This window comes from Salvelinus namaycush, chromosome 20 (genome assembly GCF_016432855.1).
Source record: "Salvelinus namaycush isolate Seneca chromosome 20, SaNama_1.0, whole genome shotgun sequence".
Classification (NCBI taxonomy): Eukaryota; Metazoa; Chordata; class Actinopteri; order Salmoniformes; family Salmonidae; genus Salvelinus; species Salvelinus namaycush.
In genome coordinates, this window is record NC_052326.1 from 43,378,973 (window position 1) to 43,523,151 (window position 144,179).

The 144,179-nt window shown below is 43.0% G+C and overlaps 3 protein-coding genes, 1 long non-coding RNA gene and 1 pseudogene across 4 annotated transcripts; 3 read left to right on the forward strand and 2 right to left on the reverse strand.

The window, feature by feature from the left end:
* Positions 1-11,211: 11,211 nt before the first annotated feature.
* Positions 11,212-12,864, reverse strand: LOC120064689 (cytokine-like protein 1). The gene is made up of 4 exons (XM_039015310.1): positions 12,631-12,864; positions 12,497-12,541; positions 11,990-12,136; positions 11,212-11,673 (listed from the first exon to the last, which is right to left on the reverse strand). Exons 1-4 carry the CDS (start codon positions 12,769-12,771, stop codon positions 11,569-11,571), a joined length of 438 nt encoding a protein of 145 aa, XP_038871238.1. The 5' UTR covers positions 12,772-12,864; the 3' UTR covers positions 11,212-11,568.
* A 16,423-nt stretch (positions 12,865-29,287) lies between these two features.
* On the reverse strand, positions 29,288-35,101 carry LOC120064640. Its single transcript, XR_005478620.1, has 7 exons — positions 34,855-35,101; positions 33,789-33,845; positions 33,368-33,554; positions 30,625-30,715; positions 30,242-30,307; positions 29,954-30,088; positions 29,288-29,613 (listed from the first exon to the last, which is right to left on the reverse strand). It is a non-coding gene; the product is annotated as an uncharacterized LOC120064640 (long non-coding RNA).
* A 526-nt stretch (positions 35,102-35,627) lies between these two features.
* LOC120064838 lies at positions 35,628-52,904 on the forward strand (annotated as a pseudogene).
* Positions 52,905-66,469: 13,565 nt separating this feature from the next.
* Positions 66,470-71,046, forward strand: LOC120065623 (major intrinsically disordered Notch2-binding receptor 1-like). Its single transcript, XM_039016679.1, has 4 exons — positions 66,470-68,590; positions 68,905-68,913; positions 70,153-70,359; positions 70,852-71,046. Exons 1-4 carry the CDS (start codon positions 66,470-66,472, stop codon positions 71,044-71,046), a joined length of 2,532 nt encoding a protein of 843 aa, XP_038872607.1.
* Positions 71,047-77,251: 6,205 nt separating this feature from the next.
* LOC120064839 (rac GTPase-activating protein 1-like) lies at positions 77,252-85,794 on the forward strand. Its single transcript, XM_039015433.1, has 16 exons — positions 77,252-77,336; positions 77,807-78,009; positions 78,264-78,415; positions 78,653-78,722; positions 78,915-78,968; positions 79,148-79,225; positions 80,375-80,495; positions 80,631-80,776; positions 81,147-81,347; positions 81,562-81,660; positions 81,865-82,063; positions 82,156-82,261; positions 82,547-82,682; positions 82,953-83,076; positions 83,386-83,491; positions 85,509-85,794. Exons 1-16 carry the CDS (start codon positions 77,252-77,254, stop codon positions 85,582-85,584), a joined length of 1,956 nt encoding a protein of 651 aa, XP_038871361.1. The 3' UTR covers positions 85,585-85,794.
* The last annotated feature ends 58,385 nt before the right edge of the window (positions 85,795-144,179 follow it).

Sequence of the window (144,179 nt, forward strand, 5' to 3'; positions counted from 1 at the left end):
AGCACATGAACGGAGCACACGTCCTGGTAATCCGTCTGGCCCCGCAGCCTTGTGTATGTTGACCTGTTTAAAGGTCTTACTCACCTCGGCTACGGAGAGCGTGATCACACAGTCGTCCAGAAAAGCTGATGCTCTCATGCATGCCTCAGTGTTGCTTGCCTCGAAGCGAGCATAGAAGTGATTTAGCTCGTCTGGTAGGCTCGTGTCACTGGGCAGCGCGCAGCTGTGCTTCCCTTTGTAGTCTGTAATAATTTGCAAGCCCTGCCACATATGACGAGCGACGGAGCCGGTGTAGTAGGATTCAATCTTAGCCCTGTATCGACGCTTTGCCTGTTTGATGGTTCGTCGCAGGGCATAGCAGGATTTCTTGTAAGCTTCCGGGTTAGAGTCCCGCACCTTGAAAGCGGCAGCTCTACCCTTTAGCTCAGTGCGAATGTTGCCTGTAATCCATGGCTTCTGGTTGGGGTATGTACGTACAGTCACTGTGAGGACGACGTCCTCGATGCACTTATTGATAAAGCCAGTGACTGATGTGGTGTACTCCTCAATGCCATCGGAAGAATCCCGGAACATGTTTCAGTCTGTGATAGCAAAACAGTCCTGTAGTTTAGCATCTGCTTCATCTGACCACTTTTTTATAGACTGAGTCACTGCTGCTTCTTGCTTTAATTTTTGCTTGTAAGCAGGAATCAGGAGGATAGAGTTGGGGTTGGATTTACCAAATGGAGGGCGAGTGAGAACTTGGTACGCGTCTCTGTGTGTGGAGTACAGGTGATCTAGAATTTTTTTCCCTCTGGTTGCACATTTAACATGTTGATAGAGATTTGGTAGAACTGATTTAAGTTTCCCTGCATTAAAGTCTCCGGCCACTAGGGGCGCCGCCTCTGGGTGAGTGGTTTCCTGTTTGCTTATTTCCTTATACAGCTGACTGAGTGCGGTCTTAGTGCCAGCATCTGTCTGTGGTGGTAAATAAACAGCCACGAAAAGTATAGCTGAAAACTCTCTAGGCAAGTAGTGTGGCCTGCAATTTATCACAATATACTCTACTTCAGGCGAGCAAAATCTAGAGACTTCCTTAGATTTCGTGCACCAGCTGTTGTTTACAAATATGCACAGACCCCCCCCCCCCCCCCCCCCCCCCCCCCCCCCCCCCCCCGTCTTACCGGAGTGTGCTGGTCTATCTTGCCGGTGCAGCGTATATCCCGCTAGCTGAATATCCATGTCATCATTCAGCCACGATTCCGTGAAACATAGGATATTACAGTTTTTGATGTCTCGTTGGTAGGATATTCGTGATCGTACCTCGTCTAATTTATTGTCCAATGATTGCACATTGGCGAGTAGTATTGATGGTAACGGCAGCTTTCCCACTCGCCTTCTCCGGGTCCTGACGAGGCATCCGGCTCTTTGTCCTCTGTACCTGCGTCGCTTCCTCTTGCAAATAACGGGGATGTCGGCCCAGTCGGGTGTTTGGAGAATGTCTTGTGCGTCCTCCTTGTTGTAGAAAACATCTTAGTCTAATCCGAGGTGAGTGATCGCTGTCCTGATATCCAGAAGCTCAGTCTAATCCGAGGTGAGTGATCGCTGTCCTGATATCCAGAAGCTCAGTCTAATCCGAGGTGAGTGATCGCTGTCCTGATATCCAGAAGCTCAGTCTAATCCGAGGTGAGTGATCGCTGTCCTGATATCCAGAAGCTCAGTCTAATCCGAGGTGAGTGATCGCTGTCCTGATATCCAGAAGCTCAGTCTAATCCGAGGTGAGTGATCGCTGTCCTGATATCCAGAAGCTCAGTCTAATCCGAGGTGAGTGATCGCTGTCCTGATATCCAGAAGCTCAGTCTAATCCGAGGTGAGTGATCGCTGTCCTGATATCCAGAAGCTCAGTCTAATCCGAGGTGAGTGATCGCTGTCCTGATATCCAGAAGCTCAGTCTAATCCGAGGTGGGTGATCGCTGTCCTGATATCCAGAAGCTCTTTTTTGCCGTAAGATACGGTTGCAGAAACATTATGTACAAAATAAGTTAGAAATAACGCATAAAAACCCACATAATAGTACAATTGGTTGGGCGCCCGTAAAACTGCTGCCATTTCTTCCGGTACCATTTTTACTGTGTTGCAAAAGTAAGGGTGGGTCATAGGATCTACCACGTGGAGACAAGCTAAATAATTGTAAAAGGTGTTAAAAAGTGCATTTTTTGGATTGTATTGCAATGGCTATTAATTATACTGCTCAAGTGTCAAAGAAGTCCCAAAAATTGGAAATCATTGTGGCTGCGGCAGTAAAGTTTTTGGGCCGGAAAGAATTCACAACGGGAGACCTGCAAGGGGTGCCAGGCTTATGAGCCTGTGTAGGGAGCACATTGGACTTTTCGTTAGTGTTTTTTGTTTTTGGTAGTTAGTATGAATTTGTTCATCCAAAACACATTTTGTTTTTGGGGTTATTTTACTGCCCTGTACAGTAGGTGGCGGCAATACACTTTATTAGTGTAGTCTGCCAATAAACCTCAAAGGAGAAGTGGTTAGAACCCCTTGCCTTTTGGCAGATCCATTTGTGGTTTCAGGGTGGGTGAGAAAGGAGTTGGGTGTAGTTGAATCTGTGAAGGTAACCTGTAGTGGACTTGTGATATTTATTTGTGTTACTTCTGACCAGAGGGAGAAGGTGTGTCACGCAACTTGGGTCAAGATCTGTTTCTTGCTTTGCTCTTAGGAACAGGGCACCATTGAAAGAAGTGATTTTTGGAGTAACGTTAGGTGTGGAGGTGGAGCAATTGAAGTAGAAAATTCCTGGTGTTTGTGATGCCCGCCGTTTAGTGTGACGGAGACCCAGTGGGGAGCGGGGTGAAACAGAGGAGTCATTGTCAGTCCTTTTGAGTTTTGAGTCAGACAAAGTCATGTTAGGATGTATCAGTTATCCTGTTAGTGGTTTTGTGCAGAATCCAGTACACTGTTTCAAGGTGCAACATTTATGGTTATGTTACAGCAATGTGTAGGAGAGAGATTCCAAGATGTGGGAAGTGTGCAGGTGGGCATGGGACAGAGAATTGTGTAGTTTCAGTGGATAAAGTTGTGTGTCAATTGTAAGGGTGCTCATGTTGCTGGGGATCTGAAGTGTCCAATCCGAGAGAGGCAGATTGAAGTGGCCAGAGTCAGAGTAGTTTAGAGGGTGTCGTATGCTGAGGCAGTGAAGAAAGTGGCGGAGGAGGGGTCAAGGGTGAGGGAACCTGAGAGGAACCCAGTGAGTAGCAGATTTGTGCCAATACAGAGGGATAGGGTAACGAGTGAGTTATGCTTCAGTAAGGTTGGCTTCTTAGCGTTCATAGCAATGGTTATCAACTGCACCACAGAAATGGAAAGTAAATAGATGTTGTGGTGGCAGCTGCAGAGAAGTATTTGGGTATATGAGATTTGACTTAAGAAGAGTTCCAGGGTGTGTTGAGGGGTGGTGTCCCATCCTCCCAGGCCGTTGGCATGGTGCAGGAGCAGATAGAGTCAAAGTAGTGGAATGGGGTAGTGGGTTTTTAATGAGTGTAGGTGGCAACTCCAGAAGTACCTGGATGTATGAGATTTTACTGCAGAAGAGTTAATTGGGTAGTGATTTATATTTTTTATGAAATAGTGGTATATAGGAGTAGGGCTAGTTGGTGGTGCAACTGTTTCTTTTAGAAACAGGAATATTGAAGATAATTTAATGTAGGTAGGCCGTGCCTGGCTTCACACTTTAGTACAGTAGGATGTGTATGCACCTTTAAGTTGGATGCAATCCACCAAACCGATCCCGAAGAAGAAGAACAGTTTAGTGGTTAGAACAGTGTATTTCTGACTGATTCCACATCATAGATGTTCCATCCCCCATTTGGAATACTGAAAAGAATGGGCAACCACACCTCCTCTAATGGCCTTTTGTTAAATAATTGTTTTAACTTGTGTTAAAAGCTGCATAAAAATGATGCAAAGTGCGCAAACTACGTAATGCCAGTGACAAGAGGGGCAAAGCCTTTATCAGACATTGAATGTAATTAGGAGTCCTGCTCAACTCGAAGAGGGTGGAATACAATGAAACACAAATCTATTTGTGGCCAAATTTGTCAGAGGTATAATTACGATTGCTTTCCAGTCAGTTAGAACATTTAAAGGGAAATATTTTCTTATGTGAACTAATGAGGCAGTATTTGTTTTAAGACACTAACGTTGTAAATGTGATGGAAAATTGCCTGAAACCCTCATAAATAAAAGCATTAAAGCGCACATAAATACTGCTTCAGCAAGCCCTTAATATAAACAACAAGTGTCTGATCTTTCTTTTACAGGCCAATTTAATTCAGCAAACAAGAGAATGGTTTCTGCCACCCTTTGGCAAAATTACTGCGCTTTACAACGTGGCACATGCATTGTTTTAGTGCAATGTCACAGAACATAATGACCCCCCGATGCGTGAGTGTTTGTTTACTTTTTGGCATAATGACACAATAAAAGTTGGATAAGGCAAATATGTTACCCTGTAATGATTATCAATCAGCATTGCAATTACGCCATATTAATAGGAGGGGATTGGACCTCCAAACAAGCCACATTCTGACGGTTAAAGAGGAATTATCTTTTTAACAAGGTTGCATGTTTCCCTAATTAAACTTAATTTCATTCTATTACAATGAATATTGCAAACCTAACATTTTCAGCTTGTTAAAAAAAAAAAGCATTACATTACTGTAACACGCTACTTCAACTGCATTGTCTCTGGTTTCTTATGGCTGGGGGCAGTATTGAGTAGCTTGGATGAATAAGGTGCCCAGAGGTGCCCAGAGTAAACTGCCTGCTCTTCAGTCCCAGTTGCGAATATATGCATATTATTAGTATATTTGGATAGAAAACACTCTGAAGTTTCTAAAACTGTTTGAATGATGTCTGTGAGTATAACAGAACTCATATGGCAGGCAAAAACCCGAGAAAAAATACATCCAGGAAGTGGGAAATCTGAGGTTGGTCTATTTTCAACTCAGCCCCTATTGAAGATACAGTGGGATATTGGTCATGTTGCACTTCCTAAGGCTTCCACTAGATGTCAACCGCCGTTAGAAACTTGTTTGAGGCTTCTACTGTAAAGGGGGGCTGAATGAGAGGGGATTGAGTCAGAGGTATGGCAGAGTGCCAGGAGCTGGTCATGCGCATTCACATGAGAGGTAGCTCCTGTTCCATTTGCTTTTTCTGAAGACAACGGAATTCTCCGGTTGGAACATTATTGAAGATTTATGTTAAAGGGGCACTCTGCTATTGCTACATCCATTTTTATTTCACTTTTAAATTCATGATTTATATTCTTGAAGAATATATCTTATAAATGACTAATGAGCTTAATTCAATTGTCTTACCCCATGAGAACCAAAAATATGTTTTTTTACTCCTTTGTTTGTAAACAAAGTAATTGTAAACCAACACTGTATAGCCTCAAAACATGGTTAAAACTACCATTTTGATCTCATTGATGCTTAGTCCTTGCAACATAGCTCTTTCTATGAATTTGAGAGTGGTATAACATTCATCCAGTCCCATCCCTTAGCTTATGAACAAATCAGGTGTGGGGTTTACCGCTTTGTTATTGTTTGAACTTCAGATTGCCCCTTTAAAGGAAGAACCCTTAACACTTCTTATGGGATATGACAACAGCCAGTGAAAGTGCAAAATTAAAATTCCTCAAACATACAGGTATCTTATACCATTTTGTTGTTAATCCCACCACAGTGTCCGATTTCAAAAAGGCTTTACAGCGAAAGCACCACAAACGATTATGTTAGGTCGGCGCCAAATCACAGAAAAACATAGCCATTTTTCCAGCCAAAGCCAGGAGTCACAAAAAGCAGAAATAGAGAAAATGAATCACTAACCTTTGATGATCTTCATCAGATGACACTCATAGGACTTCATGTTACACAACACATGTATGTTTTGTTCGGTAAAGTTCATATTTATATAAAAAAATCTCAGTATACATTGGCGCGTTATGTTCAGTAGTACCAAAAACATCTGGGGAATTTTGCAGAGAGTCACATCAATTTCCAGAAATATTCATAATAAACTTTGATCAAAGATACAAGTGTTATACATGGAATTTTAGATCCACTTCTCCTTAATGCAACCGCTGTGTCATTTCAAAAAAGCTTTACGGAAAAAGCAAACCATGCAATAATCTAAGGTCGGCGCTCAGAGCCCAATCAAGACAAAAAGATATCCGCCATATTGTGCAGTCAACAGAAGTCAGAAATACCATTATAAATATTCACTTACCTTTGATGATCTTCATCAGAATGCACTCCCAGGAATCCCAGTTCCACAATAAATGTTTGATTTGTTCAATAATGTCCATCATTTATGTCCAAATAGCTACTTTTGTTAGCGCGTTTGGTAAACAAATCAAAACTCACGATGCGCGTTCACCAGTTGTAACGGCAGTCTAAGTCGTCCTCCTCCTCAGACGAGGAGAGGCGAGAAGGATCGGAGGACCAATGTGCAGCGTGGTAAGTTTCCATAATTTAATGACATGAAAACTAGACAAGAATACAAAACAACAAACGTACTAACCGTCACAGTCCCGTGTGGCACAAACACTGACACAGGAGACAACCACCCACAAATCCCCAACACAAAACAAGCCACCTATATATGATTCTCAATCAGGGACAACGATTGACAGCTGCCTCTGATTGAGAACCATATTAGGCTGAACACAGAAACAGACAAACTAGACACACAACATAGAATGCCCACCCAGCTCACGTCCTGACCAACACTAAAACAAGCACAACACATAAGAACTCTGGTCAGGACGTTACAGTACCCCCTCCTGAGGTGCGGACTCCGAACGCACCCCTAAAACTCAAGAGGAGGGTCTGGGTGGGCATCTGTCCGCGGTGGCGGCTCCGGCGCAGGACGAGGACACCACTCCACCATTGTCTTTGTCCCCCTCCTTAGCGTCCTTTGAGTGGCGACCCTCGCCCCCGACCCTGGTCTAGGAACCTTCACAAAGGTCCCCCCTAGATAGAGGAGACAGCTCAGGACAGAGAGGTAGCTCAGGACAGAGAGGTAGCTCAGGACTGAAGGGCAGCTCCGGACTGAGTGGCAGCTCCGGACTGAGTGGCAGCTCATGACTGAGTGGCAGCTCATGACTGAGTGGCAGCTCATGACTGAGTGGCAGCTCATGACTGAAGGGCAGCTCATGACTGAAGGGCAGCTCATGACTGAAGGGCAGCTCATGACTGGAAGGCAGCTCATGACTGGAAGGCAGCTCATGACTGGAAGGCAGCTCATGACTGGAGGGCAGCTCATGACTGGAGGGCAGCTCATGACTGGCGGGCAGCTCATGACTGGCGGGCAGCTCCTGACTGGCGGGCAGCTCCTGACTGGCGGGCAGCTCCTGACTGGCTGGCAGCTCTGGCAGCTCCTGACTGGCTGGCGGCTCTGGCAGCTCCTGACTGGCTGGCGGCTCTGGCAGCTCCTGACTGGCTGGCGGCTCTGGCAGCTCCTGACTGGCTGGCGGCTCTGGCAGCTCCTGACTGGTTGGCGGCTCTGGCAGCTCCTGACTGGTTGGCGGCTCTGGCAGCTCCTGACTGGCTGGCGGCTCTGGCAGCTCCTGACTGGCTGGCGGCTCTGGCAGCTCCTGACTGGCTGGCGGCTCTGGCAGCTCCTGACTGACTGACGGCTCTAGCGGCTCCTGACAGACGGGCGGCTCTAATGGCTCGTGACAGACGGGCGGCTCTGACAGCTCGGGACAGACGGGCGGCTCAGACGGCGCTGGGCAGGCAAGCAGCTCAGACTGCGCTGGGCAGACGACCGACTCTGACCTGCTGAGGCGCACAGTAGGCCTGGTGCGTGGTGCCGGAACTGGTGGTACCGGACTGGAGACACGCACCTCAAGGCTAGTGCGGGGAGCAGGAACAGTGCGTACAGGGCTCTGGAGACGCACAGGAGGCTTAGTGCGTGGTGCCGGAACTGGAGGTACTGGGCTGGAGACACGCACCACAGGGAGAGTGTGTGGAGGAGGAACAGGGCTCTGGAGACGCTCTGGAAGTCTGGTGCGTGGTGTAGGCACTGGTGGTACTGGGCTGGGGCGGGAAGGTGGCGCCGGATATACCGGACCGTGCAAGCGTACTGGCTCCCTTGAGCACCGAGCCTGCCCAACCTTACCTGGTTGAATGCTCCCCGTAGCCCGTCCAGTGCAGGGAGGTGGAATAACCCGCACTGGGCTGTGTTGGCGAACCGGGGACACCATGCGTAAGGCTGGTGCCATGTACACCGGCCCGAGGAGACGTACTGGAGGCCAGATATGTTGAGCCGGCTTCATGGCACTTGGCTCAATGCTCAATCTAGCCCGGCCAGTGCGGGGAGGTGGAATAACCCGCACCGGCCTATGCACACGTACAGGAGACACCGTGCGCTCTTCCGCATAACACGGTGTCTGCCCGTACTCCCGCTCTCCACGGTAAGCATGGGAAGTGGGCGCAGGTTTCCTACCTGCCTTTCGCCACACTACCCTTTAGCCCCCCCCCCCCCAAGAAATTTTTGGGATTTCTTCTCGGGTTTCCGTGCTAGCCGCGTACCTTCATAACGCCGGTTCCTCTCTCCGGTTGCCTCTGCTCTCCTAGCTGCCTCCAGCTGTTCCCATGGGAGGCGATCCTTTCCAACCTTAGCCCAGGGTCCTTTACCGTTCATAATTTCCTCCCATGTCCAGGAGTCCTGTGTAGTGGGCCGATGCTGCTGCCCGTAGCCACGCTGCTTGGTCCGAGTTAGGTGGGTGGTTCTGTAACGGCAGTCTAAGTCGTCCTCCTCCTCAGACGAGGAGAGGCGAGAAGGACACACAACATAGAATGCCCACCCAGCTCACGTCCTGACCAACACTAAAACAAGCACAACACATAAGAACTCTGGTCAGGACGTTACACCAGTTGCAGACAAAATATCAAAAAGTTCCGTTACAGTCCGTTGAAACATGTCAAACGATGTATAGAATCAATCTTTAGGATGTTTTTAATGGTTTCTGATTTCTACAGCTGCACTAGATGGAGGATCCATGACACATACTGTATCTTAAGGGAGGCCTCCTGCCAAATCCCAAGAAAAGAAATCTGGTGGATTCAAAACCTAGTGATGAGTAAGATTGATATCTTGTAAAGTATCAAGTAAGTCAAAAAGTATCATACATTTCCCAGTTTGCCTTAGGAACACATGTAATATAAAATTGGTCCAGAAGATACAGCGGAAATTGGAAACAGCTGACAAGCAATATCAGCTCACTCTCATAAGTCATAGTGGTTATAATAAGTACCATCTAACAGTGTGTTCCTACACTAAACCTATTCATGTGTGTTACCCATTTATCTAAAAATGTACAGGTATTTGATTTTTAGTAAGGATACTGTGAGAAAGTCATATAGATGTTTAAAATGTTACTTAATTGACCTTTCTCACCTGTCAGACAGTCATATGTAAGGCACAATCCATTCTGAGGGACTCCCAGCATCCCTTGTTTGATGAATATACAGTATATTGCTTCCCTCAGAGCACAGATACAGGCTCCCCAAGTTCAAAACAAATAGGTCTAAACTCTCCTTCATGCCAGCTGCTATCAGCTTTCTCAATAAACTGTATTAATACGGTTAGCTGTGTACATATTGCTGCATGTTGTTTTGGTGTATATTTATTGTCATGTACTCTGTGCTAAATGAATAGCCCCCTGGGGATAATAAAGAGTACTCTACAACAGATCTCAAAGGGGTGTGGAAACACAATCACCTAGATTAACAGGCTAGCAAGACAGAGGATGAGCAAGAGATTATGGTTTGTATGTTACAAAGAAAGTGGAAAAATACTGCACCAATATTTCAGTAAAGCAGTATAATAGCTTATAAGATAGAGTTCATCATTTGGTTGTTTCTGTTCAACAAATGTGTGTTTAAGCAGATAGTATCACAACACCACCAACGTTTATTAGTCAGGTTTCACTTGACAAACTTTGTCAAGTGAAACCGAGGTGAAGTCTTCGTCTCATGGTCTTGGCACACAATGTCTAGTCTGGGACATAATTTCGATACACAGGTTAATTGTCTGGGACCTTGTTTCGATACACAGGGTAAGGGTCTTGGAACACAATGTCTCGGTCTGGGCCTTGGTCATGGACAAGAGCATGATTTTTGTAGTCTCTCAACCCATGTGGTCAAGATACACCACTGAGTACCAGCTCTTAGAGTATTTTAACTAACTAGGAGTGACAACTCAGAAGTGCAGGAAACTACATTTTTCCATATGGAAGCCCGAGGGTGTTTCCCCCCCATTTTAACGGTCTTGGTCTGATCTATAGTATGGGTCTCTAGAGTCTTGACTTCATCTCTGCGAGAAACATTACGTTTGTCTGAATCCTAACAGTCTGAGAAACATTGTCCGATTGGAAAAAAAAACTATATTTACAGGCAAGCACAACAGGTAAAGTTGAGACATGGTAGCGAATGGTTGCAATCAATTGCAATTGTGCTTGCTACTCACACAACACATTTGAAAGCTTACGAGCATTAAAAAAAAGTTGTTTTATTACATACATATAACTAATACACATATGTATAAGCCTACTGCACCAATTACAAGAAAATGCAATCATGATTAAGTATAGCCTACATCTGAACAAGATACATTACTAGAGTTTAGGTTAAAGACTAGGCCTAGTCATACAATCAGCATGAGGTAATCAATCTTTTCTCGGTGATGTACGAGCTGGGACCTCGGTATGTATGAAAAGTTATGGAAACATACAAGATATTTGGATAAATACGGCATGCCTTTCGAACGGTGTGGTAGGTAAGCAGCAGTGTAACGGCTGTCGTAGTCATTCTCCTCCTCAGACGAGGAGGAGCATGGATCGGACCAAGATGCGGATTGGTAAGTATTCATTATTTAATGGAAAAACAACAAACACTACAAAATACAAAAACCAACAAACGTGACTAACCCGAAACAGTCCTGTGTGGCCCAAACACTGACACAGGAACAAACACCCACAAAACACAAGTGAAACCCTGGCTGCCTTAGTATGATTCTCAATCAGGGACAACGATTGACAGCTGTCTCTGATTGAGAATCATACCAGGCCGAACACAAAATCCCAACATAGAAAATCAAACCTAGACCAACCCACCCAACTCACGCCCTGACCAACTAAAACAAATACATGACAAAGGAAAACAGGTCAGGAACGTGACAAGCAGTAAGTGAGGCACACAAACATTTTGGTTTATTCTGGTAAAAGGTTTATCAGAATAGCTGGTATTCAGCTAATTTACTGTGGAAAGTTCTCCATTTGAAGTGTAACACATGCCATCTAACATGAGACCTCTTTTGGACAAAAAACTCAAATCTTTAGGCTTACAGGTTAGAAATTAAACTATGTTGGCATGTTTTTTAGCTACAGTTATGTGTGATGCTATGTATGTGTGTGTGTGAGTGAAACAGAGTTTACATGCCCTCACAATTATATTCCTGTGTGTGTGTTGTATGTGTGTGTGGTGTATGTGTGTTTGTCTCTGGATGGGCTCATCTCTTCTCTTCCACCAGCAGCTGGAGCCTGTCCTCTCTGTAGTGAGGGGTACTCTGGCCAGTCTCAATGGCCTCACAGTCATCTGTAAAATACACTAGGTCCTGTGGGGAGGTCACACAGTCACACTAAGGCATACACGACATCTCCAATGGCAGAATGTGGGTGCACGGCTGACTGAAATGTCCACAGATAATAAACTACAGAAGCAATTATGAGAAACGCTCCAACTCACATGGTCATTGTTGTTATATATAACGGTTGGCAAGACAGCACAAACAGACCTGGAACCAGGCTAGTTATTCCCTGCACCACATCTAGAGTAGGCTATGATAGACCTTTTTTTTTTCTTAAAAAATTAATTATTCTGGCTATGAGAGACAGCATGGTTCATTCCTCTGCAGAGCTGAGCAGACATACCCGATAACAGATTCTGTTGATGATTCTGTACAGGTTGGTGACTTTCTGCTTCAACAACATGATCCTGGGTCGCTCTCTGCAGTACTGCGTAGGAAGGTTCTCCATAACATAGAGGAAGTCACGGAGCTTGGTATTGATGCACGAATTCTATAGGGAAATAATAATGGCATTGTAAATCTTATTGCTCAATGGATATTATACTATTTTGAATGAAAAGGTGTCACATAAACAGGTTCAGTTACTGGGGTAGAACAATGTTTTTATATGAATTTAAATCAATTGGCAAGATATGTTTTTGAGCTTTGATATTGGCATCCAACAACATTATGGAATGTATGCATCTTCTAGTCTACTGCAAACGTAGGTATTGCATCACCAACTCATTACAGTTGCTGCAACATAACCCAATGAGACATCAAATCTGATGCAGGTTCAGTCTGTCAACATTTTGTTAAGTACTGACGTTTGAGAATCAACCTCACATCAATAGGAAGTATAACAACTCACTTGCACATCCAGAAACATCTTGGGCAGAATCTCAACGCATGTTTTCTGCAAAAGAAAAAGTAAAAATTAGAAAACATTTGGATACATTAGAAAACGGTTTTATCAAATCAATAATGTAATTTGGAATAGCTCACCGTGCGATGATAATTGTTTAGTTTTTCCAAAAGGCCTATTATTTCCTTGCTCAAGCCGAGCACTCGGGAATAGCATGTCGGTGGTACACAGTCAGCCAACCAAATAAAACTGAAGAAACACAACAAAAGTGCGAGTCTCATCTTTCAACCGTTGTTGCGTCGGTCAAAACAGGCTTATTATGTTTAGGCAACTAGGCAAGAGCTTTACAACACGAGTGTGCTTCGCCCAGCACCTTTGCAGATTATAGTTGGACCGAAAAAAGAAAAGTGATGATGACGTCGAAGAAAAATATTTCACTCTCCAATGCATTTTGTTAACAAGTGTATGGAATACGATACGCCGTTTGGGTCTTTGCGTGTCAAAAAAGATACACGTCAAATAACACTATTTGATGCGCAACAAAGTGCATCATCCCATTTTGTAACAATCCACACGTTACAATCAAAATGTATTAATGCATATTTTGTTAACCATCGCCCGCAAATTGATTTTGTTCACTCACACCAGAAGCGATTAGGACATGCAGGTTGAAATATCAAAACAAACTGAACCAATTATATTAATTTGGGGTCAGGTGAAAAAGCATTAAACATTTATGGCATTTTAGCTAGCTAGCTTGCTGTTGCTAGCTAATTTGTCCTGTGATTATAACCATTGGGTTGTTATTTCACATGAAATGTGCAAGGTCCTCTACTCCGACAATTAATCCACAGATGAGAAAGGAATTCGGTTTACCGTTTTATCGATCTCTCTCCTTCCTCGGGTTTCTTCTTATTTTGGATTTAATATAGCTGTTGGCAACCAACTTTATAGCATTACTACAACCTACCTAAAACCATACCGGACTCGCGAAAATTGATTTTGTCCCCCAACACCAAACTCGATCACGACATGCAGGTTGAAATGTCAAACCGAGGTAAAGAGAGTTTCAGGTTGGATATTCTACGGATATTCGCCTGTAGTTTTCCTTGTATCACGGAACCAATACCGTCTGCGCGCGTGCGCCATCGTGCATACATTTATTTTGTCCCCCCACAACAAACGCGATCACGACACGCAGGTTAAAATATCAAAACAAACTCTGAACCAATTATATTAATTTGGGGACAGGTCGAAAAGCAGTAAACATTTATGGCAATTTAGCTAGCTAGCTTGCACTTGCTAGCTAATTTGTCCTATGTAGCTAGCTTGCTGTTGCTAGCTAATTTGTCCTGGGACATAAACATTGAGTTGTTATTTTACCTGAAATGCAGAAGGTCCTCTACTCCTACAATTAATCCACACATAAAATGGTCAACCAAATCGTTTCAAGTAATCTCTCCTTCTTCCACGCTTCTTTTTCTTCTTTGGAATTTATATGGCGATTGGCAACTAACTTTCATAATAAGGTGCATTACCACAAGTGACCTCAGTTCATCTTTCAATCACCCACATGGGTACATGCTTCTAAAAACCAATGAGGAGATAGGAGAGGCAGGACATGCTCCTGACAATGCAGACGCTTGTTGGCGCTCGCGAGCAGTGTGGGTACAATGATTGAATAACATGTAGTATGTGTACATTTATTTTGCAACACTCGCGCACGCGACGCGCCCTGGTTTGGGCATGGTGTTATGCTTCGGACACACATTACATATCCAGATGATGCGGCAAACAATTTTGCACAATGATGCTGTCGATATGTTCGAAGCGTTACATGCTGACCACACCACTTGTGCAGTGAGCGTTGCAAAATACATTTACACATACTTGTTATTCAATCATTGCACCCACATTGCTTGCGAGCGTCTGCGTGGCCAGGCGCTAAAATAGAAATTGGTTCTATGTGAAGCTCAACGAGCTGCAAGTCCGGCCTCTCTCATCTCCTCATTGGTTTTTAGGAGCATATACCCACCTGGGTGATTGAAAGATGAACTTAGGTCCACACTCTGCTCGGTTATAGTAATGCTGTAAAGTTGGTTGCCAACAGCCATATAAAGTCCAAAGAAGTCAAATAAGCCTGAAGGAAGGAGGAGAGATGACGAGAAACAAATTCGGTTTACCTTTTTATCTGTGGATTAATTGTCGGAGTAGAAGACCTTGTGCATTTCAGGTAAAATAACAACCCAATGTTTATATTACAAGGACAAATTAGCTAGCAACAGCAAGCTAGCTAGCTTAATTGCCATAAATGGTTCATGCTTTTTGACCTGTCCCCAAATTAATATAATTGGTTCAGAGTTTGTTTTGATATTTCAACCTGCGTTTTCTGATCGCTTCTGGTGTAGGTGAACAAAATCAACTAGCGCGCGATGCGCATGTGGACGCATGTGTGCATGTAGTTTGGTCAGCATGTAAGGCACTGCATCTCAGTGCTGGAGGCGTCACTACAGACCCTGGTTCGATTCCAGGCTGTATCACTGAGTCCCATAGGGCGGCGTACAATTGGCCCTGCGTTGTTAGGGTTTGGCCGGGGTAGGCGTAATTTTAAACAAGAATTTGTTCTTAACGGACTTGCCTAGTTAAATAAAGGTTAAATATATATATTTTTTTAAATGTATTGACAGTTATAACACATTGGTTAAAATATATATTTTGGAACTGGCCAAAAACGGAGCTATAAGATGACTGCACTGTTGCAGATGTTTAACATACAACTGACAAGAACACTAAAATAATGTTTTTGATAAAAAAATGTATTAATTTATCATAATTGCATTCATAAAATGTGTTAAAATATTGATAATAGTGAATACATATGTATTTAACAAGACGTGCAACTCATTTGTTCTAATAAAAACTCCCTGCCTAAAGACAAAGCCTGCAACTATCTGACTATTTTACATTACTTGCTGACTATTTCAACAAAATTATTATAAATCATTCTGTTCATTTTTCTCATACCATCAGTGACTAACATACTGGTGGGACATTTAAGACCACATAGCAGAATCTAACAGGGACCCCCTACCCTGGTCCCAGATCTGTTTATGCTGTTTTGGCCATTGTCATGGCACCAAACAGATCTGGGACCAGGGTTGGGGTACAGTATAGGACTAGTAGGAATCTTCTGTACCCAGAATTGATCCTATGACCAATTTTCCGGACCAACAAACTCAGGGTTGGTCCGTGGGGGCCACCGACCCATTCTTCAGATTAAGGAAGTTCCTCTTCGTCCTCTTCCTGTTGGTGGCTCCCGTGGTGTTCTGGGGTTCCAGCGGGGTGCGGAACACAAACACCCTCTCCCCCGTAGTGGGGATGTCCAGTACTACTGCATCGTTCCCCAGGCCAGAGGTGGAGGGTTCTGCTGCAGTAGTAGAGTCAAACACAGTTTCACTGTCCACCTCTACTCCTCCTCCCACTGAAATCAGAACAAAGTCTTGGAGCTGTTCCGAGGTTGTGGTTTGGCTCATTCCAGTCGCGACTGGTTTGGGAGTGAGTTGTTGTGGAGTGGGTCGAAGAACTCCCTCCCTCCCCTTTTCCTGGACCAACACTTGAATGACGTCCCTGGGAGCCTCATGTCTGGGTTTGAGGAACAGCCTCTCCAGCAGGCTCTTTCTCTTGTCCTGAAACCTGGAAAATTAAGATCATGACATTTCCTTAGGATTTCTGAAGCACCTACAGAGCATTCGGAAAGTATTCAGACCCCTTCACTTTTTCCACAATTTGTTACGTTACAGCCTTATTCTCAAATGGATTAATTAACCATTTTTACTCATCAATCTACACACAATACCCCATAATTACAAAACTAAAACAGGTTTTTAGAATGTTTGCAAATTTATAAAAAATAAAAAACAGAAATACCTTATTTACATAAGTATTCAGACCCTTTGCTATGAGACTCGAAATTGAACTCAGGTGCATCCTGTTTCCATTGACCATCCTTGAGATATTTCTACAACTACAACTTGATTGGAGTCCACCTGTGGTAAATTCAACTGATTGGACATGATTCAGGTAAAATAAAGGTACTTTTATTTTTTTGAAAGGTCCCACAGTTGGCAGTGCATATCAGAGCAAAGACCAAGCCATGAGATCAAAGGAATTGACCGTAGAGCTCTGAGACAGGATTATGTCGAGGCACAGATCTGGGGAAGGTTACCAAAACATTTCTGCAGCATTGAAGGTCCCCAAGAACACAGTGGCCTCCATCATTCTTAAATGGAAGAAGTTTGGAACCACCAAGACCCTTCCTAGAGCTGGCTGCCCAGCTAAACTGCGCAATCAGGGGAGAAGGGCCTTGGTCAGCGAGGTGACCAAGAACCCGATGGTCACTGACAGAGCTCCAGAGTTCCTCTGTGGAGATGGGAGAACCTTCCAGAAAGACAACCATCTCTGCATCACTCCACCAATCACGCCTTTATGGTAGAGTGGCCAGATGGAAGCCACTCCTCAGTAAAAGGCACATGACAGCTCGCCAGGAGTTTGCCAAAAGGCACCTAAAGGACTTTCCGACCAGGAGTGGCTTCAGGACAGGTCTCTGAATGTCCTTGAGTGGCTCAGCCAGAGCCTGGACTTTAACCCGATTGAACATCTCTGGAGAGACCTGAACATAGCTGTGCAGCGACACTCCCCATCCAAGCTGAAAGAACTTGAGAGGATCTGCAGAGAAAAATGGGAGAAACTCCCCAAATACAGGTGTGCCAAGCTTGTAGTGTCTTAACCCAGAAGACTCAAGACTGTAATCACTGCCAAAGGTATTTCAACAAAGTACTGAGTAAAGGGTCTGAATACTTATGTAAATGTAATATTTTGCAAGAATTTCAAAAACACTGTTTTGATTTGTCATTATGAGGTATTGTGTGTAGATTAATGAGGAAAACCCCCAATTTATTCAATTTTAGAATGATGAAGTAACGTAACAAAATGTGGAAAAAGTGAAGGGGTCTGAATACTTTCTGAATGCACTGTAATTAGCACACATACCCATAGGTTCCAATTGTCTCTACCAAGTTATTTCCTAGTAATTAGCACACATACCCATAGGTTCAATTCAATTAGGGTTCACAGAATTGGGTTCACAAAGGCTTTTCTTATTTTTTAGTGGGACCAAAATGGATGTACCACTCTATGTCGCTATGCTTTATCGTTATCGAGGTATTAACCTTTTTAAATTCACAAAGACCCACCTGTCCTCGTTAACATTGCATTGATAAGAGGGAGATAGAGAGAGAGACACAGCTGCATGTGAGCTCCTACTTTTTTCAGTATGTTTTTACAAAAAGATAGATTTGGAGTTAAATAAACTTGGATTTTTTGGCAGGGACATATACATGATGCTACCCTCCATAGCATAACCTTCACTCCAGATCAAAACTCCCAACCTACAAATTGATTTTGGACAAAATTACCTGGAAGGTTTCCTGCTACCAATGATTCCTTTTTCCAAGCTATACAGCGGGTGCTCTGGCAAACAAACAGCAGAGACCTGAGGACACCATCCAACCTGGAACTGAGCGAGTAATGTTTGGTCTGATGCTATTTTTAAAGCCAAGAAAAAATCAAATAAATACATTACAATGATATATTTTACTTTATGGGGACTGAATGCTAAGTTAAAGCTGCAAAGCTTGCTAGGACAGAACAGATACAACTTCAAAGTAAGAGGTAAGAAGTAAGAGGTGTCAAAGCCTTTGAGCCCAACAATTACAGGAGTCAAGGCCTTTGAAGCCACCTTTCGCTGTTCAGAGACCATCCACTGTTTTTTTATACAAGAAATCTGCCTCCAGAAAAAAGCTTCTCCCAAGTGTGTGTGACACCTACTCCCGTTGCCTGCTGCACTGCTGCTTGGATTCCACCTGGCGAGCTGTTCACCGTCTGCCCTGGCCTGTCTCCCACTGTCTGGTACAGGTACCCTCGCCACACTCCACCCTCTCTCCAGAGCTTTCACTTACCTCCAGCACACACACACTGTTGGGGCGAGTGACTCTGAACTTACAATGGCTAGCCCAAAGTCGTTATATATTTTTTTGTAACTTATGCTATTTGCCTCTTGACTCCTGCATGCTTTGTTGACTATGAACTTTCTTCTTCACCCAACCGTGGCACAGACTATGTTTGTTCTCACACTTGGGTCTCTGACTCTGTATTTGCTACACGGACTCTTGGCCTCCCATCCTATTCTAACCACCTCTCGGCAGCTTTGTATTCATGTTACCTGATGAAATTGCTGTACAATATGATCTTGTTGCCATCTAATGCACATTCAAATGTCATAAATCAACACTGCAGAGCTCTCCCTGTCATATGCAGTGCCATGATTGTATTACTGCTGATGATATCTGGAAATGTGCATGTACACTCTGGCCCATCTACTGTTGCTAGCCCCAATTCTGACTTGTGCTCTGATATCTGCTTCACTGATTTCTGCTCTCGTAAAAGCCTGGGTTTTCTGCACGTTAACACTAGAAGCGTATTGTCTAAAATGTATCAATTGAAAGTGTGGGTTAACAGCTCCAATCCAGATGTGTTGGTCATTACTGAGACATGGTTAATGAAGAGTGTTTTGAATACTGATGTTAACCTTTCTGGTTATAACCTTTTTCGGCATAACATATCTTCCAAAGGGGGTGGAGTGGCAATCTTTACCAAGTATCACTTTCAGTGCTCGGTTGTCTCCACCAAGTCTGTCCCCAAACAGTTTTATTTGCTGTTTTTTGTTGACTGTTGCTGGGTGTTACTGTCCTTCATCAGCACTGGCCTGTACCCTACCTGCCCTAAGCTCTCTCCTGGCCCCTTACACTAAGTCTGAAATTGTCCTGCTAGGTGACCTAAACTGGGACATGCTTAAACCACCTGACCAAGTCTTAAAGCAATGGAACTCCCTAACTCTTTCTCAGATTATTACCAATTCCACAAGGTATGACTCCAAACACCCAGAAAAGGCTACTCTCCTCGATGTTATCCTCACAAATAATCCTGATAGGTATCCGTCTGGTGTTTCCTGTAATGACCTTAGTGATCACTGTTTTACAGCATTCGTCATTACTGCATTCGTAATGACTGCTCAGTGAAACGACCTGTCCTGATTTGTCATAGACACTTGCAAAAAAACTTTAATGAGCAAGCCTTCCTTCATGAACTGGGCTCTGTAAAATGGTTTAGAATCAGCTTGATCCCTTTTGTCGAAGATGCTTGGACCTTCTTTTTTGATATTTTCAGTGGTATTGTTAACAAACATGCCCACATAAAGAATAGAGAATTAAAAACAGGTTCAAACCCTGGTTCAACCGTAATCTTGCAGAGTTACTCCACCTCAAGAATTTAATTTGGCGAAAGGCTTGGCACACGCATACTCAGGCTGACTGGCTCTCATTCAGGCAAATGAGAAATAAGTGCACTCATACTTTCCGGAAGGCCAAAGTTTAAGAGAAGGTCTCTCTCTATGGGTCTAACCCCAAGAAGTTCTGGAAAACGGTTAAAGATCTGGAGAATGAACCCTCTTCCTCACAGCTGCCCATGTCCCTTAATGTTGATGATGTGGTTGTTACTGACAGGGAGCACATGGCTAAGCACTTTAATCACCACTTCATTAAGTCAAGATTCCTATTTGACTCAGCCATGCCTCCTTGCCCGTCTAACATTTCCTCATCTCCCTCCCCTTCCAATGCGACTAGCCCTGATGCTCATCCCTCTTTCTCCCCTGCCCCGCTACAAAGTTTCTCCCCCAAAAAACATCTGGGTCAGATGGTTTAGACCCTTTCATCTTTAAGGTTGCTCCCCCTATCATCGCCAAGCCTATCTCTGACCTTTTAAACTTGTCGCTCCTCTCTGGGAAGGCAGGCACGGTGAATCCTTTATTTAAAGGGGGAGATCAAGCGGATCCTAACTGTATAGGCCAATTTCTATTTTGCCCTGTTTATCAAAAGTGTTGGAAAAACTTCAATAATCAACTGACTGGCTTTCTTGATGTCTATAGTATTCTCTCTGGTATGCAATCTGGTTTCCGCTTAGGTTATGGATGTGTCACTGCAACCTTAAAGGTCCTCAATGTTGTCACCGTTGCCCTTGATTCTAAGCAATATTGTGCTATTTTTATTGACTTGGCCAAAGCTTTTGATACGGTAGACCATTCCATTCTTGTGGGCCGGCTAAGGAGTATTGGTGTCTCTGGCCTGGTTTGCTAACTACCTCTCTCAAAGAGTGCAATGTATAAAGACAGAACATCTGCTGTATCAGCCACTGCCTGTCACCAAGGGAGTACCCCAAGGCTCGATCCTAGGCCCCAAGCTCTTTTCAATTTACATCAACAACATAGCTCAGGCAGTAGTACGCTCTCTTATCCATTTATATGCAGATACAGTCTTATACTCAGCTGGCCCCTCCCCGGATTTTGTGTTAAACGCTCTACAACAAAGCTTTCTTCGTGTACAACAAGCTTTCTCTGCCCTTAACCTTGTTCTAAACACCTCCAAAACAAAGGTCATGTGATTTGGTAAGAAGAATTCCTCTTTCCCCACAGGTGTGATTACTACCGCTGAGGGTTTAGAGCTTGAGGTAGTCACCTCATACAAGTACTAGACGGTCCACTGTCCTTCTCTTAGCACATATCAAAGCTGCAGGCTAAAGTTAAATCTATACTTGGTTTCCTCTATCGTAATCTCTCCTCTTTCACCCAAGCTGCCAAACTAACCCTGATTCAGATGACCATCCTACCCATGCTAGATTACGGAGACGTAATTTAGAGATTGGCAGGTAAGGGTGCTCTCGAGCGGCTAGATGTTCTTTACCATTCGGCCATCAGATTTGCCACAAATGCTCCTTATAGGACACATCACTGCACTCTATACTCCTCTGTAAACGGGTCATCTCTATATACCCTTTCGCAAGACCCAATGGGTGATGCTTATTTATAAAATCTTCTTAGGCCTCACTCCTCCCTACCTATCAGCCCTCATCCTCCACATACAACACCTGTTCTGCCAGTCACATTCTGTTAAAGGTCCCCAAAGCACACACATCTCTGGGTCGCTCATCTTTTCAGTTTGCTGCAGCTAGTGACTGGAAAGAGCTGAAAAAACCCCAAAACCCCCTTAAACTGGGCAGTTTTATCTCAATCTCTTCATTCTAAGACGCAATCATGGACACTCTTACTGACAGTTCTGGCTGCTTCGTGTGATGTATTGCTGTCTCTAACTTCTTGCCCTTTGTGCTGTTGTCTGCGCCCAATAATGTTTGTACCATATTTTGTGCTGCTACCATATCGTGTTAGTACCATATTGTTGTCATGTTGTGTTGCTACCATGCTGTGTTGTCATGTGTTGCTGCCATGCTATGTTTTTGTCTTAGGTCTCTCTTTATATAGTGTTGTGGTGTCTCTATTGTCGTGATGTGTGTTTTGTCCTATATCTTACATTTTTTTTATCCCCCGTCCCCGCAGGAGGCCTTTTGCCTTTTGGTAGGCCGTCATTGTAAATAAGAATTTGTTCTTAACTGACATGCCTAGTTCAATAAAGGTTAAATAAAAAATCTAAATTGTCAATATTCTGAGATTATGAGAATTTAATTGGGGCCTTAGATAAAGTGTATCCACATTGGAAATAAAAGCTCCAGAAGAAAGTTGAGAGGCTCTTTGTCTTGCCCTCACTGGTTTCGGTCCTGGTCCGTTGCGTGGGCTGAGACATTCCTCCCCACCATATCCTCCCTCAGTCTGGCAAGCAGAGATTTACCTGCTCCCCCTGGCCACCTGAGAAAACAGCCCAGAACGGAGAAGGAAATTAACTCTCTAGCTATATCAAGAATACATCTACAATGCATCACATTTCCGTTGATGTATGTTTTTTTGTATTTTTATTGTACATGGTCCCTGTCAAATAAAAGTAATAAAAATAAATTTAATTATATACATTATTCAATTGAGGGCCAGGGTAACTAAGCAGATGGAGATGGATATTATGCTACTTAAGTTAACGTTCTCATGAACTTCCCTGAATAGACAGGCCAAGTCCCAGGCCAGGCGTCCTCAAACAAAGAGCATTATTCACATAAGCAACAGAGTCCAAACAGAATGTTGGCCAGACAGGACGTTGACAGAAGTGTTCCATGCTCCTAGCCAATGTATCATAGGCAGATGGGAACGTATGATGCACAGAAGTAGTATTCTTTCCTCCTCAGTGAGATCCCATTGATTGGTCTCACTACTTCGACAGTGCTGTAAAATTGGGGGAATAACCAAACTTTTGCAGATAGGTCTTTTCGCTGGTTCAGTCAAACGTTCTCATGTGTACAGAAATGCCAGCACCCCCCTGTATGATCAATAAAGTCTTAGCTTGCTACTAGATCCCTAAATGAATGCTGAAATGTTGAACCATTTCTTTGTAGTTTCTTTGAAATACTAGCCTTTGTGGCAGGCTATTTGTTTGACAGGTAGCTAGTTACAATGGCAAAAAGGGGCCATATTCAAATCCCGTTGATAGGAACGAAAATACATGATTCAACTGACATGATGAATGTGTCTTATAAGCCTTTAAGATGTGAAACAAACTGCATTCAGCGTTTACTGACAAGTAACACATTGTACTGGTGTGATTCACTGACTGACACAAGCCTAAACATATGGTGCACGGCACAAACTGCTCCAAGATTTCTATTCTCTAGTGCAGTGGTTCCCAAACTTTTTATTGTCCCGTACCCCTTCAAACATTCAACCTCCAGCTGTGTACCCCCTCTAGCACCAGGGTCAGCGCACTCTCAAATGTTGTTTTGCCATCATTGTAAGCCTGCCACACACACACACTATACGATAAATTTATTAAACATAAGAATGAGTGTGAGTTTTGTCACAGTGACAAAGAGCTCTTATCTTCTTATGGCTGGGGGCAGTATTGAGTAGCTTGGATGAATAAGGTTTCCAGAGTAAACTGCCTGCTACTCAGGCCCAGAAGCTAAGATATGCATATAATTAGTAGATTTGGATAGAAAACACTCTGACGTTTCTAAAACTGTTGGAATGATGTCTGTGAGTATAACAGAACTCACATGGCAGGTAAAAACCTGAGAAGAAATCCAACCAGGAAGTGGGAAATCTGAGGTTTGTAGTTTTTCAAGTCATTGCCTATCCAATAGGATATGGGGTCATATTGCACTTCCTAAGGCTTCCACTAGATGTCAACAGTCTTTAGAACCTTGTTTCAGATGTCTACTGTGAAGGAGGAGAGAATAAGAGCTGATTGCGTAAGAAGTCTGGCAGAATGCCATGAGCTCAGTCAGGCGCACGCCCGTGAGAGTTAGCTGCGTTCCTTTTCCTTTCTAAAGACAAAGAAATTCTCCGGTTGAAACATTATTGAAGATTTATATTAAAAACATCCTAAAGATTGATTCTATACATCGTTTGACATGTTTCTACGAACTATAATGGCATTTTTTGACTTTTCGTCTGGCCTGCGCGTCGTGAATTTGGAATTGTGAACTAAACGCGCGAACAAAAAGGAGGTATTTGGACATAAATCATGGACTTTATCGAACAAAACAAACATTTATTTTTTATTTATTTATTTTATTTCACCTTTATTTAACCAGGTAGGCAAATTGAGAACACGTTCTCATTTACAATTGCGACCTGGCCAAGATAAAGCAAAGCAGTTCGATACATACAACAACACATAGTTACACATGGAGTAGAACAAACATACAGTCAATAATACAGTGAAAAAATAAGTCTATATACAATGTGAGCAAGTGAGGTGAGATAAGGGAGGTGAAGGCAAACAAAATATATATAAAAATAAATAAAAATATAAAAAGGCCATGGTGGCGAAGTAAATACAATATAGCAAGTAAAAAAAACACTGGAATGGTTGGTTTGCAGTGGAAGAAAGTGCAAAGTAGAGATAGAAATAATGGGGTGCAAAGGAGCAAAAATAAATAAATGAATACAGTAGGTAAAGAGGTAGTTGTTTGGGCTAAATTATAGATAGGCTATGTACAGGTGCAGTAATCTATGAGCTGCTCTGACAGCTGGTGCTTAAAGCTAGTGAGGGAGATAAGTGTTTCCAATTTCAGAGATTTTTGTAGTTCGTTCCAGTCATTGGCAGCAGAGAACTGGAAGGAGAGGCGGCCAAAGGAAGAATTGGTTTTGGGGGTGACCAGAGAGATATACCTGCTGGAGCGCGTGCTACAGGTAGGTGCTGCTATGGTGACCAGCGAGCTGAGATAAGGGGGGACTTTACCTAGCAGGGTCTTGTAGATGACCTGGAGCCAGTGGGTTTGGCGACGAGTATGAAGCGAGGGCCAGCCAACGAGAGTGTACAGGTCGCAGTGGTGGGTAGTGTAAGGGGCTTTGGTGACAAAACGGATGGCACTGTGATAGACTGCATCCAATTTATTGAGTAGGGTATTGGAGGCTATTTTGTAAATGACATCACCGAAGTCGAGGATTGGTAGGATGGTCAGTTTTACAAGGGTATGTTTGGCAGCATGAGTGAAGGATGCTTTGTTGCGGAATAGGAAGCCAATTCTAGATTTAACTTTGGATTGGAGATGTTTGATGTGAGTCTGGAAGGAGAGTTTACAGTCTAACCAGACACCTAGGTATTTGTAGTTGTCCACATATTCTAAATCAAAGCCGTCTAGAGTAGTGATGTTGGACAGGCGGGCAGGTGCAGGCAGCGATCGGTTGAAGAGCATGCATTTAGTTTTACTTGTATTTAAGAGCAATTGGAGGCCACGGAAGGAGAGTTGTATGGCATTGAAGCTTGTCTGGAGGGTTGTTAACACAGTGTCAAAAGAAGGGCCAGAAGTATACAGAATAGTGTCGTCTGCGTAGAGGTGGATCAGAGACTCACCAGCAGCAAGAGCGACATCATTGATGTATACAGAGAAGAGAGTCGGTCCAAGAATTGAACCCTGTGGCACCCCCATAGAGACTGCCAGAGGCCCGGACAACAGACCCTCCGATTTGACACACTGAACTCGATCAGAGAAGTAGTTGGTGAACCAGGCGAGGCAATCATTAGAGAAACCAAGGCTGTCGAGTCTGCCGATGAGGATGTGGTGATTGACAGAGTCAAAAGCCTTGGCCAGGTCATTGTGGAACTGGGATTCCTGGGAGTGCATTCTGATGAAGATCATCAAATGTAAGTGAATATTTATAATGCTATTTCTGACTTCTGTTGACTCCACAACATGGCGGGTATCTGTATGGCTTGTTTTGGTCTCTGAGCGCTGTACTCAGATTATAGCATGGTGTGCTTTTTCGGTAAAGCTTTTTTGAAATCTGACACAGCGGTTGCATTAAGGAGAAGTTTATCTAAAGTTCCATGCATAACACTTGTATCTTTTATCAATGTTTATTATGAGTATTTCTGTAAATTGATGTGTAAATTGATGTGGCTCTCTGCAAAATCACCGGATGTTTTAGAAGCAAAACATTTCTGAACATAACGTGCCAATGTAAACTGAGGTTTTTGGATATAAATATGAACTTTATCGAACAAAACATACATGTATTGTGTAACATGAAGTCCTATGAGTGTCATCTGATGAAGATCATCAAAGGTTAGTGATTCATTTTATCTATATTTCTGCTTTTTGTGACTCCTCTCTTTGGCTGGAAAAATGGCTGTGTTTTTCTGTGACTAGGTACTGACCTAACATAATCAGATGGTGTGCTTTCGTCGTAAAGCCTTTTTGAAATCGGACACTGTGGTGGGATTAACAACAAGTTTATCTTTAAAATGGTGTAAAATACTTGTATGTTTGAGGAATTTTAATTATGAGATCTCTGTTGTTTGAATTTGGCGCCCTGCACTTTCACTGGCTGTTGTCATATCAATCCCGTTAACGGGATCTCAGCCGTAAGAAGTTATAGGACCAGGGAGCAAATAATAATATAATAATAATCAACAATTTTGCTCTTTATTTAGCCATCTTACATATAAAACCGTATTTGTTAATCAACAATTGTGAATAACTCACCACAGGTTAATGAGAAGGGTGTGCTTGAAAGGATGCACATAACTCTGCAATGTTGGGTTGTATTGGAAAGAATCTCAGTCTTAATCATTTTCCACACAGTCTGTGCCTGTATTTAGTTTTCATGCTAGTGAGAGCCGAGAATCCACTCTCACATAGGAATGTGGTTGCAAAGGCCATCAGTATCTTAACAGCGCGATTTGCAAAGGCAAGAAACTCTGAGCGCAGCCCAATCCAGAAATCTGGCAGTGGCTTCTGATTAAATTCAATTTTCACAGAACCGCTTGTTGCAATTTCGATGTAGCTCTCTTGTTCAGATATCGGTAAGTGGACTGGAGACAGGGCATGAAAGGATAATGAATCCAGTTGTTTGTGTCATCCGTTTCGGGAAAGTACCTGCGTAATTGCGCACCCAGCTCACATAGGTGCTTCGCTATATCACATTTGACATTGTCCTTAAGCTTGAGTTCATTTGCACACAAAAAAATCAAACAATGATGGAAAGACCTGTGTGTTTTCCTTGTTAATGCAGACAGAAAAGAGCTCCAACTTTTTAATCATAGCCTCAATTTTGTCCCACACATTGAATATAGTTGCGAAGAGTCCCTGTAATCCTAGATTCAGATCATTCAGGAGAGAAAAAAACATCACCCAGATAGGCCAGTTGTGTGAGAAACTCGTCATCATGCAAGTGGTCAGACAAGTAAAAATGATGGTCAGTAAAGAAAACTTTAAGCTCGTCTCTCAATTAAAAAAAACGTGTCAATACTTTGCCCCTTGATTACCAGCGCACTTCTGTATGTTGTAAAATCATTACAAGGTCGCTGCCCATATCAGTGAATATTGCAGAAAATACACGAGAGTTCAGGGGCCTTGCTTTAACAAAGTTAACCATTTTCACTGTAGTGTCCAAAACGTCTTTCAAGCTGTCAGGCATTCCCTTGGCAGCAAGAGCCTCTCGGTGGATGCTGTAGTGTACCCAAGTGGCGTTGGGAGCAACTGTTCGCATGCGCATTACCACTCCACTATGTCTCCCAGTCATGGCTTTTGCTCCATCAGTACAGATACCAACACATCTTGACCACCAAAGTCCATTTGATATCACAAAGCTGTCCAGTACTCTAAAATATCCTCTCATGTTGTCCTAGTTTCCAGTGGTTTGCAGAAGAGGATGTCTTCCTTAATTGGCCCCCCATAAATGTAACGGACATATAGCAGGAGCTGTGCCAGGCCCACCACGTCTGTTTACTCATCCAGCTGTAATGCATATAATTCACTGCCTTGTATGCGAAGCAGTAATTGCTTCAAAACATATCCTGCCATGTCACTGATGCGTTGTGAAACAGTGTTGTTTGATGAAGGCATTGTCTGTATAGTTTGTTTGGCCTTTTCCCCCAGCATCGTCCCAGCCTCCAGTATTTATGCTGCAATAGTTTGTGTCAGGGGGCTAGGGTTAGTCTGTTATATCTGGAGTATTGCTCCTGTCTTATCTGGTGTCCTGTGTGAATTTAAGTATTCTCGCTCTAATTCTCTCTTTCTTTCTTTCTCTTGGAGGACCTGAGCCCTAGGACCATACCTCAGGACTACCTGGCCTGATGACTCCTTGCTGTCCCCAGAGCTACTGAGTGTGCAGGCTTTTGCTCCAGTCCACACCTGCTTCAAATAATCACCTAACTATTGTCTTCAGCATTATTAGCTGAATTAGGGTGGGTTAGCGCAATGCTGGTGCAAAAGCCTGCACACCCACACTCTCCAGGAACAGTGTTAGCCAAGCCAGCCCTGGACTAGGGGGTTGGTTCTCCATCTGTGCCCGTAGGAGCCATTTCTGGCCTGTTTAACCAATTTCTTGTGCACAAGTCACATTGATCTTTACCTGAGCCAGTGATTTTTGGATTGACGATAGCCCCTACAGACAGTACCTGTTGGCTGGCGTGCTGAAACAGCACCTCTGCCCGGGCCTTCTCCTGGGCCTCCCTGCAGTGCTCCGCCTCCATCTGTTCCCAGGTCTCCAGGTTACACTGGGCTGCCATTCGCCATGTGCTCCTCCTTCAGCTTGCCCTCCATGCCCATCAGCTGGCTGTGAAGCACGCTCAGGAGGCGCTGCTCAGCCTGCTGGGACATGTGATTCTGGGAGCACAGCGTGACCAGCAGGGTGGCGATCACATCCTTGTACATCTGAACATGGCTGCTCTCCAGGCTGGAGGTAGCCCCCAGCAGGCTGTATGACCACCTTATAACGTCTAAGCATCCTGACATAATGATGCTGACTACATTTCAGCTACTTCAGTCTAGTCAGAATAGAAATATATCATATAAACCTTGAGTATAAGACACAATTGTAATGAACACGAGGGGAGACAGAGAGCTGGTTTCAAGCGCAGGGCGCAGCAGGTGTTTATTACAAAGGACCACAGGAGGAGGCAGGTAGCTGGGTCCAGGGGCAGGCAGGTCATACACAGGGGTCCAAAAGGACAACAGTACAGGCAGGGAAAAGGCTAGTAACGTAGTCTGGGGGATCAGGCAATAGGTAGATGACAGGAAATCTGATAGGCTAAAGTACAGGCAGGGAATAGTCAAAAGGCGTCGTTAGTGAGGCAGGCAAAAACTATCATACACGGGAGGAGTAAATCACAGGAAAAACAGAGTTACGAAAGAAGTGTGTCACAAAACAAACAATACCTCACATGGGGTATAAAGAACTGAACTAAATAGTGTGTGATAATGACATACAGGTGTGTGAACAGGTGATTAGAATTCAGGTGATTGGGATCTGGAGAGTGAGCTGCGTTCAGGGGATCTATGAGTTTGAGAGTGTGAGCTGGAAAGTGAGCTGCGTTCAGGGGATCTACGTGTTTGAGAGTATGAGTTGAAAGCAGACATTAGAACAATAAAGGCTCATATACGCTTGTGACAAGTAATAAAGCAATATATCTGCTGGTGTAGCCATACTTCTCCAGAGCTTGATACATGTTCTGGGGGTCTTCCAGCACCATAATGTCCACCATCTTGTCCTCGAATGCCGCCTCTTCCTTGGCCGTCTCGCTCATGTTGCACACTGCATACTTAGGTTCTGAATCACCTTGCTTTTTCTATGGGAAAGACAGACATACAGAGAAATAGTCACACTCTCGCTAAAATAACAAAATAATCCTTAAGTCAACCAACAAGAGGGAAAAAAGGCGTCACTCTAAATATTTCAAATAAAGGACAAAAGAGAGTCCATTTTATTCAATACATTGGTTTCATTGGGTTTTATCCCGGCTGTAGCCCGAGTCCCACATCTGTTCTGCTGTCTTCCCTACTCCATTGCTGTCATTGTCACACAGTCAACATGGTACTGACAAGCAGCAATGGAGTTGGCAAGACAGCACAAATAATCTGGGACTCAGGCTAGCTAATAGTCGTGAGGTAATAGTCATAACGGCCTACCCTTCACTGCAGAGAGGTTTTCCTGGCTCTGGCACATATCAGGTTCATGGCCATAAATCCTAGGGACAGCAGCAACAAGGATAGGAAGAATCCCCCAACAAACCCAGCAAAGTGGACACCGTGATTGGGGTGAATCTGAAAGTAGGTCATATGAGATATTTACATAATATTCAATATAGAGAAGGAAATTAGTATCAGGGTCATGGCCAAACCTGTGACCTGATAACTGTGATAAAACGTCTGTAAGGTGAGGCAGGCTACTGTATTGAAAAGTCCATACTAAGTTACCTTGTCCATGGAGTTCACCCTTAGTGTTAAATTAGCCACTACTGGACCAAACATATTGACGTCATTCTGTGGAGCGAGAACAGTTAAAGTTACCCTGAAATAATGCCTATCAGAGGAGGCCGGTGGGTGGAGCTATAGGAGAACGAGTTCATTGTAAAGACTGGAATGGAATTAATGGAATGGTATCAAACACACCAAACACATGGAATCCACGTTTGACCCTGTTCCATTAATTCCATTCCAGCCATTACAATGAGCTTGTCCTCCGATATCTCTTCCCACCAGCCTCCTCTGATGCCTATGTACAGTAATGTAAAGTGTTTCAGACGACGAGAAGCAAAAAGAGCAAGTTAAATATGAAAAAATAAGTGTGAGTACAGTACCAGTGAGGCATTGGAGAACGTTAGGAAGGTCCAGAATTTCACTCGTGACCATTGATGAGGGCAGTATACGCCACAACATACTGAGACCCAGCTGTAGAAACACAACCAAACCAATGTAAAAATCCATATCATAATCATTCTCACAATGGTCATGTTTGATAGTTCAAGTGGAGCCTGAGGTCCTGTTCAGCGGGACACACTAGCAGAACCTTTTGAAATAGAAAACAAAAATGAACCTAATCTGTTATTAGACAGGTTCAGGTAGTACCTAACCATTCATAATTGGTTTTTAGACAGGTTCAGGTAGTACCTAACCATTCATAATCTGTTATTAGACAGGTTCAGGTAGTACCTAACCATTCATAATCTGTTATTAGACAGGTTCAGGTAGTACCTAACCATTCATAATCTGTTATTAGACAGGTTCAGGCAGTACCGACCATTCAATCAAATGTATAATAAAAATGTACTCTTCTTGAGTTTTATGGCTACCGAACACGACCTGTGTGACAGACAGACTGAGGAGAGACAGATTTCTCATGACTTACAGTACCAGTTAAAAGCTTGGACACACCTACTCATTCTAGAGTTTTTCTTTATTTTTACTATTTTCTACATTGTAAAATAATATTGAAGACATCAAAACTATGAAATAACACATATGGAATCATGTAGAAGCGAGAAAAAAAAGTGTTAAACAAATCTAAATATATTCTATCTTTGAGATTCTTCAAAGTAGCCACCCTTTGCCTTGATGACAGCTTTGCACACTCTTGGCATTCTCTCAACCAGCTATAAGTTAGTCACCTGGAATGCATTTCAATTAACATGTGTGTCTGGTTAAAAGATCATTTGTGGAATTTCTTTCCTTCTTAATGCATTTGAGACAATCAGTTGTGTTGTGACAAGGTAGGGGTGGTATACAGAAGGTAGTCCTATTTCGCAAAAGACCAAGTCCATATTATGGCAGGAACAGCTCAAATAAGTAAAGAAATGACAGTCCATCATTACTTTAAGACATGAAAGTCAGTTAATCTGGAAAATGTCAAGCACTTTGAAAGTTTCTTCAAGTGCAATCACAAAAACCATCAAGCGCTATGATGAAACTGGCTTTCATGAGGACCGCCACAGGAAAGTAATACCCAGAGCTACCTCTGCTGCAGAGGATAAGTTCATTAGAGTTAACTGCACCTCAGATTGCAGCCCAAATACATTCTTCACAGAGTTCAAGTAACAGACACATCTCAACATTAACTGTTCAGAGGACACTTCATGAATCAGGCCTTCACGGTCGAATTGTTGCAAAGAAACCAACACTACTAAAGGACACCAATAAGAAGAAGAGACTTGCTTGGGCCAAGAAACACAAGTAATGGACATTAGACCGGTGGAAATCTGTCCTTTGGTCTCATGAGTCCAAATTTGACATTTTTGGTTCCAACCGCTGTGTGTTTGTGAGACGCAGAGTAAGTGAACAGATGATCTCTGCATGTGTGGTTCCCACCGTGAAGCATGGAGGAGGAGGTGGGATGGTGTGGGGGTGCTTTGCTGGTGACACTGTCTGTGATTGAATTAGAATTCAAAGCAAACTTAACCAGCATGGTTACCACAGCATTCTGCAGTGATAAGTCATCCCATCTGGTTTGCGCTCAGTGGGACTATCATTTGTTTTTCAGCAGGACGATGACCCGAAACACACCTCCAGGCTGTGTAAGGGGTATTTGACCAAGAAGAAGAGTGATGGAGTGCTGCATCAGATGACCTGGCCTCGACAATCCCCCGAACTAAACCCAATTGAGATTGAGTGAAGGAAAAATCTGCCAACAAGTGCTAAGCATATGTGGGAACTCCTTCAAGACTGTTGGAAAAGCTTTCCTCATTTTTTATTTTGTTTTATTTCAACATTATTTCACCAGGTAGGCCAGTTGAGAACAAGTTCTCATTTACAACTGCGACGTGGCCAAGATAAAGCAAAGCAGTGCGACAAAAAACAACAACAAAGTGTTACACATGGGATAAACAAACGTACAGTCAATAACACAATAGAAAAATCTGTAGACAGTGTGTGCAAATGAAGCAAGGAGGTAAGGCAATAAATACGCCAAAAGTGGAGAAGTAATTACAATTTATCAGTTTACACTGGAGTGATATATGTGTAGTTGAGGATGTGCAAGTAGAAATACTGGTGTGCAAAAGAGCAGAAAAACAAAAACAAATATGGGGATGAGGTAGGTAGTTGGTTGGATGGGCTATTTACAGATGGGCTGCATACAGTTGCAGAGATCGGTAAGCTATTCTGACAGCTGACGATTAAAGTTAGTAAGGGAGATATAAGTCTCCAACTTCAGTGATTTTTGCAATTCGTTCCAGTCATTGGCAGCAGAGAACTGGAAGGAAATGTGGCCAAAGGAGGTGTTGGCTTTGGGGATGACCAGTAAAATATACCTGCTGGAGCGCGTGCTACGAGTTGGTGTTGCTATGGTGACCAGTGAGTAATATTGAAGCTGATTGAGAGAATGCCAAGAGTGGGCAAAACTGTCATCAAGGCAAAGGGTGGCTATTTGAAGAATCTCAAATATAAAATATATTTTTATTTGTTTAACACTTTTTTGGTTACTACATGATTCCATATGTGTTATTTCATAGTTTTGATGTCTTCAATATTATTCTACAATGTAGAAAAATGTAAAAAATAAAGAAAACCCTTGAATGAGTATCCAAACTTTTGACTGGTACTGTATACCTGGAAGTGAGTCGATGGTGAAGGTCTGGAAGCCTGTCTCCACCACCATCCCCCCACTCTGCAGGGGTGCTATCCCAGATACAAAGTCCCTGATGGCCAGCTTGGACAGGTTGGTGCCCCCTGGAGGCCCAATGTTGTGGATGAGCAGGAAGAACGTCAGATGGGGGAACTCAGTCCCCGCCTCCACCTGTGTCCCAAAGGATCATATATATAATAGTGCAATGGGAAATATGAGGACATGAGAGAGCGAGAGAAAAATATATATAGTGTTGAGGACATAATATGATAGCTGTGAAGCCTTCCACTTTGACTACAAATGTCGCATGGGCACACGTATAGACTACCACATATCCGGTCTACATGAACGGTAACAAGCAATAAGCAAAGGAAGCCTGTCCGTTACACAGTCAAAAGGACTTACCTGGGCAAATTTGTGAAATGTGAGTCCAAACGCTGATGGCTGTGCATCACTCTGAACCTGAAAGAAAATACAAAAGTAGACGCTACATGTTTTTTTTTGTTTCACGAAACCAGGTATGGAAAATTGCATCATTATTTTCCATTAGGATTTTTTTTACCACAACCCCTGGGGCTGTGTGTGTGTATGTATGTGTGTGTGTACTTGTGTGTGTGTATTTATGCTATGTGCATGATTACATGAGGCAGAGTGTGGCCAGTGATGTATCTGGTGAGGCTTCTCTTGTGGCTCTGGGCTTATTGAGGCATAGAGGGACTGTCCCCAGGGGCCTGCTGCTGGGGCCAAAGAACAAAGAGGACCCTCTTCAGCACAGAAAGCCAAGGGACCCCATTGCCCTTGTTGTCCTGTGAAGGACCATTAGTTAACATATAGTAGCGTACAGTGACAGTACACATCTGATGACCCAATGGGTTTGAACATATGTAACAGCTTAATCATTGGCTACTTACAGCTGAGTGTCACTTTGGATGTTATGCCCTTATCGCTACCCTAGGGATAATACCGGATTAAAATATACCTGATAAAAATTTTGCTGAGTAGATAATAACAAACCATCCATCTTCTTCAAACTCGGCTCTGCTGATTTTCCAGCAGGGTCGTGATGAAATGGTCTGGGAGAGTCCTGATGAGGGGGGAACTTAGTTAAAAACTAAACAAAAACCGGTCAACTACTGCATCTCAGGCAGACGGATGTAAAACCCTTCGTTGAGCATGGAATAGAACAGGCACAGAAATAAAGGAATTGCTCTCACTCTAGGTCGACCATTTCCAAATGGGTTCTGTAAAGTTCCCCATGAGAGTAGGGAGCTACAGAACGCGGGATGTTTATCGTTGCTGTCCCCCAGGATAGCGGAATGGCATGGAGTTTCATGATGGGTTACATTGTAGAACCCATACAAATTAAAAGGGAGGTGTTGTAGACGTTGTATCCGAAATATATGCCTATATTCTAGTTGAAAACAGAGGAAAATAAAGAATACAGTGACTTCCACGAAGAAATGTAATTTACCTGAAGAATTCGTTTGTGTCCTAAAACTTTCACTACTTCCGAAATCCGTTACATCTTGCATCATCCTGCTACTGTGACCAAAAGTCGCACATACAATGTCAACATTGTAATTGTTCTCTGATAACACGACATTGTGTTATATTATATAAAAAAATGTGTCAAGGAAAATAGACAAAAAACAGTAGGCTAAACAGTTTGTCCACTGTAAAAACACTGGTTATGGAAGTTGGTCGTCCAAACTTCCTTGAAGACTTCCCCAAAACTATGATGAAAATGACAAGCTCCACCCCTGAACGTGCGTATCATCAAATCTGTTCAATCATTGGTTGAATACGCCATCTGTGAAACATCGACTCTGTTAATCTAAAAAAAGGTACTTTGTAACCTTGGTGCCTTAGTATATTGTTGTTTTGTTATTTGCTGTGTCATACCTCAAGTTATTACTTTCTCTACCATAAAAAGGTTTTAGAAGTAACTTTTAGGGTTGTTTTCTGTAGCGCAATGCTGTGCGATGTTTATCCATGATCAGTTTGAGTTGTTGTCCTGATTCATTCTTTCAGACCTAGCCTAAAATCTTTGCGTGTTTTTCGGTTATTTTCTTCAATTGCACCAGGGAATTATCCAAAAATGAACGACCAGGATATGATTACTGAATGCTCCAATGACGTCTTTGTTCAGTTTGCCGAATCTCTGCACATATTTACAGGATATGTATGCGGGGGTTTTCTAGAATCATAGCAGCAGCCCTTCTGTATGTGTTTTACCTAAAGCCTATGCTTCTAACTCGACAAGTACGTTTGTAAAGGTGATTATTATTAGTTTGTGTCATAGCATGTTGGTTGAAATAGCCAAATACTGCACTGAGAATACTAACAGCAATATTCCATAACAGTACAGTCATATAAGTGCACTATTTGGCAAACATCAATGTAATATTAGCACTATTTCAACCAATGCGTTGTAACTGTTTAACTTTGGGATAGGGGGCAGTATTTTGACCTCCGGATGAAAAGCGTGCCCAAAGTAAACTGCCTGTTACTCAGGCCCAGAAGCTAGGATATGCATATAATTGGTAGATTTGGATAGAAAACACTCTAAAGTTTCTAAAACGGTTAAAATAATGTATGTGAGTATAACAGAACTGATATGGTACGCAAAACCCAGAGGACAAACCACCCCCCCTCAATGGCTAGCACTTTAATTATATGGCCAAGTCCTCCCAGATTGCAGTTCCTAGGGCTTCCACTAGATGTCAACAGTCTTTAGAAAGAGTTTCAGGTTGGTTTTTGGAAAAATTACCCAGAAATTGTAGTGCCTTAGACCGCTATGCCACTCGGGATATCTGTTTATATTACAGACTTCATACCACAGAAGCTATAAAAGGTTCTAACCAAATCTATCCAGATTGTAACCCTAATTGGAATATAATTTTGCCTTCAATCCAAGAGCATGGGATGGGGTTCAAAGGATAGTTCAGCACAAATACATATTTCAATATTTCTTCCCTTTCCTTGAAAGCAGTCTATGGCTGAACTTTCCATTTTAAGATCACATTAAATAGGACTGAATACATCTGGCAGACTTTGATGCAAACTGTCCCTTTAATGTCAATTCCCAACGATAGCCCTTAGCGGATGGAGCCTCCAGCCCATCGCTGCACGAGCACTCCAAGCATCCCATCCTCCCCAACGGAGTGTCCTCATCTGACTCTAGCGGAGTCACTGAGCCATGACCAGGACGATGATGACAGCAGTTCATCTCCTCGCTGGTCACCAAGAGCCTCCAGAACGAGAGTTTCACCCAGGTGGCCCACTACCCCCACACAGTCTCTCAGACAGGGTGAGCTGATGTGGGATAGATATTCAGTTAAAGGGATAATTCAGAGAAATTACATATTAAGATTTGTGTTTTCTTACCTTGAAATCAGTCTACACTCTTAGAAAAAAGGGATCCAAAAAGGTTATTTGGCTATCTACATGGGAGAACCCTTTTGGGTTCCATGTATATCCCTCTGTTGAAAGGGTTCTACATGGAAACCAAAAGGGTTACTCAAAGGTTTCTCCCATGGGGTGTATAAGAGTGTATAGACAATCCTCACTTTAATGTAGATAAACTATCCCTTGGACTGGATCATCAAAGTTCTAGCTGTTTATGATGATGTCATATTTCTGAGTACCTTTTAATGTGTTCTACTGTAAATGCAAGCTGTGTTTCTAGTGTAGCTGTTATCATTGTAGATTTGAGTGCAGGATTAGCCTATACTCTCTGGCTCTGCAGGAACGTGCAGCAACACTGTTCACAGGTCCTGGAGGAGAAATGTGTGGTGGGTGACCTCTTTCTTTCATCACACACTAGCAAACAATTTATAATGCTAAATGTTCATAATGCAATGACTGACTGGTCTGTTGTGACAAAGCTCTTAAAAGAAAAGGAGAAAAAAAGCGAGAATGGACTCTACCTACATGTGTATTTATCCTACTGTTTTTACCAAACTAAGCATAATCATAATCTGTTATGAATGCACTTATAGTGCCTATTATATCCCCATATAGCATTATAAGACATGATATAAGCTTTTTTTTGTGCATTTTTATCGATAATACTTGCTATGTAATTTCAAATCAAATAAAAATGTATTTGTCACGTGCCACATACAACAGGTGTAGACCTTACAGTAAAATGCTTACTTACCAACAATGCTTAACCAACAATGCAGTTTTAAGAAAATACCTAAAAAAGTAAGAGATAAGAATAACAAATAATTCAAGAGCAGCAGTAAAATAACAATAGCGGGGCTAAATACAGGGGGTGCAAGTACAGAGTCAATGTACAGAGTCAAAGTACAGTGTCAACTTTAATAACTCTATCTACATTTACATATTACCTCAGTTACCTCGACACCGGTGCCCCCGGTAATATGTAATATGTAAATGTAGATAGAGTTATTAAAGTGACTATGCATAGATAATAACAGAGATTAGCAGCAGGGTAAAAGAGGGGGGGGGGGCAATGCAAATAGTCTGGGTAGCCATTTGATTAGATGTTCAGGAGTCTTATGGCTTGGGGTAGAAGCTGTTTAGAAGCCTTTTTGTCCTAGACTTGGTGCTCCGGTACTGCTTGCCATGCGGTAGCAGAGAGAACAGTCTTTGACTAGGGTGGCTGGAGTCTTTGACCATTTTTAGGGCCTTCCCATGACACCGCCTGGTATAGAGGCCATGGTTGGAAGGAAGCTTGGCCTTAGTGATGTACTGGGCCGTACGCATCACCCTCTGTAGTGCCTTGCGGTCGGAGGCCGAGCAGTTGCCATTCCAGGCAGTAATGCAACCCGTCAGGATGCTCTCGATGGTGAAGCTGTAGGACCTTTTGAGGATCTCAGGACCCATGCCAAATCTTTTCAGTCTCCTGAGGGGGAATAAGTTTTGTCGTGCCCTCTTCATGACTGTCTTGGTGTGCTTGGACCATGTCAGTTTGTTGGTGATGTGAATGCCAAGGAACTTGAAGCTTTCAACCTGCACCACTACAGCCCCGTCAATGAGAATGGGGGTGTGCTCGAAGTCCAGGATCTAGTTGCAGAGGGAGGTGTTTAATCCCAGGGTTCTTAGCTTATTTTTTATTTAACTAGGCAAGTCAGTTAAGAACAAATTCTTATTTACAATGACGGCCTACCAGGGAACAGTGGGTTAACTGCCTTGTTCAGGGGCAGAAGGACATATTTTTACCTTCTCAGCTCGGGCATTCGGTCCAGCAACCTTTCGGTTATTGGCCCAATGTTCTAACCACTAGGCTACCTGCCGCCCCTGCCGAGCTTTGAGGGCACTATGGTGTTGAATGCTAAGCTGTAGTCAATTAATAGCATTCTCACAGTTGTTCCTTTTGTCCAGGTGGGAAAGGGCCGTGTGGAGTGCAATAGAGATTGCATCATCTGTGGATCTGTTGAGGTGGTATGCAAATTGGAGTGGGTCTAGTGTTTCTGGGATAATGGTGTTGATGTGAGCCATGACCATCCTTTCAAATCATTTCATGGCTACAGACGTGAGTGCTACGGGTCTGTATTCATTTAGGCAGGTTACCTTAGTGTTCTTGGTCACAGGGACTATGGTGGATTGCTTGAGACATGTTGGTATTACAGACTCGGACAGAGAGAGGTTGAAAATGTCAGTGAAGACACTTGCCAGTTGGTCAGCGCATGCTCAGAGTACACACCCTGATAATCTGGCTGGCCCTGCGGCCTTGTGAATGTTGACCTGTTTAAAGGTCTTGCTCACATCGACTGTGGAGAACATGATCACACAGTCGTCCGGAACAGCTGATGCTCTCATGCATGTTTCTGTAACGTCCTGACCAGAGTTCTTATGTGTTTTGCTTGTTTAGTGTTGGTCAGGACGTGAGCTGGGTGGGAATTCTATGTTGTGTGTCTAGTTCGTCTGTTTCTGTGTTCAGCCTAATATGGTTCTCAATCAGAGACAGCTGTCAATCGTTGTCCCTGATTGAGAATCATATATAGGTGGCTTGTTTTGTGTTGGGGATTGTGGGTGGTTGTTTCCTGTCTCTGTGTTTGTGTTCTGCACCAGATAGGACTGTGACGGTTAGTTCGTTTGTTATTTTGTATAGTGTCTATGTCTAACGTTAGTAGCTTGTGCATTGCACTTTTGTTTGTAGCTTCACGGTCGTTTGTGGTTTTGTATTAGTTTGTCAGTATCTTGTCTTTGTGTTAATTAAATTCATGGAAAATTACCACGCTGCACATTGGTCCTCCGATCCTTCTCTCCTCTCCTCGTCCGAGGAGGAGGAAGAGCTAGACTGCCGTTACAGTTTCAGTGTTACTTGCCTTGAAGCGAGCATATTTAGCTTGTCTGGTAGGCTCGTGTCACTGGGCATGTGTCAAATGTTGGTGCGTCAAAATCTCAAGACGATATCTCCCTTACTTCTCCTGTTTCCTTGTTGTAGCTCTTTCTCCAAATTCTCATAATTATACTCAGTGGTCGGTTTCCAAGATAAAAAGGATTCAGATTTGTACATCAATGTCTTCTCCTGCAGGAAAGGGTAGGAAGGAATCTCTGTCAAAATCTTGATATACTGTGGCAAGAAAAAGTATGTGAACCCTTTGGAATTACCTGGATTTTTGCATAAATTGGTCATCAAATTTGATCTGATCTTCATCTAAGTCACAACAATAGACAAATATAGTGTGCTTAAACTAATAACACACAAATTATTGTATTTTTCTTGTCTTTATTGAATACATAAACATTCAGTGTAGGTTGGAGAAAGTATATGAACCCCTAGGCTAATGACTTCTCCAAAAGCTAATTGGAGTCAGGGGTCAGCTAACCTGGAGTCAAATCAATGAGACAAGATTGGAGATGTTGGTTAGAGCTGCCTTGCCCTATAAAAAAACATTCACAAAATTTGAGTTTGCTATTCACAAGAAGCATTGCCTGATGTGAACCATGACTCGAACAAAAGAGATCTCAGAAGACCTAAGATTAAGATTTGTTTACTTGCGTAAAGCTGGACATTGTTACAAAAGTATCTCTAAAAGCCTTGATCATCAGTCCACGGTAAGACAAATTGTCTATAAATTGAGAAAGTTCAGCACTGTTGCTACTCTCCCTAGGAGTGGCCGTCCTGCAAAGATGACTGCAAGAGAACAGCGCAGAATGCTCATTGAGGTTAAGAAGAATCCTAGAGTGTCAGCTAAAGATTTACAGAAATCTCAGGAATGTGCTAACATCTCTGTTGACGAGTCTACGATACGTAAAATACTTAACAAGAAGGGTGTTCATAGGAGGACACCACGGAAGAAGCCACTGCTGTCCAAAAAATACCTTTCTGCACATCTGAAGTGCACCTGGATGTTCCACAGCGCTACTGGCTAAATATTCTGTGGACAGATGAAACTGCAGTTGAGTTGTTTGGAAGGAACACCCAACACTATGTGTGGAGAAAAAAATGCACAGCACACCAACATCAAAGCCTCATTCCAACTGTAAAGTATGGTGGAGGGAGCATCATGGTTTGGGGCTGCTTTGCTGCCTCTGGGCCTGGACAGCTTGCTATCATTGACAGAAAAATGAATTCACAAGTTTATCAAGACATTTTGCAGGAGAATGTTAGGCTGTCTGCCAATTTAAGCTCAACAGAAGTTGGGTGAAGCAACAGAATGGCTTCAACAGTAGAAAATACACCTTCTGTAGTGGCCCAGTCAGAGTCCGGACCTCAACCTGATTGAGATGCTGTGGCATGACCTCAAGAGAGCAGTTCACACCAGACATCCCAAGAATATTGCTGAACTGAAACAGTTTTGTAAAGAGGAATGGTCCAAAATTCCTCCTGATCGCTGTGCAGGTCTAATCTGCAACTACAGAAAATGTTTGGTTGAGGTCATTGCTGCCAAAGGAGGGTTCACATAAATCCAAGGGTTCACATACTTTTTCCAGCCTGCACTGTGAATGTTTACAAGGTGTGTTAAATGAAGACATGAAAACATATAAAACGTTGTCTACGTAGTAGACTAGCACAATCAAACCTTTCAACCCGCATAATATGTAATTCACATTATACAAATTGACCCGCCAAATCTGAACCATATTATTTGCTCAGGCAAGTAAGACGTGATTTAAATGGGGGGAATTAAGTTTATGGGTAAACTTTTAAAAATACATCTTGAAGTTTGTGGGAATTTTTTTCTAAAAAGATCTTAAAGTTTGGTGGGAAACTGTAAGTACTGTATGTGTCGCTCCACAGACAAAGGGCTTTAGCAAACAGGTGGAGACCTTCTGCCAGAGACTGCTGGGCAGGTCCAGTATTCTCCCCAGAAATGAGGCCCAGGATGTTATCCACACCCTCATCCACTGTCTCCTATCGGTGGAAAACCAGTTGACTGAGACTCAGGCCGCAGACATGAAGGTGAGAAACTGTAAGAATGACTCAAAATAAGGGAGAGATATCATCTATACTCAATACATTTCTATCTGGACGTTCTGTAACGTTGCAGTCTTCTGAACAGGCCCCAGGTTTCACTCATCATGGGTCGTATTCATTAGGTACCAAACTGAAGAAAATGGACTGAAACAGGGAGGGATAACCTGGACTTGTTCAATAAGAACCACTTGTTTTTGCTTTCCATTGTAAAATGTTTTGCTACGGTGTGCCTTAATGAATACATCCCTGTTTTTAATATTATTTGTTTGACCCGCTCTAGGTATGGCATACGCGTATCCAGTATTATAGGCTTCTCAGATCTAGCTACACAAGTCAATTGAAATCTTATCAAATTTATTCATAAAGTCCTTTTTACATCAGCAGTTGTCACAAAGTGCTTATACTGTAACCCGAACTAGACCCCAAAGACATTGCAAAAACAAAAGCAATGCCAAAGCGGTAAGGCTTGTTTCTAGATCCATATCTCTCTTCCCACCAGCTCTCCCAGAGGACACAGGAGAAGCTGCTGTGGTGGGAGGAGCTGAAGTGTGTGCTGCGGGCCAAGCAGGCCCTGCTCCGGCAGAAGGCATCCCCCAGACAGGGCCTAGTGGCCCGAGGCCTGGAGCAGCTGACCAGTGACGGGACACCTGACCTTCGCCACCATGGAGAAGACCCTGGCCGAGCTGCAAGCTGCCCTGACCGATGGGCTCCAGTACTGCAGTGAAGGTGACTCATGACGCAGACACAGATGCATGCTCGCAGGAGCATGCACACTCACACACACACACACACGTTTTTCGTTAATCTGTAATCTGCTAACCGGGGGATTCCTGACACATTATTGTTCTTGCGGGCCACCAACTCCAAATAGCCAACCAGTGAAGCAAAGAAACTGGTGTGTGTTTTTAACAAAAGAGTGACCTCCTTGAATTCAATATCAGGTCAAATATTGTGTAGTAGATTAGCATTCTAGTTCATGTGAAATCAGTACCCAGAGGGTAGAATTTGGAACATAGTGTCATAATGACGTCTTTGCAACCAGTTATGCCCACTGGGAAGTTGTGTAATTCTGTAATACCCTGCTGGATGTCCCTCCTGAGGAATATGGTGGCAATCTTTCAGTATTATGTGGCCTAGTTCCTCATCTTAAATGAACTGGTGTCTTAAAATAGCCCATTTTACGGCCTCTTCTCCATTTCTAACAAGATTGAATCAAATAAATGTATGGAAGTATCAAGTGATTAGTCTTTGAGAGCACCAATGCAAACCAAAATAAAACATAATTGTATAGTAATACAGTTTTGACATAGGGAAAGGGGGATACCTAGTCAGTTGTCCAACGAATGAAATGCGTCTTCCACATTTAACCCAACCCCTCTGAATCAGAGAGTTGCGGGGGCTGCCTTAATCGACATCCACGGCACCCAGGAAACAGTGCCTTGCTCAGGGGTAGAACGACAGATTTTTACCTTGTCAGCTCGGGGATTTGATCCAGCAACCTTCCGGTCACTGGCCCCCCAATGCTCTAACCACTAGGCTACCTGCCGCCCCATCATAAGTACATTTGTAGTAATGAAATGTACTACTCGACTATAAATGGTAAGTGCATAATGATACACAGAAAAATGAAGTGAATTGTGTTAAACTGGTCATATTCTGTGCCGAATCAGCAACTTAGTGTAGTAGCATTGTGATCAAAACTACATGTAACTTCATTTTTTATACAGAATGCAGGATAAAGACCAAGGAGCTTGAGTATGAAAAGTGCAAGAAGATCGACTCCAAGAAGAAGAAGCTCTTGAGAACTCAAGCGAAGGAGAGAAGCCGTGTCTTGGATTCTGCACAGACTCACAGTGACCCACAGGAATTTGTGAAGGTCAATATCTCTCTTTTAGTAGGCTCATTCGTTCCCTGTCATGTGTCCAGTGCCACAACAATAGTAGTAGTAAACTACTGCTCACATTGATCTATTCAATCACTTCACTATAAAGTCTACTTTGGATGAGTGCCACCTCTGTGTAAGTCTATAACAGTTATCCATCTCATTACATTACATTGTTAATGGCTCCTGATAGCTGCATGCTCCGGGTTTAACAGTTCAATTTTCCTCTCCAGTTGTATCAAGAGCAGGTAGCTTAGTGGTTAGAGTTTTGGGCAAGTAACCGTGAAGGTTAACCCACTGTTCCTAGGCCGTCATTGTAAATAAGAATTTGTTCTTAACTGACTTGCATAGTTAAATTTAAAAAATGTTCTGAAACAAAAGAAGCAGAGCAGTGACTTGGAGCTGCAGCAGGATGGTAGAGTGGCTGGGGTCTTTGGAGGGTAGGTTGTCATGATCAAAAGTATGGGGACAGCTGCTCAGTTGAACATCTCCTTCCAATATCATGTGCATTAATATGGAGTTAATCCCCCTTTTGCTGCTATAACAGCCTCCACTCTTATGGGAAGGCTTTCCACTAGATGTTGGAACATCGCTGTGGGGACTTACTTCCATTCAGCCACAAGCGCATTAGTGAGGTAGGGCACTGATGTTGGCGATTAGGCCTGGCTCGCAGTCGGTGTTCCAATTCATCCCAAACTTGTTTGATGGGGTTGAGGTCATAGCTCTGTGCAGGCCAGTCAAGTTCTTCCACACCGATTTTGACAAACCATTTCTGTATGGACCTTGCTTTGTGCACAGGGCATTGTCATGCTGAAACAGGAAAGGACCATCCCCAAAGTTAGAAGCACAGTATTGTCTAGATGCTGTAGCATTAAGATTTCCCTTCACTGGAACTAAGGGGCCTAGCCTGAACCATGTAAAACAGCCCCAGACCATTATTCCTCCTCCACCAAACTTTATAGTTGGCACTATGGATTGGGGCAGGTAGCGTTCTAATGGCATCCGGCAGACTAAAGATTTGTCCTTCGGACTGCCAGATCGTGAAGCTTGATTCATCACTCCAGAGAACGCGTTTCCACTGCTCCAGAGTCCAATTGTGGTAAGCTTTACACCACTCCAGCTGATGCTTGGCATTGCGCATTGTGATGTTAGGCTTGTGTGCAGCTGCTTGGCCATGGAAACCCATTTCATGATGCTCCCGACTAACAGTTCTTGTGCTGTCTTTGCTTCCAGAGGCAGTTTGGAACTCGGTAGTGAGTGTTGCAACCGATGACAGATGGTTTTTACGAACTTCAGCACTCGGCGGTCCTGTTCTGTGAGCTTGTGTGGCCTACCACATTGCGGCTGAGCGTTGTTGCTCTTAGACATTTCCACTTCACAGTAACAGCACTTACAGTTGACTGGGGCAGCTCTAGCAGAGCAGAAATTTGTTGAACTGACTTGTTGGAAAGGTAGCATCCTATGACGGTGCCACGTTGAAAGTCACTGAGCTCTTCAGGAAGGCCATTCTACTGACAATGTTTGTTTATGGAGATTGCATGTGTCGTGACTTTACTTTCATTAATCTGTTATTTATCTAATCAACTAACTATTTTTAATTGTTACCAGATTAAAGTAATCATGTAACATTTGACTCATTAGAATTTGGGGCACCACGAGAGCAGTTCTTTAAAGAGTTACTATCTCCCGAATTAAACTCTAAAGGTCTTATCACATCCATAAACAGTCAACTTATTAATCATAACCTTGTATCATATCATCATTCTGAACAGTCGTAACCTCCTGTATCTGCAAAAACCAGAGCCTTACTTATGATTCAGTACTACACAAATTGGTTTAATTATTTATTTACTAGCTAACTAAATGTTAACACAGGATAAACATACACACTTAATACATTAGAAACAGGTCACTAGCGGACTGACACAATATGGCGGCTTGTTACAAAAGAGGAGGGCAGAGAGGGACAGAGACATAATACTTTGGTACATTTAGAAACTACTCTCACAGTAATCATATACTTTGTACACGAACCACCGTCCGTTTGGAGTAAGAAATCATGAATGTATTTACATGTAAATGCCTTGGTTCTTCATGTATTTCTGTCGGAACCAGGCCGCCTTGGAAATTGAGTTCAGCCTCTGCTGTCGTCCGGTATCCGGTGACAGAGTTTATTCTACTTCCATTCGCTCTGGAAGATGCTTATTTGAAGATAGGCTAGCCAGCCGTGTTGATGGTTATCAGTGGGGTGATGAGAATAGCATACTAAGGTGATTTGAGAAGAGTAGTAGAATGGTCCCACTTAAATTTGCTTCTCTAGATACTTTACTTAGGACAGCTAATCAGCAGTACCAGTGATTGTCCGGGAGGTGACTTTATCGTCTCTACCTCGTGTTGAGATTCAGAGTTCGAACCACTTTGGATGTGAGCTGCAGCTCCACGTCTTTCTAGTCTGATATGTTCATTCTTAAAGTTCATTCGAAAGGGCGGTTCCGTCAGGCTGACACACTCTCTGACCTCACTCAAGGGTGCGGTGAATACTAACGAACAAAGTTATAGAAACTATTTCCTCTTATAGTTTCTAAAATCACATCCCTCTCTTAACAAAAACACTCATCATATTTCATGCACAACGCATCGGAAGGACACTTCACACATATAGTGTGTGTACTTTTCAAGTTACAGTATATCCTTTATACATTTTTTAATGACATCACAAAATAACAACTGAAATGACATTATTATTCTTTAGATCGCCTCTGACCATTCCCCATGTTCTACGTTAGAAATATTTTTCCAGTATTTGTTTTAGAACGTGTTAGAGTTTTGGTGGGAAAAGTGTCTGAAACAAAGGCCCATTCCTGTGGTGATCATTGGAGAGGAAGATAGGTGAATGTTCTGTCCTTGATTTACAACAGGGTGTGAGCTGTCAACTGCCACCAGTTCCCTTCTCCCCCTTCTGTGGGTGAGAGATGGTCTGCTGGAAGTAATTTGTTGCCAAGCTGATCTGACCTATTTGGATCCTTACAGGACAGTCATGACACATGGCTGGCTGTGTGCTCGATTTTATACAACTGTCAGCAACGGGTATGGCTAAAATGGCCAAATCCCCTAATTTGAAGGGATGTCCACATACTTTTGTATATATAGTGTATTTCCTGTAGCACCCACCTAACGTCACAATATGACAACATGACGTCACAGTCGCAACACAATCAGAACGATTGGGAACTATTTCGCGCTGGCAAGATTTTTACATAACACCACCCAACTTTTTAACCTATTGTTTGTGTTTTGTACTGTTTACTTCATTCTACCTTGTCAAAGAGGTTGAGGAGTCCCCTGGTTTTTGTCTATTGAATTATCCTAGCCAATAGCCCCAAGCAGTCAGCATTCGCCTTGTACCACTGGTCTTTCTTATTTCTCATGGTATATCACCCATGCTTTTGTATCTCCAGAGGCATCATGCCAGACCAGGAGCAGAGGCTATGGTTGGATCAAGATGGTGACCTGGCTGCACTGCTGCAGCAGGCAGAGGGCAATGCCAAACGGCAACTGGAGGGCCTACGGGCTCAGCTGGAACAAGATGGACAGTTAGGAATTCTTCCAGACCTAGAAATGTAATGAATAGAGCTGACTCGATTTCTTATTTTACCTGACAGACATCCTTTCTGCTCAATACATTTCTATCTGGAGGTTCTGTAATGTTACAGTCTACTGAACAGGCCCCAGGTTTATCTCATCTTGGGTTGTATTCATTAGGTACCAAACTGAAGAAAACGGAGTGAAACAGGGAGAGAATACCTGGACCAATAAGAACCACTTGTTTTTGCTTTCCATTATAAAAAGTTTTGCTACGTTGTGCCTTAATGAATACGCCCCTGGTTTTAATACTGTATTTCTGTTTGACCCGCTGTAGGTAATCAAATCAAATTTTATTTGTCACATACACATGGTTAGCAGATGTTAATGCGAGTGTAGCGAAATGCTTGTGCTTCTAGTTCCGACAATGCAGTAATAACCAACGAGTAATCTAACCTAACAATTCCACAACTACTACCTTATACACACAAGTGTAAAGGGATAAAAAATATGTACATAAAGATATATGAATGAGTGATGGTACAGAACGGCATAGGCAAGATGCAGTAGATGGTATAGAGTACAGTATATACATATGAGATGAGTAATGTAGGGTATATAAACATAAAGTGGCATAGTTTAAAGTGGCTAGTGATACATGTATTACATAAAGATGGTAAGATGCAGTAGATGATATAGAGTACAGTATATACATATACATATGAGATGAGTAATGTAGGGTATGTAAACATTATATTAAGTGGCATTGTTTAAAGTGGCTAGTGATACATTTTTACATAAATTTCCATCAATTCCCATTATTAAAGTGGCTGGAGTTGAGTCAGTATGTTGGCAGCGGCCACTAAATGTTAGTGGTGGCTGTTTAACAGTGTGATGGCCTTGAGATAGAAGCTGTTTTTCAGTCTCTCGGTCCCTGCTTTGATGCATCTGTACTGACCTCGCCTTCTGGATGATAGCGGGGTGAACAGGCAGTGGCTCTGGTGGTTGTTTTCCTTGATGATCTTTATGGCCTTCCTGTGACATCGGGTGGTGTAGGTGTCCTGGAGGGCAGGTAGTTTGCCCCCGGTGATGCGTTGTGCAGACCTCACTACCCTCTGGAGAGCCTTATGGTTGTGGGCGGAGCAGTTGCCATACCAGGCGGTGATACAGCCCGACAGGATGCTCTCGATTGTGCATCTGTAGAAGTTTGTGAGTGCTTTTGGTGACAAGCCGAATTTCTTCAGCCTCCTGAGGTTGAAGAGGCGCTGCTGCGCCTTCTTCACAACGCTGTCTGTGTGGGAGGACCAATTCAGGTTGTCCGTGATGTGTACACCGAGGAACTTAAAACTTACTACCCTCTCCACTACTGTCCCGTCGATGTGGATAGGGGGGTGCTCCCTCTGCTGTTTCCTGAAGTCCACAATCATCTCCTTTGTTTTGTTGACGTTGAGTGTGAGGTTATTTTCCTGACACCACACTCCGAGGGCCCTCACCTCCTCCCTGTAGGCCGTCTCGTCGTTGTTGGTAATCAAGCCTACCACTGTAGTGTCGTCCGCAAACTTGATGATTGAGTTGGAGGCGTGCATGGCCACGCAGTCGTGGGTGAACAGGGAGTACAGGAGAGGGCTCAGAACGCACCCTTGTGGGGCCCCAGTGTTGAGGATCAGCGGGGTGGAGATGTTGTTACCTACCCTCACCACCTGGGGGCGGCCCGTCAGGAAGTCCAGTACCCAGTTGCACAGGGCGGGGTCGAGACCCAGGGTCTCGAGCTTGATGACGGGTTTGGAGGGTACTATGGTGTTAAATGCTGAGCTGTAGTCGATGAACAGCATTCTCACATAGGTATTCGTCTTGTCCAGATGGGTTAGGGCAGTGTGCAGTGTGGTTGCGATTGCGTCGTCTGTGGACCTATTGAGTCGGTAAGCAAATTGGAGTGGGTGTAGGGTGGAGGTGATATGGTCCTTGTCTAGTCTCTCAAAGCACTTCATGATGACGGAAGTGAGTGCTACGGGGTGGTAGTCGTTTAGCTCAGTTACCTTAGCTTTCTTGGGAACAGGAACAATGGTGGCCCTCTTGAAGTATGTGGGAACAGCAGACTGGGAAAAGGATTGATTGAATATGTCCGTAAACACACAAGCCAGCTGGTCTGCGCATGCTCTGAGGACGCGGCTGGGAATGCCGTCTGGGCCTGCAGCCTTGCGAGGGTTAACACGTTTAAATGTTTTACTCACCTCGGCTGCAGTGAAGGAGAGCCCGCAGCTTTTGGTAGCGGGCCGTGTCAGTGGCACTGTATTGTCCTCAAAGCGAGCAAAAAAGTGATTTAGTCTGTCTGGGAGCAAGACATCCTGGTCCGCGATGGGGCTGGTTTTCTTTTTGTAATCCGTGATTGACTGTAGACCCTGCCACATACCTCTTGTGTCTGAGCTGTTGAATTGCGACTCTACTTTGTCTCTATACTGGCACTTAGCTTGTTTGATTGCCTTGCGGAGGGACTAGCTACACTGTTTGTATTCGGTCATGTTATGGTGTGAGGAGGTGGCCCTGGCCTGCCTCAGACACCTAGATGAACAGCAGTTGAAGATCTTCAGAGACATGGTGGTCAGACAGAGGTACGTGCTGAATTTATTATTATTTAAAAAATGTAACTAGACAAGTCAGTTAAGAACAAATTATTATTTACAATGACGGCCTACCCTGGCGACGCTGGGCCAACCTTGCGCCGCCCTATGGGACTCCCAATCACAGCCACTGCACCACTCGGGAGCCCACTTAGACCACTGCACCACTCGGGAGCCCACGGGTGAACCAGGGAGCCAAATCAATCCATGCTTTTGCCTGGCAGGTGTGCCAAAGTATATAATAGAATATTCATCATTGACAACTTAATAGATTTAATACAATATGTTTAAGTGTGTTTAATGTGCATAATATGATTCAGTGTCTTTGAAATCAATGACAAGATATGCATTTGGACATATTGACTATTCTGAATATCACTATTTTGTTCTGTTCTATTCTATCCCAGCCACGAGGGGATGTTGATCGAGAATAAACAGTAACTACTGCTAGCTGCGGTGCAGAGGCACTTTTTGGCCAGACACTTCAGCCTGAGGATCCTGAAGGAGATGAGGCTGTCCAAGCTCAAGGTGCTGTCTCAGAATGACTTCAGGTCCCTGCTGGCTCTAGTGAACCAGACCCAGGCAACAGTCAGCCCAACAAAGACCAAAGCTCAGAATCAGGTCCAGTAACACTTCCACTTACAATTACAACAATAATAAACTATTCTGAACAAAAATAAAAATAAAAATTGTTGGTTCCATTTTCCATACGCATATTTCTCTCAAAGTTTCTGCACAAATTTGTCTACATCCCTTTTAGTGAGTATTTCTCCTTTGCCAAGATAATCCATCCACCTGACACGTGTGGCATATCAAGAAGCTGATTAAACAGCATGATCATTACACAGGTGCATATTGTGGTGGGGACAATAAAATGGCCACTCTAAAATGTGCAGTTTTGTTACACAACACAATGCCACAGATGTCTCAAGTTTTAAGGGAATGTGCAATTGGCATGCTGACTGTAGGAATGTCAACCTGAGCTGTTGCCAGAGAATTGAATGTTCATTTCCCTACCATAAGCTGCCTCCAACGTTGTTTTAGAGAATTTGGCAGGTTGTCCAACCATCCTCACATCCACAGACCACTTGTAACCACACCATCCCAGGACCTCCACATCTGGCTTCTTCACCTGCGGGATCGTCTGAGACAAGCCACCCCGCCAGCTGATGAAACTGAGGAGTATTTCTGTCTGCATTAAAAACGTACTGATTGGCTGGGCCTGGTTCCCCAGTGAGTTGGCTCCACAGGCCCACCCATGGCTGCGCCCCTGCCTAGTCATGTGATATCCATAGATTAGGGCCTATTGCATTTATTTCAATTGACTGATTTCCTTATAAGAACTGTAACTTAATAAAATCGTTGAAATTGTTCCATCTTGCGTTTACATTTTTGTTCCGTTTATTTCTTACAACAATACGGCCTACAAAAGCATAAGGAGATGAAGACATTAGTTTTGTCCAGAGTTTCTCAAGCCATTCCCAGGGGTGCACATGTCTGTTCCATCCCAGCGCAAACATGTCTAATTGCCTAGCCCTTGATTAGTTGAATCAGGTGTGTTAGTGGACACTCTAAGACCCCCCCTAGGAATTAATTGACAAACTGCTTTAGAGGCATTCACTGAGTATACAAAACATTAAGAACACCTGCTCTTTCCATGACATAGATTGACCAGGTGAATCCAGGTGAAAGCTATGACTCTATATTGATATCACTTGTTAAATCCACTTCAATCAGTGTAAATGAAGGGAAGGAGACATGTTAAATAAGGGTTTTTAAGCCTTGAGACAATTGAAACATGGTTTGTGTATGTGTCCTGTTCAGAGCGTGAATGGGCAAGACAAAATATTTAAGTGCTTCTGAACAGGGTATGGTAGTAGGTGCCAGGCGCACCAATTTGTGTCAAGAACTGCAACACTGCTTGGTTTTTCACGCTCAACTGTTTCCCGTGTGTATCAAGAATGGTCCAACACCCAAAGGACATCCAGCCAACTAGACACAACTGTGCGAAGCATTGGCATTACCATGGACCAGCATCCTACTGGAATGCTTTCGACACCTTGTAGACACCATGCCTCGACTAACTGAGTCTCTTCTGAGGGCAAAAGTGGGGGTGCAACTCAATATTAGGAAGATGTTTCTAATGTTCGCTATACTCCATCCAACTATGGCTCTGTTTGAGACTGTCAAGATGTCCCTGTCACCTTGTCACTGTGGTCTGTCACTCACCTCCCTATGTCTCCATCTCCCTCCAACCAGATCTCAGTGCCAGAATCGCCAAGGCGCACCTGGGACCGGAGACGCAGCTGATTGGCCACAGTTTCCAGTAGGAAACTGGAGACGGGGGCGGAGCTCCTGCAGGCCAACGCCCAGCTGCTGGTGGGACACGCCCTCAGCCAGAGCCTCTGGCAGCAGATGGATCAGGCCCCTCCCAGGTCTGCGCCCCAACCTGACCACAGCAGGAAGGTACCAGATCCTCTGGCCTCATCCAGAAACAACCCCTCGGCCACTGTTTCCTAAACTCGGTCCTGGGGACCCCAAGGTGTGCATGTTTTGTTTTTTGCCCTAGCACTACATAACCGATTCAAATAATCAAAGTTTGATGATGAGATGATGATGTGCGTCTATATCTCGCTGGGTTTTTGTAGAAGCACTTTGTGACATCTGCTGATGTATAAAGGGCTTTATAAAATACATTTGATAGATTAATTTAGTTAATTATTTGAATCAGCTGTGTGGTATTAGGGCAAAAAACAAAATGCATACCCCTTAGGGTCCCTAGAGCCGAGTTTGGGAAATGCTGCCCTAGTCCCTACCCCCTAGGTCAGACATGGGAAAACTACGGCCCATGTGATCATTTTGGATTAAAGTTGAATGACTAAAACCAGATAGAAATGAGAAGGGACCTATATGTGTTTTAATAACCACCCATTTTGTCATAGATGGGATATGTGATCTATTCTCACTGTTTATGCTTTGTGTATGTGTAGAGCCATCTGACGGTGGTAGCCTCGGAGTGTATATGTGACCAGGGATTCGCTTAGTGCTCTGGTCACCAGTTACTACTCTCAGATCCAAGACATCACCAAGGGCCTTCAGCAGCAGCACTCTAACAGGGCCAAAGATGAGATCTAGATTATATTATAAACTGGGTGGTTCAAGCCCTGAATGCTGATTGGCTGATAGCCATGGTATGTCAGACCGTAAACCACTGGTATGACAAAACATGTATTTTTACTGCTCTAATTACGTTGGTAACCAGTTTATAATAGCAATAATGCACTTCGGGGGTTTGTGGTATTTACACGGCTAAGGGCTACACACAATACCCCATAATGACAAAGTAAAAACAGTTATTTAGAATTTTTTGCAAATTTTATAAATAAATACAAAATAATATTACATTTACATAAGTATTCTGACCCTTTACCCAGTAATTTGTTGAAGCACCTTTGGCAGCGATTACAGCCTTGAGTCTTCTTGGGCTTGACGGCTGTATTTGGGGAGTTTCTCCCAATCTTCTCTGCAGATCCTCTCAAGCTCTGTCAGGTTGGATGGGGAGTGTCCCTGCACAGCTATTTTCAGGTCTCTCCGGGGATGTTTGATCGGGTTCAAGTCCAGGCTCTGGCTGGGCCACTCAAGGACATTCAAAGACTTGTCCCGAAGCCACTCCTGCGTTGTCTTGGCTGTGGGCTTAGGGTCGTTGTCCAGTTGAAAGGTGAACTTTCGCCCCAGTCTGAGGTCGCTCAGGAGCAGATTTTCATCAACGATCTCTCTGTACTTTGCTCCATTCATCTTTGCCTCGATCCTGACTAGTCTCCCAGTCTCTGCCGCTGAAAAACATCCCCACAGCATGACGCTGCCACCACCATACTTCACCGTAGGAATTGTGCCAGATTTCCTCCAGACCTGACACTTGGCATTCAGGCCAAAGAGATCAATCTTGGTTTCATCAGACCAGAGAATCTTGTTTCTCAAGGTCTGAGTGACTTTAGGTGCCTTTTGGCAAAATCCAGGCAGGCTGTCATGTGCCTTTTACTGAGGAGTGTCTCCTGTCTGGCCACTCTACCATAAAGGCCTGATTGGTGGAGTGCTGCAGAGATGGTTGTCCTTCTGGAAGGTTCTCCCATCTCCACAGAGGAACTCTGGAGCTCTGTCAGAGTGACCATCGGGTTCTTGGTCACCTCCCTGACAACCCCCTTCTCCCCCAACCGCTCAGTTTGGCCGGGGCGGCCAGCTCTAGGAAGAGTCTTGGTGGTTACAAACTTCTTCCATTTAAGAATGATGGAGGACACTGTGTTCTTGGGGACCTTCAATGATGCAGGCATTTTTTGGTCCCTTCCCCAGATCTGTGCCTTGACACAATCCTGTCTCAGAGCTCTACGGACAATTCCTTCGACCTCATGGCTTAGTTTTTGCTCTGACATGCACTGTCAACTGTGGGACCTTATATAGACAGGTGTGTGCCTTTCCAAATCATGTCCAATCAGTTGATTTTACCACAGGTGGACTTCAAGTTGTTGAAACATCTCAAGGATGATCAATGGAAACATGATGTTCCTGAGCTCAATTTCGAAGTCTCATAGCAAAGGGTCTGAATACTTACAGTATGTAAATCAGGTATTTCTGTTTTGATTTTTTTTATACATTTGCAAACATTTCTAAAAACCTGTTTTCGCTTTGTCATTATGGGGTATTATGTGTAGATTGCTGAGGATTTTTTTTATTTAATCCATTTTAGACTAAGGCTGTAATGTAACAAAATGTGGAAAAAGTCAAGGTGTCTGAATACTTTCCGAATGCACTGTATACCACACCCTGTCGGATCTTATTGCTTAATTCTACTCTACTCTATTTGAGTTGAATGGGGGCGTTTCATGCAGACAGAATAAGCGCACTGTCTGTAAGGGCTAAATCTTAACTAGAGATACTATGGCCTTTTCTCAATTGCATAATCCTTGCGTCCTTTCTCCTTGTTGCCTTCTCAGATCTCAATGGATGAAAAGCCAGAGGTCCCTCCCCTCTGACCGTCTCTTACAATCGGTTTTGAGAAGGAGACGAGGAGAGAGGAAGCAAGGAGTTTGCAATTGAGAAAAGGCTACTGTATGTGTAACTCAAAATGTAATGTAACTCACGCCTCTTCGATTGATTGAATTTGGGCCTAAATTAATACGGCTGTCACTGTCACAGAGGGGTGGGAACGACGAGAGGACAGCTCTCAGATTAACAAGGCCCTGCTGAAGGAGCTGGTCAACAGGGGGAGAAAGCCCATGTTCACTGAGTTTCACCAGAGGTACTGTTTCTCTACTAATCAATTGCTGTTAACATATTTTTCTCTTATGTCTTGGCATGCCAACAAACAAATACGAGCTGGCTACATTTTAAGCATGTGCTGATTAAATACTGTATGTACAGACCTGGATTCAAATAGTATTTGTTAAATACTCTGAGTGTTTGTTTGATTGAGCCTGCCTGGGGTGGGCAGGGTTTGTACTTTTCGGAGTATTCCCATTGGTTCCATTACAGCCAGGCAACCTCAATCAAGTGCAGCTAAAGTTCACATAAAAAAGCTAAATAAAACAAATATTACTTGAATCCAGGTCTGATACTGTGAATATATTATAGAGAGAAAGGCTCACTCTTTTTCATTGTACACTACAAGCAATACTTATATAGAGTTGAACTGCAGAAGAAGAGGATGTTGGAACAGTATGACTTGGAGCTGGAAGTTGCGTGTGGAACTTTGAGAGTAGGAAGTTATCCCAGCAAAAAAATCATGGAGAAATTCAAAGGACAGTTACAGGTGAGAACCACTCTATTCAACCTGAACAACATTGTGGTTCTTGATTATGATCATTTAGATGTGAAAGCAGAGAATGTTCATAAGAGTTGGCAAACATTTTATTTGAAGAATGATATATAGTTTACTAATGGTTAACAAACTATTTATGAAAAAAAAGTAAATTAGCAGCCTTAACAACATTTGCATAATGCATTTTTATGTTTGCTCCATCAGGAGGCAGAAGAGGCCTTCATAGCTAAACTGTCTGCCTTAGCCCGGATCCCACTATCCTGCAAAGAGCTTGACACTGAGGATGACATCATAGGCAAGGACTTACAGCATGCTATACTACAATATACTACACTATACTACACTACACTGCACTATAAAAGTAGAACCTACCACACAGTTTTCTTTTTTATTTTATGATACTGTTTGAGAGTACTAATTGCATTATCAATGTCACATTTTCACAGAGGAGGAGAGTCCGACATTGTATCCAACATCCTGGAAGAGGCGGGAGCGTGAAACTATGCTCAAAAATCCAAAACTAGAAAATTGGAACACAACCATGTTTAATTAATACCTGAAAGTGTAGCTCTGTGATGGGGGGGGGGAGGGGGGGGGGGGGGGGGTGGTACTGGGCATTTTAGCTGTTTTCATGTGTAATATAACCCTTTTTAAACCTCTTTATGTAAATTCTTGTTTTTTTATATATACAACAATCAAAATGACTCATTTCTAACATCCCAAATGTAATGCTGCCATTTTCTGGTGCATGTAAATAAAACAGAAAAAAATAACTGTATATTACTTGATCTGTACCACTGCATATACACTGAACACAAATATAAATGCCAAATGTAAAGTGTTGGTCCAATGTTTCATGAGCTGAAATAAAAGATCCCAGATATATTCCATATGCTCAAAAAGCTTATTTATTGAAGGCAGTAGAACATCCATTGTTTTCACTGCAGAAACACAAACACATTCACAGAGAGAATGTTATGATCATATTACACACACGTAAAGCAATGGCTATAAGACCTCATTGGTCTAAAGTGTTTCACAATTTGTTTTAGTATTATTTTCAACCCACCTCTATAGAACATATCCTTTAAGGAATCCTTGTAGTTTATTTTTCATCTCAGCAACAGCCTCAGTCACATCTTCAATGTGAAAGAGGATGGACAACGATGCTGGGTAAGTCTGAAGATATACTGGGGCTGGAGAGAGACTGATAACTCTAGAGAGAGAGAGGGAGAAAAAAACTGTCAATCTGGCAGCTGCTGGTCTCCTGCCATTGCCCTTGAGAGAGTTTCTCACATAATGGACAGTAAAGTATCTATTCTATTCTTTCCATATCACCTGTATCAAGGCATGAAGGCATGAGCTGAAATAAAAGATCCCAGATATATTCCATATGCTCAAAAAGCTTATTTCTCTCAAATGTGTGCACAAATGTATTTACACCAGTTAGTGAGCATTTTTCATTTGCAAAGATAATCCATCCGTCTGACAGGTGTGGCATATCAATAAGCTGATTAAACAGCATGATCACTACACAGGTGCACCTTGTGCTGGGGGCAATAAAAGGCCACTCTAAAAGGTGCAGTTTTGTCACACAACACAATGCCACAAAAGTTTTGAAGGAGCTTGCAACTGGCATGCTGACTGCAGAAATGTCCACCAGAGCTGTTGCCAGAGAATTGAATGTTAATTTCTCTACCATAAGCCACCTCCAACTTCGTTTTAGAGAATTTGGCAGTATGTCCAACGGGCCTCACAACCTTAGACCACATATAACCACGCCAGCCCAGGACCTCCACATCCGGCTTCTTCACCTGTGGGATCAATCTGAGACCAGTGGGCAAATGCTCCCTTTCAATGATCAATGGCACGCTGGAGAATTGTGCACTTCAAGGAAGAATCCTATTTTCAACTGTACCAGGCAGATGGCAGATAGCGTGTATGGTGTCGTGTGGGCGAGCGGTTTGCTGATGTCAACGTTGTGAACAGAGTGGCCCATGATGGCGGTAGGGTTATGGTATGGGCATGCATAAACTACGGACAACGAATCCAAGTCCATTTTATTGATGGCAATTTGAAAGCACAGAGATCCTGAGGCACATTGTCGTGCCATTCATCACCCCATGTTTCAGCATGTTAATGCACGGCCCCATGTCGCAAGGATCTGTATACAATTTCTGGAAGCGGAAAATGTTCCAGGTTTTCCATGGCCTGCATACTCACCAAACATTGAGCATGTTTGGGATGCTCTGGATCGACGAGTACGACAGAGTTCTCCAGTTCCCGCCAATATCCAGCAACTTCGTACAGCCATTGAAGAGGAGTGGAACAACATTTCACAGGACACAATCAACATCCTTATCTATGCGATGGAGATATGTCATGCTGCATGAGGCAAATGGTGGTCACACCAGATACTGACTGGTTTTCTGATCTTCTGATTTTTTGCATTTGTGCAGATGGTTAGTCTTTATAGTGGTCTAGGGGTTAGTAAGACTGAAATATACACTTTTTCATAATCAACCAACCTATTTAATAATCAACCATCAAGTGCTTACTTTGACATAGGTGACCAAAATACAATGAGAGCAGTCAACTGCAATCTAAAGTGACTTCACAGTTACTTCACACGAATTAACTCTGTGCATGCGCTATAGTCACAGCACCACTAAGGGACCGAGAGTGTCAAAGTCACGAGGACAGACGTCTAATAGTAGTATGTCTATGCATTTCACTGGTTACATTTCTTCAGCCCCATCCCAAAACAATCAAATTACAGACTGCCCCTTTAAGTTTAGTTCTGTACTATTGAGGGTGACATTATTACCCAGTATCTACACTGAAGACAAAATCACTTGAATAAATAGGTCTACTGGAAAACATAATAAAGCATCACGATTGCATGGGGATTGTCACTACTATCATAGGTTACAAAGCTCAGCAGTAGTGTTGCTTTCAAAAAGCCTGAACCCAGGATAAAGGGACTGAGTGAATGTGGTCTGGACTCTGGAGGAGGGTCATTGTTTCAGAGACACTGTAGAAGGACAGCGTAGGACAGGGTTGGCTGGCCTCTAGTCACTAGTAGGCTCAGTCACTGGTATACTTTTATTTACAAAGCCATTTTGGGTTTACTACCTTTTTATTTGGGCATTTTTATTGTTCAGAAATGTGGTGGGTACTCTCTTCGTTCGCTGGACTTTATCCTGCTAACTGTTCCAAATGTCCGAACTGAATTTGGTAAAAGGGCTTTTATGTACTCTGTGCCATCGTCTTGGAACGCCTTACAAAATACTTTTAAACTGGAAGAACTTGTCTCGATTGGTATTTTTAAATCACTGATGAATGATCTTGAGACTGATTCCCTGACCTGTCAATGTTTTTAATTTGCTGTTTTTGATTTTGTTATACTCTTGTGAATTCTATGGTTTTTACTAGATTACTTGTAGTTTTTCATGTTGTTTGTCTGTAATTTTTGTAATGACTTGGTGCTGCCTATCTTGGCCAGGAGCTTCTGGAAAAATAGATTTTAAATCTCAATGAGCCCTTCCTGGTTAAATAAAGGTTTAATAATAATAATAAAAAATACCTGCCTTGTAATTCAGGTACACTCCTACTCTGGAGAACTGAGGGCCTGAGTTTTTAGTCACAACATTATTGTGTCTGAAACTATAACTACCACTAGAGTAATATAAGGATCCAGGATTTGTCATTGTTTCAAAATTTACTGTCATCACCTGCTATTCTGATGATGTCTTTAGATAAGACGGCTGTATAAACCTGCCTTTCACTCCTCTTCACCTCCCAGTAACACCCTCTCTGCACAGAATCTGGAAAAAGCTGGTGAATTTGTCTGGATGGAAAGGATGGAGTTGGTTTAATTCTGTATTTGTCAACTTTCTGTTCCCCTCAGACAAAGCGAGGTATGTGTGTGCTGTGTTTGGGTCCAATGTGAGCTGACATGAATCTAGAAAAAGAGCAGAGACCAATGAGGGGAGTTAGAACAATAAGTTAAGTCAGATACTGTATCTACCCTCTTTGATTATAGCAGAGCAGAGATCAAATCAGAGCGATACCAAGAGTCAGATACTGTGTCTAACTAGTATTTGGCTATGTATTTCTATCTTATGGTTTATGAGGAGTGTTAATAAAAAGAGACTAAGTTACTTCAGGATAAAGACACTCACATTATAAGAACTGTTCTCTGGTCTTTGGCTTTGGAGGCAGTAGAACATCCACTGTTTTCACTGCAGACACACAAACACATTCACAGAGAGAATGTTATGATCATATTACACACACGTAAAGCAATGGCTATAAGACCTCATTGGTCTAAAGTGTTTCACAATTTGTTTTAGTATTATTTTCAACCCACCTCTATAGAACATATCCTTTAAGGAATCCTTGTAGTTTATTTTTCATCTCAGCAACAGCCTCAGTCACATCTTCAATGTGAAAGAGGATGGACAACGATGCTGGGTAAGTCTGAAGATATACTGGGGCTGGAGAGAGACTGATAACTCTAGAGAGAGAGAGGGAGAAAAAAACTGTCAATCTGGCAGCTGCTGGTCTCCTGCCATTGCCCTTGAGAGAGTTTCTCACATAATGGACAGTAAAGTATCTATTCTATTCTTTCCATATCACCTGTATCAAGGCATTCTAGTTACCTGGAGGAAATGGATGTGATCCTCTGTGTTTGAGAGCTGCTCCAGTTTAGTGCCTTTCCTCCTCAGCTATCTCCTGCTACAGTTGCCCAAGGAGTACTTCAGCTTGACTCACTTGAGCCTTCTCTTGGACTCTGATCAGCTCCTTCACCTCAAAGCGCCTTCTTTCAATGGAGTGGATCAGATCAGTGAATATCCTCTCACTGTTCTCCACTGCTGCCTGTGCAGAGCGCTGTTAGGACAGAGAGAGAGAGAAGACAAGACCACTGTTAACTGGGGGCCAATATGACCCTGTTCCCCACATTGGGGCTCAGCGGGATTGGAGAGTGGCCTCTCATCGGCTGACTGGAGGAGAGAAGTGGAATTGTCTCCTCTGATCAATAATACTCACCTTGAGAGATTCCACAACCTGTTGGAGCTCCTTCAGCACATTCACTCTCTCTGGACTCTGCTGGACCTTCTGATGACTCATGTCCAGTTACCTCTGTGGACAGCAGTCGTCATTGAGATGTCACGATATTTGCTCAATAGTTCAATAGTATAGTAAAGTGATTTAACACGATATTTGCTCAATAGTTCAATAGTATAGTAAAGTGATTTAAGGCCCATAGAGGGTAGGGATTCAAATGTTATGGAAGTCCCTTCAAAAAATTATATTATCTATGTTAATAGTTGAAAGATTATTGCTTTTACAGTACATGTATCCGGGAGCTTAGACTGACTTTTGGATACGATTATGGTGTCTGACTAGAGCATGGGGATATTCTGAGAATCTAGATTCATCAATATACTCCTGGTTTATGATCATATTTTCATCTTTGGACCTCAATTTATTTCATGTGAATAACTACACTACATGACCAAAAGTATGTGGACACCTGCTCGTCAAACATCTCATTTTAAAATCATGGGCATTCATAAGGAGTTGGTCTCTCTTTGCTGCTATAACAGCCTTCACTCTTCTGGGAAGGCTTTCCACTAGATGTTGGAACATTGCTGCGGGGACTTGCTTTCATTCAGCCACAAGAGCATTGGTGAGGTCAGACACTGATGTTGGGTGATTAGGCCTGGTTCGAAGTCTGCGTTCCAATTCATCCCAAAGGTGTTCGATGGGGTTGAGGTCAGAGATCTTTGCAGGCCATTCAAGTTCTTCCACACCGATCTCGACAAACCATTTCTGTATGGACCGCTTTGTGCACGGGAGCATTGTCATGCTGAAACAGGAAAGGGCCTTCCCCAAACTGTTGCCACAAAGTTGGAAGCACAGAATCATCTAGAATGTAATTGTATGCTGTAGCGTTAAGATATCCCTTCACTGGAGCTAAAGGGCCTAGCCCGAACCATGAAAAACAGCCCCAGACCATTATTCCTCCTCCACCAAACTTTATAGTTGGCACTATGGATTGGGGCAGGTAGAGTTCTCCTGGCATCTGGCAAACCCAGATTAGTCTGTTGGACAGCCAGATGATGAAGCGTGATTCATCACTCCAGAGAACACGTTTCCACTGCTCCAGAGTCCAATGGCGGCGAGCTTTACACCACTCCAGTCAACGCTTGGCATTGCGCATGGTGATCTTAGGCTTGTGTGCGGCTGCTCGGCCATGGAAACCCATTCCATGAAGCTCCCAACGAACAGTTCTTGTGCTGACGTTGCTTCCAGAAGCAATTTAGAACTCGGTAGTGAGTGTTGCAACCGAGGACATACAATATTTACACCGTACGCGCTTCAGCACTCAGCGGTCCTGTTCTGTGAGATTGTGTGGCCTACCTCTTCGCGGATGAGCCTTTGTTGTTGCTCCTAGAAGTTTCCACTTCACAATAACAGCACTTACAGTTTTTTGCCTTACAGAAATTTGCCAAACTGTTTGGTTGGAAAGGTGACATCCTTTGACGGTGCCACGTTCAAAGTCACCTTACCTGTTACTCAGTCCTCTCTGCTGCAGCTGACACTGCATCATGGCCTTTATGTTCATCCATTGTACAAATATAACAAACCCACTGCTGATCGGTACGGCAGTAAATATCCAGCAGTTTGTCATGACGAGAGAAGATCTTCCCCTGTAGATGTGCGGTGGCTTTGACCAGATTGTGTTTCTTTTGTCCAGGAATATTATAGTGAGGCTGGAGGTGAGTCTCACAGCAGTCACCAGACATACCAGACAGGACATGAGGGCTTTCTGCTTTCTGGTCCCAGTGCAGAAATCACATGCCACATCTCAGGTCCAGCATAGTACAGAGCAGGAGCAGCCTGGAGTCCTGTCTTCTTCAGTTTTTCCACCACCTCAGCCAAAATGTTATTTTTCCTCAGAGCAGGCCTTGGAGTGAAGGTCTGTGTGCAATGGGGACTGTGTGCAATTGTCATCATCCTGATCACAGCAGCCTTCAATACAGCTCCTACAGTAACTGTGTCCACAGTGAATAGTAACCGGCTCATTCGGTAGATCCAGACAGACAGAACAACAGAACTGGTCCTGGTCCAGCTGAACTCTCTGTTGTGCCATTTGGACTGTTGTTGTTCACTCTCACACAGACTGACAACTCAGAGACTCAGATCAGTTTTGTTTTCTCAGAAACTGAAGAATGTTTGTAGGAGGTACTTCTTGTCTTCTTCTTCTTGTAACTTTCCGATGCATTGCTGCCTTTCACAGGTTGGCGTAGGTATTATACATTTATATATCTCATATTCCAGCCTCACACCAGTAAGTGCAGGCCAGTGGTATAGAGAAAAGCCAAAAGCTGTCAAGCTATTTCGCACTGCCGGTCATATTGAACCCAAGAGAGTTTCTAGTGAAATTAATGCCAGCTCACAGTACAATTCCCTCCTATTCTCTTTATACCACCTGCATTATAGCAGGACATGCTGTTCAGACTCCACCTCCCAACATTTCTCACACTTCCCATCTGTATGTTTCCCTACTAAAGCTAACCCACTTCCCAATCCACAATGACCTAACCTCAGACTTGTTACTCCCCAGGTACCTACTGACCTTCCTCACGGAGTTCTGGATAAAGAAAAACAATCCTCCGTTCTCATTTCTCTCCCACTCACGTTGCCACTTCTGAGTCATCCCCTCTGCTATGATGCGCCTACATTCCATCCTCCCTAACGGGACCACCACATCTACCTCCTCCCTCTTCAGAGCTGCCTTAGCTTCCTTATCTGCTGCTTCATTTCCCCTAACCCCTACATGGGCTGGGACTCACAGAAAACATACCTTACACACCCTTTCTGCCCCACCCCATAAAGTGCCATCAGTAGCTCGATTAACAAATCTTTGGACGTGCCCTAGACTTCCATTCGCTCAGTACAACCAGGAGAGTGGCAGAATCTGAACACAAAATGATCCTGTCAGGCCCCACTTCTTCCACCCACTACAGAGCCCACATTAGTGATATTATTTAATCAGAAAAGACTGAAAGTCCATCATACAGCTGCTTGCCCTGGTGTATCTGAAACTGGGAAACATGTATCCCAAACCCTGCTCTCTCACTACCCGGGACCCCACGCCCACTGTAAATGAGCCTCAACCACCCTGGAAGAATCTCCAAAGTCCTCAGCCTGCATTTCATCCAAAGTTTTCATGTCAACAGCCATCATGTCAACATCCCCCTCTTCCAGACCCCCCATTCCTGCATTTGGGTCACATACTAGAGGGACTTCCTGGTTCTGAGAGAGATCGAGATAGAGAGAGATTTTGTGGAGTGGCCCATTTTTCTAACTCTAACTCTGTATTGCCCGCTATGCACCACCACACCATCCTTGCAAGGAAATCTGGGCAAACTGTAAAGGCACTTAGCTGATTCTGGTGGATGAATTGCCATGTCGGCTCACAATGTTTAACTCACTAGGACTGACGTCTAATAAAGCAGTTGGTGGCTGACCTGACCAGAGTATCTACATGTAAAACTACTAGAAAACTCAAGGGTAAGAGAACTGTAAATTAAAGTCACCCATTACAATACAGTAATTACCTTGTAGCAGTGGTTAGAGATAGTTTATAGTTCTTTACTATTGAGGGAGTTGCAACATTATTACCCAGTATCTATATGTGAAATTACTCAATAACACCATGGTAAGATATCTGTTGGAGAGAGATCTGTTGGATGGATCTCATTGTGGCCTTGTGTCCCAAAGAGATGAAGAGAGGATTATTAACTATTAAGTTAATTACACAGTATGATGAAGAGAGGATTATTAAATATTAAGTTAATTACACAGTGTGATGAAAGACGATTATTACCTATTAAGTAAATGACACAGTATGATGAAGAGACGATTATTAACTATTAAGGTAATTACACAATTTGATGAATAGATGGTTGTTATTACACAGTATATTATAATTGTTTTCAAACATTGTACAAACAATTGCCAGAAATTACCTGCTACTATTATGTTATTTCTAGGCAAATACATCATAATTGATTTACTGTAGAATAAAATCTTATATAAAAGCGCTTTCCTATACCATCCACTCATTTTATGGATCGAAAGGGATTCCATCCTCGGTATATAATAGATTTATTCCTATATGGCTGACAGGTGAAACTGACAGAGATGTAGAAGCTGAAAGCTTTCGTCTCCTCTCAGTCTAATGGGGTTTTAAGTATTGGCCTTTATGGATGCTAATGTTTGCTAATGATGACAGATCCAGGAGAACTGGCCGGTGTGTGTGTCTGTGTGTGTGTGTGTGTGTGTGTGTTAGTGTGTGTGTGTGTTAGTGTGTGATCAGGTCGTCCACGCCTTATGGTTTACTGTCAAGCTAGATGTTGTTGAGGAGTCTGAATTATGAAATCATACATTTTTAATCAGTTTTCTCCTTTACACACTCAAACACACTTTTGTCATCTCACAGCCTAAAAGAAACACTCCCACACTCCATCACACACAGAGATATACTGTGCCAACCTTTATTTTAGGCTGGTGTATGATTAATATGATTAGCCTACATGTAGCCTCTAGTTTGTGTTGACATTTCAGGTGTCATAAAGCTATTCTATTCGGGGAGATCCTACTTAGTTTAATGGTTGCTTTTTTGAGGCTCCTTTGGGGACTTAGGGACTAGTGAGAGGATGACCTGGTTTCTAATTTTCGACTCTCAGCCTGGTCTGTAGCTACCCGTTTTAACAGAGCTCATCCAGGCAGATGAGAATTAACTGTGCAGTGGATTGGATCTTTCTTTCCAAAGGAATATCGTCCTTTCATTAATCTGCAGACAATATGCTTCCTGAGGTCATTTTGCGATTCTCAAAGCCAGTGCTGTTATTCTAACGGAGGTGCTGCTGTTGAAATTCAACTATTCTGTGCCCAGAGATAACAGGTAGGCTAGCTAAGTCTCCGACTTTGAGTGACTGTTATTTAAAACCTGACTGTTGATAAAATATTGTTTCTAAATAGGCTATCCTACTTTAAAGGCTTTTCAACCTTTTCACCAAGCACAAGTGAAGATGATTTCATGTTCTCATGTGATGGATTATTAATTGACACAGACTGGATTGACTCCATGACTGTGTTTGATTCTGCTCTCCCAATTGTTAAACTTTTAGTGCTTCTGAGATGGCTTAAAAACTACTACATTATCAGATTAATGTATGTCATATGTGCTATTTTATTTGTTTAAGATGTCTTTTAAAACGCTGCTATTTAAGTTTGGCTTTTCATTTAGCCTACTTTTTTTTCTGGTTCATTTCGAGTTAACCGGTGTACAGTATATGATAGGCTATGCAGCATTTCCTCGTCATTTCATCTGGTCAGTTATTTTAAGGCTCAAATTAAGGTCACTTGCTGTAAAGTGTGACTCTCAGTGAGATAGATCATTTTACATCACTGAAGTAAAACACCAGGGTCCACATATTTTTGGTTTGAATTGCAAGAGGGTGCATGCTTCATTAATTAGCTATAGATTGTGATTTCTTGTTATTTTGATATATGATAAATAATATTCTACTAATATGTTCTTTAGGCTAGCACACACTTTAAACTCCAGAGGTTTTACTCTGGCTTAGTGGTATTCAAGTGGTAATAAATTAGTGGTAATAAATTAATGGTATTTATCCTAGGAGTTATTTCCAACCACTTTGATTGTTCTCACATCTCCTGTTGATTTTATTGTTGATATGAAGGTGTTATTGGCTCATGGCCAGCCTGCAACAGGAGTACCCCCTGGTCCTGCTGGGTATTCTGGAGGAGCTTGCTGCTATGCGCCACTGGCTCTCCTTCCAGGACCTGTGTCGAATGGTCAGCACCCGCTTCGACCTGCAGCACCTCACAGAGCTTAGGAGCCTGCTGTTCTCCGCAGCCTGCCGCGACCCCTGTTTCCCCGCCACCCTCTTCAGAGACAGGGTCACCCCCAAGGGACTGGGGACATCCCCGATAGGCGTGGCAGCTGACATCGTCACTATATTCAACCTCATTCAAATGACGGGTGTGGCTCCCGATGAGGCCCAGGCTTCTCAGCCAATAAAAGGCAAGCCCGCCCCTCACATCGACCAATCCCCAGAGCCCTCTTTGCAAAGCTCTTTGCCCATCACTGACGAAGTGAGATTCTCCAGATGTGATAGGGTGCGCACACTTTCAGACTCTCAGACCATCTCAGGCCCCATCGACCCAAGCTTGCTCTGGCCCAAATCAAATTACTCGTTCCGCAAGCGCGCCAGTCTCCCTCCCGATCCCCTCTCTCTTGTCTCCTCATCCCCTCCGAGCCGTGCCAGGGCTGTGTCTTTCGACTGGCGCCACAACACCCCACTGTTCGCTGGCAGCGGCAATATCCCAGGCATGCAGAGCATCTACCTCCCCCTGGAGACGGACAGTGAGTCCTCCAAGGATTCCCTGAGCGGAGACTCGGCACCCAGAGATCCCGGATCGGAGCCGGGATCAGAGCCGGGATCACAGCCGGGATCGGAGCGGCATTCCTGCGTGAAGAAGAGAGACATCTTCAAGAAAGACTTCCACAACCAGTCGCAACTGGTTCCCCAGGTGACCATCAGTACTGAGTCTCAGACTCCAAGAGGAGGAGTAGGACGAAGAGGGAGGCAGGAACTTTTTTCCAACCGCAGCTTTGAACTGCTATCCAACCCGTATCCTTCCCCCACTGTTGGTCGGTCTTCGCCGGAGCGCCGGGCCAAGCATGAAAGCTTGGACGACCTTCAGGACTCCACGTACTTTGGCCCAGGGGATACTATTCAAGAATGGTCCCCCCTCCACCTCCAACCCCCCAGGGCCCAGAGGCCAGGGTGGGCCGACAAGAGCCTGAGTCTGGACGACAGGGTGGTGGGCTTAGCGGGGGTGGGTTTGGATGGCTCCGAGGGCTCTCTTCAGGTGAGACTCACTCCCAGCCCCACCACAAACAACATTGCTGGGGGGTTGTCCCCTCCAAAGGGATGGGAGGGGAACACCATTCCCGCACTTGGGGGAGGGGGGTTGACGGCCTGCAGCAGGGGCACCCAGACTGACACCATGCCGGACCCCCGGCGCCTGCGGAGCCTGGTGCACGCCGACCGGCTGTCCTTCATGACCTCGATGGATGACCCCGACATGATGGGCGAGGATGACATCAGCGCCATCTTCCGCTTCCTGGATGACATGAGCATGTGCGGCTCCACGGGGGTCCTCCACCCCCACGACGTGGGCCCCTCGGCAGCCCAGGATACCCCAGAGGCACGGCGTGGCCGCCTTGGCCAGCTCCAGAAGCTCTTTCACTCCCTGGATGGCAGTGACGATGGCGGCCTCAAGGCCAGCGTATGTAAACTGCTCCTGAGAATGGGCCAGATCGAGCGACGCCTGGAGTCGCTGTCCGAGGTCAAGGCCGAGATCTCCCAAGTTCTCTCCTTCCTCCAGCGACTGGATGAGAAGATACAAGAGCAGGTCATTAGAGGGGGAGGAGGGAGTGGAGGTAGGTGGCTGGGACCGCCCAGCGGTGGTGGGTCTTCCCTGGGTAGCCTGAGCCATTCGCTCACTCCTGGGTCTGGGGGCTCCTCGGAACCCCAGCCCCTGTCTGTGTCTGGGCATTCGTTTGGCAGCCTGGACTGGAACAAGTGGGGCAGCAGCCAAGGGAAGACAGAGACAAACGGAGGTCTGGGCGAGACCGAAGGGGGGAAGAAGGGGGTGCATTCTCGGCTGGCCTCCTCCAAGCCTGAGGAGAAAAGTGGCGCAGACTCCAAACGGCCGAGCGTCGTCTCCAACTCGTCTGCGCGGGATTGGACGGTGTCGTTCTCGAAAAGTAAAGATGGCAAGGCCCAGCCCGGGAAAAAACGGCAGGTGATGTACGACCTTAGTCAGTGCAACAGTGTATGTCAGTGTGTGTGTGTTGCTGTGCACGCATCAATTTGTTTTGAAATGTTTGGATTCGGTTGGGGGTAAGTGAGTATGTGTGTGTTATTGAGTGTGATCATTTTGTTAAGTCGGGTGTTTAACTGTGTGTGCTGTAAAGCAGTCTCAGGGTCTAACCTGTTATCTGCTCTGTATTTTCGTGTGTTGGTGTTTGGGCCTAGCCTGGTAAAGGAGACTGGCTGCTACTTCTCACATTTCATTTCACATTAAGTTATACAGAATGTGAGCTATTGTAAGATCAGTCGGGTTCAGTTGTGGAAAAAGTACTCAATTGTCATACTTGAGTAAAAGTAGAGATCCCTTAATAGAAAATGACTCAAGTAAAAGTGAGTCACCCAGTAAAATACTACTTCAGTGAAAGTCTAAAAGTATATGGTTTTAAATTGACTTAAAAAAGTAAAAAGTTTACTTTAAATGCTATACCAAAAATGCTGTATATTAAGCAAACCAGATGGCACAATTCTTGTTTTTTTATTTACAGATAGCAATAGGCACACTCCAACACTCAGACATCATTTACAAACGCAGTATTAGTGAGCCTGCCAGATAAGAGGCAGTAGGGGTGACAATGCATAATATTTATAGGTGTATGAATTGGACCATATTGTTGTCCTGCTTGAGCATTCGATATGTAACAAATACTTTTGGGTGTCAGGGAAAATGTATGGAGTAAAAAGTACATACAGTATATTATTTAGGAATGTAGTGGAGTAAAAGTAAAAGTTGCCAAAAATATAAATAGTAAAGTAAAGATACCCCAAAAAACTACTTAAGTAGTACTTTATAACACTGGTTGGGTTTCACAAGGCTAGTTTGGGCCTGTGTGTGTCAGAATAAGGAAATATAAGCTCTGTGGATTTTGGAGTTTTAGGCAGAGATGGGAAAAGACTAATACTCAAACCTAAAGCAGAACTTGAGTCAGACATGTAATTAGCTAGCCTGTTGGTCAGACTGTTTAGGTGGTCAGTTGAATACATAGTCGATTAGTATAACCCATGGCTCTTTTACTTTCAATGCAGGACTGTCTTTCATCGTACACTCTTCGAAAAAAGGGTTCAGCTGTCCCCATAGGAGAACCCTTTTTGGTTCCAAGTAGAATCCTTTTGAGTTCCATGTAGAATCCTTTGTTCAAAGTGTTCTACATGGAGTCAAAAAGGGTTTTAACTGGAACCAAAAGGGTTCTAGCTGGAATCAATAAGGGTTCTTCAAATGGTTCTCCTATGGCGACAGCTGAAGAACTCTTTTAGGTTCTAAATAGCACTTTTTCTAAGACTGTAATCAGTAATTTTCCACTTAGGATAAGAAGGCAAGAGAAGGTCTGCTTGTGTGTATCCAGTTTGATCACGTTTATTCCAATATGACAACTTTTGTTTCTGCCTTTACGTTTGCTCTATTTTTCTCTCTTCCTCCTTCTCATCCATCCGCATTCTCTCTTTCACATCTCTGACTCGCCCTTCATGCAGATGGACCAATCAAACAACTCCGCCCAGAGTCATAAGCTCCCCCTTCAAAAACACTCCCACCTGGTGGAGCCAGTGTTCAGTTCCTCTCTCTTGCGTCAGAAGGGTGGCGGGTTGACCAATCCTGGGTTGTCCTCTGGGTTGCCCTGTGACCCCAGATTGGCTGGGGGGGGAGGAGGAGCCCCGGTCTGGACCGTGGAGGACAGAGAGGCCAGAATGTCCCCTCTGGAACTGCAGGTACATTAGGACCTTATTGGCCTTTTGGTAACACTTTCCTTTAATTAAACCACAGACCACATTTAATCAGCTTGCCGGACGTATCTGGCCCATCGGCCCCCAGTTTGAGACCCCTGCTTTCCAAGAGGAAATATTTTGTTGTTATTATGAGCACTTAAAATGTCTTATTATAAGCTTAAATGTATTAATATGCTGTTTATTCAACAGACTGAAAACAGATGTTATTCAGTCAGGGTCATTATGAGATGATGCTTATAACTGCATCATAAAGCATTCGGTAAAGTTTCACAGAGCTTTCTCCTAAAATGATATAAACCAGGATTAGTCATTGAATCTTTAGAAAACATATATTCAGAAAATGTATATTCACTGGGATCCAAATGGAACTCCCAGTGAATAATACTTTTAACGAAGAAACTCAAACAGTTATCTATCTGACTGTCTAACATCTGGCATGATAGAGTAGTGGTGACCTTATGTTTTGTTTCGTAGGCCCAGGAGTCTCTAAACCCCAATAATCTGGAGTTTTGGATGGAGGACATCTACACGCCAGGTTACGACACACTACTGAGGCGCAAAGAGGCTGACCAGCGCAGAGCCAAAGCCTGCAAGCTGGGGGCGCTCATCTTCACAGCCATTACCATAGTCCTTGTCATCGTCATCCCCATCGCCACAATGAGCTCCTGAGGCTCTGATTGGATATCAGACAGGAAACCTCCAAACAAAGACTGACTTGATTGGTTGATTAGTGATGACGAGATGCAGGGATTCTGAAGTCTGAATGCAGTGTTTATCTGATATATAACCATTTTTTCATATAACGATGTAGGGGACTAATATGCCCTACATATACCATGCTTTGCACCACTTCTCTCAGGAGAGAGTAATAACAAAAGACAAAGCTAAACTAATGCAAACTCTTTGTGAATCCCCATGTTATCACAGTCAGTTATGCCCTTGAGTGCTATTTTGGCCTTATCCTTTTGCCCACAAACCCTACAGGGCGATTTTCTTTCAAGCACAACTGAAGAAATTCTACATTGTAAAAAGCACAGCATTTGTGTAGGTCTACTGTCTGACTTTGAAAGCCTTTGTTTCTCATTAAGCAGTATGGTGCAGTAAGTTATGTTGAATAAAACAACTTTGTTGTCATAGTGGTTTTTCAAGAGTGGGAAATCTGGGATTTCTGCTATTTTTCGCTGGCTAAGGCAATGTATTTGTTTCATGAGATATGCCACCCCTGTTTGCAGGGCCGGTCCTTGCTGTTCTGTGCCCTAGGCAAGACCAAAAAATGACATCCCCCAAAACTAGAATAGTGCCAGTAAGCAAAATCACATTGAAAAGACATCTAAAATATGTATTTTCCAGACATAGAAGTTAGGTTCAATTTAGGTCTGAATGAAAGGTGAAAAGATGTATTTTCCATACGTTTAAAATACATATTTTCCAGGACGTTGAAAAGGCATATTTTCCGGACGTTGAAAAATACATATTTTCCTGACGTTGAAATAAGGTTTCTTTTCGGTTCTATTAAAAGTTGAAAATACTTATTTTCCGGATGTTGAAAATACGTATTTTTAGGATATGTTGTTTGTTAACATGACAGTACATTTTTTTTAGGTTATGCTATTTGATCGGAGAAACCTGCATGATGTAAAAAGTGTCTTAGGTTAGGCTATTTGATTGAAGAAACCTGCATGATGTAAAAAGTGTCCTTGTCATTAAATTGTCATATATTTTATCACCAGCCTGTAGGCTACAGAAAAGGCAACGTGCTCTTTCTACCATATCCGATATCTGCTACACAGGGGTGCAACTTTCACTGAGGACGGGGGGGACATGTCTCCCCCACATTCTGAAATTGCATTTTTGTTCCCCACAGTTTTACCATTGGAATGTGATACAAAACTAGGCAACGGTGTGCTTTAGGACCATGTGGATGCCTCAGAACGGACGGGTAGGCTGTTTGGAGTGTTTATCCGACTGGATAAAAACATTACAATAATTATAATTTTGCCCCCCCCACTTCTAAAACCAAAGTTGTGCCCCTGCTACTACATGATTTATGTTTTACATTGGTGGAGCGCCGCAGCAATGCGTCTCTCCAACAGAACCCCGGAGAGGCATGCTGGGAATGGACAAGCAAAATATTTTGCGCCGCTGCCTTTGACAAAGTGGGCACTGCTTATCACAGGACGGTATCAATGTTCACCTAAAAAGCCATTATGCTACTGGTTGAAAGAAATTGCCATTGTTTTGGGGCCGGATAATGTGAGGTTTTATGTGTTGTTGTTGGAGGTGCATCTTGGTCAGTTTAGCTCAGAAAATGCCGCCCTCATCAATCTGCCGCCATAGGCGGACGCCTAATCCTGCCCAATGAGAGGGCCTGGTCGTGCCTGTTTGTTTAGTTGTTGTTGATGTTTTGGTTCTTTGGGATATGGAAAAAGGAATCCTCTGCCAGGAACCACTTTGTGAATAGGGGATTCACTGTGTAATATAATTTGTGTGATACCACTCTACCATGTTACTGTATGTACACACACACGCATGCACATCACATCACATTAATAAAATCAAGGCCTGTATAATACACACAGCCAAAGTTCCTATGACGTGATTGCCAGGGAACCTCACCCACCCACACACGCAGAATGTTGAGAGCATTGCTTCCTCTTAAGTGGATGTGTGTCGACGAAGTGGTCCCCTCGAGTCTAGTTGCAGATCCATTACCGTTGTTGTGTTGGAGCCACAGGAAAGCTGTTGTGCTCAGCACAACGCTGCCAGTCTGTGGGGATTCAGTAATAGTAATGACTTGAAACTCCACACCCTTGGATCCCTGGTCTTTTCCAGTGACCCACTAAATACAGAAAAGCTAGATCCCGATTTTAAGGAACAACACAAAAGGGGTTTCCTGCAGTCAACCATCTTTGCTCATACCGGATGCACACAAAAGGCGTTATTACGCGCCTTGTACACAACACAGTTTTTGTTTTGCGTTAAACAATAGACTTGATGTTTTGTTACAACGAAAGGCAGAACACATTGCCCTTTCCAGCAGGAAAATGACCAAATCGCCTTCTAGAGCCCTCATGGTGGAATGTTATTAATATTTTCAGTGCTTAAAAACCTCTTAAGTATCTGGCCCCTTTTAGTCAATTTTCGCCTAAAACGACATACCCAAATCTAACTGCCTGTAGCTCAGGACCTGAAGCAAGGATATGCAAATTATTGATATCATTTGAAAGGAAACACTTTGAAGTTTGTGGAAATGTAAAATTAATGTAGGATAATATAACACATTAGATTTGGTAAAAGATAATACAAAGAAAAAAAGATGCATCTTTTTTATTTTTTCCCCCATCATCTTTGAAATGCAAGAGAAAGGCCACAATGTATTATTCCAGTTTAGGCGCCATTTAGATTTTGGCCACTAGATGGCAGCAGTGTACGTGCAACGTTTTAGACTGATCCAATGAACCCTTGTATTTCTGTTCAAAATGTTGGATCAAGTCTGCCCAAATGTGCCAAATTGGTTTATTGATACATTTTCAAGTTCATAACTGTGCACTCTCATCAAACAATAGCTTGGTATTCTTTCACTGTAATAGCTACTGTAAATTGGACAGTGCCGTTAGATTAACACAAATTTAAGCATTCTGCCCGTATCAGATATGTCTATGTCCTGGGAAATGTTCTTGTTACTTAGAACCTCATACTAATCACATTAGCTGCACGTTAGCTCAGCGTCCCGAGGTTGGGACCGATCCTGTTGTAAATCTGGAGGTGCCAGAACAAAACGTGAGCGTGAGAGGTGGTTGAACTCGGGAGGTCTGAGGTCCCGGAACGCATGAGAAATAAAGCCATGCATATATATCGTCGCATTTGTGTAGTGGCATTGAGCAGTAGAGTAGAGGCACTTACAGAAGTTGCACACATGGGGAACATTTTTTAGTAGCCTAGGGTCTGGGAAAAATGCCCTTTTATAAACGCATTTCATGCAATTCTACGTAAATTTAGATGACTGGAGGCTTTGGCAGAATATTTTTTCATACCGCACAAATGATCGAAATGACAGGCTACTTTGACACTAACAAACTGAGAATCTGAGATCAATAAAAATGACCTTGTTTTGAATACATCAATAGCCTAGGCCTAGGTGTATGGAGACATATTGGCTACAATATGATAAGGAAACTATAGTCCTTAAAATGCTTTCCAGTTTCACTGACTCACCCAATGATGAGCAGCTCTCTCGCTGGTGATAGCCGATGCGCTGGTGCCAAAAGAAAGCCTATCTTACTCTTGTTTTACTTTGTACACCAATATTTGGAAGTTGATCAAATATTTTGGTAGCCTACAGCAGGCTCATGTCTATCAGAGCAGGGAAAGGGAGAGAGAGATCATATAAAGTGATTCTCATTCTAGTTCTGTGAGAGACACATGCGCGCTTCTCACACAGCCACCGCCAGGCGTTGGTCTCAAACATGCTGTAGGTTACAATGTTACGCAAACCATAAGCCCAGGTCGGCCCAACTCTTAGAATATCAGGCCCAGGCTGAAAATCTACTTTTTCACACTGTGTTTTTAAGGGGGAAGGAGAATTAACGAAGAGGCAACTCAAATGAACTTTGATCTCTTTTATTAGAATTTATACATGCCATGAGGTACCGGATACAGATAGGTTCCGGAAAAAAACAAAGATGTGCCGACCCTGTTCTGGCAGGATCCAGCTCAAGGTAAGCACTTTCACAATTAAAAACATTGTTATTTTTTAAAATATCAGATTCTGTGTCAAACAGTTTTGTTATACATTATTTCAGTCTTCTGTGATGTATGTAAAGTGTCATATTGGAATGCAAATTCAACATGGAATATATCTACATAGGTTAATTGTTTGTCTTTTACCCTCATTGTTGTTATTCCTGAGTCTGATAGTGAAGGCTTTTTCTCCTGTACCCTCTTTACTGTAAAATACTTGATCCAGCCACACTGTGTTACAGGTAGTTTCATGTTTCACTCTAATCAGTTTAACTCATGTGTGAACACATGCTTGTAGGTGGCGGGAAGCCCTATCAGCATCATACGTGTGGATAGTATGCATTAGAGTTGCAGGATTGGTCTGTGTTAAAGTGCTACAGTGGATGGAGAATTGTGTGTACAAAGAATGCGTACAGATTTAAGTGATGTAGGGCAGAAGGAGTGGTGTGTTTTAATAGAAATCTGTTGGTAAAACTCTTCACTGACATGATAGGTGGTGGCTTATTTCCCAAAATGCCTTCTCTGGGTTGTTTGGTAATGCAAAGTCATTCCATATTCTCTTTCCATATCACAGTCTTTGTAAGACGGATGCCAAGCTTCCTAGAGAGGAAACTCACTAACTTCTCTAGTCAGTCCAAGACAAAGTAGACTGATTTGAGAGGAGAAAGAGAGTTCCGGCAGTTAATTGATGCTTGATTAGTGGAATATTTGCAGAGCCATGAAAGGGCCTCTAGCTGTTGTATAAATAATAGATATAGACAAAGAGTCAGTATTATTGACTGACAAGTCCAATGATCTCAAATCAAGACTAATGGACCTACAGTAGTGGAAGAGCAATTTGAAACACAAAGAAGACAATTATGAGTGAGCGACTAGCATAGCAGAGTTAATGCTCGTGGTGTGTGTGTACAGGTGTGTGTTTGCCTATTTGCATGTCGTCCTATTTTTTACAAACACATACAATTTTGATCCAAATGTGTTTGTATGTTAGCGTGTGTCCGCAAGTGAGTGAGTGTCTGTCCTCCTCATTATATGGCACAGTAAAGCTGATGCAGGGCCCAGATACGCCAGCATGGTTTGATTAATGATGCTGTGGGGTATGTCCCATGTGTGACAGACAAACTAAAGGAGAACAGGTCTGAGTAAAAGACCTGATAATTCACAGACATTCCACCCTATATCTCTTTAGTGTCTTACACCCCAGAGCCTTGGAGAATGTAACATGGAACATTTCTCTCTAATGTATTCTCTATTTTTTTCTACCAACACTGGTTTTTATAAGGCAGTTGTATGTTCCCTATTCCAGGGTTTCCCGAACTCAGTCCTGGGGACCTCCCTGGGTGCACATTTCAGATTTTTGCTTTAGTACTACACAGCTGATTCAAGTAACCAACTCATCATCAAGCTTTGATGATTTGAATCAGCTGTGTAGTGCTAGGGCAAAAAACAATACGTGCTCCCAGGAGCGAGTTTGGGGAAACCTGCCCTATTCGAATGTATTTAGCCTCTTGTTGTAAGCGTATTTACACTCCAACTCTCATGGTGGCGATAATTCCCAAATAGCTGCCATCTGCATAGTCAGCAAACCAACCCGAAGAAACGCCTTCTTTCTCGGCGCCTGGTTTTTGAAAAGCTTGGAAAAGTTGGAACAGACAGGTGTTGTAGCTTGCGTTGCTAGAAACAACGTAGCCCACTTATTGTCACGATATACAATATATGTTGCCTTTGATAGCAGCTGGAAACATCCGCCGTGGGACACTGTTCATGGAAGGACCAAAGTCCGTAAGTTTCTGCTCATGTTTGTTTTCAATATATTTGTATTTTTTTATTAAAGTTAGCAAACGTTAGCTAGCTATAGTAGCTAATACCCTGCTTGCTTGCTAAAAAGTGGAGGTGAGCCCGTTTCAATCTGTTTAGCTAACTTTGGCAGCTAGGCTAGCTATCTATTATTTATAATCTTGTTAACGTTATAACTACCTACCAAATAAATAAAGTCGGAGAGAAAAAGCTATACTAGAAACAGTTTCTAAAACATACTGTATTGTCTTTGCTAGAAAATCTTTGAAGTCCCCTGCTGGGTTTCTGTCACGTGACCGTCCCCCCATGTCCTTTTGTCACCTTGCATTATCAGGACATGGAATCGACAGTGCTGAACCTGCTCAACCATTTCCAGAATCTTTGTGCATGCTCCAATATTCTCAATGTGGGCCTCGAACCACGTAAGTGACCAGTGGAGCATGCTTTTGGTGGATTGTTGAATCAGTGCCCATGCCATTGCATATCAGGGATGGCAGGTTTTCAGCAGACCAGAAACTCGCAGGTTGTTGCTGGTTGAAAACCCATGTGTAATGACATTGAACGTTTGCTGGAGTGAGTATTCCAGGTGCCCTTGCACAAGACACTTAATGACCCCAAAATTGAAAGGGGGGTGGAGGTAGGTTTGAAAAATGCTAAATCATCTAAAATGGATAACAAAATTACTTATTGCGCATTCACTTAGACAAGGTGGAACACTTGCCCATCTCTGTTGCCACCTACCTGAAAGAATGTTGGCATCAATGCCCCCCCCTTCACCCCTCACCAGAAAAACCATAGGGGAGATTGACTTCAAAAGAGTAAACTGATCTGAATGAGATGAAAGCAGATCTTCAACCAATAACCATCCCCTTGGCCTTATTTCTTTGATCAGAGTTCATCCAAATGGCTCTGAACTTCGAGGACTGCAGGAGGAAGTGGCTGCAGTGGGAGGAGGAACTGGGAGCCTGCAAGGAGGTGCTGACCAAAACAGAGACTGAGAGGGGGGCTCTGGAGATAAAGCTGAAGCACGCCCGCAACCAGGTGGACGTGGAGATCAGACGGCGCCAGCGGGCAGAGGCAGAATACGAGAAACTGGTTGGTAAACAGTTTATAAGACTGCTACAGTACAGGTCGCAGGTGATTCTACGTCAGAATTGTACATGTTGTGGTGGCTTCTATTGCGTAATGCTGCTCATTTGTGATGTTTATTGTCAAAAAGAGGACAAAGTTTGAAGAAATCTATGGTTAGATTAATTAGTTGCTAGTTATGAGTTGGTAAGAAATTCACAAAATCACACACTGTTTGGGTGGCTATGACATTGTGGGGTAATTTCCTGATCTCTGTGTAGGAGCGTCAGATCCAGCTGATCCGGGATATGCTGGTGGCGGAGAGCTCCAGCAGCAGCCTCCACCTGAGTGAGGAGCAGCGCTCTGCCCTGGCCTTCCTCAACGCCCACTCCCAGGCTGCCAAGAACAACCCCAACCTCAACACCAGCCACAGGCACTGTACACCCCTTTACTAGGCCCTCATCAGCCGTGTCTGGCCTGCATTCATTGGAGCACCCAACGGAAAATGTTTTGAAATGCAAAACAAAAATATATGTTTCTTTTAGGACGTAATTAGATATGCCTACCCTGTTTCGGAACGTTTGATTCAGTTTTGTGTTTAGTGAATATGACCCAGATTGTTCAGGTTCAAAACAGGGATCGTAACCAAGCCTACCGTCATGTCTTTCAGGTTAACCACCATAGATGAATCTGCTTCCTTGTTGTCAGACATTAGCTATGACAAAACAGATGATTCTCTGGTTAGTATTGCGTTTTACATTTTCACCTTGTCCCCAAGGGGACATTTGTCTTGGACATCATAGTGACACATCGCAAAAATACATGAAAACAATATGCCAAAAATAGAAAAAGTGACAAACAGATATAGCCACACTAATAGTACCTATATAAACATGAACTATTGGGTTGTCATCGCTCTATATTTCCTGTAGGATTGGGACTCTTCTGTGATGAGGACAGTGCGACTGAGAAAACTGCAGAAAAGGGTGAGTGGAGAGTTACTGTTTAGTTTAGAGCTTGACAGATCCTCAATGGAAATGTACGTAAAAATGTTTATCATTTTATATCTAAAGTGTCTAGTCAAGGATAGTGTGGGAATGTAGTGCTACAATGCTCAGTCATTTGGAAGTATTGTTAGCTCAGTCATTCCTATTTGTTTCCACAGCGTTCCTCCAGAACCCTTGCTGAGCCTCCCCAGCAGGTGGTGAAGAAACCCCGCTCCACTGGCCGCACTTCCGAGAGGGTACTACACAATGCATTGCCTGACCACTCACCCTGAATTGAATTCCTCTGCGCTATTGATCGCTACATACATTCAGTCTGAAACTGCAATCCTAGAAGTTGTTTGTGTGACTTCAAAATGAGGGGTATTGAACAAAATAAATTAATAAGTGATTGGATCTTCTCTAACCAATCGAAGTTGATAACGTCATCATGTAGGCTGGCTCCGACCCAAAGAATCGGGTTCTGGGACCAATCAGAACAATCAGAATGTGTTTGCATTCTGACATGTTTTATTTATTATATTTTTTTAGACTAGAGGAAAGAGTGCCTCCTACTGGCCCTCCAACACCACTTCCAGCTGCACCTGGTCTCCCATCCAGGGACCGACCAGGACCATCCCTGCTTAGCTTCAGAAGCAAGCCAGCAGTGGGATGCAGGGTTTTCAGCAGGCAAATCCCAACTAATCGTGGAGAAGAACCGTCAGTTTGGCTGGAGCGGTGTGGATGGGTAGCCAGGCAACTCCGTGCAGGCTTCTGAAGTTAACGCCAATGTAGCTAATACTACAGAAAAACTGAATTTCTAACCGTAGTCTCACTTGATTTGGATAGCATTCAGTACACTGGTATTCAATGTGTTGAATTTCAGTCAAAAGACCTATTTCCCGCCCGCGTCATGAGAAGTTGCGTGCTCAGTTTGGCACCAGAAAGAGGCTTGTTTACATTGAATTTGACAACATCCAAATTCAGATGCAGCACATGCAAGTTAACAAAAGTAGTCAGATGGTTATTGTCTCCAACATTGCAGATGTCAGAGGATTGATTACCTAGCAACCCAAGCGAGACAAGGTACAATATCACAAATAGAGCTAGATAAAGCCAGAAGAGTAATATACTTGTTGAACATACAGTAGCTATAGCCATTGTGGGTTTTCATGGTCATCACTCACTGCTAAGTTTGTCAAGGTACCAACATCGGTGTAAAGCTATTCTGCTACAGGGTTTTTGATGTTAGCATGCGCACGCATCACTCGAACGTTTGCGTGTAAACAAAACATTGCTCTGTAGACCTTTATCAGTTGCTTCCAATTGTAAAAAAATACTTATGTTTTGCTTTCTCCTTTTTCAGCATTGTTTCATGTGACTCAAGTTTTATATATGTATTATTACAGGTGAACGAGTCCATAGTGACCAAGACCACCATCACAGTGCCCGTCAACGGAGGTCCGGTAGAGGCCGTGTCCACCATGGAGACAGTGCCTGGCTACTGGATAGGCAGCAGGAAGAGGACCGGTGAGACGGCACTAACACGCCATGTTGACAGCCATGTTCAGATGCGCACAATGTATCAAGATTTAAAATTTGAAGAAAATTAAGTAGTTCTTCCAGTTTGAGGGGTAAAAACTTGGCGTTCTCTTGTTTTTCCAGCTGCTCAGGGCTGGGACACTACTTCTATTGACCAATCAGAGACAGCTAACGAGGCTCTCAGCACTCCATGCAGTAAGGCTCCGCCCCCAACCAAAACACCCAGAGCCAAAGTGGGGGCCCGAAAGCACGAGTTCCTTGCCAAAACGGTACACTTTCTGTTATTGCTTTTGTTTGTAATACACTTGTTGTTCTGTGTGAATCTAATTAGCATTAAAAAAAAAAAATCCATCAGTTTAAGCTAGAGATATGTTTTTTGCGTTGGATGCGTTTCAATCCATCACATCTGCCTATGTCGCACTTCCGCATCAGGTGACAGAGCTAGAGCGATGTTTGTCAGACCATGAAAATCGGTCTACTCATGAAAACGTCTTTAGCGTCCGAAAGGTTTGGCCTACAAACCTGTGTCACCAGCCTCTGTCTCTCCCGTCTGTCACCAGCCTCTGTCTGTCCCGTCCCTCTTCTACCCTCTGTGTGTCCCGTCCCCTCTTCTACCCTCTCTGTCCCATTTGTCACTAGCCTCTGTCTGTCCCGTCCCCTCTCCTCACACAGGTGATCAGGTCAGAGTTCTGCGTGCCGTGTGGAAGGAAGACCAAGTTTGGGAAGCTCTACCTGAGGTGCCAGGACTGCAGGCTGCTGGCTCACCCAGAGTGCCGCGACCGCTGCACCCTGCCATGTAACCCTATCTCTACAGGCAGCACCCCCATCAGGACCAGAGAGGTATTACACCTGGGCAGTTAGTTATATATTCTTAGATTGACAACACTTCATATTTGCAATGCTTATACAGCAATAACTAATAATGATTTTGTATTTTTTATGATTCAGGGTCCTGGGTATGGTTAGATGGATTATGACTGATTTGTATCGCACCATATGTGTTTTGAATGCCTTCTCCAAATGTCCCATGTCATGAGTGTATCTTGTGTTGCAGCCAAGCACCCTTGCAGACTACGCTCCCTCCTCCTCTCCCATGATCCCTGCCCTGGTGGTCCACTGTGTCAAGGAGATTGAGCACAGGGGTTTACACGAGGTGAGCAGCCATTTCAGCACTTAAATGTTGCCACTTTAGCACATACAAAATTCACGTAACTTTTTTTTTTTCCGCATATCAGCACTTTTTACAAATGTTTTGTTTTTACCTTGATAATTTCCATTGAACTAATGTCATCATCCCTATCCTGACTGCCAGTTAATATTCCATCCCATTTTTTCTTTCTCTCTCCCTCCCTGTCAGATGGGTCTGTACCGTGTGTCGGGCGAGGGGCGCACAGTGAAGGAGCTGAGGAAGAGCTTCCTGCGGGGGAGGACAGTGCCTGCCCTGGCCAAGGTGGAGGACATCCACTGTGTCACGGGCCTCCTCAAGGACTTCCTGAGAAACCTCCCGGAGCCCCTCCTCACCTTCCGCCTCAACCGCGACTTCATGGAGGCTGCAGGTCCGTCTACAGCTGTTGACTGACGCATTGGTTTCTTCACCTTGTAAATAGTCTATGGAGCTCTTATGTCACTCCTCTTGTCTTGCACACAGAAATCCCGGACAATGGCAATAGCCTGTCAATGATCTACCAGACCATCAGTGAGCTGCCCCATCCTAACAGAGACACTCTGGCCTATCTGTCCATCCACCTGCAGAGGTATGGCAGAGCTTCAATCCACCTCATGGTTACTCCATCAAACCGCCATTTGAGGCACAATCTGTAACTTGCAAAACCAGTCAAAAGTGGTGCCCCTGCTTGCACATGTTTGTAAACTGTAGTGGTGGATGTTGGCAAATGTAACTGTCAATGTTATTTAAATTCTGTAGTAACTGCCCCCCATAATCAAAGACGAGTTTAAAAGCAAGTCCTGATTTCACAAGGCACTGGAGGAGCTTGAACCTGACTTGAATCTCTCTGAAATGGTTTACGATGTTCTTTCAGGGTGGCCCAGTGTGTACTAGACACCAAGATGGACATCACCAATCTGGCAAGAGTGTTTGGACCCACCCTGGTGGGTCATGCCGTCCCAGACCCAGACCCCATGACCATCCTGCACGACACCAACAGACAACCACGGGTATGTAGAGATCTATACAAATATATATTTAGACATACATATGTAAAATAATACTCAGACCCTAAGCTGAATTTAAGTTATTTCTATATTATGTGGACACTTATTTATTGGCTGTCTAGTTGAACAGAATATTGTTATTGTATTACAGTACCTTTTTGAATACCCAATAACAATGATTCTCTCCACACAGAGAAAGGCACTGTTCTTTCTAGAGAAGGCAATTCTTAAGTGGTGAAAACAGTTTTGAGAGATTCCTATTGATGTACACAGGTGATGGAGTGCTTGTTGGACCTTCCTTATGAGTACTGGAGCCAGTTCACAGTGGAGCAGCACACCCATCCAGACGATGTGGTCAAAGACGATGCTAACTGCTACAACACTCCAGACCACAAAGGTAAACAGCTTTGAGAACCCGTCTCTCCTGGCCTATAGACATACAGTAGTGTCAAGGAAGGTCTAAAATACCAAACATACAGTATCCTTTACCATTGCTATGTTAATAGTTTAAAAAGGTACTGAATGAAGTAAATGGCATGCTCTTAGTTTCACTTTGGAGCTACAGTACAGTTTCACACTGTGTGTGTGTAATGCTTGAATGTGATGTGGAAATACGGGGTGGGCAATTTTCCAAAATGATTTCACAATATTGGCCAGTCTAAAATAATAAATTTCTCCTAAATGTGTTAATTCTCTGACCACACAGTGAGCATGCTGGGACCAGTGACCACTCCAGAACATCAGATGACTAAAACACCCTCCTCCAGCTCCCTGTCCCAGCGCATGAAACAGACTTTCTCCAGCACCACCATGTAAGCACCACATTCTAACCATAGGGCACATCTCAAATGGGTCTAATGTGTTTTAGGGCTGTCCCCCAAAAAAGAAATCTTGGTCGCCCGAGAGTAGTCTGGTCGAAATTTGAAAACGTGTATTTTTCCATATATAAACAAATCCTATGTGTTTTAATCAAATCAACAAATCAACGAAATATGCACTGAGCTTGTCTGATGCTTTAAGTGCACTGTTTGATGAAAACTTATAGTCACACTGCACTTCTAGTCCCAATAGTCACACGCATGACTAGAGGGAGTTTGACCGCAATTGATTTGATTGTGCCGGGCTGGACTCACACTTGCAGCTCTGTGTTAAAAAAAAGTGATTGTGTGACTAGCACCCGTTGTCTCTCTCTCTTAAACTGCTGCAGCGACCACCACAGAACATCAACAGTGTTTATCACGCTGTCTGTTGCTGAAGCTGCAACATAATTACTGCCATTTCTGACTGAAAAGTTATGTTACCGAAATCCCTCATTTGTTTAGGAAAAACATTCCCTCAACACTCTCTTTACGTGACACGTATGCATCGCATGCACGTGAACAATAGGGCCTGAACTATATCATAATCGCATCAATAAATTGCTTATAACAAATTCTGAACACGTAGCACATGTGACAGCAAAATGGAATGAATTTGACTAGTTGTGGAAAATACTGGACATCAAGAAAAATAAGTTAAGGAGCAAGCACATATTATGTGTTCCAAACAGGTTCTGTATAGATTACAAATGGTCAGAAAAATATATTGTAACAATGAATGCATTTTCCGAAATGGAACTTTTTATTTATTTATTGTTTGCGCTAATTATTCGTTGGTCGCTTATTTTAACTAAAATGCTTGATTGCATTTCAAATCATGAATGTCTCGTATGCTGTGTGATGACATGAACAAATAAATGATTGATTGATACAGTAGCCTATATAAGTATTGAAATATAGGCCTCAGTAAGTTATGGTATTAAGGCTAAACAGGATGGGCTCTTAGGCCTACAGCTCGATGGTGGTTATACAAGGCTGCTATACTAAGCCTATTAATATAACAACATTACTTATTATTCTAATGATGATCATAATAATAACTATAAGAAGGAATTTGGAACAGCGTAAACAGCACTAAATCAATTATAAATGATACCACAGAGGCTGTTCTAATTGAAAAATATATCATTTAAGCCATTACAGCATAGCAAAGATCAAAACCAGTTTAATTTGGGAAATTGTTTATCTAACATGTTGTGGTTGCGTTGGTGCTCACGGAATCAGTAGGCTATTAAACAAACATTCAGATCCTGCTTTTGTTGCCTGTTTGTCTTATTTCTGTAGATATATTGATGATCTATTAAACCAGGCACATGTAAGTTAGGCTATTGATTATAGACCGAATTAAGTTGGTTTCCTCTCGCCTCACTTTTCTTAGACAATTAAGACAAGGGCTGTTTTCTCATCTCCTAACTCCGCTGCTGCCTCTGCCACGTTGTTCTCAACACCAATATACTGGTTAACTTTGCTATTATGCACATAGCAACATGGTCTAGGAAAATGCACTGATGTTTCAGAACAAGAAAAATAGAAAGCACATTTGTTATAAAATGTTTTATTAGTGTTGCACCGTTGTTCTTATGTAATATAACCATATACAATTTCAGTAGCACATGTCATAGAGTGATGGACTGTGTCATCCCCACGGCCTCCACAATGGATTAGTCCACTCAGACAGGCGCCAATCAGGCATGTGTCTTGTACACCATCATTTTTTTTTTTTTGCTACTTTCAACTAAGGAAATCTCGGTCGCCAACAGCCTATTGACCAAACAATCGACCAGTCAACTAAATGGAGTCAGCCCTAAATGTGTTTATTGGGTGATAAATCTGCCTGAATGTATTTTTAATATTCTCGTTAGCTTGGATTATATCTGTTCTTAATTTGCTTAATCTGTGGTTATCAGAGTGAGGGCGTTGAATGTTTTTTTATTCTTATATACGTTTACAGATTTGGAAGCAAGAGCAAGGCATCCACTAGCTCAAGTCGCCAAGAAGGCTTCTTTGCCTCCCCTCAGCTGAAGTAATGGTCAAACCACGGTATTATGGTGAAAAAGTAACATTATTTTAAACTCTTTTTCTAAAGGTTATGTGGTCAAGGAACAAAACTGTTCATTTTTACATAGCCACTGTACATGGGAAACCACTGCAATGTCACAATGTTTTTTAAACTATTTTATATCTGTCCTAAACTGGGACATGCTTAACACCATGGCCATCCTACAATCTAAGCTTGTTGCCCTCAATCTCACACAAATGATCAATGAACCTACCAGGTACAACCCCAAAGCCGTAAACACGGGCACCCTCATAGATATCATCCTAACCAACTTGCCCTCTAAATACAACTCTGCTGTTTTCAACCAAGATCTCAGCGATCACTGCCTCAGTGCCTCTATCCGTAATGGGTCAGCGGTCAAACGACCTCCACTCATCACTGTCAAATGCTCCCTGAAACACCAGCGAGCAGGCCTTTCTAATCGACCTGGCCCGGGTATCCTGGAAGGATATTGACCTCATCCCGTCAGTAGAGGATGCCTGGTTATTCTTTAAAAATGCCTTCCTCACCATCTTAAATAAGCATGCCCCATTAAAGAAATTTAGGAACAGATATAGCCCTTGGTTCTCTCCAGACCTGACTGCCCTTAACCAGCACAAAAACATCCTGTGGCGTTCTGCATTAGCATCAAACAGCCTCCGAGATATGCAGGGAAGTTAGGAACAAATATACACAGGCAGTTAGAAAAGCCAAGGCTAGCTTTTTCAAGCAGAAATTTGCTTCCTACAACACAAACTCAAAAAAGTTCCTCCCAGCTGCTGCCCACTGCACTGAGGATAGGAAACTCTGTCACCACTGATAAATCCACTATAATTGAGAATTTCAATAAGCATTTTTCTACGGCAGGCCACGCTTTCCACCTGGCTACCCCTACCCCGGTCAACATCACTGCACCCCCCACAGCAACTCGCCCAAGCCTTCCCCATTTCTCCTTCTCCCAAATCCAGTCAGCTGATGTTCTGAAAGAGCTGCAAAATCTGGACCCCTACAAATCACCCGGGCTAGACAATCTGGACCCTTTCTTTCTAAAATTATCTGCCGAAATTGTTGCAACCCCTATTACTAGCCTGTTCAACCTCTCTTTCGTGTCGTCTGAGATTCCCAAAGATTGGAAAGCAGCTACGGTCATCCCCCTCTTCAAAGGGGGGGACACTCTTGACCCAAACTGCTACAGACCTATATCTATCCTACCCTGCCTTTTCTAAGGTCTTCGAAAGCCAAGTTAACAGATTACCGACCATTTCGAATCCCACCGTACCTTCTCCACTATGCAATCTGGTTTCAGAGCTGGTCATGGGTGCACCTCAGCCACGCTCAAGGTCCTAAACGATATCTTAACCCCCATCGATAAGAAACAATACTATGCAGCCGTATTCATTGACCTGGCCAAGGCGTTTGACTCTGTCAATCACCACATCCTCATCAGCAGACTCAACAGCCTCGGATTCTCAAATGATTGCCTCACCTGGTTCACCAACTACTTTTCCGATAGAGTTCAGTGTGTCAAATCGGAGGGCCTGTTGTCCGGGCCTCTGGCAGTCTCTATGGGGGTGCCACAGGGTTCAATTATTGGGCCAACTCTTTTCTCTGTATACATCAATGATGTCGCTCTTGCTGCTGGTGAGTCTCTGATCCACCTGTACGCAGACGACACCATTCTGTATACTTCTGGCCCTTCTTTGGACACTGTGTTAACTACCCTCCAGACGAGCTTCAATGCCATACAACTCTCCTTCCGTAGCCTCCAACTGCTCTTAAATACAAGTAAAACTAAATGCATGCTCTTCAACCGATCGCTGCCTACACCTGCCCGCCCGTCCAGCATCACTACTCTGGACGGTTCTGTCTTAGAATATGTGGACAACTACAAATACCTAGGTGTCTGGTTAGACTGTAAACTCTCCTTCCAGACTCACATCAAACATCTCCAATCCAAAGTTAAATCTAGAATTGGCTTCCTATTTCGCAACAAGGCATCCTTCACTCATGCTGCCAAACATACCCTCGTAAAACTGACCATCCTACCGATCCTCGACTTCGGTGATGTCATCTATAAAATAGCCTCCAACACTCTACTCAACAAACTGGATGCAGTCTATCACAGTGCCATCCGTTTTGTCACCAAAGCCCCATATACTACCCACCACTGCGACCTGTACGCTCTCGTTGGCTGGCCCTCGCTTCATACTCGTCGCCAAACACACTGGTTCCAGGTCATCTACAAGACCCTGCTAGGTAAAGTCCCGCCTTCTCAGCTCACTGGTCACCATAGCAGCACCCACCCGTAGCACGCTCTCCAGCAGGTCTATTTCACTGGTCACCCCCAGGGCCAATTCCTCCTTTGGCCGCTTCTCCTTCCAGTTCTCTGCTGCCAATGACTGGAACGAACTACAAAAATCTCTGAAACTGGAATCACATCTCCCTCACCAGCTTTAAGCACCAGCTGTCAGAGCAGCTCACAGATCACTGTACCTGTACATAGCCCATCTATAAATAGCCCAAACAATTACCTCATCCCCTACTGTATTTATTTTGCTCCCTTGCACCCCAGTATTTCTACTTTGCATATTCACCTACTGCAAATCTACAATTCTAGTGTTTTTAATTGCTATATTGTATTTACTTCGCCACCGTGGCCTTTTTTGTTGCCTTTACCTTCCTTATCTCACCTCATTTGCTCACATTGTATATAGACTTGTTTTTGTACTGTATTATTGACTATATGTTTGTTTTACTCCATGTGTAACTCTGTATGTGTCGAACTGCTTTGCTTTATCTTGGCCATGTCGCAGTTGTAAATGAGAACTTGAGAACTTGCCTACCTGGTTAAACAAAGGTTAAATAAATATCAAACGTATTTTCTGTGCAATATTAGATTTTGCTTTAAACACTCATTCTTGTTAACATATACTGTAATATGGGAAGCTACTGCCGTACATTTTATACCAATTTATATCAACTTATTTTAAACTTTATTTTCTAACGAACTATGCGATATTTGATTTTGCTTTAAACACTAATGACTTGAAATAGCTTTATTTAACGTTAAACTAAAATCACTGTTACACAAATCACTTAGCCTAAAATATCAACATAAAAAGGATTGAGGTTTAAATCTCTATTTAATGGGATACCTTTGTATATACGATAATTAATCAGTCTGATCTGTCTAATCATGGAAGAAAAAGTAACTGTTAGCCAGTGTGAAGTTGCTGCTACATCAAACCAAGGACCTTTGGTGATCCGACATGGGCTCAAATACTTTTTTCAAATCTTTAAGTACTGTTATCATTTACTTTAGCCTGCCTGGAGTGCCAAATGGACAGGATTTGCAGATTTGCCAGTATTCTATTAGTTCCATTGTGCCAGGCAAGCTCAATCAAGCCTAGGTAAAGTATTTGAAACCAGGTCTGGTATTGACCAGTATACATTACAGTACATAGTGTTGTGTAACGCATAAGTTGATTAGGTCTATAAATGATGCATTGGTAGTGGTACTCTCTTATTCTGTGATTGTAATCACGGAGTTGGAGGGACACTAGCATTGGATTGGAACAGAAAAAAATGAACATTTGTACAGTCCTGTAACCGTTAATGTGATCTGTATTTTGGAATGCAATGATTGTATGTTTTTCTTTATTGATGATTTAAGTAGTTTTTTTTGTGGTAAAATAATCATGCTAACCTTTTATTAGATAATCCCCTCTTATGTGTTAGGTAAACTTTCTAACCAAAGATTGCAAAGAACATCAGAATGTCCCTTGGGCTATTTCTGTAAGAATTTGAAAAATGTTTGTAATTGTCCTGTTATTGATATACAATTCTCACAAAAAAAATTACAACTTGATGGAAGGTGATGTGATTGAAGTGATTTCTCTTTCAGGTGTGTTTAGCTGAGTAGTTTCAAGGGGGTGCAATTGCACCATTTGATACACCATCAAAATGCACTGTTTATACTATCTTTCCCCCTCTAAGAAATGCAATTTGTTGATCATGTGAATATAAAGTTTGTACCAACATTTTTTTTGTATGCTCAGTATCTTGTTCATGAGGACAGGATTAAAGGGATATTTCACTCAAATAATTTTTTCCAAATAGTTTCGGATCTAAAAATAATTGTCTGAAGTTTACTTAATCTCATTCTACCGGTTGTATAGATTCAGGCTATATCTCAATCCAAAATAAAAGGAAGAGATTGGCGCCCAATTATTTTCCTTTCAACTGTTGTACTGGCTTCTTTTATCCTTAGTAGCACAGATTTTGACTGCAACTATTTTTGAGGAATGTTATTGGCTACTTGCAATTATCGGGATATGCAAAGTCTCATTAGCGTGCACCACATCCCATTTGAAACCAATGTACTTCCAATGTACTTTCACTATGAAACGCAGCTTAGAAGAAGCTAGGCTGCGAGTCAAGTTAGAGGTAGAAAATGCTGCCAGACGAAGGACGCTAGAAGACAAGCGTAGAGAGTTAGAGCGCCTAGAAGTGCTCAAGAAACTAAATGCTGCCAAGGCGCGGATGCATGTGTATGAGCAAGATGAAAACTCAGAGGACGAGAAGAGAGAACTACTCTCTAACTGCAAATCTGTGAAAGAAGTCATGCACAGAAGTGGGTCATTTCACAGTCTCTCACCACAACATGTTGTGACAAGCACACAACAAGAAGATGGCACCAAGACCATGTTCAGGTTACTAGCGGAATCAATCAGTGAAAGCCGCCTCCCCATACCAGAACCAGTAACATTCAATGGAGAACCACTCTCGTTCACTGACTGGAAGGTCTCTTTTCAGACTCTGATAGACAGGAAGAACATACCAGCAACTGAGAAGATATATTACTTAAGAAAATATATCGGTGGTTCTGCCAAGAAAGCCATTGAAAGTTACTTTATGTTAGGGACAGAGTCAGCCTACCATGCTGCATGGACCATTCTTGAAGAAAGGTACGGAAACAAATTCCTCATCGCCAAGTCCTTCAGAGATAAGCTCAATGCATGGCCTAAGATAGGATCCAAGGACAGTCTTGAACTTAGAGACCTTGTAGACTTTCTTCGCAGCTGTGAGGCTGCTATGTCTCAGAATAAGGGCCTGGAGGTGCTTAATGACTGTAATGAAAACCAAAAGATCCTCGCTAAACTTCCAGATTGGCTAACTTCAAGATGGAATAGAAAGGTCATAGACATCTTAGAAGAAACTGAGACCTTTCCAAGCTTCAGTCAGTTTGTGAAGTTTCTCACGAGAGAAGCAAAGATGGCTTGCAATCCTGTGACATCCCTTCATGCTTTGAAACCAAGTGAAGATGGAAAACCTAAGACGCCAAAGATTCAAAGCCCCGGAGCAAGGGTATTAGCAACTAACTCTGATGAGAAAGATACTGTTACTAGTTGTGTCTTCTGTGAGAAGTCAGGTCACAGTCTCCACAAATGCTGGAAGTTCATGGATAAGCCCACCGCAGAGCGACAGAAGTTTGTTCAAGAGAATAAATTGTGCTTTGGCTGTTTAAGGCCTGGGCATCGCTCGAAAGATTGTGATAACAGGAACACCTGCGACACGTGTCAGAGGAGGCATCCATCCTGCCTGCACGAAGATCGTACTAAAGAAAGGTTAAGGGATAGGAAAACAGAGCCCCCACAAGATAAGGGGACAAGAGCGTCAAGTGAGGCCATATCTAACAGAGTCGTAAGGGACATTAACAACACTCACACCTCCACAATCATTCCAGTATGGGTGTCAACCACAAGTGAGCCAGATCGTGAAGTTCTTGTGTATGCACTTCTTGACACCCAGAGCGACACCACTTTTATCCTTGAAGAGACAACAAAGACTCTCAATACAAGGAAGGAGCCAGTCCAACTGAAACTCTCTACAATGGCTTCAAGGAATACCATTGTGCCCTGCCAGAAGCTGTCTGGTTTGCAGGTTAGAGGGTTTTACTTGGAGAAGAAAATCCCTCTGCCAACGACCTACTCGAGAGAGTTTATTCCTGCAAACAGAGATCATATTCCTACTCCAGAGACTGCAAGAGCATGGTCTCATCTTGAACACATTGCAGAGGAGATTGCTCCTCAACAGAGCTGTGATGTCGGTCTCTTAATTGGCTACAACTGCTCCCAGGCTCTCCTTCCAAGAGAAATTGTGTCTGGTAAGGGAAATCATCCTTTTGCTCAGAGAACAGATCTTGGCTGGAGCATAGTCGGCTATGGAAACCCATGTATCGACTATGGCGACGCTATTGGAGTGAGTCATCGGGTTATCGTTAGACAGGTGATGCCAAGCCTTCAATCTTCTTCCAACCTCACAAATCAAGTACACTATGTTTGTAGAACACGCGTAAGAGAGGTAATCACAGCACTGGACATTATCAAGACGCTCGAATCTGACTTCAACGAGAGAGCTGCAGAAGAGGACCTCATATCTCAAGAGGATATCCGGTTCCTGACAAAAATGAAAGCGGGCATCAGACGCAAGGACAATGGACATTATGAGATGCCGCTGCCGTTTAAGGAAGAAAGACCCAACCTGCCGAACAATAAAACATGTGCAGTTCACCGTCTCAAGTGCCTGGAAAGGAGGCTAAGGAGAGACAAGCAGTACTACAAGGACTACACAGCATTCATGGAAGAGACCATAGCTTGTGGAGATGCTGAGAAGGTCTCCAAAGAGGAAATTAACAAGCATCCAGCATGGTACATCCCGCACCATGGGGTTTATCACCCACAAAAGCCGGGGAAGATACGAGTCGTCTTTGACTGCTCAGCTAAGTTTCGAGAGACGTCCTTGAATGACCATCTCCTTACCGGTCCAGAGTTGACAAACACATTGCTGGGCGTCCTTTGTCGTTTTCGTAAGGGTCCAGTTGCAATCATGTGTGACGTAGAGCGCATGTTCCACCAGTTTCATGTGAAAGCAGAAGACCAAGATTATCTACGGTTCCTTTGGTGGGAGAACGGAGATCTAGAGTCTCAACCCTCAGTGTATCGTATGAAGGTCCACTTGTTCGGCGCAGCTTCATCTCCTGGTTGCGCCAACTATGGTCTCAAACATCTTGCTGCCGAAGGACGAGGAAGCTTCATCGAGAAGTCTATCCAGTTCATAGAAAGGAACTTTTATGTTGATGATGGGTTGACGAGTGTATCGTCTGAAGCTGAAGCGGCCCAGCTGGTGAAAGAAGCAAGAGAGCTTTGCAGCATCGGCAAACTTCGGTTGCACAAGTTTATCTCTAACAGCAAGGAAGTTATAGCCACAATTCCCAAGGAAGAATGTGCTGAGGGTGCCAAAGACCTGGATATGGCTCTGGGTGAACCACACATGGAGAGAGCGCTTGGTGTCCTGTGGTGTGTCGCATCAGACGAGTTCCAGTTCAGAGTAGTTGTCAAGGAACGCCCACTCACAAGAAGAGGCGTGTTGTCTACAGTAGCCTCTGTATATGATCCGCTTGGGTTTGTGGCACCCTTTGTCCTGGCAGGGAAGCAGATCTTGCAGCAGATGTGTCGTGACAAGATCGACTGGGATGACCCACTTCCAGATGACCTACGCTCCCAGTGGGAATTCTGGCTCCAGGGTCTACAAAACTTGTCTGAAGTAAGGATCCAACGAAGCTACTTGCCATCAAGTTTCAAGGAGGTGCAGAGTTATGAACTCCATCACTTCTCCGACGCTAGTACCTCAGGTTATGGAGAGTGCTCATACCTCAGAACAATCAGCACAGCAGGAGAAGTTCATTGCTCCCTAGTTATGGGGAAGTCGAGAGTCGCCCCTTCCAAGGTTACGACCATACCACGACTGGAACTTTCAGCAGCGGTGGTCGCTGTTCGAACAAGTGACATGCTCAAAAGGGAGCTAGAGATACAAGGTCTACAGGAATACTTCTGGACAGACTCGAAGGTAGTTCTTGGCTACATCAACAATGAAGCCAGAAGATTCCACGTCTTTGTAGCTAACCGTATTCAACGCATTAAGTAAAGCACAGATCCCGAACAATGGAGATATGTGACCTCTGAAGAGAATCCTGCGGATCATGCTTCCAGAGGTCTCACATCAGAACAGCTCATGGCTTCCAACTGGTTCACAGGTCCAGACTTTCTTTGGCAAGAAGAACTTCCCAAAGGACAAGTCAAGAGGGAAGAGTTCTCAGACAATGATCCAGAGCTGCAGAAATCCCTGGTCCATGATACCCAGGCAAAGGAAGAAAGATCATTACTAGATCACCTTCACAAGTTCTCAGACTGGGCAAGAGTGGTAAAAGCTATTGCCAGGCTCAAACGACGTGTCAAGGAAGCCATAGGCTTAAAATTGAGGTCCAGTGAAGCTACAAGCATAGAAGAAAGGAGAGAGGCAGAGCTCACCATTATAAAGATGGTTCAAGAAGCAGCCTTCTCCCATGAGATACACAACCTTAGGCACCAGAAAGACATCAAGACCAAAGATAAAGCAAGCAAGTTGCATAAATTGAGTCCATTTCTGGATGAGCAAGGTATCCTCAGGGTGGGAGGTCGCTTGGCTCATGCAACTCTTCATTCCCATGTGAAGCATCCTGCAATCCTGCCAAGAGATAGCCACTTGTCAGTGCTGCTCGTCAAGCACTATCATGAAAGAGTACAACACCAAGGACGTGGAATGACGATCAATGAGCTGCGATCCAACGGTATATGGATCCTAGGATGCAGCAATGCCGTTTCCTCTCACATCTACAAATGTGTGAAATGCAGGAAATTCAGAAGATGTACAGAAGGGCAAAGGATGGCAGATCTTCCGAAGGAACGCATGGAGACCACGCCTCCCTTCACATACTGCGGGATGGACTGCTTTGGACCTTTCTATGCCAAGGACGGAAGAAGAGAGTTAAAGCGTTATGGGCTCCTACTCACTTGCATGGACTCTCGAGCAGTTCACATTGAAATGCTTGATGACTTAACCACCGACGCCTTTATCAATTCCCTGCGTTCATTCATTGCCATACGTGGTAATGTTCGTCAAATCAGATGTGATCAAGGCAGCAACTTCATTGGCGCAAGACGCGAGTTTGTGGACGCCCTGAAAGAAATGGATCAAACACGACTGAAGGAAATTGGATGCGAGTTTATCATGAACACCCCATTTTCAAGTCACATGGGTGGTGTTTGGGAAAGGCAAATCCGCACGATACGAAGTGTCTTAACATCCATTCTTGATCAGTCAGACGGAAGACTCGACAGCGCTTCTCTGCGTACCTTTCTCTATGAAGTCATGGCGATTTTAAATAGTAGGCCCCTAACTACGGAATATCTGAATGATCCATTAGGTCCAGAACCTCTCACGCCAAATCACATCTTGACAATGAAGTCCACAGTTATCTTACCGCCACCTGGACAGTTCATCAAGGAAGATCTTTATCTCCGCAAGAGATGGCGCAGAGTACAATTCTTAGCCAATGAATTCTGGACAAGGTGGAAGAAAGAGTACCTCCTAAACCTCCAACACAGACAGAAATGGAATAAAGACAGAAGAAACGCAAGGATTAATGACATTGTCATCTTGCAAGATGATACCGCACCACGCAACCAGTGGAAATTGGCAAAGGTTACAGAAGTGTACCCGGGACAGGATGGCCGGGTGAGAAGATTCAAGTTACTGATCAGCGACTCAACCCTGGATGAGAGGTAAACGCATCACCAAACCCACCTATCTGGAGAGGCCCATCCATAAGACAGTCACCCTCCTGGAAGCCGATCAAGAAACCTGCAGACCCCTTTCACAGAAATCACCGGTGATTGGTGGGAGTGTAACTGACAGTTAGACTTACAGGTTATGTCGTTGTTTTGTGTTTGAATTGTGTCACTGACAGTTAGACTTACAGGTTATGTCGTTGTTTTGTGTTTGAATTGTTTACGTGTCCGCTGTGCGGGGAAATGATAAGACAAGCGGAACTACGTAGCTAATAACTGTTGTAACGGGGATTCTTATTGTAGCAACACACTTTTGGAGGGAAGGCAATCCCGTGCTGTGTTAGCTAAGTTTTCATGTCATCGGGTGTAGTTCATAAAGTTTGAAGCGTATATGTTAGGATGGTAACGTTATAATAATTAAGGATGAAGCGTGAATTCATGCCAGGAATAATAAGTGTGAAGTTTGATTTCCTCCCTTCTGTAATAAGCAGCCAATGAGGTATTTTTCCTTTATTCATGTGTTTAATCTAATACTGTTATAGCGCCGGCTAAACTGTTTATGTATGTAAGCACTTCAGAGTTATACCAAGCTAATAAGTCACTCGTAAGATAAGGTTATAAGAGTATGCTTAACTGTATTTTTCATTTACTTTATAGTTCTCACGGAAGGTGATAATTCTGACTAAATCTACAGAATAAAGCCGCCAGTTAAAATCAAGGAACGGTTGTGCTCGTGGTTACTGGAGGGAGCTACACAGAGTAAGAATGGATAGCTGGAGCTGTTCTTCCTCTTCCTTCTGGGCCTCTCACTGGAGTCCAATCAGACTCTCCTCTGAGGCCTTCTGACACAGACAAGAAGCCTCTCACTGACCAATAAGAGGATAGTCAAGTACATCAAGGAGAAGATCAGAGAAATACCCTCCTCAGAGAGACGCATTAATCTGTTCCACTGTCTGAATGAGCTGAATGACTATTCTCTGGTGGAGATTCAACGCTACCTGAGTTCAGGACATATCTCAGAAGCCAACATTTCCCCTGCTCAGGGGTCAGCTCTGGTCTTTGTCTTGCTGACTTCAGAAGAGGAGCTGGATGTGTTTGACCTGAAGAAATACTCCAGATCAGAGGAGGGTCTCTGGGGCTGCTGCCAGTGGTCACAGAGGAAGGCTTTGCTTCTCTACCCTCAGCTCTGAGGTCAAACCCCTCCCACCTGAGAGAGCTGGAACTGAGTCACAATCACCCAGGAGATTCAGGTTTGAAGCTGCTCTCTGGTGGACTGGAAGATCAACAGTGTAGACTGGTGTCACTCAAGTATGTTAAGAGTTTGTGTCAATCAGGATTTATGTTAGACACAGGACCAGTTTGTTGACAGTTTGTGTGTGCACTTGTATGTGAGTGCATAAGTGTGTATAAGTAAAGTGCGATGTCTGTAAGCTCACACTGTATCCAAGCACAGCATACAGACAGCTCTCTGTCTGAGGAGAACAGAACAGTGAAATGGTTGAGAGAAGGGTTGCCCTATCCTGATCACCCAGAAATATTTCAGGACATCAATAAGGGATCAAAACGTTCACCTGGATTCACCTGGTCAGTCTATGTCATGGAAAGAGAAGGTGTTCCTAATGTTTTGTATACTCAGTGTATTTCCTCTAGCTAGGTCTATGAATATTTACAGGTCTATGAATATTTACAGATCTATGAATATGTATAGGCCTATATGTGTTTCTGTCTGTGAATTCCTGATTGTTCTCCCAATTTAGATGCAGCACACCTTCTACCTCAAGTAAAAATGGACAAACACAAAAGTCTGGAAGTTTGTATATGGTGTATATTGTATCCTCCTTGTTGTAATAACCGTTATCGCTTAGCCTAAAGATGAACAGACTAGCCTTCATCTAAAATGTAATGTAACATGCCATTCACCCTTCCCCGGTTAGAAATGGTTGAATTTGTCAGTGTCATTTAGATTGATGTTTGTGTTTTTGTAATGTAGGCCATACCAGTGTTATTACATACTGGCCATGAACCAATCATCAGTAACCCTTCCTTCCTTCTCTCTCTCTCTCTGGTCTCACTTGGGGGGTGGCGTGGGAAAGAGAGGCAACGCAGGGCAGATCAGACACATTCCATATAGACACCCCTCCATCACTACTGCTGCTGGATAGTTATGTAACTAAACAACACAATCAATTTGGTCAGCACGCATTTGTGTAATTACTAATAATGGCCACTAGGGGATAGTGTTGTACTATGTGAGCCATTATAAAATCAGGTGACAGTTTATTCCTCTGTCATGTCATTGAGCCTAGCATGAACACATAATCTTTTCCTAGAGCACCATCTCATTTGGGATAAGTTCTCGATAGTTGCTGGTGGTTTAGAGGAAATACTATGTTCTTGTCCTGTCAAATGCATAGGTCTGTTTGAATTGAAAAAAGTATTCCCACGGGTAGATGTAGCCTACTACATGAGTTGCTAATTTGCCAACTTTCCTCCAAGATAGAGCTACAGGGTGTGCAGGTTTTTTTCCCCAGCCCTGCTTTAACACCCTTGGTTCTTCCAATCAGCAGCTCCACAGGACCTTTATTCAGTGAATTTGGAGAGTTAAGGTAGGAATGGAACAGAAGTCTGCACACTATTCAAGAGGAGGGTTGGGAAGTAGGCAACCGCTTATGTACTGCATCTCAGAGTCAGATGACATATATTACATTACAGAACTCTTTGTTATTTTGCAAAACAGTAAATGTCATTGCTTTCTCAAAACATATACACAACAATTACACTGTAAAAATTGTGAATACATTCATAAAAAGAACACGACTGCCTGCAAAAAGATGAACACAACATTTTTCTGTTGAGTCCAAGCACACAAAACAGAAAGTTAGTCTGTCTTTTTTTAAATCTCAGTAGATCAATACATTTTCATTGCAGTCACTAAATCATGATGATCAAAATTGGAAGTACAACTATGTAAAGGTGCATATTTATGAGCAATTAGTCTCCTTTTATGCACATTTCACTAAACAATTTCATACCCATCAAATGATATATTATTCCTGATTTTTAATTATTTAAAAAAAAATGTAGCACATTGTGTGCAAGATTCATTCATCGGTATCATCACAATCCAATTCCACGTATTCAATACATTGGCTGATTTGCTCATTGTTTTGTAGACTTTCCATTGGTGCACAGAAACACAATCCACGATAGAAATAAGGAAAGGTGAACACAATGGAGGAATACAACTGATATGACTGGATAGGCCTCAAACCACACCAAAGCAAAGCTCTATACTGGAAGGTCACAATGTTTGAGATGTAACCCAACTTCCTTCTCTGCATCTCAACATAGAATCCAAAAAATGCTTGTACGCGATTGAGAAAAACTGTAAGATCATAACCATAAAAATAGAATATGTTCTATAGATGATACTTCTATGGTTAAGATCCATCTGTCTTGGTCGAAACCCCCAGGGTCAATATTGTGTGGATGGTGGTGGATCAGAATTCATACATAAATACATATTCAATCGACATTGAGGTACGCATGTACCTCAATATACGTGTACTTCATGTGTATGTTCAGGATTGATTTACACGGAAGAACAAATGTAGGAGGCATGGTCTCAGTCACCCTTCATCAAGTCGCACGGTGGGTGGGTGGATGATGTCAAATTAAAAAACAGGGAACTTCAGACAAATATGTTTTCATCAACATGATATGAGATGCCACAGCACTGAGCAATGCAGTCTTAATGCTATCCCTCTGTGGCACATGCTGTAACATCCTCTGTTCAGGAATAAAGAAATAGAGGGGCTTTTGTCTTAGGGTCCTAAAATGTGCAATGTACAGGTGGGCCACAACTTAACGCTTATTCCTTGTTGAACACGAAGCAGCTAGGGATGAAAAGTTCATATGTATATGATGCCATTAGCTGTGTGTCTATGAAGTTATTGTTGCACCAAGGTTTTCTAACGTACCAGGGCCCAATGACATCCAGCAGGTGGATAAACCTTAAGATTGCTTGACAATGATTGGAGAAGGCAGATGGCTGCATAAAAGGTAGTGGAAAAGATGAATCACACACAGATTTCCATTTGCTTTTTACAGTTACTTGATAGTTACTGCAGTCTGCAACATTTTTGCCTATCTTTTTGTGTTAATCTATGCTAATGTTAGCATTGTGTGGCTATATTAAAGTACTAAAAGCCTGGGTTGTGTTCATAAGGCACCAAATGGAAGAAAAGAGACTGAAACAGGATGCGACTAACTGGACTTGTCCAATAAGAAACACACATTTTTGTTTTCCATTGCAAAACATTTTAAAACCTTTTCCAATGGGTTCCCCAATGGACACAACCCAGATCGCACTTGCAGGTATTCTTGTCCCAGAAGAGACTGTCAAGGTAAGAAAAAAATGAGCAAAATATTAAACTTGTTTGTGAAGGGTCACAGAGCATTGTCTGTTGCTCTGGAGGAAATCCAAAGGCCAGCACTACAGATCAATTTACCACAAGATTTGGACAATTTAGTTCAAGACGGTGTAATAAACTGGTCTCCTCTCCAGCATAGGGTAATTTGTAAGTGCAAACCATGAACCGATTGTTCAACAACTTTGGCATATAAATATGAACCCCAGGAATGCCATCACGCATACATGTCTCCTGTTATGAATTTTATACCAATTGAAAACAATGGGCATTTAACAAGCCTCCAATGTGTCTACCCACCTCTGACCATCCTCTTACATTCACGGCTCATGCTGACAACCCCCCACAACACTACGCAGAGAAAATAGCTTTTGTACACATATTTGGCCATTTTTATTAATGGCACATTGGCCATTTTTATTAATTTCCTGTTAATTTCTTGAGCATACATTTTTTACAGAATGCAAAATAATGTATCATTTTATGTGGATAACGCTGAAAAAATCTGAGTGACAAAGAAAAGGCATTACGGAGATAAGCAAATAGCAGGGTTGAGTAGAAGCAATGGAGAATTTACATCTAAGGAAAAATGCTTTTTTCTTGTTGAATAAAAGGGCTTGTAATGAAATATCCTTTTCAGACAGTATTTCAACTAATTAAACTAGTTCAATCAAGACGTCGGAAAGAGAGAAAGCTCTTTTTACTGACTTGTCAGTTTAGAAGAATGAGCACACTGATGTTTTGTAGAAGATTGAGAATGTTCCCTAAACAAAAGTCCCTGTCTCATCTTCACCCATCTAACTTTCTCACTTCAAAGCTCATTCGCTCTCTCACTCTTTCGCAGAAATAAATGAACAATAATACATTTGTAGTCATTCACTGATCTATTCAGAAATGTCCTTTGCTTGTGTCTGTAAAATTAACAACAAAGAATATCATGAGTTTAAGTCCCAATGCACAATGCTAGGTTGTTGTGAAAAGCACATAGGCTCTCTAGTGCCAGGTAGAAATTGCTTGTAAGCAATAGGCACAGATCTAGGATCAGCTTACCCCTCGCCCAACACAAACCTAATACCAGGTTTTTAGGGGTAAAGCAAATTGAACTAACCCTGCCATAATATCAGGGTGCGGTTTGACCTGCACACTATTGCTGGGGGATTTGTTGAACCACAGTCGGAAACATCATTGTGCTGTTGGGTAAAATGTTTATTTTTAGGGACATTTGGTCAGACAGTTGGCAAATATGGGTTGATCTGTGTCTGTCTGAAGGGTGAAATTGATAAGTGTTGGAATAATTATATACACAAATGTATAGTGTAAATGTTTGAGGTCCTCCAATCAGGGGTGAGGGTGGGGATGGGACTATTTACTTTTCGTTTTTTATGTTGATGGTTTGGTGGTGCTGGTAGTTATGGGTAGTTTCATGCTGTGAGTGGTGTGTCTGCTGGTCCTGGTAGTTATGGGTAATTTCATGCTGTGAGCGGGGTGTCTGTTAGTCCTGGTAGTTATGGGTAGTATCATGCTGTGCACGGTGTGTCTGCTGGTCCTGGTAGTTATGGGTAGTTTCATGCTGTGCACGGTGTGTCTTCTGGTCCTGGTAGTTATGGGTAGTTTCATGCTGTGAGCGGGGTGTCTGCTGGTCCTGGTAGTTAAGGGTAGTGTCATGCTGTGAGCGGGGTGTCTGCTGGTCCTGGTAGTTATGGGTAGTTTCATGCTGTGCGCGGTGTGTCTTCTGGTCCTGGTAGTTATGGGTAGTTTCATGCTGTGCGCGGTGTGTCTTCTGGTCCTGGTAGTTATGGGTAGTTTCATGCTGTGCACGGTGTGTCTTCTGGTCCTGGTAGTTAAGGGTAATGTCATGCTGTGAGCGGGGTGTCTGCTGGTCCTGGTAGTTATGGGTAGTTTCATGCTGTGCGCGGTGTGTCTTCTGGTCCTGGTAGTTATGGGTAGTTTCATGCTGTGCGCGGTGTGTCTTCTGGTCGTGGTAGTTATGGGTAGTTTCATGCTGTGCGCGGTGTGTCTTCTGGTCCTGGTAGTTATGGGTAGTTTCATGCTGTGCGTGGTGTGTCTTCTGGTCCTGGTAGTTATGGGTAGTTTCATGCTGTGCACGGTGTGTCTTCTGGTCCTGGTAGTTAAGCGTAGTGTCATGCTGTGAGCGGGGTGTCTGCTGGTCCTGGTAGTTATGGGTAGTTTCATGCTGTGCGCGGTGTGTCTTCTGGTCCTGGTAGTTATGGGTAGTTTCATGCTGTGCGCGGTGTGTCTTCTGGTCGTGGTAGTTATGGGTAGTTTCATGCTGTGCGCGGTGTGTCTTCTGGTCCTGGTAGTTATGGGTAGTTTCATGCTGTGCGCGGTGTGTCTGCTGGTCCTGGTAGTTATGGGTAGTTTCATGCTGTGCACGGTGTGTCTGCTGGTCCTGGTAGTTATGGGTAGTTTCATGCTGTGCGCGGTGTGTCTTCTGGTCCTGGTAGTTATGGGTAGTTTCATGCTGTGCACGGTGTGTCTGCTGGTCCTGGTAGTTATGGGTAGTTTCATGCTGTGCGCGGTGTGTCTGCTGGTCCTGGTAGTTATGGGTAGTTTCATGCTGTGCACGGTGTGTCTGCTGGTCCTGGTAGTTATGGGTAGTTTCATGCTGTGCGCGGTGTGTCTTCTGGTCCTGGTAGTTATGGGTAGTTTCATGCTGTGAGCGGGGTGTCTGCTGGTCCTGGTAGTTATGGGTAGTATCATGCTGTGAGCGGGGTGTCTGCTGGTCCTGGTAGTTATGGGTAGTTTCATGCTGTGAGCGGGGTGTCTGCTGGTCCTGGTAGTTATGGGTAGTTTCATGCTGTGCGCGGTGTGTCTGCTGGTCCTGGTAGTTATGGGTAGTTTCATGCTGTGCGTGGTGTGTCTTCTGGTCCTGGTAGTTATGGGTAGTTTCATGCTGTGAGCGGGGTGTCTGCTGGTCCTGGTAGTTATGGGTAGTATCATGCTGTGCGCGGTGTGTCTTCTGGTCCTGGTAGTTATGGGTAGTTTCATGCTGTGAGCGGGGTGTCTGCTGGTCCTGGTAGTTATGGGTAGTTTCATGCTGTGCGCGGTGTGTCTTCTGGTCCTGGTAGTTATGGGTAGTTTCATGCTGTGCGCGGTGTGTCAGCTGGTCCTGGTAGTTATGGGTAGTTTCATGCTGTGCGCGGTGTGTCTGCTGGTCCTGGTAGTTATGGGTAGTTTCATGCTGTGCGTGGTGTGTCTTCTGGTCCTGGTAGTTATGGGTAGTTTCATGCTGTGAGCGGGGTGTCTGCTGGTCCTGGTAGTTATGGGTAGTATCATGCTGTGCGCGGTGTGTCTTCTGGTCCTGGTAGTTATGGGTAGTTTCATGCTGTGCGCGGTGTGTCTTCTGGTCCTGGTAGTTATGGGTAGTTTCATGCTGTGCACGGTGTGTCTGCTGGTCCTGGTAGTTATGGGTAGTTTCATGCTGTGCGCGGTGTGTCTTCTGGTCCTGGTAGTTATGGGTAGTTTCATGCTGTGAGCGGGGTGTCTGCTGGTCCTGGTAGTTATGGGTAGTTTCATGCTGTGCACGGTGTGTCTTCTGGTCCTGGTAGTTATGGGTAGTTTCATGCTGTGTGCGGTGTGTCTTCTGGTCCTGGTAGTTATGGGTAGTTTCATGCTGTGTGCGGTGTGTCTTCTGGTCCTGGTAGTTATGGGTAGTTTCATGCTGTGCGCGGTGTGTCTTCTGGTCCTGGTAGTTATGGGTAGTTTCATGCTGTGTGCGGTGTGTCTTCTGGTCCTGGTAGTTATGGGTAGTTTCATGCTGTGCGCGGTGTGTCTTCTGGTCCTGGTAGTTATGGGTAGTTTCATGCTGTGCGCGGTGTGTCTGCTGGTCCTGGTAGTTATGGGTAGTTTAATGACCAGAGCACCCACTGTGGGAGAGCACCCTCTGACCAGAGCACCCACTGTGGGAGAGCACCCTCTGACCAGAGCACCCACTGTGGGAGAGCACCCTCTGACCAGAGCACCCACTGTGGGAGAGCACCCTCTGACCAGAGCACCCACTGTGGGAGAGCACCCTCTGACCAGAGCACCCACTGTGGGAGCGGACATTTGTATTGTCTGTATTGTATTGTTGTTTGTAAGATGAAATATACAGTATATACTGTATATAAAATAAACAAATAAAAATCAACTTGCAGAATACAAAATGGCCACCTTTGGCCTTCAAACAGTACCAACATACGGATACTTCCCCTCACAGGCCATTCTGTTATTAAAGGAGGGGAATTAACCAACCTGCCTCCTCTGATCCCTTTCAGTGAGGTGAGATAGATCGAAGGGGTTTATTCAACAACCATGTTGCTCCCAAACAGAAACCCTGCATACACAATAGTCAGAGAGGTTGTTATTACCCAAACTTTAATTGCTTAATTTGAATTATAAAATTTGATTTTTATATTCTCTCCCGGTATCAAAGGCAACCTGCATTGTATTGGGAAATGGCACTCAGCAAATGAAGTGCAGTAGCATTCATGTTGAAGAAAGAAGGGGAGGCTGTTTGGAGTTATTCAGCATGTTCTTTGTTTTGTTGGAGACTCAACACTTGAATGACAATGGGTAAAATGATCACGGTTTAAGATTGCAATCCTGAGAAGAAGAAAAAAACGATTATTGTGGCACTGTTGTATGTGGCCAATGCACATGATAATAATCAAACAGCTATGGTCATGTGAATTGTTGTTTCTTACTCTGACTATTCATATAAACATACTCATTGTCAGCTTGGATCATATTGTTCAATATTCAGTACTGTATCTGGTTAAATTAGTTTTAAAAAAAAGGCTTTTGTAATGACAAATTATTCTAGGTTGCATTTAAATATGAAATTTGATTGTACCTCAAAAGGGACTCGCATGTACTATTGCTTTGTCTCTGTCTCTCTTTCTGTCTATGTCTCTCTCTGTCTCTCTGTGCCTGTCTGTCTCTCTCTCTCTTTCTGTCTGTCTCTCTCTGTCTCTGTCTCTCTCTGTCTCTGTTTGTCTCTGTTTCTGTCTGTCTCTGTTTCTGTCTGTCTCTCTGTCTCTGTGAGTGTGTGTGAGAGTGTGAGTGACAATGTGTGTATGCATGTGCGTGCATGAAACCTAAGCATTTAGCCATTAAATTCATTCAATGTCAGAGTTCAGCTATCTTTAGTAACATTTTCCAAAGTAAATGTGTCATATTGCATCTCACAACCCATCCTTGTTTTCAATTAATACAGGTTTGAGTGTGAGAAAATACCCGTAAAGAAATGTTAGAAGTGAAAGGAATTGACACACAAGCACAAAGAGACTAAGGATACTAATACATTAAGTTGGTTATAAATAAATGTTCCAAAAAGTAAACCTGTGAGAGTAGTATGAGAGAATGCACTTCCTTTGCACTGGGCACAGATGTCAGTTCAACGTCTAGTTAAGGTTGGTTGAGTTGTCAACTAACATGAAATCAACTTGAAGTCAACAAAACATTTCACGTCATTGGATTTAGGTTGAAAGTTGAGTGAACAAAAGACGCAATTCCTTTATGTTGATGACTTTATGAAAATCCAATCAGTTTTCCACATTGGTTCAAAGTAATCATCTGCGCAATCCACAATGACACGACAGCCAAAACACGCAGCACAGGTACTCACACGACCAACGGACAATGTAACAATAATCGACAGGATAATGGTAAACCAAGGACACACTTATACAATTACTAATCACTGGGAATAGGTGCCAGGTGTGCGTAATGAAGTTCCGGAGGGATCCCTGACAGCACCAGCAGCGCAATGAAACTGGCCTCGAGGATGATCACAGGAATGCAGTGCGGGTCAATTAGAACCTGATGCAGCTGCCGAAGTTGCTCATTGTCAGACAGGCCAGTTGCCGCTGCCGAAGTTGCGGCGGCATAGGATGGACCAATAGCAGTGGCGTCGGAAGGATTGGTTGTGGCGGCATAGGATGGGCCAGTTGCAGCTGCTGAAGTTGCATTGTTGGACGGACCCATTGTGGCGATGTCGGACGTCCCAGTTGCAGCTCCAAAGATGCGGCGGCGCCAGACGGACCAGTTGCAGCGTTGTCGGACGGGCTATTCCCGCTGTCTCCCGTAATGGTCGATTATTCTGTCATGGCGGTATAAAGGGTCGAGAGACAGGCACAGGAATGCGTAATAGAGGTTTTAATTTACCCAAATCACAGCGTGCCGTGTAAAGGCACCGGGATGAAGACCAAACAAACAACATACAAGACACAGGGTTGAAACCCAAACAAAAGAGCGAGGAGTACCTTGAATAAATAGCACAAGAGCACAATGATTATCACACGGGACGAGACCCGTAATAATCTGCGCAATCCACAATGGCACGAAAGCCAAAACACACAGCACAGGTATCCACACAACCAACGGACATTGTAACAATAATGGACAATGGTAAACCAAGGACACACTTATACAATTACTAATGACTGGGAATAAGAGCCAGGTGTGTGTAATGAATGTTCCGGAGGGATCCGTGACACACGGTGTTGGGAAGAAAATCCAATAATCATTGCAAATGAATCCTAGCTTTGCTGTAACAGACAGCTGTGTTTCTGTGAAATTGTGTTCTTTGTTATTCTCCTCATACTATGTGATTCTGTCAATCATCATGAAGGTACGTTACTGCCTGTGGTCTTCCACTGATCCCTCACGCTCAAAATAGAAGCATATTGTTTATCTAATTAATAATTTGGTCCGCTACAGTTATAGCTGTTTTGAAGTGATACATCATATTAATCTTAGGGCTAGGCCCCTTTAACTCAATTTCGCCTGAATGACGTGCCCAAAGTAAACTGCCTGTTGCTCAAGCCCTGAAGCCAGGATATGCATATAATTGATGCCATTGGAAAGAAAACACTTTGAAGTTTGTAGAAATGTTAAAATAATGTAGGAGAATATAACACAATAGATATGGTAGGAGAAAATCCAAAGAAAAACCAACCAGAATTTCATTTTTTTGAGAGCCCATGCTCTTACAATGGAAAGTGTAGGGGCATACTGAATTCTAGCTCCCAGGATGCAATTCCTATGGCTTCCATATGGTGTCAGCAGTCTATGTTCAAGGTTTCAGGCTTGTAACTTCCAAAACAAATAAGAAATATGAGTTTTAGTACAGAGACACAGTCTTGGAAATTTGTATATGTGCGCGCGATGAAGACAGAACGCACCTGCTAAAATCGGTTACCTATTGAACATACTTCTTTCCGTAAGAAATATTATAGTTTGATTACATTTTAGGGTATCTGTTGAGTAAATATAAACATATTTTGACTTGTTGAAATAAAGTTTAGGAGTAGATTTTCAGATTCCTTTCTTTGCATGTTGAACGAGTGGATTACTCAAATCGATGGCGCCTACTAAACAGACTTTTTGGGATATAAAGAAGGATTTTATCTAACAAAACGTCACTACATGTTATAGCTGGGACCCTTTGGATGACAAATCAGAGGAAGATTTTCAAAAAGTGAATATTTAATCGCTATTTGTGAATTTATGAAACCTGTGCCGGTGGAAAAATATTCTGATGTGGGGTGCCGTCCTCAAACAATCGCATGACATGCTTTCGCTGTAATGGCTACTGTAAATCGGACAATGTAGTTAGATTAACAAGAATTTAAGCTTTCAATTGATATAAGAAACTTGTATGTACCTAAATGTTTAATATCCATTTTTTTTTTGTTGCACGCCCTCCAGTTTCACCGGAAGTTGTCCCGCTAGCGGGATGCCTAGCCCAAACAGGTTTAAAAAAGAAGCACTAGAATAAAAAAAGTGAATGAAAAATATAGAACCATTAAAATGTGAAGGAGGTGAGAATGTTGTTGCAAACACATGTGCTTCATTTCTCTCAAATCATTGTGAATCTATAATGTCTGTCGGGTAATATGGAACCCACTGAGACTCCATACATTTATACATTTATTCATGCATCTACCTCATTAAACAGCAAGTCCATAAGTTAACTACAACTTGTTGATTTTCACATTGATTCGTTCCACAACTCATCGTGTACATCAAAATGGTATAACGTGTATGTCAAGAAAAAAAACAAGTATCATTGATCACCATGGAAACACCACATAGAGAACAAAACAATTAGGTTACGGACAGTTTCTGTTTCAGTTTTGCTAGACTTTTAAAACAACACTTTTTTAAACCCCTTTTAAGGGGGGGCTGAACATACTGTTTCGGATCGTTTTTCCACATCCTCATAAAGAAACACGTGATTTGCATCAAATGGGGTTTGGTTTGTGGGTGTGTAGTGTTCGCTATATCATACCCTGGCAGTTAGGCGTGTTTGTTCCTCTTCACTCACTGTAGCTGAGTTAAAGTTTGAATGACAGTTATGTTTGTGATGCTCACGTTAGCTCACGAATGTAAGGATGTTTGTGTTGGAGAAAAACTACAAGCCGTTCATAAAAAAACACGTCTCGTTCTTTCAACATAAAACTGGCGATAATGTTGTGTAGCTATTTCTCATTCATTGTCTCAAATCAATCAAACAAGTTCCCAGGCGCTGCATGCTAATGACTCAATTGGGTAGTTTTGTTGTCTGTAAGGAAATGGACGGGCTGTAGGTTGATATAGTGTGCAGCTTGGTCCTTTAGGTGTTACCAGGCAGCTGAACCATGTTAGTGGGCATGTGGGTATGATTGAAATCCAAACCCAACCCTCAAATGTCCAATGATTTAGCAACATCATTAATACATCTCGCAAATCTCTGTTTTGGAAGACACTGACTTAAAACTTCTTCGGGATCGGTGTCCCTTCCACGGGACGGTTGAGCTAACATAGGCTAATGCGATTAGCATGAGGTTGTATGTAACAAGAACATTTCCCAGGACATAGACATATCTGATATTGGCAGAAAGCTCAAATTCTTGTTAATCTAACTGCACTGTCCAATTTACTGTAGCTATTACAGTGAAATAATACCATGCTATTGTTTGCAGAGAGTGCACAATTTTTAACATAAAAAGTTATTAATAAACAATTTAGGAATATTTGGGCAGTCTTGATACAACATTTTGAACAGAAATGCAATGGTTCATTGGATCAGTCAAAAACTTTGCACATACACTGCTGCCATCTAGTGGCCAAAATGTATATTGCACCTGGGCTTGAATAATACATTATGGCTTTTCTCTTGTGTTTCAAAGATGATGGTACAAAAAAAATACAAAAGAACGGTTGGTTTTTTCTTTGTATTATCTTTTACCAGATCTATTCTGTTTTATTCTCTTACATTTCTTTCACATTTCCACAACCTTCAAACTGTTTCCTTTCAAATGGTACCAAGAATATGCACATTCTTGCTTCAGGGCCTGAGCTACAGGCAGTTAGATTTGAGTATTTAATGCGAAAATTGAAATAAAGGGGCGGATCCTTAATAACCAGAGTTATATTATTTACACTTTGTAGTCAATTTGGCTCTAGAATGAATGTTTCTGACTACTATCGATGCCATACAGACCCTTTTCATCAAGATATGCTCCTATTTAAACAAACACTTTTTAAACAAACATTTGTTTGACACTTTCTACTGCCTTTTAACCTAAATGCTCTGTGGCGTAAAGGAAACAGAAGCCACACAAGCTCTGATAGCAAACATGGACGTGCTTGTGGTGACCAGATGCCAGGAGCAGATCTCAGAACAGTTGTCAGGGTGAGACTGGGGGATTGTCCCAATGCAAACAGTAAGGGCTGGCTGCCCTAGGGACTGTCTCACTGTCCAAGACCGTCTGACAGCAGACTATATCACTGCATGTGGACAAACGTTCAGATCTGATGCACAAATTTACCATACACCATAAACAATCCCGTTATTGAAAACATAATCCATGCGCATTCCAACACACACGACACATGTGTACACAACCACACACATAGAGGCATGTGCAAGTGTACACTTGCCACGTAGCAAAGGACAAGCGCGCCCACACACACACACACACACACACACACACACACACACACACACACACACACACACACACACACACACACACACACACACACACACAAGGCAGAACATATGGAAGAGGTTAATACATGCAGGACCTAACGCTTACCCTTCTAATTGCCTCGTACAGTTAAATGAGTCCCACCTCTGCTAGAACCTCACACAATGAATACCCAGAGTTGACAGGCAGAAGAGAAATAAGAGGCCAGACATGCTCACCTTCTCTCTCCAGAGTGACCAAGATCTCATGTAGTAAGAATTAAATTATTCAAGTTAAAGTGGATTGAAAATAAATAAATTACTTTTTCGGAGTCTAGAAATCAAAAACACGTATGGCGTTTATTGTTCACTAATGTGGTATTATTCTAAAAGTAATTAGAAGATGCAGTGGCCCAATCAAACCAGTGGGCTTTCAGAGTGCATGGTGGACACCAGGAGTAATTAAGGATGAAGCGGTGACTCGAGCTTCATTTATAACCTACACAACGCAAGAAAGCAGTTACGCAAAATGACGATCATGTGTACTTGCATTGAGTAACAAATTGCGGGGCTGCCCACCTAGAGTATGTAAGGAAATGTTTGTTATAAGTTCGTTTTTTTCTAGGAAACATATGTTTCGCGTTGTCTTTTCCATGACTAATGAGAAAATGGCAAAATTAATGAATATGGTGCTATGAGAGTTGTCTTAAAAAGTAAGCGCTAACACTTGTTCATTATCAAAATGCATTTGAGGACCAACGATCCAGAGAGCACCAGTCTCAGTTAAAGGCCCTCATTCTCTAAACCCTATCGTCCAAGTCACCTAGGGCCCGTTTCCCGGACACAAATTAAGATATTTTCCATTGATCGTGCTTTTTTAGTCCAGGACCAGGCTTAATCTGTTTCCAAGAGACCAGCTGCTAGAATCAACAAAAAAGGTTAAAAAAACACTTAAAACCAGCCCCAATAGACATCTAGGATTAGGTTAGTTTCCTTTATACAGCTACATAAGGCCATAGAAAAAACTAGATACAGGCCGAAGAGACGCTTATCTCCTCAGAGACAGGTTGTGTGGGGCAAACCTATGATAAGACCGGGTGTAGATAAGGTTAGAGATCCTAGAGTTGAAGCTTGGGGTCTGCAGGCAGATTCTTAACAGTGATATGGCTTGAAATGAACTATTTTATTTTATTTATTTTTATTTAACTATGCAAGTCAGATAAGAACAAATTCTTATTAACAATGATGGCCTACCCCGGCCAAAACGTAACCCGGACGATGCTGGCCCAATTGTGCGCCACCCTATGCAATTCCCAATCCCGGCCGGTTGTGATACAGCCTGGAATTGAACCAGGATCTGTAGTGACGCCTCTAGCACTGTGATGCAATGCCTTAGACCGCTGCGCCACTCAGGAACTATGACACAACACCATGGTCAAGCCACACTGGAAAATTAATTACACTGACTCTTCCTTCCTCGGCTTCAACCAACCAACACAATCCTTTAATGAGTCGCTTCCACTTGCAATAAACACAGCTGGTGTTCCTGTGTCAACAGGAAGCGAGTGATGAAGATTACCTCATTGGTAATGTCCCTGTGGCCTCTAGACTTATACACTGAAATACCAGTGACATACACTGAAATATCGGTGCCCCGCACATTGACTCTGTACCCTGTAAATAGCCTCGCTATTGTTATTTTACTGCTGCTCTTCAATTATTTGATACTTTTATTCTTTTTTTTCTTTTTTTTCTTCTTAAAACTGCATTGTTGGGTAAGGGCTTGTAAGTAAGCATTTCACTGTAAGGTCTACACCTGTTGTGTTTAGCGCATGTGACAAATACAATTTGATTTGATTTTACTTATACACTGAAATACCAGTGACTTATACACTAAAATATCAATCACATACACTGAAATACCAGTGACTTATACACTTAAATATCAGTGACTTATACACTTAAATATCAGTGACATACACTGAAATACTAGTGACTTAAACACTGAAATACCAGTGACTTATACACTTAAATATCAGTGACTTATACACTGAAATATCAGTGACATACACTGAAATATCAGTGACTTATACACTTAAATATCAGTGACTTATACACTTAAATATCAGTGACTTATACATTGAAATATCAGTGACATACACTGAAATACCAGTGACTTATACACTAAAATATCAATCACATACACTGAAATACCAGTGACTTATACACTTAAATATCAGTGACTTATACACTGAAATATCAGTGACATACACTGAAATATCAATGACTTATACACTTAAATATCAGTGACTTATACACTGAAATATCAGTGACTTATACACTTAAATATCAGTGACTTATACACTGAAATATCAGTGACATACAGTGGAAGGCTACATACACATGCTACACACCACAGTTGGAGGTATACATGTCCCTCCAGTGTCTCTGAACCATGTTACAGATCAATTTGACTGCGGAAGAGGAATGTACATCTCCCAAGTCTAATACTATACCGGACACAATATCCAGCATATCACTGACACAAAGAACATCAGACACATCAACAACTGGCCAATGGGAGAGTACGACAAGCTCTGTCTAGCACTGCAGTAATTGCCTGACATACCCTTAAACCTTCAGGTACCGCAGACGATCCCAGAAACACGGACCGACCATGCAACAATACAGTTTTGTTGCATTGAGCCATCACTGAATCTGACATCTCCTTGTAGCCTTTGTGGCGTGCCATCCAACAGCTTGTCACCCGGGAGTGTGATATTAGGTCGTTATTTTATGACTTGGAATGTTCACGCTTGCCTTGTTATAGGCCAAAAGTAGCTCAGGCTGCTCTCACTTTTCAGTTGGTTGCTTGTAGCCCGGTACTGCAACTGGTCCCACAGGGGCTCGTTAGAAAATGAGATGTTTGGACTTGTTCTCACCACCTCAGCACAAGCTTCTCCCACTATATAGCACAGCGAGATGAGAAGAGATTCATGTCAGTGGGCTTACGTCATCTGACTTCAGATCTTTCACAGCGCTGGGTTGAGTGGAGATGCCTCGTGTTCATCTGCCACATTTTGTTTCATAGTATACCAGTGGAATTGTTTATTTCATCATGTTGTATGTATAAAAGATGATATTTCAATAGCGAAATATATAGAAACCAGGTCTCACAAAGAAATGATGTATTATCTCTATTCAATAAATATATGTCACTGACTACAGTTTGGGAAATGTATAATCTAAAACCATCCAAAGGGGTTTGACACACTTGTGTAGAAGTTTAGCCAAAGCTTCAAACTATCTTTGTCAAGGCATATTTGTGACAACAAGCTAACACAGAGAGGAGTTGGTTAATACAGACAGACGGGACCACTAGGATTAACTCATTTAACTCATATTTTTCCAGTCTAGATTTTTAAGTCGCTTTAAGTCATTTTAAATCACATTAAGTCATACTAAGTCCTGAGTTATTTTTTCATTGTTTGGCAGAGTTTGGCTTTCTCCCTCCACTTATCTCTCTACAGCGTTATCTGAAAAACAGATCTTTGGGGGATTTTGCCAGGGAACTTGGAGGTAGCTTTGAGGTTTCCCTCATCTTGATAATGGCTTTAACTAGGATAATCAAGCAGCTTGCATTATGGTAATTGGACATGAAACAGGCCATACGAGGGAGAGATTAGACTTGTGAGGAGTACGCCAACATTAAAGAGACCATTTTGCTCTCTGTCAGATCATTTGTTCTAAATCTGGATTGGACAGAAAGTGTTTATTCAATTTAACTCACTTTCATTTACTAGAGGAGGATGAGATGTATCAGGGATGCTGGGTTATGTTTATAGCTCTCTAGTAGTGGGTTCTCACATTCACAGCAGGTATTCTCCCTATCCATTTGGTTAAAAAAAGCTGAGGGATATGGCTGGAGAAACCACTCTCAAACCACTCTCAAATTCATAGACTGAGCTATGGAAGCAATGACTGACCATCCATGATATCAAAATTATAGTTTTAACCATGTTTTGAGGCTGTACACTGTTTGTTTGCATTTACTTTGTTTACAAACATTAAAGTAAAACAAGCTAACATTTTGAGTTCTCATGGGGTACGACAGTTGAACTAAGCCCCTGAGGCATGTATAAGTTATAATCTTCAAGAATCAATGGGTACCTAACATTGATCTATAAATCCAAAAATGGATGTAGCAACTGCTGATTGCCCCTTTAAAGAATAGTGCATATTTAAGACAGGTTATTCATGAAACTACTTCAGACCATGATTGTGTTAGCAGCACCCCCACCTAAACCTTGCTTTTCATCTCTATTTGGAATTGAAGTCTCCCCTCAGGAACCTGGACAGCAGATAGCAGAGCCAGAAGACCACTGGCTATCCCCCAGAGCCTGGTTCCTCTCTAGGTTTCTTCCTAGGTTCCTGCCTTTCTAGGGAGTTTTTCCTAGCCACAGTGCTTCTACATCTGCATTGCTTGCGGTTGGGGCTTTAGGCTGGGTTTCTGTATAAGTCCTTTTTACATCAACAAATGTCACAAGGTGCTTATACATACATTTGATTTGATTTGATAGCAGAGGCAACCCTATGCGCATCACCATTGACAGGTGAGGTAGAGGGAGGTAGGGTTAGCACAGCAAACTCTATGCCTATTACCAGGTCTGAAAGAACCAGATAGCCTGTTGGCCAAGAGCAAAGATTAGTCTATTTATGTACATATTATAATTCAGTAGCTACTGCACTTTAAACATCTCTGAAAGGGACACTTTTCTAAAACGCAACATCAAAATGCATCAATACTTCTGAAGAAAAGTCCAGGGGTGATTGGCTCTAGAATTTGAGGTTGGCAAGATGTGGCATAAAGTAATTTCATTACATAGCTTTATGTGGAATCCACATGCATGCAGGCACACACACAAACATGCAAACACACAAACACACACACACACACAAACACACACATTTCCCCAAAATCGATCAAAAAACTGTTTCACAGCTCCTTTCCCTGAGGGGAGAAGTTAGCAGCGCTATAGCTTCTGCTGCCAGCTTGTCGGATTTGAAGTTTATGAAATATATCAAACCAGGGCCGACCCCCTCAGGGAACATGTGCCATCCAAAGCTCCGCATGCATTCGCTGCCGTCGCACAAGCTGTCACAAACACTCTGCTTAATTTGCAAAGCATCACACATAGGGGAAAATAGGAAACAAGTGTAATTTCCTCCGTGTGTGAATACACATCTAAATCAGCCAGAATGCTGCTGGTGTTACTGTGAGGACAGAGAGTAAGGGCCTTATGTTTTGAATGTATCTATGTATCCAGTATTCACATGTATTGTAGATGACACCACAGGTTTCAAATAGAAAGAAAAAAAGGCTAGCCAGGCAGACACCAGCAAGCATGCTAGTGTGCGTGTGCGTGTGTGTATGTGTGTGTGTGTGTATGTATCTGCGTCTTTTGGCTGTCTTCCATCCTAAAATGATTACCAGATTTACTTTAATAGTCAACATGTTCCAAACCATTTAATCTATGTGTGAATCGATGTTTAACACCATATTTTTTCAATGTTAAAAAAAGGATTGCTCAACAGGAATTATGTATACTGAACGAAAATATAAACGCAACATGCATCAATTTCAATTCATATACTGAGTTACAGTTCATATAAGGAAATCAGTCAATTGAAATAAATTCATTAGGCCCTAATCTATGGATTTCACATGACTGTGCAGGGACGCAGCCATGGGTTGGCCTGAGAGGGCATAGGCCCACCCACTGGGGAGCCAGGCCCAGCCATTCAGAATGAGTTTTCCCCCACAAAGGGCTTTATTACAGACAGAAGACTCCTAAGTTTCATCAGCTGTCCGGGTGGCTGGTCTCAGACCAGGTGAAGAAGCTGGATGTGGAGGTCCTGTGGTGGCGTGGTTACACGTGGTCTGCGGTTGTAAGGCCGGTTGGACGTTCTGCTAAATTCTCTAAAATGACGTTGGAGAAATGAACATTAAATGATCTGGCAACAGCTCTGGTTGACATTCCTGCAGTCAGCATGCCAGTTGCACTCTCCCTCAAAACTTGAGACATCTGTGGCATTGTGTTGTGTGACAAAACTGCACATTTGACAGTGGCCTTTTATTGTCCCCAGTACAACGTGCACCTGTGTAATTATCATGCTGTTTAATCAGCTTCTTGATATGCCACACCTGTCAGGTGGATGGATTATCTTGACAAAGGAGAAATGCTCACTACAGGGATATAAACAAAGTGATCAGACAGGTGATAGAGCCGTTTTCACAGTCAACACAGTGCTTGGAGAGAACCTGTGTCCTATGTGAGATAGATAGAGAGTGATAGCATGGCCATGGGCGTGTTTGCATGTTTAAGAGAGTGTGTGCGATAGAAGGTGATAGTATGGTTATGGGATTGACTCTTTTGCGATCAGACAGGTGATTGAGCTTGCAAGAAAGGCATTTCAGAAAGGCATTTCACTGCATGTGAAATTAAAACTTGAAACTTGAGACTTGAAACTTGATATCACCTCTGTAATGTCAGTCAGGTAACACTGTCATGGCAAACTATGCAAACTATGCTTAGACAACAATTCTCCCTCCCTTCCTCCCTCTGCTTCTCTTTTCTCCATTCTCCCTCTTACCTCCACTCATCTATCCATTTCTCCTTCTCTTTGTCTCCTTCTCTCTGGCTCTTTCTTGCTGTCTCCTTCTCTCTGTCTCCTCCCCCCGACTCCTTCTTTCTGTCTCCTTCTCTCTCTCTCTCTCTCCCTCTCTAACACATTTTATATCTGTCTACCGTTGATTGTTAAGTCTCATAGATACACACACCTTTGGGGTTTCAGCTAAACGTTGATTTAGAATCTTTAACTCCCCCCCATTGCAGAAATGCCAGACCTTAAACGTCAGACCTTAAACAGCTCAGTAAAAATACACTCACAAAAGAAGCCCCTGTGTCCTAAAATGTATAACGCTTTGTAATGAAGAGGACTTGTGCCTGGAGCCACAGCTCTATATCTCTCTCTCTTATTTCATTTTTTAAATATATTCAGATTGCCATTTGGAAAATAGGAGAATCAAATGTCTGGCGTTATATCAAAGGGAATGCTCTTTCATTTATAGACGTACGCATCTGCCTATAAATACAGTGTGTTGGTGAATTTGAATAGTTCCTTGCAATGCGCGGTGCAAAACAAGCAGGCTTAGTGTTGAGTTGAAACCAAGACTTTAATAGAGCATGATGAAAAGAACAGGTGTCATGCATGTTTTTGACTTGAGCTAGCCCGTGACATCAAATCTGCGTCTTCCCTCTAAAGATGAATAAATACTATGCCCTAATGCCATATATAATTAATTATATATTTCCATTTTGTAGTAATGTGACACCAGTATGGAGGTATTTAAATACATTTATCAAAAAATGTTTTCAGTTAAGACATATTTCCATATCTAAATATGAGAAGAAGCTATTTGCGGCAGTGCCTCCTCTTCTCCCTCAAGAGGCTGAAAGGATTTGGCATGGCCACTCAGATCCTTAGGAACTTTTATAGCTGGAGAGCATCCTGACTGGTTGTATCACCGTCTGGTATGGCAGCTGCACCGCCCTCAACTGGAAGGCCCTACGGAGGGTGGTGCGGACAGCCCAGCGCATCACTAGGGGTGAGCTCCCAGCCATCCAGGACGTACACAAAAGTATGTGGACACCCCTTCAAATTAGTGGATACGGCTATTTCAGCCACACAAGTGGCTGCCAGGTGTACAAAACCGAGCACACAGCCATGCAATCTCCATAGACAAACATTGGCAGTAGAATGGCCTTACTGAAGAGCTCAGTGACTTCCAACATGGCTCCGTCATAGGATGCCACCTTTCCAACAAGTCAGTTCATTACATTTCTGCCCTGCTAGAGCTGCCCCGGTCAACTGTAAGTGCTGTTATTGTGAAGTGGAAACGTCTTGGAGCAACAACAGCTTAGCCGTGAAGTGGTAGGCCACACAAGCTCACAGAATGGGACCGCTGAGTGCTGAAGCGTGTAGTGCGTAAAAATAGACTGACCTCGGTTTCAACACTCACTACCGAGGTCCAAACTATCGAGTTCCAAACTGCCTCTGGAAGCAACGTCAGCACAATAACTGTTCGTCAGGAGCTTCATGAAATGGGTTTCCATGGCCGAGCAGCTGCACAAAAGCCTAAGATCACCATGTGCAATGCCAAGAGTCGGCTGGAGTGGTGTAAAGCTCGCCGGCATTGGATTCTGGAGCAGTGGAAACTCATTCTCTGGAGTGATGAATCACGCTTCACCATTGTCCGGCGAACAAATCTGGATTTGACGGATGCCAGGAGAACGCTACCTACCCCAATGCATAGTGCCAACTGTAAAGTTTGGTGGAGGAGGAATAATGGTCTGGGGCTGTTTTTCATGGTTCGGGCTATGCCCCTTTGTTCCAGTGAGGTGAAATCTTAAAATGACAGTATACAATAACATTCTAGACAATACTGTGCTACCAACTTTGTGTCAACAGTTTGGTGATGGGCCTTTCCTGTTCCAGCATGACAAGGCCCCTGTGCTCAAATCGAGGTCCATACAGAAATGGTTTGTTGAGATTGGTGTGAAAGAACTTGACTGGCCTGCACAGAGTCCTGACCTCAATCCCATCAAACACCTTTGGGATGTATTAGAAGGGCGACTGCGAGCCAGGCCTGATCGCCCAACATCAGTTCCCGACCTCACTAATGCTCTTGTGGCTGATTGGAAGCAAGTCCCCGCAGCAATGTTCCAACATCTAGTGGAAAGCCTTCCCAGAAGAGGAGAGGCTGTTATAGTAGCAAAGGGGGGACCAACTCCATATTAATGCCCTTTGGAACGAGATGTTCGACGAGCAAGTGTCCACATATTTTTGGTTATGTAGTGTACATGCCAGACATGTCTGAGAAATGCCCTAAAAATTTTCAAAGACTCCAGCCAACAAATGGCTGGAAATGGACTGTTCTCCATGCTCCCGTCCGCCAGATGGCACCAACATACTCTTAAACAGCTTCTATCCCCTGGCCATAAGGCTGTTAAATGACTAACTACTGCTCCCCTCACACCTACGCTGCTGCTAAAATGTTTATTGATTTGATTTATTACTACCACTACCGCTGCTGTTCATGGGATCCTGCACTAAGACATCAAGAAACCGCTGTGGTCGAAACCAGCCTATAGCCCCGAAGTTCATATTAATGCACAACCATTGCTCTCCATGCATCTAAATGTTTCATTACAGGCAGAGCGCAGAACATTTCTCAGCCTGTATGTGGCCGCTCGCCGCCAAGCGCCTTCTTAAGGGAAAAGTAAAGCATGACTAATTGAAATAAATGAGAGAGTGGAGAAAAGAGGAGGAGAGAAAAGGAGAGGAGAAGAGAGGTGATCAAGTACAGGGCCTGCCCCATTCTCTTCATCTAGCCAAAGGGAAGGGCATATTCCTCTCTGTATTCCTCCCCAGCCTTGCTTCGACAGTTGACAGTCCTCCCTACCTCCGTTTCTTTCACTGCCCCTCTCCAATTCCTTTTTTTATTTATCTATTAATATACTCATCAGGCTATGAATGAAAAGTGAGAAGTGGTTGACTTGAATTTGTCCGTGCCCTTCCTAGACAATGTGCTGACGAGGATGGGAAGGGGAACTTTTTACATGTTGAAAGTATGTTCTTAACTAACGTTTTGTCAGGGCGGTTTTCTAACACATCTTGTGCTATACCACGTCATTCAAAAGACCCTATAAACCAAATATCTTATTCTGCACTATGAGTTGACAGTCCAGAAAGGTGATCTTATGTTAGGTATTTGGAATACACAGAGGAGAACGACTGCCCCCTCTCATTAAATCCATGAAGTTCAAGGCTGGGGTACTGCAGGTTGTTTTTCCCAGAAAGCAGGATATCCCATTATAGTGAAAGGGAAAATGGCTCTTCGTGGTCAATCCTTGTGTAAAGAAAAGGACAGCACTGAGATAGCCTGCAACGTCACTTCCTAGAGTAGCTCAAACTGCGCATTTGATATTTCCAAAACGACACTTCCTGATCATCAAATGTGCCACTGAGACTTCATATAGGAAACAATGGGGTGGCATCATTGATGGCTCTGTCCATTCTTTTTACAGTCTATGGGTATATCACATTATATACAGTATATCTAGCAGACCAATAGAGGGAAATACGCTTAGCCCCTTGTCTATATCACAGTATGGAGAGATACAACTGAATTCTGAAGTGAATAAGGAAGCTCAAGCATGCGACAGGTGCATACACACATAGACCCCCCCCCCCCCCCCCCAAACACACACACCCACCCTACCAGCAGCCTCAAACCCTTTACATCACTGAACTTTCTTCCAGTCCGACTCTGCAGGTGTGTTACCACAGCAACAAGCTTTTTCATTTGGAGCTGTGCTGATATCCTCATTCCGTATGCAGATACTGCTCCGCTCTCTCGCTTGACAAGTCAATCTTACTTTCATCTAATTTCTTACTTCTGATTGGCTTCTTCTTCACTGCTGAATGACAATGAGGAGTGAACTACATGTACTTATACTCTGTGAGTGTGTATTTGTGTGTGTGTGTGTGTGTGTGTGTGTGTGTGTGTGTGTGTGTGTGTGTGTGTGTGTGTGTGTGTGTGTGTGTGTGTGTGTGTGTGTGTGTGTGTGTGTGTGTGTGTGTGTGTCACAATAATCTGTGATGGTGTGTTGGTTGTTACACCTGTTGCATGCTTGAATGTCCCAGTTGAGGACTTTTTCAAGGTGAAACAAATGATACAGGTGAATATGATGGCATACAATTTGAAGAGCGGAAGGTGGGGGGATTTCAATGTTATGATATGGTTTATGGGTCATCAATGTCTGTCTCCATCCCTTAGCGAATGAGGGACATTTGATATAACGAAGTGACTAAATGTGTTTTAACTCTACATAACAGTGCACATGTGTACAGTAGGTGTGTGTATATTGTGTATGATTATACTGTACATGTGTGCTTATTTAAGTGATTCTATACATACAGTATGTGGGGAAAAAAGAGAAGCAGAGAGAAAGAAGTCAATTGAGCGTGTTTGAACACGCACGTGTGCATAGGCTCCACGAGTTTCTTATTAGTCGAAGCTCAGTCTGTTTTGCTTGACTTTCTCAAGATCCCCGGGGGGGCTGGAATTATCGACTGTCCCTCTGTTTCCCTCCAACCTGTGTGCTCAGGTTGTCTGCTTCGCTGAGCTCCAAAGGATGGCTAATGCATTCTGGGAAGAGAAAAGAAGGAAAATGGAGTTGTGATTTACTGGGAAGTTAGCTCTACTTATCTCCTGGCTGATCTGCTGAGTGACATCCACTGTGTTTATAGTGATGGAAATGATGAACGGAGATGTACTGTGTGGAAGAAGACACAGAGAATACCTATTAGTGACCACACTCACACAAAACACACACACAAGCTATCACACACACACACACACACACACACACACACACACACACACACACACACACACACACACACACACACACACACACACACACACACACACACACACACACACACACACACACACACACACACACACACACACACACACACACACATACAAACACTCTCACATACAAACACTCTCACATACGAACACTCTCACATTCTTGCTGATGTCCAATGTTATAGAGACATTGAACCACTGGTCACTTCCGGTTTCACACTGTGTATTTAAATACTGTCATACCTTATTTCTACTACTGCTTATTTCTACTGTATTTTAGTTACACTGTTTATACACACCGCATATTTATTTATATATTGGATTCTTGACATAGCTCACTCTTATACAACTACTGCTTACATATCATTCTTAGTTGATCTTGTGTAAATTCTGCCAGTGTACTGTACAGTATGTATAGATCACATTTTGATACTGCTACAGTGCTATTTGTGTTGTTACAGTTTTTTCCAACTGCTTACACACAAAATCTTTTCATGTCACACGATTTTTGAAACCTCTCACTCAAAGTGCAAATCTACACACCAAATGACACCATATTTAACAACATCAATGCTGTAAGCCTGTCGACCATACAACGCATCCTCCAACGGCACTGAGTGACGATGAAACAACTTTACAAGGTGCCATTTGAGAGAAACTCTGACAGAGTCAAGAATATGCGACATGACTTTGTAGAGGTATGTATGCAACACTACTTCCAGTACTTCAGACATACCATATTTACTCATCTGTATATTCATTTGTCTGTTACAGAGAGTATTGGAGCTGGATGCCCATGCAATTCGCCATGAATTTATTTATGTGGATGAGGTTGGCTTCAACCTCACCAAAACCAGGCGCCGCGGAAGAAATGTAATAGGACAGAGGGCAATTACCAATGTCCCTGGACAGCGTGGGGGTAATATAATATGTGTGCTGCCATCACTCAAAACGGGGTCCTCCATCACAATGCCACACTAGGTCCGTACAACACCGGCCATATGCTCACTTTTCTGGGTGCAATTTACACAATGATTGTCCCTGATCCAGATCAGGAGCCTGCTAGATTTGTGGTTTTATGGGACACCGTTAGTTTTCACCGGGCTGTTCTGGTCCAAAACTGGTTTGCAATCCACAATTTGTAGTTTTGTACCTACCCCCATATTCAACTTTTCTAAATCCCATAGAGGAATTCCTCTCAGCCTGGCGCTGGAAAGTGTATGATCGCCAACCCTATGCCCGCATGCTGCTTCTCCAGGCAATGGAGGACGCATGTGGGGACATAGAGGTTGCCTCTGTCCAAGGTTGGATACGCCATGCTAGGAGATACTTCCCTCGATGTTTGGCAAGAGAAAACGTATCTTGTGATGTGGACGAAGTATTGTGGCCAGACCCAGGCCAGAGAAGAGATGAAGCGTAGCTTAGCACTGGTGACTGTCCCCCCCCGTACCAATTCCTGGACTGCCCCCCCGGGACCCCACACACACAATTGTGTTCTTTACTGTATTCTAAAGAATATACTTTTGGTTTACATATGTTTATGGTTTTGTTGTATGCTACTGTATACAACAGTAATGTTTGGCCTAATAAATATTTTCTGTTTCTACATTGCATTGGTGTTTACAGTGTACTTGTTACCACTCTCAGCAGATTACTTTCACTGTAGAACATTGTATTGAAATGTAGATATAAGCCTATGAAAGACCAAAGAGCTTTAGATTTAGAACAACAATGTTTACATGGTATATCCAAAAATGTACTATTATGAAAGCAGTGTTTGCCATTTGATGCAAATGCTTAATTCTGACATGTGTTTATGGCATTTTGAATGCAGTGTTACATTTTGAAGGAGATGTGAGGCATTTTGCATTTTGTGTGTGCAGTTTTGGGAATTGTGTGTAGAGTTTTGAAAAAAGGAGACAGTTTTGAAAACATGTGTAAGCAGTTGGAAAAAACTGTAATTGGATTTGTCACACAGTTCTTGATTTCTTGCTTTTACTTTGTATTTTAATTGTTTGACATTTGACTGCATTGTTAGGAGCTAGTAACATAAGCATTTCACTGCACCGCTATAACACCTGCTAAACTATGTAGTTGACCAATAAACTTTGATTTGATTTGAGTGCGCTGTAGCTGGTCTGTAGCTGGTCCCTAGCTCATCTCTAGCTGGTCTGTAGCTGGTCTGTAGCTGGTCTCTAGCTGGTCTCTAGCTGGACTGTAGCTCATCTCTAGCTCATCTCTAGCTGGTCTGTAGCTGGTCTGTAGCTGGTCTCTAGCTGGTCTCTAGCTCATCTCTAGCTGGTCTGTAGCTGGTCTGTAGCTGGTCTCTAGCTGGACTGTAGCTCATCTCTAGCTCATCTCTAGCTGGTCTGTAGATTTTGCAAGATTTTGGCAAGCAAGACCCTTTTTTATTTACCCATTGTCAGATGATATCTGGATATGGACATGCTAGCTGTTCTGGTAGACTTCCGTTCATTGTGCTAACGCTAGTTAGCAATGATTAGCAAAACTTCAACTTCTTTCAAACTGCACACAGGGACATGCCATTGGTATCCATGAGTTCATCTGACTCTGGGTAACTAGAAAAGTGTCTTAGCTGAAGTGTCTAAACATGTCCAAAATCTCAAACAATCCCTTTAACAGGATCTATATCGCATAAGATGTGTACTTAGCTATGTAAATACCATGCGCATACATACAGTATTCACACCTCCTTGACTTATTCCACATTTTGTTGTGTTACAACCTGAATTCAAAATGGATTCAAATTCAATGTTTTAGCATTTATTGAAAACAAAATACATAAATATCTAATTTCCATAAGTATTCACACCCCTGAGTCAATACATTTTAGAATGTGGTAGCGATTACCATTGGTAGCGATTACCTTTGGTAGCGATTACAGCTGTGAGCCTTTCTGGGTAAGTCTCGAACTTTGCACATCTGGATTGTACAAAATGTATTTTTTTATTCTTCAAGCTATGTGAAGTTGATTGTTGATCATTGCTAGACAGCCATTTTCAAGTCTTGCCATCGATTTTCAAATTGGTGTAATTCAAAACTGTAACTAGGCCACTCAGGAACATTCAACGTCATCTTGTTACGCAAACTAGGTTTTCCTCTAGGATTTTGCCTGTGCTTAGCTCAATTTTGTTTCTTTTCATCCCCCCAAAACTCCCTACTCCTTGCCGATGATAAGCATACCCATAACATGATGCAGCCACCAACTTGCTTGAAAATATGAAGAGTGGTACTGTGTTGGATTTATCCCAAACATAACGCTTTGTATTCAGGACATGAAGTTAATTTCTTTGCCACATTTTTTTGCAGTTTAAGTTTAGTGCCTTATTGCAAAAAAGATGTATGTTTTGGAATAGTTTTTTTCTGTACGGACTTCCTTCTTTTCACTCTGTTATTTAGGTTAGTATTCTACAATGTTGTCGATCCATCCTCAGTTTTAAACATTGGCCTCATGGTGAAATCCCTGAGTGGTTTCCTTCCTCTCCGGCAACTGAGTTAGTGACATTCAATACCGTTGCAAAGTAGAGTTTCTATTGGACAAATTCAGGTATGTTTATCCCTGTTTTGTTCTGTTTGCTTCCGTTTAAGAAACGTTTTTCAACAAAATCGGGGGAATGAATCCACCACTGATCAGGCGTAAACACAGTTCACTTTCATAGCAGCCACGTTGTGTTCCTTCTCACATCTATGGCTTTCCTCCTCTCACCTCTTCCCTTTGCTTGTGGACTTCATTGCACAACACATCAGCTGTATGTGACCAAGCCAAACCAATGCATACAGCCTACATGCACACAGTCTACATTGTTGTCACCATATTAGCTAAATTAACATCATAGTCAGCATAGCTAATAGAACTAACGAGTTAGTAAACCTGCTACAATCATGCAGTACTGTTTGCATACAGTCAGTAAGCAGTTACACCGGCGCGCCCCGGTGGCAATGAATTAGTAGTACCAAAAGCTTACCTTGACTTGGAAGAGTTACAGTGTTGTGTTGGAAAGTTATAGCCAGCTAGCTAACATAGCATTCCTCTGTTTAATCAGGGTGTTTCAGTATGCGAAACTAGCTAACTGCATTTGATAGCTAAGTAAGTGAAATTGAAAGTGAAAAAGAATGTCAAATCTCTCTCTCTATTTCTCTCTTGCTTTTCCTTAATTTTGGAAGAAATGTATTTGTTCACAACTATTGTCTTTCTCTTTCTTTGAGTCAACGACTCACCACCTTTTATATACTGCTGTGCTTGCTAGCTGAAGCGTATGCTTTCAGTACTAGATTAATTATCTGAACCTTTGATTGGGTGGACAACATGTCAGTTCATGCTACAAGAGCTCTGATAGGCTGGAGGATGTTGCCATAATTACTGTGTAAGTGTATGGAAGGGGGTGAGAACCATGAGCATCCTAGGTTTTGTATTGAAGTCAATTTACCCAGAGGAGGACAGAAGCTAGCTGTCCTCCGGCTACACCATGGTGCTACCCTACAGAGTGCTGTTGACGCTACTGTCATGACGTGGCCCTTTCTGGGAATAGATCGTGCCCCCCCCCCCCCCCCCCCCCCCTCTCTCTATCTCCTACATCCAGGTTCTGTTATCTCAGGTCATAAATTCCTGGAGGAGACTCTCTCCCCATGGCCATGCAGAAAGAGAGACACATAGAGAGAACAAAGGATTTCACATTGCAAACTCCTAAATCGCCAAAATGGGAATTTGATACAAAATGTCCACTTGTGAGAAGGTGGGAATGGTCCGTGGACGCTTAAGGAACGGGTATGACGAGTGTGTTTCATTTGGTGACCTCAGAGAGGACAGGAAGCACACATAACTATATCTCTGAATATGTACATTTCTCATTTATGGGGTTTGCATCTAATTCTTGAATAAAATGAATGAGTAAAGTTGAAACTATTTGTGATATGATGTAAGGTGATGTTAAACCTTTAATGAAAGAGAATTGTATTCCCTTTAAAGTTTAACTAAGTTATTGGCCCACCCCCGTGAGCAAAGACATGATCTGGCGTCATGATCTGGCCTTTTCTATTGTTATGAATAAAACCCCCTCCTGAGGAAATCCTATTCAGACCACACATACCTCGATGGACACCGAGGGGGCACAGGTTGAGTTTAGACCACAAAAATCTCAGTATAAGCTAAGGTTGTAATGGTTGTTGAATTCCTAACCAAACCACGTGGAGCATTGGCTACACGGAGGGAAATGGTTAAACTCTGAGACTATCGATCCCAACAGAATAAGAGCAAATCTTAGATACTAATTACTAGTCTGCAGCTAGAAATTACGTCAACCTGGGATGCGCAGACCGACAACTGCCGAAACATCTATCTATGAGAACATTTTTGAATGGTACTCTGAAGCATACATTCTAACCACGAAAGACTTTGATCTTCAGGGAAGCCGAGAGAGAGACGATGATGAACTGACTCTCCAACAGAAGGACTGACGAATCCAACAGAGATCCCAACGACACACTGGGCGTAAATATATATATTGATTGCAATTATTCCCGAATGAGTGAGCGTTTATGTGCAAAGGATTAGCATTTCAATTAATATAATTATCAACTGTGTAGTGACTCCTTTTGTCTTTCCCGCACTTGCTCAGTCCACACCCACTTCCCTTTGTCCACCAAGTCATCATATCGGCTTAGCCCACTAGGGAAACTCCCCTATCATTTCCTTGTAACCATAACTGTTGTTTGTTTATGCATTTCTGTCATTATTTAGTTAGTTAGTAAATAAATTATTAAGACAATTGGTGTATGGATGATTCATAGAAAAAGCTGGGTTCGTGCAGATAACCAACAATTTACGACGTTTGGAATGAAACTAACGTGAGGTAAAGAATAATTCATTAATAAGAAGACTAATTGATCAGATTTGAAAATATCTGAAGAGTTATATTAGGAGAATTATAATTTTGTAATCTGAAGATCTTCCTTGGTTCCCCGACTTCCTAGTTAATTACATTTACATGATTAGTTTAATCACGTAATAAGAATTACAGAGAATTGATTTGATAAAATAAGTCTTCACTGTTAATGATGCCAAAGACATGACACTACTGTAGACCTTCTTTGCAAAATACTGTGTTTTAATCAGTTATTTGGAGACGTGATTATATTTAGTATAATTTTATCAAAAATAAAAAAATAAAATTATTTTTAAATGTTTTAGAATTTTTATTTTTATGAAATTCACTGAGGAGGATGGTCCTCCCCTTCCTCCTCTGAGGAGCCTCCACTGTTGCACACAGATTGAGTCCATGGAACTTATTATGTGACTTGTTAAGCAAATGCTTACTCCTGAACTTATTTAGGATGCCATTAGAAACGGGTTGACTCAAGACATTTCAGCTTTTCATTTTGAATTAATTTGTAAACATTTAAAAAACATAATTCTACTTTGGCGTTATAGGGTATTGTAGGTATAACGATACCCTATCGTTATAGGGTATAGGGTATTGTGTTAAATTCCGTCTTTAACACAACTAAATGTGGAATAAGTCAAGGGCTGGAACATAAAACACAGTCGCCTTCCCATCCAGGGTTTCGTCATCAACTGCACTACACCTTTCCCAAATGGGACAACAAAGATACTGATTGATATTGATTGCATTGACAGTGCCTTCAACTCAATCTATCTCTTAATCAGTACTCAGTAGGGGATGGGGACAGAATCATATGATTGTACCACAACGGTTTGCTACTACCAGCAACCGCTGACCACTTCCCTCTGATCTCAGTACAGACAGATCAGAGAGAGAGAAAAGCAGGGTTTGTTGACATCAAGCCAGGTTCCAGCATTTTAAGACAACAAGAAAAATACACATCAAAGACAGAAGATACCCTTTGTTCTTGTCATCTTTGGCTGTAATAATCTCATAAAAAGTGCACAACAAAGGACCAGATTGGCTCTGCCATAGACACAGTACATTTGATTCACAGTGGGGGTGCCAGTAGAGGGGTGGGAGGGGGCTGAGCTAATTTAGAATGTTGGATCCAGGGGGAGAGTTGCAGCTGGTTGCTTGTGGAAATGAGACTGATATGGATATTAATGTTTTAGTTTAGATTGAAGGCTTCACACAGTGTAAAGTGCAACAGATTATACAGATTTTGCTCCAATATGAATTGTCTGTAATCTACATGGAACTGATGTGTAATATCATGGAACTGATGTCTAATAGCAGGGGATATGTGTCTTGTTACATTTTATGGTTCTGAAATAAGTGAGACCCCTGCCTGTAAACACTCAATGCTGAGAAACGACCAATCAAAGCTGTTGGTCCTTAAATCACACTGGAAAAGCCTCTGGAAAGTGCACTAAGAATCCAATAAATGATGAAATTAGTTAAATAATATCCCATTACCAAATAGACTGACCAAACGAACACAAGTGGCTTGCATCGTGGCCAACCAATAGGAGGTAGAAACTCTATTGCGAGTTAGAATAGTAGAACACACAATGCAATTTCGAGACTTGGTTCTGCATCAGCAGTTTCCTCTTGTTACACTGAGTGTACAAAACACAGAACATTCAACTTCCAACACTGCTTGCATCATGGCCAACCAATAGGAGGCAGAAGCTCGAGCCAAGCTATGGAAGAGGAACCAATAGGAGAGTAGATAAATGTCACAGCCAATAACGTTGCTCTTTCTCTGTCTGTCTCTTCCTGTCTCTTTCACCTGACTGAGTACTTTTGATGGATGGGCCTATTTAGTGAGGACCCTATAAATAATATTCAGGGTCCTCGTGGTACAACATGGCACCTCATTATGAGATCCCCTGTGCAACACTCACACACATGCACAAATGCACATGCATGCACGCACATACACACACACTGACAGATGGGACAGAAGTGACGGGTGACTGACAGTGTCAAAGCCACAGGGCCCACTGGGGAATGACTAGGATTAATAAGAGGAAAAACAGTATCCCTCCCTCCCTCCCTCCCTCCCTCCCTCCCTCCCTCCCTCCCTCCCTCCCTCCCATCCCTACTCCCTTTCTCATATGGAATTAATTCAATAGGCTACAGTACAGTACCTTCCACTGAACTTAGAATATTAAACACATATTCATCAGGGTTGAAAAGAGCTCAAAATTCATGTCACATGCAGGTGTACACAAGGTGGTAAACTCGCCTGATACCCAAAGACCTGAGCTAATGACTAGGCTATTCAGCAAACTAACACAGTCTCATAGCGTGCAAAAACACAGATTCAAACCCTGGTCGGTCACACAGGCAATTTCTTTATCCCTGCTTCTCCTTCACTTGGTAATTATTAACAGATTTCTCCCTCTCTTCAAACACCTTTCGTCCCTTCCTCTCTCTCCTTTCTCCTCTCTCCTTTCCTCTTTCTCCTCTCTCTCTCTCCTTTCTCCTGTCTCTCCTTTCTCCTGTCTCTCCTTTCTCCTCTCTCTCTTTGCTCCTCTCTCTCTTTTCTCTTCTCTCTCCTTTCTTGTCTCTCCTTTCTCCTTTCTCATCTCTCTCTTTTCTCCTCTCTCTACTTTCTCCTCTCTCTCTCTCTCTCCTTTCTCCTCTCTCTCCTCTCTCTCCTTTCTCTCTCTTTTCTCCTCTCTCTCTTTTCTCCTCTCTCCCTCCTTTCTCCTCTCTCTTCTTTCTCCTGTCTCTCCTTTCTCCTCTCTCTCCTTTAATTATCAGCTTTTTCCCAGAAGCCTGAGAGAGAAAGAGTACCATCACATTACCGTGGCAACCATTTGCTTATAATTCAGTGTCCTTTTGTTGTGCAGCTGGTGAATAGAATGAGGAAGTAGCGTGAGCTCCACTGAGAGACCATCCATTAAAGAGGAAATATGAATTCTAATAACCCATCGTAATGTTTTTGTCCTCCAACCTTTCTCCTTCCCTCCCTTTCTCTTTCTCCTGAGTCTCCATTCTTCATCCCTTTTTCTTTTCCCTTTCTCTTAGTAGTGTAAAATGGGTCAGAGAGCGGCTTCATCAAAAGGTAGTTCATGATTCTCAACGGAGAGATAGAGAGGTTTTTCTACCTTAATGGAGCTGCCCTCAAAAGATACATTTTTAAAAGGAGGAGGGAATGTACTTTATTTCAAAATAGGGTTTTGTGAAAGGGAACCATGAAATCAAGGTGCTTTATTTCATGAGGGGCACTATTGGTGGGGGCCCTCGCTGGCACCGGCTCTGTGGATGCATCATGTACTAATGACAGGCCAACACAAGAGCATGCTAAGTGGTGCTAAGAGGTACTTCAGATGGGAAAGGGACGCTCTATTGTGATGTTTGTTTCGTAATATCCAGCGGAAAATTATCAGGACGAAACAGAAATGCAGAATAAGACGTAAAACATTTTGACATTTACTATGAATATCAATATATTCCCATACATTTCTTTCTGATGGGGTTACTCTAAAACAGATGACCTAAGATTTGATCAGTGTCATACATCTGCACACATGTACTGTTGTTAAGCATGCACTGTTGTTAAGCATGCACTGTTGTTAAGCATGCACTGTTGTTAAGCATGCACTGTTGTTAAGAATGTACTATGCAAATGACATTGCAAGTCTCATTGCTAAAATTGTATCACTTTATGTACACCAAGTCAACGAGTAATTTGCGTAATATGGGCTTGTACACACGCACGCACACACACACACACACACACACACACACACACACACACACACACACACACACACACACACACACACACACACACACACACACACACACACACACACACACACACACACACACACACACACTACAATTGTACCTCAGGCAGCAATATTCTGGCAAATGCTGACTGCGCCATGTAAATTATGTTACACAAATGAGCCTTTCCTAATGAAACACTTGAATTGACTAAAAGAGGTGTGTGGAAGCAGGGTGAGAAGGGTACCAGTGCTGTCGTGCCAGCTAGCTTAGTGTAACTGCACAGCAACAACAGCAGAACGCCTAAGGTAATGTTTAGGATGATGAATATGAATAAAGCTGTGTGTTTTTTAAATGAGCTATTACAGGGAACATGGAGCTTAGTGAGTTTGATAGGAATGATTTATTTCCTGCTGTCTCCACATGCACTAACACACACACACACACACACACACACACACACACACACACACACACACACACACACACACACACACACACACACACACACACACACACACACACACACACACACACACACACACACACACACACACACACACACACACACGAACACTCTCACATACAAACACTCTCACATACAAACACTCTCACATACGAACACTCTCACATTCTTGCTGATGTCCAATGTTATAGAGACATTGAACCACTGGTCACTTCCGGTTTCACACTGTGTATTTAAATACTGTCATACCTTATTTCTACTACTGCTTATTTCTACTGTATTTTAGTTACACTGTTTATACACACCGCATATTTATTTATATATTGGATTCTTGACATAGCTCACTCTTATACAACTACTGCTTACATATCATTCTTAGTTGATCTTGTGTAAATTCTGCCAGTGTACTGTACAGTATGTATAGATCACATTTTGATACTGCTACAGTGCTATTTGTGTTGTTACAGTTTTTTCCAACTGCTTACACACAAAATCTTTTCATGTCACACGATTTTTGAAACCTCTCACTCAAAGTGCAAATCTACACACCAAATGACACCATATTTAACAACATCAATGCTGTAAGCCTGTCGACCATACAACGCATTCTCCAACGGCACTGAGTGACGATGAAACAACTTTACAAGGTGCCATTTGAGAGAAACTCTGACAGAGTCAAGAATATGCGACATGACTTTGTAGAGGTATGTATGCAACACTACTTCCAGTACTTCAGACATACCATATTTACTCATCTGTATATTCATTTGTCTGTTACAGAGAGTATTGGAGCTGGATGCCCATGCAATTCGCCATGAATTTATTTATGTGGATGAGGTTGGCTTCAACCTCACCAAAACCAGGCGCCGCGGAAGAAATGTAATAGGACAGAGGGCAATTACCAATGTCCCTGGACAGCGTGGGGGTAATATAATATGTGTGCTGCCATCACTCAAAACGGGGTCCTCCATCACAATGCCACACTAGGTCCGTACAACACCGGCCATATGCTCACTTTTCTGGGTGCAATTTACACAATGCTTGTCCCTGATCCAGATCAGGAGCCTGCTAGATTTGTGGTTTTATGGGACACCGTTAGTTTTCACCGGGCTGTTCTGGTCCAAAACTGGTTTGCAATCCACAATTTGTAGTTTTGTACCTACCCCCATATTCAACTTTTCTAAATCCCATAGAGGAATTCCTCTCAGCCTGGCGCTGGAAAGTGTATGATCGCCAACCCTATGCCCGCATGCTGCTTCTCCAGGCAATGGAGGACGCATGTGGGGACATAGAGGTTGCCTCTGTCCAAGGTTGGATACGCCATGCTAGGAGATACTTCCCTCGATGTTTGGCAAGAGAAAACGTATCTTGTGATGTGGACGAAGTATTGTGGCCAGACCCAGGCCAGAGAAGAGATGAAGCGTAGCTTAGCACTGGTGACTGTCCCCCCCCGTACCAATTCCTGGACTGCCCCCCCGGGACCCCACACACACAATTGTGTTCTTTACTGTATTCTAAAGAATATACTTTTGGTTTACATATGTTTATGGTTTTGTTGTATGCTACTGTATACAACAGTAATGTTTGGCCTAATAAATATTTTCTGTTTCTACATTGCATTGGTGTTTACAGTGTACTTGTTACCACTCTCAGCAGATTACTTTCACTGTAGAACATTGTATTGAAATGTTGCATTGCAGACTGAAGCGTTGCAGCCTGGAGCGTTGCAGACTGGAGTGTTGCAGACTGGAGTGTTGCAGACTGGAGCGTTTTCTCCAGTCTTCAGTCTTCAGTCTGCAACGCTCCAGTCTGCAACGCTCCAGTCTGCAACACTCCAGTTTGCAACACTCCAGTCTGCAACGCTCCAGTCTGCAACGCTCCAGTCTGCAACGCTCCAGTCTGCAACGCTTCAGTCTGCAACGCTTCAGTCTGCAATGCTTCAGTCTGCAATGCTTCAGCGATGCAGATGGAATTTAGCCCTTATTTACAGTAGGGTGGCTACTTTACTGATGGTGACAAGACAGCGTGGTACAGTGCTTACAAACATAACTTGGGCTATCACACCTTTGGAATGATGACCAAACACTCCGGCCCTAATTCAATCAATCAATCAATCAAACAAGCAACTGATGATTCACTCAATCAATGTGGGTTCACTCAGAATGGTTACACTGTATTGATATATTTTACTGTAAGGTCCATTGAGTCCAATTTGTTTATTTTAGGCACCTTCTGGTAGAATGGAAGGTTTTTTATTTTAATTTAACTTTAAAGAAGGTGTTTTGTAAATTATAGGAAGATAGCATAGATAGTTGTTCTGCCCTGGTGTCACTAATAGAAATTATACCTGACACCTGCATGTATTGGGGGACAGCGGTGTGGGAAGTAATGAACAACACTGAATGGATGAACTTCCCAATGTCACATTAGAGGTCCCGTAACGTAATGTAGGTGTGAACTAATGAAGACTTTATTTAGCAAGGGCGGAGGTACGATGGCAGGTGATTTAATGAAGAGAGAGGCCTGGGGGGCACGGGAAGCCAATTTAATAACACAAAAGTACACCCTGCTGGGTGTGAGTGTGTGTGTGTGTGTGTGTGTACCTACCTTGATATTTTATTCCCCACCTAGTCTGACAGCATGCCACTCCATTGGGCCACAGGAGGTATGTGTGTGAGAATGTAAGAAAGGGTGTGTGTGTGTGTGTGTGTGTGTGTGTGTGTGTGTGTGTGTGTGTGTGTGTGTGTGTGTGTGCGTGTTCTTTCATGTGTGTGATCGTGCCTGCATGTGTTTAGATGTGTGTAAGTATATACAGTATGTGTTTGTATGCGTGTAAGTATATACAGTATGTGTGAGTGTGTGTGTGTGTGCGTGCGTGTGCGTGTGTGTGTGTGTGTGTGTGTGTGTGTGTGTGTGTGTGTGTGTGTGTGTTTGTGCGCATGGGGTAGTGTATGCTATCTTCTGGGTGGTAACACAAAGGCTACAGTATCAGCATGTGACAGAAATAATCCACTGATTCACCTTGAGAAGACTAACACCAGCGCAATAATTGCAAGCTCTCCCTTTCTCATCTTCTCTGTCACTCTTCCCTTCTCTCTCTCTCTCTCTCTCTCTCTCTCTCTCTCTCTCTCTCTCTCTCTCTCTCTCTCTCTCTCTCTCTCTCTTTCCTTCTCTTTTTCTGCTGCTCATAACTAAATCACTATCTTTCATTTCCTCTCACATTCCCTCTCTTATAGCTTGGCTACTTGCCGTAGCCAATTAAATCATGTCCCCTTATCTTCCCCCTTGCAGATCTTCTTCTCCAAGACAGACTTCTGCCAAAATGGAAACTATTCCAGCCTTTCTTGATACTGACCATACATCAATATGATTTTAATCTACATCAAATAAATATCAGGAGAGATTTCACAGCTTAGTTTGTGAGGTGAACACAAGAGAAACACAAACACGAACACAAGCATAGATTTTTTCCCAAAACCTGGGCCCAGAAGAGTGGAAGTGCTTTAGAGTCTGTTATTGTAGTTTAGGGAAACAGAAGCATTCAGCCATGCAGTAGAACTACAGGGGTTGCAAATACAGAAGTGGCTAATACATTCTTTATACTCCTATTTCATCTAGTATTTACATAGAAATCTGTTCTGCACTCTGTTCTTTGAAAATAAATATGTGCAACAGTAAAATTACTATTCTGAATTGTATCATATTACCCAGTCGTTTCTGTTTTAATTCCACAGTCTGGGAATCAGAGATATTATGAAGTATGAAACACACTACACCCTCCATTCCAGACAACGAGGTCAGACACCACCTTCCTTCTCCATTTATCCACCCCATCATCCCTTTTTCATATCATCCCTTCATTCCACCTCAAGGCTGCGTTGCAGTGAGTGAAGGGTAATTCAGCGTATTTATGACAGATCTGGGTTGCTTCTCCTGATCGCCTCAGCGGTAGCCTGGTGTTTTCTGCTGCATTGGTATAGATCTTGCGCACACAAACACAGACACTCGCACACACACACACACACACACACACACACACACACACACACACACACACACACACACACACACACACACACACACACACACACACAAGCACGCACGCACTTATATTTATATTACACTCCATTTACTATTAAACTCCTATTACTATTACACTCTGATTACTATTTCACTCCTGTTATTATTTTAATCTGATTACAGTTACACTCTGATTACACTCCCATTACTATTACACTCTGATTACTGTTACTTTTACAATCTGATTACTGTTACTCTCTGATTACACTCCCATTACTATTACACTCTGATTACTGTTACTATTACAATCTGATTACTGTTACACTCTGATTATACTCCCATTACAATTACACTCTGATTACTGTTACTATTACAATCATATTACTATTACACTCCCATTACTATCACACTCATAATACTGTTACTATTACACTCCAATTACTATTACACTCCAATTTCCATTACATTCCAATTTATATTACATTCCAAATACTATTACACTCCAATTGCTATTACATTCCAAATACTATTATACTCCATTCACTATTACACTCCAATTACATTACACTCCAATTACTATTATACTCAAAATACTAGTACACTCCAATTACTATTACAGTCCCATTACTATCACACTCATAATACTGTTACTATTACACTCCAATTACTATTACACTCCAATTACCATTACACTCCAATTACTATTATACTCAAAATACTATTACACTCCAATTACTATTACATTCCAAATACTATTATACTCCATTCACTATTACACTCCAATTACTATTACACTCCAATTACTATTATACTCAAAATACTATTATACTACATTCACTATTACACTCCAATTACCATTACACTCCAATTACTATTATACTCAAAATACTATTACACTCCAATTACTATTACACTCCAATTACTATTATACTCAAAATACTATTATACTCCATTCACTATTACACTCCAATTACCGTTACACTCCAATTACTATCATACTCAAAATACTATTACACTCCAATTACTATTATACTCAACATACTATTATACTCCATTCACTATTACACTCCAATTACCATTACACTCCAATTACTATTATACTCAAAATACTATTACACTCCAATTACTATTATACTCAAAATACTATTACACTCCAATTACTATTATACTCAAAATACTATTATACTCCATTCACTATTACACTCCAATTACCGTTACACTCCAATTACTATCATACTCAAAATACTATTACACTCCAATTACTATTACACTTCTACTACTCTTACACTCCATTTTACTATTACACTCCTGTTACTATTACACTCCTGTTACTATTACACTCCAATCACTATTACACTCCATTTTACTATTACACTCCTGTTACTATTACACTACTGTTACTATTACACTCCAATCACTATTACACTCCAATTTACTATTACACTACTACTACTCTTACACTTCTATTACTAAAACACTCAAAATACTATTACAATCCAAATACTATTACACTCCAATTACTATTACACTCCAATTACTATTACACTCCTACTACTCTTACACTCCATTTTACTATTACACTCCAATCACTATTACACTCCAATTTACTATTACACTCCTGTTACTATTACACTCCAATCACTATTACACTCCAATTTACTATTACACTCCTACTACTCTTACACTTCTAATACTAAAACACTCAAATTACTATTACAATCCAAATACTATTATACTCCAATTACTTTTACAATCCAAATACTATTACACTCCAATTACTATTACACTCCTACTACTCTTACAATTATATTACTAAAACACTCGAATTACTATTACAATCCAAATACTATTACACTCCAATTACTATTACACTCCAATTACTATTACACTCCTACTACTCTTACACTCCAATTTACTATTACACTCCTGTTACTATTACACTCCTATTACTATTACACTCCAATTTACTATTACACTCCTATCACTATTACACTCCAATTATTGTTACTATTGCAATCCAATTACCATAGGTAGGTAGAGGTAAAGTGACTATGAATAGATAATAAACAGAGAGTAGCAGCAGCGTAAAACTATGCGGGGGGGGGGGGGGGGGGGGTCAATGCAAATAGTCTGGGTACCCATTCGGTTAGCTGTTCAGGAGTCTTGTGGCTTGGGAGTAGAAGCTGTTAGGAAGTCTTTTGGACCTAGACTTGGCGCTCCGGTACTGCTTGTCGTGCGGTAATAGTGCGAACAGTCTATGACTAGGGTGGCTGGAGTCTTTGGCAATTTCAGGGCCTCTTAAAACGCCTGGTGTAGAGCCCCTGGATGGCAGGAAGCTTGGCCCCAGTGATGTAATGCACGCACTACACTCTGTAATGCCTTGCGGGCGGAGGCCGAGCAGTTGCCGTACCAGGCAGTGATGCAACCAGTCAGTATGCTCTCGATGCTGCAGCTGCAGACATTTTTGAGGATCTGAGGACCCATGCCAAATCTTTTCAGTCTCACGAGGGGGAATAGGCATTGTTGTACCCTCTTCACGACTGTCTTGGTGTGTTTGGACCATGACAGTTCGTTGGTGATGTGGACACCAAGGAACTTGAAGCTCTCAACCTGCTCCACTACAGCCCTGTCAATGAGAATGAGGGCATGATTGTCCCTCCTCTTTCTGTAGTCCACAATCATCTCCTTTGTCTTAATCACGTTGAGGGAGAGGTTGTTATCCTGGCACCACAATGCCAAGTCTCTGACCTCCTCCCTATAGGCTGTCTCATCGTTGTCGGTGATCAGGCCTACCACTGTTGTGTCGTCATTAAATGTAATGATGGTGTTGGAGTTGTGCTTGGCGATGCAGTCATGGGTGAGCAGGGAGTACAGGAGGGGCCTGAGGAGGATCAGCGTGGCAGATGTGTTGTTAAGTACTCTCTGTAGGTGATGGCTTTGTTATGGAAGGTTTGGGAATCTCTTCCTTTTAGGTGGTTGTAGAATTGAACGTCTCTTTTCTGGATTTGCTAATTAGCAGGTATTGGCCTAATTCTACTATGCATGCATTATTTGGTGTTTTACGTTGTACACAGAGGATATTTTTGCAGAATTCTGCATGCAGTCTCAATTTGGTGTTTGTTCCATTTTGTGAATTCTTGGTTGGTGAGCGGACCCCAGACCACACAACCATAAAGGGCAATGGGTTCTATAACTGATTCAATATTTTTTGCCAGATCCTAATTGGTATGTCGAATTGTATGTTCCTTTTGATGGCATAGAACGCCCATCTTGCCTTGTCTCTCAGATCGTTCACAGCTTTGTGGAAGTTACCTGTGGCGCTGATATTGTGGCTGAATGACGACATGGATATTCAGCTAGCGGGATACACGCTGCACCGGCAGGATAGAACGGCACACTCCGGTAAGACGAGGGGGGTGGGGGGGGCGGGGGCGGGGGGCGGTCTATGCATATTTGTAAACAACAACAGCTGGTGCACGAAATCTAAGGAAGTCTCTAGATTTTTCTCCCCTGAAGTAGAGTATATTGTGAAAAATTGCAGGCCACACTACTTGCCTAAAGAGATCTCAGCTATACTTTTCATGGTTGTTTAGTTACCACCACAGACAGATGCCGGCACTAAGACCGCACTCAGCCAGCTGTATAAGGAAATAAGCAAACAGGAAACCACTCACCCAGAAGCGGTGCTCCTGGTGGCAGGAGACTTTAATGCAGGGAAACTTAAATCAGTTCTACCAAATCTCTATGAACATGTTAAATGTGCACCAGAGGGAAAACAACTATAGATCACCTGTACTCCACACACAGAGATGCGTACAAAGCTCTCCCTCGCCCTCCATTTGGTAAATCCGACCCCAACTCTATCGTCCTGATTCCTGCTTACAAGCTAAAATTAAAGCAGGAAGCACCAGTGACTCGGTCTATAAAAAAATGGTCAGATGAAACAGATGCTAAACTACAGGACTGTCTTGCAATCACAGACTGGAACATGTTCCGGGATTCTTCCGATGACATTGAGGAATACACCACATCAGTTACTGGCTTTATCAATAAGTGCATTGAGGACGTCGTCCCCACAGTGACTGTACGTACATACCCCAACCAGAAGCCATGGATTACAAGCAACATTCGCACTGAGCTAAAGGGTAGAGCTGCCGCTTTCAAGGTGCGGGACTCCAACCCGGAAGCTTACAAGAAATCCTGCTATGCGATGAACCATCAAACAAGCAAAGCGTCAAAACAGGGCTAAGATTGAATAATACTACACCGGCTTCGATGCGCGTCGGATGTGGCAGGGCTTGCAAACTATTACAGACTACAAAGGGAAGCACAGCCGCGAGCTGCCCAGTGACACGAGCCTACCAGACGAGCTAAATCACTTATATGCTCGCTTCGAGGCAAGCAACACTGAGGGATGCATGAGAGCATCAGCTGTTCCGGATGACTGTGTGATCACGCTCTCCATAGCCGACGTGAGTAAGACCTTTAAACAGGTCAACATTCACAAGGCTGCGGGGCCAGATGGATTACCAGGACGTATGCTCCGGGCATGTGCTGACCAACTGGCAAGTGTCTTCACTGACATTTTCAACATGTCCCTGATTGAGTCTGTAATATCAACATACTTCAAGCAGACCACCATAGTCCCTATGCCCAAGAACACAAAGGCAACCTGCCTAAATGACTACAGACCCGTAGCACTCACGTCCGTAGCCATGAAGTGCTTTGAAAGGCTGGTCATGGCTCACATCAACACCATTATCCCGGAAACCCTAGACCCACTCCAATTTGCATACCGCCCAAACAGATCCACAGATGATGCAATCTCTATTGCACTCCACACGGCCCTTTCCCACCTGGACAAAAGGAACACTTTTGTGAGAATGCTATTCATTGACTACAGCTCAGCGTTCCACACCATAGTACCCTCAAAGCTAATCACTAAGCTAAGGATCCTGGGACTAAACACCTCCCTCTGCAACTGGATCCTGGACATCCTGACGGGCCGACCCCAGGAGGTGAGGGTAGTTGGCAACACATCTGCCACACTGATCCTCAACACTGGAGCTCCCCAGGGGTGAGTGCTCAGTCCCCTCCTGTTCTCCCTGTTCACCCACGACTGCATGGCCAGGCACGACTCCAACACCATCATTAAGTTTGCTGACGACACAACAGTGGTAGGCCTGATCACCGACAACGACGAGACAGCCTGCAGGGAGGAGGTCAGAGACCTGGCCGGGTGGTGCCAGAATAACAACCTATCCCTCAACATAACCAAAACTAAGGAGATGATTGTGGACTACAGGAAAAGGAGCACCGAGCACGTCCCCATTCTCATCGACGGGGCTGTAGTGAAGCAGGTTGAGAGCTTCAAATTCCTTGGTGTCCACATCAACAACAAACTAGAATGGTCCAAACACACCAAGACAGTCGTGAAGAGGGCACGGCAAAGCCTATTCCCCCTCAGGAAATGAAAAATATTTGGCATGGGTCCTGAGATCCTCAAAAGGTTCTACAGCTTCAACATAGAGAGCATCCTGACCGGTTGCATCACTGCCTGGTACGGCAATTGCTCGGCCTCCGACCGCAAGGCACTTCAGAGTGTAGTGCATACGGCCCAGTACATCACAAAGCTGCCTGCCATCCAGGACCTCTACACCAGGTGGTGTCAGAGGAAGGCCCTGAAAATTGTCAAAGACCCCAGCCACCCCAGTCATAGACTGTTCTCTCTACTACCGCATGGCAAGTGGTACCGGAGTGCCAAGTCTAAGACAAAAAGGCTTCTCAACAGTTTTTACCCCCAAGCCATAAGACTCCTGGAGAGGTAACCAAATTGTTACCCGGACTATTTGCATTGTGTGCCCCCCCCAACCCCTCTTTTACGCTGCTGCTACTCTCTGTTCATCATATATGCATAGTCACTTTAACCATATCTACATGTACATACTACCTCAATAAGCCTGACTAACCGGTGTCTGTATATAGCCTTGCTACTCTTATTTTCAAATGTATTTTTACCTTTGTTCTTTACTTACCTACACACACACACACACACACACACACACACACACACACACACACACACACACACACACACACACACACACACACACACACACACACACACACACACACACACACACACACACACACACACACACACACACACACACACACACACACACCTTTTATTTCTCCGCACTATTGGTTAGAGCCTGTAAGTAAGCATTTCACTGTAAGGTCTACTACACCTGTTGTATTCGGTGCACGTGACAAATAAACTTTGATTTGGTTTGATATGATTTGATACTTAGGCCAAGGTATGTATGGTTTTTTGTGTGCTCTAGAGCAAAGAGTTCTTGATGGAATTTGTATTCGTGGTCCTGGCAACTGAACCTTTTTGAAACACCATTGTTTTTGTCTTACTGAGATTTACTGTCAGGGCCCAGGTCAGACATAATCTGTGCAGTAGATCTAGGTGCTGCTTTAGGCCCTCCTTGGTTGGGGACAGAAGCACCAGATCATCAGCAAACAGTAAACATTTTACTTCAGATTCTAGTAGGGTGTGGCAGGGTGCTGCAGACTGTTCATGTGCCCTCGCCAATTCGTTGATATATATGTTGAAGAGGGTGGGGCTTAAGCTGAATCCCTGTCTCACTCCTGTCCCTGTGTGTTTTTTGCCTATTTTAACCGCACGCTTGTTTTTTGTGTACATGGATTTTATAATGTTGTATGTTTTTCCCCCAACACTACTTTCCATCAATTTGTATAGCAGACCCTCATGCCAAACTGAGTCGAATCCCTTATGAAATCAACAAAGCATGAGAAGACTTTGCCTTTGTTTGGTTTGTTTGTTTGTCAATTAGGGTGTGCAGGGTGAATACTTGGTCTGTCGTACGGTAAGTTGGTAATTAGCCAATTTGACATTTGCTCATTACATTGTTTTTGCTGAGGAAATGTACGAGTCTGCTGTTAATGTTAATGAAGAGGATTTTCCCAAGGTTGCTGTTGACACATATCCCCTGGTAGTTATTGGGGTCAAATTTGTCTCAACTTTTGTGGATTGGAGTGATCAGTCCTTGGTTCCAAATATTGGGAAGATGCCAGAGCTGAGGATGATGTTAAATTGGAGTTTGTGATCTGTATATTTTATAATTTCATTTAGGATACTATCAACCCCACAGTTATTTTTGTGTTGGAGGGTTTGTATTTTGTCCTGTAGTTCATTCAATGTAATTGGAGAATCCAGTGTGTTCTGGTAGTCTTTAATAGTTGATTCCAATATTTGTATTTGATCATGTATATGTTTTTGTTGATTGTTCGTTGTTATAGAGCCAAACAGATTGGAGAAGTGGTTTATCCATACATCCCCGTTTTGGATAGATACCTCTTCGTGTTATTGTTTGTTTAGAGTTTTCCAATTTTCCCATAAGTGATTAGATTCTACGGATTCTTCAATTACATTGAGCTGATTTCTGACGTGCTGTTCCTTCTTTTTCCGTAGTGTATTTCTGTATTGTTTTAGTGATTCACCATAGTGATTTTCTGTGTCTCTATGTTTTTGGTTGCATAGGTTTCTCCATTTCTTTCTTGGGTTTTTGCATTCTTCATCAAAACATTTGTCATTGTTGTTCATTTTCTTAGGTTGTCTGCTTGAAATGTTTAGATTTGATAGGGAAGCTGAGAGGTCAAATATGCTGTTTAGGATTTCTATTTCCAAGTTTACACCTTCACTATTACCTCCAGGTAGGTGTTTGTCCCCCTATGTGCTGAGGGTCTCGGGTTCTTGTCCAGTTCTGGCATTTAGGTCGCCTCATACTAGTACATGTCCCTGAGCCTGGAAGTTGTTGATCTCTCCCTCTAGGATGGAGAAGCTGTTGTCTTTAAAATATGGGCATTCTATTGGAGGGATATAGGTAGCACACATTCGTAGAATTTCAATAAGCATTTCTCTACGGCTGGCCACGCTTTTCACCTGGCTACCCCTACCCCAGCCAACAGCTCTGCACCCCCTCCAGCTACTGGCCCTCCCCCCCCTCCCCCACCACTTCTCCTTCCCCCACATCCAGACAGCTGATGTTCTGAAAGAGCTGCAGAATCTGGATCCCTACAAATCAGCTGGGCTAGACAATCTGGACCCTCTCTTCCTAAAATTATCCACCGCCATTGTCGCAACCCCTATTAGTAGTCTGTTCAACCTCTCTTTCGTATCGTCTGAGATTCCTAAAGATTGGAAAGCGGCTGTGGTCATCTCCCTCTTTAAAGGGGGAGACACTCTAGACTCAAACTGTTACAGACCTATATCCATCCTGCCCTGCCTTTCTAAGGTCTTCGAAAGCCAAGTGAATAAACAGATCATCGACAATCTCGAATCCCACCGTACCTTCTCCACTATGTAATCCGGTTTCTGAGCTAGTCACCGGTGCACCTCAGCCACGCTCAAGGTCCTAAATGATATCATAACCTTCATCGATAAAAAACAGTACTGTGCAGCCATCTTCATCGACCTGGCCAAGGCTTTCGACTGTCAATCACCGTATACTTATCGGCAGACTCAACAGCCTTGGTTTCTCTATTGACTGCCTCGCCTGGTTCACTGGTTCACTTGACTGCCTCGCCTGGTTCACAGATAGAGTTCGGTGTGTCAAATTGGAGGGCCTGTTGTCCGGACCTCTGGCAGTCTCTATGGGGGTGCCACAGGGTTCAATTCTCGGGACAATTCTCAATCAGGGACATCTCTGTATATATTAATGATGTCACTCTTGCTGCGAGTGATTCTTTTTTTCCCACCTCTACGCAGACGACACCATTCTGTATACATCTGGCCCTTCTATGGACACTGTGTTAATTATTAACAAACCTCCAAACGAG

Excerpts from the sequence above, each read along its gene's own strand:
- LOC120064689 (XM_039015310.1), bottom strand. The coding sequence starts at position 12,771 with ATGAGACTCGCACTTTTGTTGTGTTTCTTCAGTTTTATTTGGTTGGCT. Across the intron at positions 12,542-12,630 it reads TAAACAATTATCATCGCACG|AAAACATGCGTTGAGATTCT; the intron begins GTGAGCTATTCC and ends TTTCTTTTGCAG. Across the intron at positions 12,137-12,496 it reads AGATGTTTCTGGATGTGCAA|AATTCGTGCATCAATACCAA; the intron begins GTGAGTTGTTAT and ends ATTTCCCTATAG.
- LOC120065623 (XM_039016679.1), top strand. The coding sequence starts at position 66,470 with ATGGCCAGCCTGCAACAGGAGTACCCCCTGGTCCTGCTGGGTATTCTG. Across the intron at positions 70,360-70,851 it reads TGTCCCCTCTGGAACTGCAG|GCCCAGGAGTCTCTAAACCC; the intron begins GTACATTAGGAC and ends TTTGTTTCGTAG.
- LOC120064839 (XM_039015433.1), top strand. The coding sequence starts at position 77,252 with ATGGAATCGACAGTGCTGAACCTGCTCAACCATTTCCAGAATCTTTGT. Across the intron at positions 78,723-78,914 it reads ACAAAACAGATGATTCTCTG|GATTGGGACTCTTCTGTGAT; the intron begins GTTAGTATTGCG and ends TATTTCCTGTAG. Across the intron at positions 80,496-80,630 it reads AGGCAGCAGGAAGAGGACCG|CTGCTCAGGGCTGGGACACT; the intron begins GTGAGACGGCAC and ends TTGTTTTTCCAG.